At 45.3% G+C, this 119,734-nt stretch overlaps 2 protein-coding genes across 2 annotated transcripts; both read left to right on the top strand.

The window, feature by feature from the left end:
• The first annotated feature begins 1,471 nt into the window (after positions 1 to 1,471).
• MYOM3 (myomesin 3) lies at positions 1,472 to 56,737 on the top strand. Its single transcript, XM_049878265.1, has 36 exons — positions 1,472 to 1,632; positions 1,985 to 2,065; positions 2,771 to 2,930; positions 3,652 to 3,809; positions 8,458 to 8,553; positions 11,712 to 11,800; positions 17,921 to 17,965; positions 18,459 to 18,599; positions 20,559 to 20,720; positions 21,632 to 21,773; positions 22,943 to 23,142; positions 23,806 to 23,859; positions 24,246 to 24,373; positions 27,438 to 27,621; positions 30,167 to 30,341; positions 31,223 to 31,344; positions 31,774 to 31,961; positions 32,175 to 32,301; positions 33,603 to 33,781; positions 37,296 to 37,410; positions 38,854 to 39,010; positions 39,720 to 39,829; positions 41,337 to 41,381; positions 42,079 to 42,215; positions 45,908 to 46,052; positions 46,242 to 46,301; positions 46,633 to 46,700; positions 47,823 to 47,933; positions 49,647 to 49,734; positions 50,277 to 50,315; positions 50,539 to 50,647; positions 51,861 to 52,024; positions 52,251 to 52,287; positions 52,467 to 52,489; positions 54,596 to 54,651; positions 55,960 to 56,737. Exons 1-36 carry the CDS (start codon positions 1,472 to 1,474, stop codon positions 56,221 to 56,223), a joined length of 4,320 nt encoding a protein of 1,439 aa, XP_049734222.1. The 3' UTR covers positions 56,224 to 56,737.
• Positions 56,738 to 66,511: 9,774 nt separating this feature from the next.
• Positions 66,512 to 73,649, top strand: LOC126071284 (translation initiation factor IF-2-like). The gene is made up of 5 exons (XM_049875519.1): positions 66,512 to 66,585; positions 66,739 to 66,882; positions 66,932 to 67,570; positions 68,970 to 69,027; positions 71,293 to 73,649. Exons 1-4 carry the CDS (start codon positions 66,512 to 66,514, stop codon positions 68,992 to 68,994), a joined length of 882 nt encoding a protein of 293 aa, XP_049731476.1. The 3' UTR covers positions 68,995 to 69,027; positions 71,293 to 73,649.
• The last annotated feature ends 46,085 nt before the right edge of the window (positions 73,650 to 119,734 follow it).

Below are 119,734 nucleotides of genomic sequence, written 5' to 3'. Positions count from 1 at the left end.
AAACCCAGCAGTGACACTGAGCCCCAGATCTGGGAAAGAACTTGATGCAAAATCCTAAAGCCAGCTAGCACACTGCTTCCCACTCCCCTCAATGGCCTCTCCACATCCATGGACCTGATCCCTGAGTCCTGAGCCTCCTGCAGATCAATATGATCCAACCCTATGGGGTGCCATTGGGGGCCTTAGACCTGAGCCTCAGGAATACAAAGGAGGAAGGCTGTGATCCCTTTGGGAGAAGAAAGGCCACTGGCCCACCCCTGTGTCCCTACCTCAGCCAAGGCCTGGCCCCTGAGTAGATGTATAACATAGAGGTCAAAAGGGCCCCAGGGTCAGGCAGATCTGGGTGCCAGTCGTGGCTCAACCACTAACCACCGGCTTGATGACCTTGGGCAAACAGCTCCCCCTCCTGGGCCTCTACCTCCTCATCAGTAAAATCGGATAATAACTGTGCCCTCGTGCCTTGGGTTATCATAGGGATTGGGGATACACACCTAACACAGGGCCTGGCACACAGCAAGTGTTCACTGTTGTTTCTTTTAGTTTGCTTATGGTAAGCCTTACAATCTTGTTGAGGAGTTAGGATGCACAGATATGAAATAAATAGCAAGGGGAGACATTTCTGAATCAGCTAAATTGTAGAGGGCAGATAAAAAGTACAAAAGAGACCAGAGGAGAGAAAGTTCTAGGTGATCTTAGCTTTTCAGCAAGGCTTCTTAGAAAAATGACGCTAATGCCTAACACTGATGTGATACTTACCATACACCAAGTACTCATCTAACTTTTACAATCACCCTGGGAGGTCAGTAGATCCAGTTTACAGATGAGAAAACCAAGTCAGAGAATCTTGCCCATGGCCACACATTTGGAAGCAGAGGGGCTGGGATCACACCCGGCAGGCTGGAGCCAGAGTCCCCATGCTTAACCGCTGCACTAACATAAACACTCTCAGGCTAGGCTTTGAGGCATAAATAGAGTGAAACAAGCCGGGCAGAGGGGAAGGGTTTTCCAGGTAAGGAAAGCAGAGTGGGTAAAGGCTCAGAGGTAGGACTGAGCGTGGCATACTCAGGAAGAGTGAGGATACCAGCCATCTGGAATCATAGACAGTCTTTAGACATCACAGTGTTCAATAACCCAGAAAAGGAAAGGCCTTGTCCAATGTCACACAATGAGGCAAGGGCAGGGCTACAGCTGGAAGGCAGGGTCAAGCCCAATTACAGGCTCTGTCCACTCAGCTGGGAGGTATGTGGGGTAGTGAATAGGCTCGTCTCAGACCCCAAAGCCCCGCCTTCTGCCATCTTAGGGAGGTCCTCTCCATCTCAGGCCTCGGTTTCCCTGTCTGCCCATTGAAGAAAGAACCTCTACCCAGCAAGCCTCCCAGGGATGTTAGAGGGAACACGCTGGGTAAAGATGGGCAGACTCCTGGTGGAATAACTGTGCAACTCGGCCCTGGCAGGTTGTCATCCTCATAGCCATGACTCTGCCCCACAACCCTGGAAGTGTGGGGGAGCCCCAGCCCCCCCAGACCATGGCGGTTCACAGGCGGGAGCACTTCCAGGAGGAGGAGCAGAAGGAGGAGAGGCAGCGGAGCCTGCACATAGGTTCCTCAATGCGGAAGCAGACCTTCCATACCAGGTGGGAGTGTGAGGGCAGGGACCCCGCTCCAGCTCTGCCCTCCCCCCAGGGCCCCTAATCTGAAACTGACACTCAACCCTGTCCTCTGGAGACTTCAGTCTGAGGGAGAAGGCACAGGCCTGTCCTCTGGAGACCCCAGTCCTGGGGGGGTGGGGCACTGCCCTGTCCTGGAAACCCAGTTAGAAGGGAGGTATGACCCTGTCTTCTGGAGACTCAAATATGATGTGGGTGACACAGCCTGCCTGCTAGCACCCCAAGGCTGAAGTGTATAGATGCTGCCCCAACCTCAGGAGCCCCACCAGATCCCCAGCCAGTCCTGAGGGGCCGTTTCCTCCTCTTTTCCTGGGAGCAGTGAGGAAGAGTATCAGTTCAGCGCGGCAGACTACGCCCTCGCAGCAGCCCTGGTTCTGACAGCCTCCTCAGAGTCATCTTGGTAAGTCAGGTGACCTTTCCAGAGAGCCCTGGGCTGGGAAAGGGGCCATTCTATCCAGTCCCCTGCCTCCCTGCTAGGCATTCACACTGAGCTTAAATCACCTGCCCAAAGTTATACATCTAGAATAAGGGGCTAGAGGAATTCAAGCCCAGAGCTGACAGCAAAGCCCACCATACCACCCTTTGGGTGGGCCCACAGGCAGTGGTGAGGCACTATGCCCAAAGGGAGCTGGTGGGGCCTCCCAGTTCACCAAGGCATATCACATGTGAGGGAGGGGACTAGAAAGGAGGGGAAGGAAGGGCAAGTAATCCAGTCCCAAGACCTCTGAAGGTCAAAGCACCTGGCTTTGGGCAGCACCCCGGATTAGGAGGCCTGTTCTGGTCCTGTATGGCTTCAAGCATGTCATGGAGCCTCAATCCTCTGCCCTGTAAAATGGGGACAGTAATGCCTGTCCACTTGGTCGTAGGGAAAATAAGACAACAAAGGCTTGTGAAAGACCTTTGCAAACGGTAACAATTATCAAGTGTTTATTAAGCACCTACTGCATGCAAGGCTCTTTCTGGGTGTTTTGGGGGCAAGAGAGGATTCAAAGTTGCTCTTGTCCTCAAGAAGCTGACAATGCTGGGCATGGGGATGGAGCTAGCAGGATGTCCCCCCCGGCCCCTCGGATTCCATCCAGGCCCTGATGGCCTCTGTCACCCACAGGGAGGCCCATCTGAGGCACCAGTCCTCCACCGTGGAGCTAGAGGAGCGTGGGCAGAAGCGGGTTGGCTTCGGCAATGACTGGGAGAAGACGGAGATTGCCTTCCTACAGACCCACAGGCTGCTGCGCCAGAGACGTGACAGGAAGACTCTGAGGCGGCGGGTGAGGGGATAGGCTGTGGCCCCCATGCTGGCTCTATTCTCTCTCCTCTTCCCTACCCCCTTCTTAAAAGGCAGCTGGGTGTCCAGGAAAGAATTTGACCGGAGATCGAACGCCAGTGCCACCACCTCTAGCCTTGTGACCTTGGGCAAGCGACTTAGCCTACCCAAGCCTCAGTTCTCTCATCTGTGAAATAGGCATGGTTGTACCAACTCTGTGTTAAGGTGGAAATTCAATGAGGTTGCATTTGTAAAGTGCCTTTCCCAATGCCTAGGACACGAAAGACCCTCAGGAAATGCTATTCCTAACAAATGTCAAGGGTCTGAAGCCACTCTCCATACCCCCTCCCCAGGGCAGGAGAGCAATAGTTAATATTCACATGGGGCTTTTTAGGACCAGGCATGTTTTGAATGTTTTTCACATGTTAACATGTTTAACCCTCCCTACTACCCCACAGAGGAGTAGGGGCTATTGGCATCATTCCATCTTACAGATAAGAAAACTGAGGCACAGAGATATTAGGCTACCTGCTCTGGTCCCACAGCTAGCAAGTGGCAGAGTTAGGCCTTGACCCCAGCAGGTTCCAAAGCCCATGTCCTGCCCACTGTACCACACCGTCTCTCAGCTAGTGGTAAAGGGAGCTCCAGGGGGCAAGGTGACAGCAAAGATAGGGGAGAGGTGGTCCCCTGGCTCACAGGAATCACAGACCACCTCGTACCTCCAGACAGAGGAGAAGATCCGGGAGGCCAAGGAGCTAAGAGAGCTGTGTTCCGGCCGGGGGCCCTGGTTCTGGATCCCTCTGCGCTCCCATGCAGTCTGGGAACACACCACAGTCCTGCTAACCTGCACTGTCAAGGCCTCCCCTCCACCCCAAGTCACCTGGTAAGTGCTAATGCAGGAGGGAGGGGTCCTAGCCCTGCCTGCAGGCTCTGGGCTCTACCTCCGGGGTGTTCCTTACAGCCCAACACCTCCCTTCTGGGAGCCTCGTTCCTCCCCCAGGAGTTCTTGATGGCTTAGAAAACTGCAAACCCTCAGACCCCAAGCCTGCCCATCCACCAGCTCAGCCTACTCCCCAAATAGAGCAGCAGCTGCTGGGGAGGCTCAGGCCGGGGTTATTCTTAGCCACCTCTCAGCCGCCTGGGGCTGCAACACTGGGCCACTGGGGAGCCAGCGCTTACAAAAATACGATTCTGGTGGCAATAGGAGGCAGCTGCTCTGAGCTGGATGTCTCTGGGGTTGGAGGGTGACGGGAGACAGGACAGAGATAGGGGAACAGGAAAGTAGGCCAGGAAGGCAGGGGTCCTACAGTGAGAAGAAGTTCTGGGCTAGGGTGGGAGCCCTGTGTTCCATACCTAGCTCTCTCTACTAACCCAGTGTATGGGCTCAGCCATGTCTCTTAACCTCTCTGGGCCTGCCTCAGTTTCCTGCTCTGTAAAATGGGTTAAGCCTTCTGTCCAGCTTATATGTGGTAAGGATTTAGGGCCACAGCAACATGGATGCCTTCAGAACTTGAAAAGGGCTGGGAAACCAAGAGACACCATTCCTTTCGTTATACTGAAAGCAGAGCCACAGAGGTTAGGCCCTGCTCGTGGACAGAAGAGGAAGGCAGCAGGGTCTCCTGAACTGATGTGACGGGGTGGCAGAAGGAGGTGTGCATTCATATAACTGATCCCCTAGGTCTAAGGCCCATCGCCAGGCACCTTGGCAGGTGAAGTGGTTGTTGTTGTTAGGTGCCGTTGAGTAGATTCCGGCTCACAGTGACCCTGTATGACAGAATAGAACTGCCCCCATAGGGTCTTTTCCCCCACAGAGCCACTGGTGGGTTCAAACCACCGACCTTTCAGTTAGCAGCAAAGCGCTTAGCCGTTGCACCACCAGGGCTCCTTGGCAGGTTAGGAAGGGGTTTCAATAAATACTCACCAAGCATGCAACTGTCTCAGGCCCTGAACTGGGCACTGGGGCACAGAAATGAACCAAATACAATCTCACTCTCAAGGAATTCTCAGCCCAGAGGAGAAACATAGATACAGAGAAAATTACATTCATGGGTGATACCTGAGATGAAGGAGTGAGGGTAAAGAGGAGGAAGTGGCTGCCTCGGGCTGAAAGATCAAGGAAGGCTTCTCAGAGGAGGTGGCATATAAGCCAAATCTTGAGGGATGAACAGACCATGGTCTAATAATAGAGAGAAGACAAACACACAAATAACTTAGAACATAAAGGAAAAGCATTATCTTGCACTTGAACCCAAGTTACAATTGACCCAGCACTTTTCTACCACTCTCGCATATGAGCCTCAAGGCCACTCATGACGTAGGGACTCTTACCCCATTTCACAGGAGAGGACATCAAGTGTGACTCGTCTAAGGTCACACTGCCAGTGTGAGCCAGGGTTCGAATTCGGGTCTCCAGACTCCAGTCGATAATGCTTCGTATTGGCCTAGAGAGTAGGAAAGTAATCATTACAATCGTGTTTTCCTTAATGCACACAATATGCTCTGAAGTCAGAGAAATAGAAAGCACTTAGGCTGGGAGCAACCAAGGAAGCGGCATTTTGAGGAAGTTAAGTCATTGCCTGAGTGTGCCAAGTGTGGTGCTAGGTACTGGGACTCAGTCCCTGCCTGCACACTGGTGCTCAGTAGGAGGATTGCCCCTGATGCCCAGCCTGGGCTAAGTGAGGGCCATTGCCTCAGCTTTCCTGGCCGGGCACCATGCCCGGCCCTTCCCTGGCTCTGTATCCAAGTGTAAAGCATTCTGTGAAAGCCTCTGGGAGAGGGTCTTGTTTTCACCCTTGCCAACAAGGTTGCCACAACAGAAAGCTAAACACTTCTCACAAGTGGCAGAAGCCAAGGCCAGGCCCATCTCCTGTCGGAGGGACTCAGGTGGCCCCTGGTGTTCCTGGCTTTGGAATCTGGTTTTCCACTGTCAATCGCCTCAGGCGAGGCCACACTTCGTCCCTGCGTTAGCCTCTGGAGGTTCCAGCCAGGCCCTGGTAGAAACTCAGCCCTGGGTCAGGAGGAAGACCTGGGCTCACTGGGCTGGCCAGGAGAGTCCATTCACTCAGCAATTATCGAGCACTTCCTGAATACACGCCACTGAGAGGGCTCAAACACACAGCCTGCCCCAAGTCTTTTTAATGAGAGAGGCTGAGGCAAATGCAGAAGCACTTAGCAGGTACCCAGAGGACTCATAACACTGAGCTGAGGGATCTTGAATCAGTGTCTCTGAGAAAGGTGGCAACTTGGACAACACCAAACCCCCTGAAGAGTGCCAGGGGTGGGGGGTTGGGACACAACAAGAGAAAGGCAGGAGCAGAGAAGGGAAATCCACTGGAAGGATGGGCTGGGGCCAGATGAGGAGGCCTTGAATGCCAAGCCAAGGAACCCTGGAGACAATGGAGAGCTATGGGGAACTCCAAGGCCCACTTTACCTTCAGGGGCAAGGGATGAGGTGAGGCTTCCACAGCATTCCCAGGGCCCAGGGAGGACTCAGGGGAAATTGCTGAGGAATGAGGTATTAGAAACCTGGTAGCCCAGGCTTCTAGGTCTCTGGCCAATGACAGGGCAAATTAAGCACAGCCCAGTCTGGCCACAGAGTTCCTGGGTGATGCAAACAGTTCATGCACTCTCTGTAAACCAAAAAGTTGGAGTTTCAAGTCTGCCCGGAGGTGCCTCAGAAGAAAGGCCTGGCAATCTACTTCCAAAATATCAGCCATTGAAAACTCCATGAGCACAGTTCTAATCTGACACACGTGGGGTCTTCATGAGCCAGAATCGACTCGACAGCAACTGGTTTTGATTAGTCTGGCCATGTTCACGCCACAGAAATGATTCTAACTGATGCCAGTTAGAATCAATCTCTTAGGCCAAGCATCCTTAATAAGTAAAATCTAACAGCAAAATATATGAGAGAGAAAAAGATTTAGATAAATAATAAAAATAGCACACATTTATGAGGGCCTCCTCAGAGCCAGGCACTGGGCCGGGCTCCTCACCTGGGTTGTCCCATTTTATCTTATTTTATTATCGGCCTCCACTTAGGATCACCCACACGGCAGGCGCTTCAAGGGCCTGACTGAATAGTCAGGACACTGAGACCCAGGGAAAGGCCAGGATAGCATTGAGGCCTCTAGCTGCCTGGGCTGTGCCCAGAGCTGCAGCTGGTGCTTTCTCTGTGAAGGGCAGAGGCTGGCCAGGCTGAGGTGTCTGGAATGTTCCTGACAGGTGTGGCTTGGGGGACCTGACCTCAGCTCCCAGGCTTGGGGGAGCTGGACAGATTGGACATCCAGATTAGGCATCACCCTCCCCATGGGGGATTTAGTTGGGCTCCTTTTCAAAGAGAGTGCGGCTTGGGGGTTGTGCGGAGGGCCATGGGTGTGGCTCTGTTTGGTTGCCATGGAGACAAACAGGGCTTGCGCGGAGCTAGGTCTAAGGAAGGCAGACCACTGAGACTGGTGTGCCCTCTATCTGAGGGCTGAGGCCTCCTCTTCAATCTCAACCACACCACTGGGCAGAGAGAGAGGCGCCCATTCAAGCCCTCACCCACACAGAGGCCCAGAGAGGGAGACGGACTTGCCCAAGGTCACACAGCAAGCTGTGTCAAGAATCCAGCCCTCCTAACTCCTTGATCTTCCAGAACCCCCACCCTGGCCTAATGGCCTGGGGAAAGAGGCAAGGCCATCTCACTTCCCAGTCCACATGGCAGGGAGGAGACCCCAAAGTTTGCAGAAAACAAAAGGGGGTACCCAGGGTACAGCAGGACAGACTGACCCGCTTGACCACTCTTGAGAGCCACCTGGGGAGTTTTAAAAAATTCTAATACCTGGGTTCCACCCCAGAGATACTGATTGAATTGGTCTGTGATGCAGCCTGAACTTGGAGAGTTTTAAAGGCTCCTAAGGTGATTCTGGAAACCCTGGTGGCATAGTGGTTAAGTGCTATAGCTGCTAACCAAAGAGCCGGCAGTTCGAATCCACCAGGCGCTCCTTGGAAACTCTATGAGGCAGTTCTACTCTGTCCTGTAGGGTCACTATGAGTCGGAATCGACTGGACAGCACTGGGTTTGTTTTTTTTTTTTTTTAAGGCAATTCTAATGAGAGCCAAGACAAAGAACTGCTGTCTTGAGGGATCTGCAAGGGAGGTAGGGATGTGGGTACCTTCTCTGGCAGCCATCCCCAGTGAGAAGGGAAAAGCTGGGGCCTGATCCCTGGAGTACTCCTGGGAGTGTCCCCGCCGTGGGGGGTACTCCTAATTATGGGCCGCCTCTTCTCCGCCCCCTAAATGGGGAATGAACCCTTGAACATCTGCAGTGTGCAGGGCACCAGGGAAAGGCTTTACATATACCTGATCCCATTTAATCCCCACAGCAACCCTGTGAGGTCGGTGCTGTTATTACTCCCATTTTACAGGAGAGGCAACTGAGGTTCAGAGCGGTCACATAGGCTAGTAAGCAGCACAACGGTGAGGTTAGAATCCAGGTCTGAGAGGAACCTCCGCCCTGACTGCTGCCACAGACCTCTTTGCCTCCACAGGTACAAAAACGAGGTACGAATTGATCCCCGCCTCTTTCCTGCCGGAAAATACCGAATCAAGAACAACTATGGACTGCTGACCCTGGAGATTAGGAGGTGAGACTGTGATCCCCAATGAGACTCATGACCCCCAGACCCTCCCCACCCCGACCAGGGCCAGAGCAGGATCCCAACCCCATCCTTGGAGCAGCGTTTCCTGAGTTTACCTCACTTTCAAAATTATCTGGGGTGCTTGTTAAAATACCAATTCCTGAAATAGACCCACATGCCAAGACTCAGATTAAGTAGGTCTGCAGTGGGCCCAGGAATGGGCATTTAACACTGCTTTCCCCATGTGATTCTGGTGCCTTGAAATATACAATGAGAACTACGGACTCAGAGGCTAGCAGCAAGGACTGAGCGCTGAGTGAGGAATGTGGAGACAGCTCCTTGCTGGGGGAGAGGACACATGAGCGCGTACATACTCACAGTCACACATGTGTGCACACACAGTCACACACGTGTGTGCACACACAGGCACACGCATGTGCATGCACACACGTGTGTACACACACAATGAGAAGCAGATGGAGGGGGCATCACTGTGGAAACGAAAACTCAAACCCATTGCCAACAAGTCGGTTCCAACTCACCGCAACCCAATGTGTTACAGTGTGGAACTGCATCCCATAGGATTTTCTTGGCTGTAATCTTTAAGGAAGCAGATTACCAGGCTTTTCTTCCATGGCGCTGTGGTTGGGTTTAACCACCAACCTTTAGGTTAGTAGTCAAGTGCAAACCATTTGTGCCACCCACAGACCTCACCAAGGGAGTTTGTTAAAAAAAAAAAAAATTTTCACTGAGTCAACTCTGACTCGTGACGACCCCTTCTCATGGTGACTTTCTGTGACTCTCTGTGTGTCAGAGTAGAACTGTGTTCCATAGAGTTTTCAATGGCCAATTTTTCCAAAGTAGATCACCAGGCCTTTCTTCCAAGATGCCTCTGGGTGGACTCAAACTTCCAATCTTCAGTTAGCAGCTAAGCATGTTAACCATTTGCGCAACCCAAGGACTTGGAGAGTTTGTTAGATAGGCCTTTCAGGAGATGGTGAGTCTTAAACATGGTTTTAAAGGCAGGGGCAGGGTGTGTGGAAGGAAGCCATATGAGAATAAAAAGCACAACACTCCCTAAAGGATGCGTTATTAATACGAGCGGCCGCATGCTGACTTCCTAACAGGTGCCAAGTCCTGTGCTAGGTGCTTTCTGTGTATTATCAATAATCCTAACCACTGTACTTCCACGGAAGTATTGTTATCCCCTTGTTACAGGTAAGCAAACAGAGGCTTCAAAAGTTAAGGGACTTACAGAGCTAGTACAGGGTAGGCCCTGGGTTTGAGCCCTGTGCTCTCCATCTGGGTTCTTTTCAATACACCAAACCCTCCATCTCAACCACATTCGTCTTCAGAGACCCAAAGATGGACAAGATGTGGATCCTACCCTCCAGAAGGAAAATGGTCATGCATGGACGTAAATATCTGACCCTTTGGGGCTTAATAGGGAGGTGTCCCATGAGCTACATAGTGAGGAAGGCCTCAAGGAGCAGGGGGAACTGGCTCTGAAAACAAAGTGATACGCCAGTGTTCGTTGTCATTGTCATTAGGTGCCGTGAAGTCGGTTCTGACTCATAGTGACCTTACGTACGACAGCATGAAACACACAAGTCTGCCCAGAGGTGTGACATCTTCACAATGGCCACTGTGTTTGAGACCGTCAACCTGACGGGCTCATCTGGCATTCTACCAGACAATGTTCCACTGCTATTCATAAGGTCTTCACTGGCCAATTTTTTTTAGAAGTAGATCACGAGGTCCTTCTTTCTAGTCTGATTTAGTCTGGAAGCTCCACTGAAACCTGTCCACCATGGGTGACCCTGCTGGTGTGAGAAATCCCGGTGTCATAGCTTCCAGCATCACAGCAACACACAAGCCACCACAGTACAACAAACTGACAGACGAGTGGTGGTTCATCACAGCAATACACTTGGCAATTATTATTATTATCAGAGCCAAACGGTGGAAATAATCCAAATGTCCATCAAGAGATGGATGGATAAGCTAATGCGGTCTATACGTACAATGGGGTATTAATCTGCTGTAAAAAGGCATGAAGTTCTGAAGTTACCACATGGATGAACTTCAAAAATATGCTCAGTGAAATAAGTCAGATACAAAAGGACAAATATTGTATGATGCCGTTTATATGAATTATCTATGTTAGACAAGAAGGAGGTTAGTGGTTAGTTGGGCTGGGAGGAAAAGGAGGAATGAGAAGTTATTGCTTAATGGCTACAGAGTTTCTATTTGGGGTGATGAAGACATTTTGGAAACAAATCGTGGTGATGGTTCACAGCATTGTGAAAGCGATTAATGTCACTGGCTTGTAGACTTGAAAATGGTAAAAATGGCAAATTTTATGTAGTATGTATTTTACATCAGTAAAATAAAAGCAAGCAAACAAAACAAGAGCAATTCCTACCCAGAGTGACCAGGGGGAAATGAGAAGCATAAAGGGGCCTCTCTGTTTGCCGACGGGGTCAGGTGTACCACATCCACCACCTACTCTCATGGTCACCTGGGATAGGGTATCTGGAAGTTTTCTGCCATCCCATGTGCCATGGTGCCCTTGGGGTGGAACCAGCCCTCCTTGACTGGGAACATGACAGGGTTGGCCTGGCTGGTGGTAAGACCCAGGCCTGAGAGCAAGGACACGTGGATACCTGGCCCAGTTCTGCCACAGATTGGCAGTGTTCCTTGGACAAGTCCATCCCCCACTCTGCTCTTGCTCCAGGATTCTGATTTGGAGGTGTTGATAGGACAGGGGGCAATGCCTGGGAGAATGCTCATCACCTTGAGGCATGGTTGAACTCCAGTTGCTGTGTGACTCTGAGCAAGTCACTTAACCTCTCTGATCCTTCAGAGTCAATAATAGCAATGCAATGTGGTACATCATATTTTCAAAGCATTTCTGCCTGAGGTGGTTTAGGCTGATGTAATGTCCCCAGTTTTTCAGAGGAGGAAGCTGAGCCATAAAGAGGTGTAGTGGCCAGCCCAAAGACACAGCATTCAGAGATGGGGCCTGAACTAGAACCCAAGGTCCCCCTTTGCACCATTAGGCCTTGCTGTTAATCCCAGCCTTTTCCACTCCCAGATAGGGACTGGAGTTTCCCATGGAGCCCAACAGTCTCAGGAGGAACTTCCCTCTCTCTCATTTTCAGATGCACCATTGAGGACTCAGGCACCTACACTGTGATAGTGAAAAACGCCTATGGCCGAGCCTCCTCCTTTGCCAAAGTCCTCGTCCGCAGTAAGTCTTTCCGTTCCTGCCAGGCCAGGCCAGAGCAAACCCAGGATGAGCAGATGAGGCCATGGGTCTGCTATCTGACTCTAGGAAGGGCCCTCGGCACCAAGGGGTGTTTGGACTGAGGTAGGGTGACCAGGGAGGCCGTGGAGACTCACTTCCCTGGGGCCTTTGGAGTAAGCGTGCAAGTCTCCTCCCTCAGACTGGGTGGCCAGCCAGCGCCAGCTTTGTGGGCTGACGGTGGAAGGCATGGATGAGATAGGATTATCTGCCCCTGTGGGCTGGCATCAAGAGGAGAGGAAAAGGGAACTGACATTGTCTGAGTTCTCCTGATAATATACCATCTTATTTCATCCCAAGCTAGCAGGAGGGTAAGACTGAGACTTGCACTCCCCTCTGTCTGCAGGGTGACCATTAGCACGGATTGCAATGTTGTGTGGACTGGGTGGATAGTTAGAAAAAGAGGTCCTTCCCTCCAAGCAGATATAGGCCACATGCCAGGGTGCAAGGCTTGGCAAGTGGAAAACAGACTGGATACCAGACCCCACTTGCCCTATCGGTGGACACGTTTGCGCAGTGCACAACCTACACCACTGTTCAAGGTGACCCTACTTGCCTGTCCCCTGCTCTTAACATCAGGTGGAGGCTGTGCCCAGGTGCAGCTCATAGCCTCTGGAGAGTGGTCTGGCCCTGCCAGCCCTTCTGAGGGGGTCTTTAGGGACAAAAAACAAGCCCTACCAACTCCCCACTCCATCCGCACTGTCTCATTTAGGTTCTCGGGTCTATTACATTATGGGCATCTGAAATAAGAACACAAAGCAGGGGAGAAGCTCAGGAGTGAGACAAACCCAAATTCTGACTAGCTGTGGGATCCTGGGCACGCCATTTCACCCTCAGAGCCTCCATTTCTTCATCTGTAAAAGGAGCACCCTACATCTCAGTCACTCATGGTGATTAAATGAGATGATATAGATAAAGCTAGCATATGGTAGGCTCTTGTTGTTGTTAGGGGCTGTTAAGTCCCTTCTGACTCACAGCAACACTGTGTACAACAGAACGAAACACTGCCCAGTCCTGTGCCATCACCACAACTGCGATGTTCAAGCCCGTTGTTGCAGCCACTGTGTCAATTCATCTCATTGAGGGTCTTCCTCTTTTTGGCTGACCCTCTCTCTACTTTACCAAGTATGATGCCCTTCTCCAGGGACTGATTCCTCCCAGTAACATGTCCAAAGTACATGAGATGAAGTCTCACCATCCTCAATTCTGAGCACCACTCTGGCTGTACTTCTTCCACACAGACTTGTTCATTCTTCTGGCAGTCCATGGTATATTCAATACTCTTCGCCAACACCATAATTCAAAGGCACAATTCTTCTTCGGTCTTCCTTATTCATTGGCCAGCTTTTGTGTGCAGATGAGGCGGCTGAAGATACTACGGCTTGAATCAAGCGCACCTTAGTCCTCAAAGTGACGCCTTTGCTTTTGAACACTTTAAAGAGGCCTTTTGCAGCAGATTTGCTCAGTGCACTATGTCACTGATTTCTTGACTGCTGCTTGCCTGGGAATTGATTGTGGATCCAAGGAAAATGAAATCCTTGAAACTTCGATCTTTTCTCCTTTTATCATGATGTTCCTTATTGGTCCAGTTGTGGGGATTTTTGTTTTCTCTATGTTGAAATGTGATCCATACTAAAGGCTGTAGTCTTTGATCTTCATCAGTAAGTGCTTCAAGTCCTCTTCCGTTTCAGGAAGCAAAGTTGTGTCATCTGCATATTTGCAGGCTGTTAATTTCTTCCTCCAATCCTAATGCCACGTTGTTCTTATAGTCCAGCTTCTCGGATTATTTGCTCAGCATACAGATTGAATAGGTATGGTGAAAGGATACAACCCTGATGCACAGCTTTCCTGACTTTAAGCCACTCAGTATCCCTTTTTTCTGCCAGAACAACTGCTTCCTGATCTGTGTACAGGTTCCTCATGAGCACAATTAAGTGTTCTGGAAATCCCATTCTTCAAAATATTATCCATAATTTGTTATGATCCACACAGTCGAATGCCTTTGCATAGTCAATATAACACAGGTAAACATCTTTCTGGTATTCTCTGCTTTCAGCCAAGATCCATCTGACATCAGCAATGATATCCCTCCTTCCATGTCCTCATCTGACTCTGGCTTGAGTTTCTAGCAGTTTCCTGTTAATGTACTGCTGCAACCCCTTTTGAATAATATTCAGCAAAATTTTACTTGTGTGTGATATTAACGATATTGCTTGAAAATTTCCACATTCTGTTGAATCACTTCTCTTTGGAATGAACACAAATACGGAGATCTTCCAGTCGGTTGGCCAGGTAGCTGTCTTCTAAATTTCTTGGCATAGATGAGTGAGTTCATCCAGCATTGCATTCATTTGTTGAAACATCTCCATTTGTTTTCCGTCAATTCCTGGAGCCTTGTTTTTTGCCAATACCTTCAGTGCAGCTTGGATTTCTTCCTTCAGTTCCATTGGTTCTTGATCATATGCTACCTCATGAAATGACTGAATGTTGATCAATTCTTTTTGGTACAGTGACTGTATATTCCTTCCATCTTCTTTTGATGCTTCCTGCATCATTTAGTATTTTACTCATAGAATCCTTCAATATTGCAACTCAAGGCTTGAATTTTTTCTTCAGTTCTTTCAGCTTGAGAAATGCAGAGTGTGTTCTTCCCTTTTGGGTTTCTAACTCCTAGTCTTTGAGCATTTCATTATAACACTTTATAATGAAATACTTTACTCTGTCTTCTCTAGCTGTCCTTTGAAATCTTTTGTTCAGCTCTTTTACGTGATCATCTGTTCCGTTCGCTTTAGCTACTGTACATTCAAGAAAAAGTTTCAGAGTCTCTTCTGACATCCATTTTGGTCTTTTCTTTCTTTCCTGTCTTTTAAATGACCTTTTGCTTTCTTCATGTATGATGTCCTTGATGTCATCCCACAACTTGTCTGGCCTGCGGTCGTTAGTGTTCAATGCATCAAATCTATTCTTCAGATGGTCTCTAATTCAGGTGGTATGTACTCAACGTTGTACTTTGGCTCTCATGAACTTGCTTTTTCTTCAGCTTTTAGCTTGAACTTGCATGTGAGCAATTGACGGTCTGTTCCATAGCTGGCCCCTGGCCTTGTTCTGACTGATGATATTGAGCTTCTCCATCGTCTCTTTCCAAAGATGTAGTCGATTTGATTCCCGTGTATTCCGTCCAGCGAGGTCTACGTGTATAGTTTCCATTTATGTTGTTGAAAAAAGGTATTTCCAATGAATAGGTCATTGGTCTTGCAAAATTCTATCATGCAATCTCTGGCATCATTTCTATCACCAAGGCCTACAGATCCAACTACAGATCCTTTTTTCTTTATTTCCAACTTTTGCGTTCCAATCACCAGTAATTATCCATGCATTTTGATTTCATGTTTGATCAATTTCAGACTGCAGAATTTGGTAAAAAATCTTCGATTTCTTCATTTTTGGCATTGGTGGTTGTCTTAGTCATCTAGTGCTGCCATAACAGAAATACCACAAGTAGATGGCTTTAACAAAGAGATATTTGCTTTCTCACACTCTAGTAGGTTACAAGTTCAAATTCAGGGTGTCAGCTTCAGGGGAAGGCTTTCTCTCTCTGTCGGCTCTGGAGGAAGGTCCTTGTCCTCAATCTTCCCCTGGTCAAGTGGCTTCTGGGGCACAGGGACCTGGTGTCCAAAGAACGCACTCTGCTCGTGGTGCTGCTTTCTTGGTGATATGAGGTCCCCAACTCTCTGCTTGCTTCCCTGTCCTTTTATCTCTTGAGAGATAAAAGGTAGTGAAGGCCACACCCCAGGGAAACTCCCTTTACACTGGATCAGGGAGGTGACCTGAGTAAGGGTGGTGTTACAATCCGACCCTAATCCTCTTAACATAGAATTACAATGGAGGACAACCACACAATCCTGGGAATCATGGCCTAACCAAGTTGACACATATTTTTGGGGGGATACAATTCAATCCATGACAGTGGTTGATTAATAGTCGTGCTAACTAGTACTTCTTTAGAGGCATATGGATATTACCTATCATGGGAGTGTTGTACTTCATGATAGATCTGGAAATGTCTTTTTGAGGATGAATGTGGCACCATTCCTCTTCAATTTGTCATTTCCAGCATAGTAGACCATATGACTGCCTAATTGAAAATGGCCAGTACCAGTCCATTTCAGCTCACTAATGCCTAGGGTATCCATCTTTATGTGTTCTATTTCATTTTTGATGATTTTGAATTTTCCTAGATTCATATTTCATACATTCCACATTCTGATTTTTAACGGATGTTTGCAGCCGTTTCTTCTCATTTTGAGTAGTTCCACATCAGCAAATGAAGGTCCTGAAAGCTTTACTCCATCCACATCATTAAGGTTGACTATACTTTGAGGAGGCAGCTCTTCCCCAGCTGTGTTTTGAGTGCCTTCCAACCTGAGGGGCTCATCTTCTAGCACTATATCAGACAATGTTCCGCTACTATCCTAAGGTTTCAGTGGCCAATTATTTTAGAAGTAGATCGCCATGTCCTCCGTCCTAGTCTGTCTTAGTCTGGAAGCTCCACTGAAACTTGCCCACCAAGGGTGACCCTGCTGGTATTTGAAACACCAGTGGCATAGCTTCCAGTATCACAGCAACACGCAAGCCACCACAGTACGACAGACTGACAGAGAAGTGGTGGTGGCTCTTATGAAAGAATAATCCCTCCCTCTCTTCACAACCAGAGTGGAACACTTCCCAGCAGGCCGCAACCAGATAGCACCTCCAAACCCAGAAGAACAATGTACCTTGCCCTTAACTGGGAGAGGACAGATCCTACCCCTAGGCACAGAGAGGAGAAACCCCCAAAGAATTCACCCAAAGGGTGACTGCTACACCCTTTGGTGAGCATTCACACACACACTGGTCTCCCCAGGCAGCTGTCCTGCCCACCCTCCCTGCCTCTTGTCAGACCTTGTTAAACTGTCCTTCACCGTCCTTTCCATCCCCTGCCCTGTGCCCCAAATAACTTGGGAGGCAGCTTGGCCAGGACAGTCTGTCAGTGTGGAAATTTGAGCTGTTCCATAGACTGAGCCCAGAGCCAAGCCAAAGGTCAGGCATCTGCCCTGCTTCCCTCTGACTCCCTATCCTTCCCATCACTCCACCTAGATCCCCGTCCCTCCCGCCATCAATGCCTGCAACCCTGGCATCTTCTCGGCCCCTAGACTTCAGCCAACCTCCTGCTGAGAGTACCCGCTCACCACCCCCCACTCCCCGCTTTCATGTCCATAGCAACTGTGGTGGTCCCAGCGGAAGGTGCCGGGCTGGGAGGCAGAAGCCCTAGGTTCTAATCCTGAGTCCTCCTGGGTTCTAATCCTGAGTCCTCCACTGATGCTCTGTGTGACCTTGGGCAGCTTCTGTACCTCTCTGGGCCTCACTCACAAAGGTCTTTTCCAGGGAGGCAGCATCATGTCCTAGAATCAAGCTGCTGAGGTGTTAGCTGGTGATCATGCCTCAGCTTCCTCCTCTGTATGCAAGATAACAGTTGTACTGACAGACAGGGCTGTGGTGAGGGTCACATGAGTTACTATGAGGCATATGGTAAGCACCCTGTGAGCAGTAGCTGTTCTTGCTATTCCTTGGTGGTCTGTGTCAATATTGCCTTGGGTTTCACCTGTCAGCCTCTGGGGGTTCACTGAACACTGCTTCCACCCCTGCCACCTCTCCCTGGTCCCACCAGAAACCCAGGTGTCTCCAGGCTTGACCTCTATGTAGATAGTGTGTGATGTTGGCAGTAAGCTTGGGCAAAGGAAGGAAACCACCATTTACCACACACCTACTATGTGTCAGGCTCTTGCCAAAAACTTTATTCATGTGAACTCATTTACTCATAACCCTACCACCATCAGGGAGGAATTACTGCCCCCATTTTACTGATGAAGGAACTGAGGCACAGAGAGGTGAAGGAACATTCCCGAAGTCAAACACGAGCCCCCAGTAGACCAGGACTCAAAGCCGCGACCAAAGTCTATGTCTCCAAAATCTAGTAGGAGTGTGGGGTCTGAACCTTCTCCAACTCCATTTGCTTTGGGTTTTCAGCGTACCTGGGGAAGGATGCTGGCTTCGATTCGGAGATCTATAAAAGTAAGGAGTCTTTAAGGGAGGGAATACTTGGGGGGAGGGTGTGTCTGGGACTCCTCGTTCACACCTCTCCACAGGCCCTTTTCAGAATACAGCCATCCATGGCCCACTAAGGATGTCCACTTGGGGTTGGCCTATCAGCTATTAATACTAGCAAACTGGTTTATGGAGGTCCCCAGGCACGCCAGCTGCTGAGCAAAAACTGAGTTGGAAAGGTGAATCTATGGCCCAACTGACAAGGGACATGATGGGATGGCCTTTGGATGTTCGCTGTCTTGGCTTATCCAGGCTCCCACCTGGATAAGTCCCTTCCCCCACACCACCCACAGGACCAGGTCCTTCTTCTCCTTGTCAAGCCCATTTTGGGAACTGTGAACTCAGAGGATTTGGAACGCCCCAGGAGGGTCCTTTCTCCCATCTACACCCCAGGCCCGGTGTCTGCTCTGGGCTGACAGTCTCCAAAGGCTTTTGCCCCAAATTCCTGTTCTCATCCCAGGATCCATGTTTGGCCCCAAAGTGGAGTTCACATCAGTGCTGAAGCCTGTCTTTGCCCGTGAGAAGGAACCCTTCTCCCTGTCCTGCTTATTTTCGGATGGTGTGTTGGATGCCGAACAGAACATCCAGTGGTTCCGAGACGGTGAGGACCCCCAGTGCTGGCCCCAGCCTTCAGCCTCACCTCCCTCTACAGCCAGATCAGAGCCAGAGAGGCTGGAAGCCAGAGAGTGACTAGAGCCCTGACTCCATCTCCAGTCCTGGGACCCCCCAGTGGAGGGAGACCCAGCTATGCCCCTCCCCCAAACTAAAGACAAACTGTGTCATGGGTGCTAAAGAGGCAGAAGAAAGCAGGAGCACAGCTAGGTGGAGGTCAGGTCAAGTAACCCTACAAATGGTCACCCAGCACTATGGAGTGCCGGGATGGGTGTGGGGGTGGGTACATGAAGGAGACACAGCTCTGCCCTCCAGGGACTCTCCATGGGGAGGAGAGATGAAGCCGGGTTGGAGCTACAGCTCCCAGGGCCTGCCGTGGTCGGGCATTGCTTGCCCTGCTCATGCAGCATCTGTCCGATCCTCACCACAACCCAACAGCACTGGAAGCAATGAGAACAGAGGCAAAGACCAAAAGCAGTGCAGCACCCAGGGTGCTCAGGGCAGGTTGTGACAGGCATATAGGGTCTTTTAGAGTCTGGATGTGGTGAGGGATAGTAATCACAGCCTCAGGGGCTAGGAGGCCTCTGGGGGTGTCATGGGCAAGGCCTGGAGGAAGCGGGTCAGCTAGGGCAGGAGGAGGTGGCCCTGCATCTGTGACCAGGCCTGCAGCCAAAGGACAAGGTGTACAGGGCCCCCCACGCCCCAGCTTTGAGCCTGAGGAGGCTGCACCTGCTGGGCTGAGAGAGGAGGAAAGCCATAGGAGTCCTGAGAATAGCTGCAGTGACAAGCTGAGATGCTTTCTGAAATCTGTAGATCTTCTAGAATAGGGGCTGCTGACAGGAGGACAGGGACTTCATGTGGGCAAAGAGAAGGATAGCCCAACAGGGTGGCTTCAGGGCAAGGCCTACTCCTTAGGCCCCAGAGTACCTTTCTTTACTAAGCCCTCATCCCTCTCACTAAGCTTTGGACCCCATCACGAGCCCTCACTCCTTTATTAAGCTCCCAACCTCCACCCACTAGAGCCTCCACTCCCTTCACTGAGCCCTCACCTCCTTAGTGAACTCTTACCCTCTCACTGAGCCCTCACTATGCTCAGTGAGCCCCCACCCCTCACTGAGCCCCCACCCCTCACTGACCCCTCACCTCTCTCATTGATACTCCATCCGCTTCCTTGAGCTCCCACCTCCTCACTGAGCCTCCACCCCCTTTATTGAGCCCTCACCCCCTACTGAGCCCTCACCTCCCTCATTGATTCCCCATCCCCTTCGTTGAGCCCCCACCTCCTCACTGACCCCCCACCCCCCTCTTTGTGCCCCCACCCCTTTTATTGAGCTCCCACCCCCTCTCTGAGCCCTCACCTCCCTCCTTGATCCCCTACTCCCGTCATTGAGTCCCCACCTCCTCGCAAAATCCCCACCCCCTCACTGAGCCCCCACCCCCTCACTGACCCCTCACCTCCCTCATTGATCCCCCATCCCCTTCTTTGAGTCCCCACCTCCTCACTGAGCCCCCACCCCCCCATTGTGCCCCCACCCCCTTTATTGAGCTCCCACCCCCTTACTGAACCCCACCTCCTCACTGAGCCCCCACCCCCTCATTGAGCCTGCACCCCCTTCATTGAGCCCCCACCCCCTTCACTGAGCCCCACCCCCTTACTGAGCCCCCACCACCTCACCAAGCCCCCACCCCCTCACTGAGCCCCAAACCCCTCACTGGGCCCTGCCCCACCCCCTAAGGTTTCAGCAGAGGAGCATTCAGCTGCCACCTCAGCAAAGCCCTGGAGGTCACCACCCCCACCCCAACCCTCAAGCCTAGTGGAGCCTCCAGGTATGGCCACCCCAGCCCCACCCCCTGTCTAGCCAGGCCTCCAGACCCCCAGAATGTCTCCAGGTTTCCAGGTGAAGCCAGGAACCCTGCAAACTCAAACTGAGCACCTTTCTCTCCACAGGGAGCCTACTGAGGTCCTCTGGGCGCCGGCAGATCCTCTTCGCAGACCGCCAGGCATCCGTGAAGGTGTCCTGCGCCTACAAGGAGGACGAGGGCCTCTACACGGTCCGGGTGCCCTCGCCCTTTGGGGCCCAGGAGCAGAGTGCCTATGTGTTTGTGAGAGGTGAGGAGGGCTGGGGAGGCAGGATGGCTGGTTGGGAGCCCAGAGACCAGGGATCTGCCCTTGACTGATTGCTGTGTGACCTTGACTAGTCCCCTGCTCTCTTTGGATCTCAGTTTCCCGCTATAAAACAGAGGTGTTAGGTTAGATTCTCTCTAAGAATCTCTGTGACGTCCTATGACCTCCAAAAGTGCAGAGCCGAGAACCTCGAACTTGGGGTCTGGGAAGGCGGGCTGAGCGTGTACCTGGGACAGGATTCTGGTCACTGGTAGAGCTCTGCCTCCTGGTCTTTGAACCTGATCTGAGTTGAAACCCTGGCTTTGTCACTTCCCTTGTTGGGTGACTTTGGACAAGTCACTTTACCTCTATGAGACTCAATTTCCTCTTCTAAAAAATGGGGGGTTGCTATGGGACCCAGAGATTAATTATGCCAGTCATTTAGGTGCATGGTGTTGAGTGGGTCTAATAAAAAAAAAAAAAATAGTGCTATCTAGGGGTGGATTAACCAGTAAACACGGTATGCACCAGCTTGAATTAAGCAAGGTTCCCACAGGCTTAACTGTGTTTATTTGCTGACCTGGGGTGAGCCATTTCACATAGGTTTCACCCCATCTTTGACGCAGTGGACAACGGGTGAAATTGTTTACAGCAGACTGGTGGGAAGACAATTCAGTGCATCCATACCTTGCTTCTTGGGTAATCTGGCCCTGAGTGGGTCCCTAAACCATGGTAACCTCCTCTATGTTGTTATTTAGGGTCAGGGGGCTGTTACTCAGGATCTGGTCCTGGAGATCAAAATTGAGGCCCCGGAGGGTTTTGAAGGAGAAGATGCTGGGCAGGAGCGGAAAGCAGCTTGTTACTAAGTGGACGTTGACTGGCAGAGCCTCCCCTCTCCCCCTGTCCCTGGGTTTCAGATGCTGCAGCTGAGAAGCCAGGGGCCCCAGGCTCCCCACTGAACGTCCGATGCCTGAATGTGAATAGAGACTGCCTCATCCTGACCTGGGCCCCGCCCAGCGACACCCGGGGCAGCGCCATCATTGGCTACTCCATCGAGCAGTGAGTCAGTCTCCTCAGGGGCAGAGTCCCCAGCACAGTTGTGAGGACAGGCATGGGGACCACAGGAACAGGAGGCCCCATCCCTAGCCTTGGCAAACCCCTGGCTCCTCAGGACAGGGCCAGTTTGGGGACAACAGAAGGGTGTCCACACCTCCAGATCTGTCACACTGCCACCTGGAATTCCACTGCTGGCACCAGCCATGGCCTCTGGGTTCCTTTACAGTATGAGCTGACTCTGGGGGAGAAATATTAATAAGTGCCTGCAACCTGAGCCCATGTTAACTTAGTGGCTTTTTTCCTCCCTGGATGACAGTGACAGAGTCCTGATCCCAGAGTGGGGAGGGGGGCACACTGGAAATGGGAGAAGGGGGAGGAGGAAGGGACAGAACATCCTGCCTCCTTCCCATGCTTCCAGCTCTGAAGCCTGAGCTTGAAATAATACCTAACTCTGCCATCAATGGGGCTAGCTGACTCTGTCCCTGGCGCTGTGATAAGGGCATGCCTTATCTCATTTAATCCTATATAAGGGAGGGGACTTTTTAATGCCCCATTCTACTGAGATCTGTGGACAGATGACTTTGCTCAAAGTCACGTCACTTATTAGCAATGGAGCTAGAATTTGGGCCAACATATGATTGTTACACCATCCAGCCAGCAACGTGTGCTGTCACAGCGCCTGAGGACAGTGGTCCTGAGAGAGTGCAGAAAGCCCAGGCTTAGAGGGTCAATCCAGAAAGTGCACCGGTATAGGGAGTGGGCAGGCCTCCATGAATCTACCACTCACAAGCTGTGTGACCTTGGGCAAGCCATTTCACTTCTCTGAGCTGCAGATCCCCACTTTGCACAGCCCAGGTGGTCACACCTGACTCCTAGGATTGAAGGGCACAGCCCAGCTCCAGGCACACAATAAAGCTCCAGAAAAGAAAGGCATAGCTATTTTGATTAGCATCATGGTCAAGGAAGACAGGAAGGCCTCCTGGGAGCCTGCAGTCAGAGCCAGGCTTTTAAATTGGAGAGAAGGACTTTAATGGCAGAGGAGAACTGGGCAGGCAGCTAGAAGGGGATGGGTAGGAGTTGGGGTGGAAGGGAAAGAGTGTCCCTCACCAAGGCTCAAAGTGGAAAGCATAAGTATTATGCAGGGGCCAAAAGCCATGGCCTGTCTCCCGCAGGTGCCAGGGTGAGTCCGGAGAATGGGTGCCCTGCCACAAGGCCCCTGGGGGGACCTGTCGGTGCCCAATCCAAGGCCTCATCGAAGGCCAGAGCTATCGGTTCCGGGTAAGAGCCATCAGCCAAGCAGGAAGCAGCCTCCCTTCCAAAGCCTCAGAGTTGGTTGTCATGGATGATCCTGATGAAGCCCGGAAGAAGATAGGTGAGTATGAAGGCCCCGCAGAGACACTCCAGAGCTTCCCTCAGTCAGGTAGCACAGTTCCCATAACAAGCCTCTGTCCACAGGGAATGACCCAGCGCAGCTTTCAGAAACCCCTCATCTGATGGGAAGACAGTCCTAGCCTGAGGGGGAAGGTATAGCTCTGTCCTCAAGAGCCCCTAGGCTGATGGAGGAGACACACACTATCCTGAGGCGACATTAATCTGAGGGAGGAGGAGACCACCTGCTTCAGGTGCCTTTCCTCTGAAGGAAAGAAGAAGCCCTGCCCTCAGAAGTCCCCAGCCTGAGAGGGGAACACAGCCCCCTCAAGTCCTTAGGACTCAGCCTGAGGGGTTTGCCCCCAAACCCCACCATGTCCTAGGTGGGCCCCAGGCAACTCATTTCTCCTCTCTGTCCCCATTTGCCCTAAGAGAACACAGCACCTCTCTGCAGCTGAGAGCAACGTTGCTTCACTTTAGACCCCTGGGTAAACTGAGGCCCAGAGAGGCCCTACCTAGGGCCATTTAGTGAGGAGCCACAAGGCTAGGACTAGAAACCTATGGGAGGTTCAGAACCCAAGCAGGGTGGGTCCTGCCTTGACTCGTTCTCCTGACCCAGCCCTCCACCCCTCATTTCTCGCCCAATGTGTTTCATTCTTGATCCTAGAGATCCCCTTTGATCTGGGAAACAAGATCACAATCAGCAAAGATGACTTTGAAGGTACGTGTAAATCTTCTAAACTCTTTGCCTCAATACCCCAATGTCCTTTGTGGTTCTGGAAACTTGGGCACAAGCTGGCAAAGAGGCGGAAGCTGTCTACTTGCAGAGTGTGGGGTGGTGAGAGTGAGTGGGGTCTAGCTGGAGGAGGCCGGGGCTCTTGGGTGGGTGTGGTCCATCTTGCTGTGCCCCCCATGGTGGAGGTAGTACTGGGCAAGGCTGTAGGGAGACCTGGACTCTGGCCCTGGCTCTGCCCTGCCTTGCTGGATGACCTGGAGCAAGTCCCTGCCCTTCTTTGAGCCCCAAATGCCTCCTCTATAGAACGAAGGGCTGAGATTAGGGGTCTCTGAGACCCACCCATCTCTGCCTCTGGACAACTCTGATTCCAGACTCTGTGACCATCCCCTCGGCCCCAACCAATGTTCACGCCAGCGAGATCCGAGAGGCTTATGTGGTCCTGGCCTGGGAGGAGCCTAGGCCCCGAGGCAAGGCCCCACTGACATACTCCCTGGAGAAGGTATGGAGATCCCAAGGGCCCCAGCCCCAAGTTAACCTGAGAAATTAATATGCTGGGGGACCCAGGTATGGGGAGTCCCAGGATGTGCTGAGAGGCCCCAGGCAATGTCCCCTGGGGAGGCCTTCAGAGAATAAAAGAGAACCCCCATCTAGGAAGGGGCTGAACGTGCCCTCATCATAGGGCTTGAGGTCACCTCCAGCCCCGGAGAAGCCAGTTATCAACAGTAATTCTTGAGGGTGTTCATAGAAATACACAAAATTAAGAGGTAGGGACAACAATGTCAATAATAAGAGCCTCTGTTTCCTGGATGCCTCCCCTCTGGCATAGGGTCACACATTGGGTCAAACATCTCTTCTTGGCATGTTGGGAAGGAGCTAGGCTGGCACCCACCAGCCAGGGCACCAACCAGCAGCATTCATGGGACACAGGGCAGGAGGTTCTCGGTGGGGACAGGTGTCTGGGGAAGCCCCAATGGTGGGGGCAGCTTGTGTGGAGTGGATTTCACTGGAGGGAAGGCAACATGGCACAGGTAAAAAAAAAATCACAGGTATTAAAATCAGTTGAAATCCTGGCTTCTGCTGTGCGATCCTAAGCTGTTTTCTTAACTTGGCTCAGCCTCCATTTCTCTGAGCGTAGAATGGAGAACCTTCCCTGGGAGGATGAAATAAGACACAGGTCACAGCAGTGGCCAGCAGCCCTGGGTCTGTAAATGCTTCCCAAGGAGATATTCCTGACCCTGATCTCCCTGAAGGCAGAGGCCAGCTTGATCAGCTCATTACTCTCTGTGCCCCACACAGCGCATGGTACGTAATAGGCAGACAGCAAAGGATTAATGAATAAACGCCCCGGAAGAAATTTCCAGGGAGAAATCTCCAGCTCTGGTGATCCAAATGGGCCTCTCTTTTCACATTCAAGGGTGATCCTATTTCTCTGACATGGGAAAGTTATAGGTCATTGAAGATTTGCTTTGCGGGGTTATAGAGTGCAATGGGGACATTGGTGTTTTGGTAGTAGAGTTCTTACTTTCCGTGCAGGAAACCTGAGTTCAATTCCAGGTGAATGCACCTTATGCAGCCACCATCCCTCTGTCAGTGGAGGCTTGTGTGTTGCTAGGTTTCAGCACAGCTTCGACTAAAATGGACCAGGAAGAAAGGCCTGGCAATCTACTTCCAAAAGTCAGCCAGTGAAAACCCTATGGATCACAGTGTTCTGGTCTAAAACTAATCATGGAGATGGTGCAGGCCCAGGCAGTGTTTCATTCCATTGTACATGAGCTTGCCATGATTCAGGGGCTGCCTCAAAGGCAGCTGACAACAGAGAATATAATGGTTAAACCTTAAATTCGGACTGCTTAGATTCAAATCCTGTCTCTGCTACTTACCAGCTGTGCAACCTTGGACAAGTTATTTAGCTTCTCTGTGCCTTAGTTTCTTCTTTCATACAATGGAGATAAGACTAGTACATGCCTTATAGGGTTAATGTGAGGATTAATTTAATTAAAAGAGGACCTGGCACACGGTAGGTGTTGATTTTTACGGCTGTTTCTTGGCCCAGCTGCATTCAAGGCCAGCGACATTCAGGTGGGCCTGAGAGGGGATGGGCAGGGAGGGCAGGGCCAGTGTGTCCCCCTAGTGTGTCCAGGTTCCAGCTGTCATGCCCAGACTCAGCAGAGATGATCTCCAGGTGCCTCGACTGCCTTCATTACCCTTGGCTCTTCACCCTCTATCTGTCCAGAGACTCAGAATTTATTGCTGCCTTTTGCATCCCCGAAGCTATGGAAAGTGAGCAGGGTTGGAGGCATTCAAACCTAAGTGTAAATACCAGCTCCACCAGATTTTAGATGCGTGGCCTTCAGCCCAGTTACCAAAACTCTCTGAACCTCAGTGTCCTCATCAGTAGGGAAATCAAAACTTACCTCGCAGAGTTATTGTGAGACTGCATCCATGTATTTGTTTATTCACTCAACAAACACAGACTGAGCAACTCCCATGTGCCAGTACTGCTCTAGGCCCCAGGGACTCAGCAGTAGATAAAACAGAAAAATCCTGTCTTGAGGAGCTGACACTTGAGTAGGAAGATGGGGGACAGACAATAAATAAATCAGTAAAATATTTAGTACATTAGCTAATGGTAGGTGCTAAGGAGAAAGACATAGAGCAGGGAGGGGAGCTTAAAGTGTCGGGGAGAAGCTGTTTAAATTTTGGATGGGGTGATCCAGAAAGGCCTCCTTGAGGCGAGTTTTAAGGAAAGCCTTGAAGGAAATGAGGAGCCAGTCAAGAGATTTCCGGGGGCAGAACATTCCGGGCAGAGGGACCAGCACGTGCAAAGGCCCAAAGGCAGAAGTTGACCAGGCACAATCAAAGAACAGCTAAGAGGTACAGAGCTGTGGTGGGTGGGCAAGGTGAGGGAGGGGAGAGACTCCATCAGAAAGGTAGCAGGGGCTCAGGTCATGGAGAAGCTTTGGCTCTAAGAGAGATGGGGAGCTTGGGAGGATTCTGAGCAGAGGAGGGACATGACTGGATTGTGTTTTAAAAGGATTCCTCTGACTACCATTTTGAGAAAAGACTGAAGAGGGTAAAGATAGGTAAAGGAGACCAGTCAAGAAGCTATTAAAATAATTCAGGCGAGAGATGATGGTGGCTTGGATCAAGGTTGTGGGGAGAGCAAGAGTAAGTCATGGTTGGATTCTGAATAAATTTTGAAGGTAGCACCAACCAGACTTGTTGATGGACCAGGTGTGGAGTGTGAGGGAAAGAGAGATGTCAAGGATGGCTCCCGGGCTGTGGCCAGAGCAACTGGAAGGATGAGCGCCATTAACTCAAGGTGGGCGGCACAGGTGTGGGGGAAATTTTCAGAGCTGAGCTCTGGACGTGTTGAGTGTTGAGATGCTTGCTCATCAGGCGTCTAGGTGGAGTTGTAGAGGAGCTGGTGGACCCACAGCTCAAGTGTTCAGGGTCAGCCTGGGCTAGAGACAGAAGTCACTAGAACATATGTGAGGAGTGCCCAGCACAGAGACTGAGCCACGCAACCACATAACCAACCGAGTTTCTCTCCATTTTCACAGTCTGTCATAGGTAGTGGCACCTGGGAGGCCATCAGCTCAGAAACCCCTGTGAAATCCACACGATTCGCCCTTTTGGATCTGGAGAAAGGGAAGTCATATGTCTTCAGGGTGCGAGCAATAAACCAGTATGGCATGAGCGATCCCTCAGAGCCCAGCGAGCCCGTCACCTTGGGGAAGAAACAAGGTATCTGTGTGATGCAGGAGATGGGGATAGGGACAGGGCAGGCCAGGCTTCCAGCACCCACGGCTCAGGACCCCAAGTCTGCTGGGACAGAGCTGCACACATTTTCCCAGCCCTGACCCCTTCTCTCTATCATGAAGCCAAAAACCAACATGCGCTCAGGCCTATAAAGTTTTAGGACACCAGGAATCGCTTTTCTCTGGGCAGGAGGCTTGTGGGGGTACAGACATCTCTTCCAGGTCAACAGCTCACAGGTTACAGAGGCCAGCTGGTATTAGAGGTGGTCCCTCGGCTCTAAAGGTCTCTGATCAGCCCCCTAGATCCTGCCTCTTGTGGCAGGCCTTCACAAAGAGCATGCCTTCTGAGAAGGCCCCCTCCCTGGCGCAGGCTGATCTGTCCCATCCCGAGCTCTGGATCACTAGGCAGGACACTGCTCTCGTCTGCGGTGCTGCGTGGCCTTGAGCAAGTTGTTGAGAGCCGCGGTGTCCTCATCTGCCAAACACACTGTTCTGGTTAATACTCCACCCCCAGCTCCTTCCTGAGTCTCCCACCTACAGCTCCATCCTTGGCCCCAACTTCCTGGGGCACCATCCCCTCCTCTGAGGCCTCTGGATTCTGGGGCTTTTCGATCAGATCAGAAGTTCCTTTTAGCTGTCATTCCCAAGTAGGCCTTCTAAGGAACCCAGGTGCAGCACCACCCATCACAGAAAAGCCTGGTTTGCCACAGGTCCCATGTGGAGATTTCAAAGCCCTCGTAGATTTGCTCTGCTTTGGTAATTCAGAGGAAAAAATTATTCTCATGGGAAGTATGAATGGGTCAGTGGGCCAGTGGTTTTTATTTGAATTCTAGTGCAGTTAACATTTGGGCTTGATTCAGAGACTGGCCAGTGAGTGGGTTGTGATTGAGTGGGCAATGTCTGGCCATAAGCCAGCCTTAGGGCGAGGTTCAGTTCTGAAATGGAAGGGAAGGAAAGAAAAGAAAAGGAAAAAAGAAAGGGTATTTATTTTTACTCTAAAAGTAAAATTTTTGTATAAAAATGGGAAGATGCAAAAAAAAAATTTAGAAGGCAGTAGAAAAGATGCGAAGGAGGGTAGGAAGAGAGGAAGGGAAAAGAACGCCTGGCCCCCCGTGATCCCATGGCCCAGGAGTAACCACTGTGAGCATTTCGGTGCCTGGGCTTCTGGATTTTTAACCACACGCATATTAATGCATCTTTTTGAAAGTACAACCAGACTATGTAGAACTTTGCATTTTAGTTGTAAAACTTAACGTTATAGCACAGACATTTCCTCAGGTCATGAAATCCACCTTGAAGTCATGACTGTATTGTCTGAGACTACTCTGTACCATTGATACCCTCAGCTCATGTTCTTGCCCTTGGCTAGAGTCGGGTCTCTTGGGCACATGGGGTCTCTGAGTGGCCTCCTTGCAGCCTCTCCCTCCACTCTACCTGCACCCACTGCCACATTGTCTTCAATCCAAGAGGCTGAAGGAGCTGATAACACCTTCCGGAGGCTGGGGCCTCATGTCTATTTCTCAGCACGTCCCCAGGGCCAAGTGCAGTGCTGGCTCTAAGCAGGCACTCAATCAATACTGGATTCCTATTGGATGGATGTTGAGATCCGTTTTTTCCTGTTAACTTTGGGATGCTACCAAAACACCAGGGCAGCTGTCCAGAGGGCGATGGAAGATGAAGCTCTGGAATACACGAGAGAGGGTAGAGCTGGAGGTGAAGCCCAGGGGGTCACCTGCACAGAGGTGGAAGCATGCAAATAGGCAAGATCCCCAGTAATGTGAGGGGGGAAGAAAAATGAAGCAAGTTAAAGAGTCGAAGCTTGGTGGAGTCCCACATTTGTGGACAAAGGAAGATGGGGAGCCACCAAAGGATGTGTACGGAGTTTAAGAAGTAAAAAGAAAGCTAGGAAGGTCATATGCCTGCCATCCTTCCATTCGTCCATCTGCCATCCATCTGCCCCTCTGACCATCCATCCATCCATTCGTCCATCCATCCAGCCATTCATCTGTCCTTCTGTCCATCTACCTATCCATCCACCCATCTGTCCATTCATCCATCTGTCCCTCTGTCCATCCATCCATCCATTTATCCATTCATCCATTTAACAAATCATAGCAGCCCCTACCTCAAGGAGCTTAGTCTCAGGGAGCCACGGAAGTCAAGAGAGGAGTTTCAAGAAAAGTAAATCAAGTTTTCTAGAGATGAAGATAAGGACTTAGGAAGGCTGTCCGATTTGGTGACATCTGAGAAAGAGAGACAACTTATAAGGATTATTGAAGAGGGGGCTTTAAGTGAGGAAGCAGAGCTGTTTGGAGATAAAAAGAGAAGGGAATGTTGAGGATATAAGGGTCTGGGGTGCACCTCTGGACCCTGAGAAAGAGTTGCCTCCAGCCCCAGGGCATGTCTGGAAGCCGGGTACCAGCCTTGGTCACTGTGGGGCACCTCCCAGCCTCTCCTCACATCCCTCCCCCTCCCCCAGCCTTGTAATTTGTCACTCAGCATTCTCAGTCGGCCCCGTTTCTGTGTTATAGTTACCCTGCCTCCTCCCACTCAAGTTCAAGCTTTCCGAGACACACAGACCTCCATCTCCCTGACCTGGAATCCTGTGAAAGATGCACCTGAGCTCCTGGGTTACTATATCTACTCCCGGGAGGCGGGGTCTTCAGAGTGGCAAACAGTCAACAACAAGCCCATTCAGGGCAACAGGTAAGTCAGCCCCACCGCTTTCCACACCAGGGCCTCCTCAAAAGAGGGGCCGGAACAGTAACGACAGCTCCCATTTCACAGTATTCACACTGGGCCAGGCACGGCTCTAAACCCTTTTCACATATTAATTCATTTATTCCTAACTGCAATCCTGTGGCGTCTCTGGGCGGCGCAGATGGTTAAGCATTCAACTACTAACCAAAATGTTGGCAGGTTTAACCCACTCAGAGGTGCCTCAGAAGAACGTCCTGGTGATCTCTTTCTGAACGGTCACAGCCACTGACACATATGGGGTCGCTGTGAGTCAGGGTTCACTTGACTGCAACTGGTCTGATGTTTGCTTTTGGTTCTTTTTCAAGAACAAAGCTCAAAGCCCTGAAGATGTACCACACAGCATCGAGCCAGGCAGTGGCCACCTTTACCAGCATATTCGCATTTTAAATGGTGGGATCTAAAAGAGAAAAAAAAAAAACACTGCCGTACAGTCAATTCCAACTCAGGGTGACTCCGTGTGTTACGGAGCAGTACTGCTCCATAGGTTTTCTGGCTGTAATCTTTACAGAAGCAGATCGCCAGGCCTTTCTTCCGTGGTGCCGCAGGGTGGACTCCTATCACCACACATTTCGGTCAGTGGTTGAGCACAAACAGTCTATACCACCCAGAAGAGCAAACATCCTATAAAACCTTAAGGAATAAATGCCCTGGGGTAGCATTTCAGACATCATGATGGGGACAGGGCAATGATTTTAGATAAAAACTAGCCCAGAACCCTCAAATCTAACCATGCTGGTGGCCACCTATCCCACAAGGTTGTTCTAGAATGTTCAGGAATGTCTTTGAGGTATTCAGTCATCCCTGAGAGCTGCACACTTCTCTCCCAGGTTCACAGTTCCCGGCTTGAAGACAGGCAAGGAGTATGAGTTTTGTGTCAGTTCAGTCAGCGAGGCCGGGGTAGGTGAGCACTCAGAAGCCACCGAACCCATCAGGGTCAAGCAGGCTCTGGGTAAGTCCAAAGGAACAGGTCCAGCCTGCAAGCCTCTGGGGACAGCCCTGGGAGGGCAGAGAGCTAGGGGTTTATAGACCACATCCTGGGGGCCATTCCTGGAGGCTAATGGGGCATAAGTCTTCTGAGGAGCACCGAGGCTGACCCTGACTATCCTTTCCACTGGGGAGGAAGTAACAATGGCCTGAGGCCATGGACAAAGCCTGACCAGCTCAGGGGCTGAAGAGGCCTCCCAGGCCCAGAAACCTGAAGCCCAGGTGCCCTCCAGGGGGCAGAGTCAGGGTTAACAGCAGATGCAGCTGGCTAAGGAAAGACCCCTGGAGCAGGGTGGATGCCCACTGAGGGAGGCTTATTGGCTCCCTCAGGCTCCCCTACCCAATCCAGCCTCCTTTAGGAAGCAACTGCCCTCACCTCCTTGCCTCCCTATAGCCACTCCATCTGCCCCATACGATTTCACCCTCCTGAACTGTGGGAAGAATGATATGGTCATTGGGTGGAAACCCCCCAAGCGTCGAGGAGGTGGCAAGATCCTGGGCTACTTCCTGGACCAGCACGACTCAGACGAGCTGGACTGGCATCCAGTCAACCAGCAGCCCATCCCGGCCCGGGTCTGCAAGGTAAGGCTGGAATATGGCCACTACCCTTGCCTCATTGTTTGTACGGATGGAGGCCAGAGGCCACCGTTTGAGGCCCTGAGGCTGAAGGAGGCTCATTTTCAAGCACAGACACACAGGCCTACCTTCCTTCTCCAAATCTCTCCTGGCCCAGCACCTCTTCCCCTTCCTCCCCCAGCCTCAGCCTCCACAGTGTGTGTGCTTCTACCCTTCCAGATTGGCAACCTTCATGAAGGCCACTTCTATGAGTTTCGTGCCCGGGCAGCAAACTGGGCAGGTGTTGGTGAGCTGTCAGCACCCAGCAGCCTGTTTGAGTGCAAAGAGTGGACGATGCCCCAACCAGGTGAGAGGGCTAGAGGCCCTGGAGTCCAGCATCTAGCCTTGTGCCCTCTCCCCAAATCTAGCCAAGGAGACAAACAATGCCTAGCCCTCTGGTCTTCAAGATTCCTCTGTTGGTCCCTGACTCCAGAACCCTGGCCCCCTCCTCAAGCTGACACAGACTGAGTCTTAACCATTCCTTAGAGGACCTCTGACCTTGGCCATAGACTGGCCCTGTACCGTTGGCACAAACTATCCCCAACTTGACACACCATCTGAGCTCTGATTCTGGCCACAGATCGATCTTGAACTCCAAAGGCACACTGCTAGGGTGATCAACTCCCAGTTGACCTGCAACTTTCCCAATTTTACCACCGAAAGCCCCACGTCCTGGGAATCTCCTCAGTTCTGGACAAACAGAGATAGCTGGTCACCCTACACACTGCCCCAAAAACCCCATTAGCGTGTTCACAAATGAAGAAGGAAGGAAGGAAGAATACAACCTTTCATCATTGTTCAGCTCGGTTCCATTTTCTACACAAAACCTTTACCTAAATGGCAGGTGATCACAACGTGTTATGCTTTTTAGACAATACCAATTATAATAAAAACCAAAACCAAACCCGCTGCCAACGAGTCAGTTCTGACTCATAGCAACCCTACAGGACAGAGTAGAACTGCCCCATAGGCAGGTTCCCAAGGCTGTAAATCTTTATGGAAGCAGACTGCCCCATCTTTCTCCCTCAGAGAGTCTGGTGGGTTCCAGCCACTGACATTTCAGTTAGCTGCCGAGCAGTTAACCACCGCACCACCAGGCATCTTTGTGTATCAAACGCTTTCCCTAAATTATCTCATTAATGTTCACAACCACACTATAAGAACTATTATTACACCCATTTTACAGATGAGGAGGCAGGAACACAGAGCTTAACTAATTTGCTGAGTCCCCATTACTAGAAAGGGTAGAGCTGGGACATGAACCCCTGCATTCTGACTCCAGAGGTCACACCCTTACCCTCTACACTAAATACTAAAATGACAAAGACATTAGGAGAATTAACACTGTCTGGGATGGGGACGGGGAGAGTCAGAGAAGCTTCCAAAAAAAGGTTATCTGAGCACATTTTGAAGAGTTAACCCTATATCAGGCCCAGAGCCAAGCTTTGTCATGAAGCCAAGGCCAGCCAGGTCCCCACTATGCCCACAGCAGGTGCGTCCAGACCTGGCTGTGACTGACAGAATGATAATCTTGCTGACTGACCATTCAGCTCACCGCCCAATTGACCGGCCACGTGCCTGACTCCCTCTCTGTTCCGTCTCTCACAGGGCCCCCCTATGATGTGCGGGTGTCCGAGGTGCAGGCCACCTCCCTGATGCTGCAGTGGGAGTCCCCGCTGTACACAGGAGCTGGACCAGTCACAGGCTTCTGTATCAGTTACCAGGAGGAAGGCTCTGAGCAATGGAAGCCAGTCACCCCACACCCCATCTCTGACAACCACCTGAGGGTGAGTCCCTGCCCTTTTGTCCTCCGATTGGCCCTGAATCCTTCCCTGCCACTGGGCAGAGCAAAACCGCAGAACATCAGAGCCAGAATGGCCCTCAGATGTTGCTGCCTTCACTAATGGCAGAGGCCCAGAGAGGGTGAATGATGTATCCACAGTCACACAGCAAGTTGGTAGCAGATAGGGCCCAAACCTCCTGGCTCTGGCTGCCTGGTGCTCTTACCCTGCCCCAGGTGGGTCAGACTCATCCCTCAAAATTCACTAATCAGCCTGTACCAGGTAGTATAAAGAATAAGGTAGTTTAAGGAGCTAGTAAGGAGTAGCAATAGTTCAAAGAATGAGGTAGACCTTTTATATGTACGCATTGACATGAAAATACAGCCATTATATACGGCTAAGAGAAAAAACAGGACATAGAGTGGGATGTTTATATGTTAGGTAACATATAATATGTATATATATGTGCGTGTGCGTGGAGATACACACACACACACACGTATTTACAGTCAAACACGCATAACATCCAATCCATTCGGGCAACGTGTACATATACATCTGTGGTCCTGTGTAACCCTCCAGAGGGTACCCACAGCCTGACTCAGCAGCAGGCCTGCCCCACTGCCCTCTACCGACGGGGACAGGCACCCCTGCCACTGGGAGGTGTGGGTGCTTAACCCTGCTCCTGAGCGCCCAAGGTTGGCAGACACTGCAGGGCCTGGCCGGGGTGGGGTCACTGGGTTTCCGAGGGGGCTTCCTGCTGCTCTGACCCACGCCTGGAGCCTCCCTGCAGTGACCTTCACAGCACTGCGGTGCGCCTGCCAGGCAGACTGGCAGAGTGGGAGTTGCCAGGCTGCACACTGCAATCAGCCCCTGCGCCTGTGCACCCAGGAGCCCTGCACCCTGAGGTGTTCACACAACGTCCAAATCACATAATGTCCTATTTCACAGGATGGATCCTGGACATTAGCTACGCATGACTGAAAATATATATATATATATTTTCTTTTTTCTAGTTGCCGTCTAATCGATTTTGACTCATGGTGACTCCAAGTGTGTCTGAGTAGAACTGTGCTCCATAGGATTTTCAATGGCTGGGTTTTTTTTGGAAATGTTTCTCCAGGCCTTTCTTCTGAGGTACCTCTGGGTACTCAAACCTCCAACCTTTCCGTTAGCAGCCAAGCTTGTTAATTATTTGTACCTCCCAGGGGCCCCATGCATTTTTTTTTTCTTTTTGCTAATTTAGATGAGAAACAAACTCTAAACTTTGGAAGGATAAGAAATCTAACAGAATCATTGGTTTTATTCATTCGTGGTGGTGGTGGTTTTAACTCCCACACACGTAGGAAAAAAGGGAAGTGAAAACTGTCTTCATCTGGCATCACAAAGACAACTCACCGGTATTTATCCATTTCAGAAAACAGTAGTGTCCGTCGAAACATTACCAGCAGACACAAATTACTAACTTAGACAATCAAGAATTTCCAACTTTCAGGTCAACAGAGGCCACATTCACACGGTAGCATTCATCTCTGAGGCCGAACAAAGGGTCTCACAGGCCTCCTTTGTTCAAGTAGCGTCTGTAAGGACAGGTCTGTGAGGCAGATTAGGTTCGATTTTCTGCAGCCCTAGGGAAAGGAGGAAAATGTTCTCCAGCTCATTTTCCTGAGGTGTCTTTCACCAGCAGGCAGAGGGGTGTGCAGTTTTCATGACTACATATCAGCGTTCTGTGAGTTAGCACCAGGAGAAAAGAAGACAGGCTGGAGAAACCCAAAACTTCCAGTGCAGAAAGAAGACATAACAGTACTAACAGAGTGCAGGACATAAAACGTTTCTAAATGTTTTATGTGTATTAAAAAGCCCAAAAAGATTTTTACCAATTGTTAATTCTGGTCCTCTCTGGGGATGGAACTGCAGGGGAAGTAAATCCTTCAAGTTACATTCCTCTGTACTGCTTTGAAAGAATAGGGAGGAACAGAGTTGGCCAGTGAAATGTGCTGAAATTCTGCAGTTTCCGGTTCCACAGGGCTAGTTTCCCCCACAGTAGAGCTGGCCAGCGCTGGACAGATGACCTGAGAGCCAGGCCCAAGGGATGGTCCCTCCGCCTCCCCACAAAGGCTCAGGATTGGCCCAGGCGAGGGCGGTACAGTCCTCAGGGACTTGGCATGAGTCTCTGTGTTGGATGGTTGGCTGACATTCACTCACTCACTAATTCCCTAAACACTTCTTGACACCTACTTAGTGCCAGGTCTGGAGCCAGGTCCTAGACATAAAAAGCTAAGTCAGTCATGGTTGTTGGCCTAAGAAATGCATGGTCTGATAACGGGCAAAGATGGGTAACAGGCAATTACAATACTGTGTAAAAAATGCTACCATTGAAGGGAGACCAAAGGGTTCTGGGACCTCAAAGGAGAAAGGTCAGAGAAGCTTCTGGAAACCCTCACATTTCCTGAGCCGAGTGGTAAAGGGTGAGTTCGAGTTAGCTAGACCAAGAAGGAGGAGAGAGCATTTGAGACAGAGGGCTCAACAAGGGCAAAGGGAGGGAGGTGTGAAATGACGCGATGAACTCAGGGACCTTGAGGGAGTCAGAAGTGAAGAAGGCATGGAAAGAAGAATGAGAACAGAGGCTAAGGCCAGACTGGGAAGACTTTAGGTACTAAACCTCAGAATTTGAACTTGACCTAAAAGGGCAGTGAAAGATTTCAGCAGCATCAGATTGGCATCTTGGAAAGATTGGCACAGGAGAAAATAGACTGGGAAAGAAGGGTCTAGAGACGGAGATGTCATTGAGGAAACTGTTGGGATAATCCACATGAGAAAAGATAAAGCCTTAACCAAGGGCATGGCGGGACGTGGGGGACAGATGCCACATTCAAGAAGCGTTAAGGAAATAAAATGGGCAGAACTTGGTGCAAAAAAGAGAAAGATGCAAAGATGGCTCCCAGGCTTCTCTCTTCAGTGATGGGATGGATTTTGGTATCATCTGGAGAGGTGGGGGGAGGGGCATAGAAAGAGAGAGGTTTTCTCGTTGGCAGGTAATGAGTTAAACCTTGACATTGAGTTTCTGCTTTTGGTGATGGAAAATTTGGCAACAGTTGTTGAAGATGGTTGCACAACATGATTAACGTAACTCGTGTCATTAAATTTTACACGTGAAAAATACTGAATAGGCTAATATATAATATACATTTTTACAATAATTTAAAAAGACAGGAAGGAAGGGAGGGAGGGAGAGAGAGGAAAAAAGAGAGAAAGTAGCAGGGGGCAGAGAGGCAAGGAGTAAGAAAGGAAGAATTTTAGAGCAGGTGAAGTTCCAGGTGCCACACCTGGGAGATAATCCAGGTGGAGAAGCCATTAGAAAACTGAACTCAGGGTCTAGAACCCAGGAAAGCAATGTGCCCCGTGCCCGTCCCTACCCCACAAGGCAGTCTGAGATCCCCTGCACCCCACGGCCAGGGGTGCAGGAAGGGTGAATCTTTACTGATGCGCCGTGCTCACTCTTGGCCACCTCCACCCCCAGATTTCTGACTTGGAGTCAGGAAAGAGTTACGTGTTCCGGGTACAGGCTGTGAATTCAGCTGGCCTGGGGCAGCCATCAATGCCCACCGACCCCGTGCTCCTGGAGGACAAGCCAGGTAGGGGTGGGCGAAGGGTACCAGGGAGGACAGGGTAGACTTCAGAGGGAGCTGGGAGATGGGTGAGGATCTGCAGAAGGTCAGGGCTCCAAGCTCACTGAGGGTCCCTCCTCCCACTGACCTTCCACCTTCTTCAGCAATGCCTCTTCCCTCTTGTCTGCTTTCTCTCCCCATCACCCACCAGTTATCTTTTCTATAGGATTTGATGGTCTCTCCCATTTTTTCATGTTCTCATGGCCACACAACTCTTTCTGTATATTTAAAATAATCTCCAACTCCATTTCCAATACCACACATGGCTTTGCCGGCCTTGCAGTCACAGCTCCTGGGATCTTCCCCTACTCTGCATGCCATGCAGCTCTCAGTTCTTACACTCTCTCTAGCTTTCCCAACAAGCCCTGGAGGCAGTGGTGTCACCAGGGAGGTGAGGGGAGGAGGATACAGACTGTACAGGGTGACACCGTCAGAGGGGTGACACCAAAATGTCAGTTTATAAAATTTTGGTGCAGTGTTTCAGCAGAAATTTATTGTTTTTTATAAAAAATATCCCAGAAGTTAGTTATAACAACAAAAAATCTTTTCATAAGCCCAGCTTACATATATCAATATACCTACAAGGCTAAAGCTCTATGCTAATTTACTTTTTGAGCCTTCAAAAGTGCTCTCTTCAGAGCTGTCATTGCTACCCAATTACAATGACACTTCAAATCACGTGGTTTTGTCTGCCCCTGCTACAAGCACGTGCTGTTGTTTTCATTGCTGCCAGTGCTTTTATAGTCGTTGATTTTGTCAAATTTTCTGGTGTTTTAGCTACGATATTGTGGTAATTAGCAGCGGGAGGTGGCACCATGAGTTACGGCACTGGGTGACACCAACCCTAGCGACGCCACTGCCTGGAGGGAGGGATCATGGTCCCCATTTTATACTCCACTCAGAGAGGTTAAATGAACAGGCCACAGAGGTAATGTATGACCAAATCACTCAGCTCTCTTAACTATAAAACATGTTCTCATTCCATTGTTTGAATCATCCATTCTTTCGGTAAGCATTTAGTGATGTCACCTTGCAGCAGCATATAGCAATGAATGAGAAAGCGAGGTCCCTGCCCTAGTGCGTGTGGGTAGGGGAGGAACCAAGTCAATGACTGCATCAAAAAGACAATTTAGGGTAATAACAGGTGCTGTAAAGGAAATACAAGGGGATGACTTGGTCGGGTGGGGGTTACCGTAGCTGGGGTGGTCAGCAAGGCCTTCTCTGAGATGACATCTGAACTGAGAAAGAGCTGGATCATAGAAGGCCTTGGAGGCCACAGCAAGGGGTGAGGGTTTTATTTTTTTTAATTCAAGTGCAGGTAGAAGCCACTGGAGGGTTTAAGCAGGGGAGGGGCATGGCCTGGTTTTTTGTTTATAAATGTCTGGTCCTTCCACTGGATCCTGGCCTTAGATGCCCGGCAGATCTCAGTTGGCGTGGATGAAGAAGGCCGTATCTACCTGGCATTCGAAGCCCCTGAGGCCCCAGACTCTTCAGAGTTTCAGTGGTCCAAGGACTACAAGGGCCCCCCAGACCCTCAGAGGGCCAAGATCGAGGACGAAGTTGACAAGTAAGTGAGGGGAGAGGAGAAGGCACAACTACTTGACAGGCCCCATTACGAACAGATGAGCTGGCAGAAGCTCTGGGGAGAGTCAACAGAGCAGGACTCATAGACAATGGGTTCAGAAGAGACCACGTGGTCTCTTACAAGCATGCAGACTGTAGTCTTAAAGAGACTTGAGTGGAGAATGCACTTAAGGGACTGAAAGGGTAGTATTCATTTGGAGATTATTTTTCTGTAAGGCATCACGTATGCCTTGGTGTATCTGAGGAAACGCTCAGGGCCAGGACTTGATTTCTAACCTGGGGAGACAGCAGCTTATTTCTGAAAGGTTCTCTGGGCTCAGTTTTCTCATCTGTAAAATGGGAAGCTGGAGACAAATGACCACAAAGCCTCCTGTGAAAATGCCCCCATACCTCACTCCTCTCCCAGTAGCTTGTAAATCCTTGGATCTGTCAGTCTTGAGCCTCGGAAGCGAGAGACAGGGCAGTGCAGTTAGTAGGCAGACCCTGTGCCCGAGATCCCAGATATCAGGGGCCATAGAAGGTTCCAGACCAGAGCTTCCCAGGGCACAAGGGTGCAAGGAGGCCACAAGGTTGGCCAGAGTCTAGGGTGGGATGCAGGGACACCAAAGCCAACAGGGACCCTCTAGCTCCAGGCCTCCAGTGCACAAGGTCAAAGACCCCTCTCAGAGCCTCCACCCTCCCCTCTCTGCCAGGTCCAAGGTCATCCTGATAGAGCCTGGCCTCGAGGATCTGGGCACATACTCAGTAGTAGTCACTGATGCTGATGAAGACATCTCAGCGAGCCACACACTGACCGAGGAAGGTAATGCCCCTGCTCCACTACCAACTCCCCCGAGAGACAGACCTGGATCAAGGTCCCAAACACAAATGCCTACAGAAGCTGAGCAAGAAGCAACAAAAATGAACAAAGCAGCAATTTTCAGAGAGACATAGGCCCTCATCTACTCATCATTTGTCCATTCGTTTACTCAATTAATATCTGTTGAACACCTGCCATATGCCAGGTACCATCCTAGGCACTAGGGATTACATCAGTGGCACTCAACAGATGAAAATTCCTGCCTGGTAGAGTCCACATTCTTCTTGTCTCTCTCTCATCTTTCCACTTCTGATAAAGGCAAGGATACCAGAATTACTTGCTTTTCCTGGTGCCTAAGAAAAACCACCATGCAAGTTTGATGATAAATTGCAAATAGCAGTTGGTCTCAGGAATGAGTATTACAATAAAGAAGGGTAGAGACCATGGCAAACCAGAGAGTGGATGCCATGTCTAAGAGATCATGTGAATTAAACCAGATCAAATCAGTGCTGGTGACCGATAAGACTCTCTGCTATCTCCACGGCAAGTGAGGGACAGTCCTCACCTACTGCCTTTCCTGATGATTGCACATGAGGCCCTTTGACCTTGTTTGACCTTGGGCAAGTCATTTCACCTCTCTGGGCCTCAGTTTCCTCATCTGTAAAGGGGAATTACAATCCCTGGCTACCCCAACTGAAACAGTAGTGTTATGCAGATACAATTAATTAGGTGATTCATATGCACACTAAAAAAAAAAAAGCCACCCACAAATAGATATTTTTTGTCTTGTTTTTGTTTTGACCAAATGTGTTGCCATGAGCCTGGTATTATGTTAAGGACTCCAGGGTTTATAAAGGAAAATGAGGCGTGGGCTGGGACCCTGCCAATTCGTCCATGTAACACATATTCATGGAGCACCAGACACTGGGGTAGGTTCAGAGCTCAGCTTAGCTGGAGAGACAAAGAACACAAAGAAACAGCGAGGGAGACAGCACTCTGCAAGACAGCCTTAGCGAGTTCTAGGCTGAGGTGCTCAGTGTGTAATCCAGGTCTCCAACACCAGAACACCATCCTGCTGTGGGTTAGTAATGAGGCCTGAAATCAGTGGGGCCTGGAGGGGTCTGGGAGGTGCCACCTATAAAAGGGGGACAATAATGTATACCCCACAGCATTGTGTGAGGACTAGATGAGATAATGCAGAGTGTGGCCCATAGTAAAGTGCTTCTGAGGATGTGGGACGTGATCTAGGTCTTGAAGGAGAGGGAGAATAAGCAATCTCAGGGTGCCTGGCAGCAGCCTCAGCATCTCCCTCAGTGTCCCAAGGCCTTGACGTCCCGCGGCCATCATCAACCCCTGTGTAGCCAAGTGACCCCCAGTGGGGGAGGAGGGATTTTAGGACATCAGGGGAGGGTCTTTCACTCAGCATGGAGCCCAAGGGTGGCTCCCGAGAACCTCACTAGCCACGGTATTTCATTCTCTCTGGTTTCTTCCTTGCTCCTCCCTGTCTCAGAGCTGAACAAGCTGAAGAAGTTGAGTCATGAGATCAGAAACCCAGGTAAGCAGCCCAAGCCGCCAGCCTTGAGCAGCTCCCTAAGGCCCACTGGGATGTCCCGAGCAGAGCCGGCCAGAAAATAATCGAGAGGCAAAGGTTAAGGGAGAGGAGGGCTGGAAGGTCAGAGATGGGGAAATCAGCATTCCATGAAAGGAAAAAGTGCAGACAGAAGGGAGCCAAGGGGGCGCCAGGGAGGGCAATGTGGATGGTTTCTTTCTAATGGGAGTTATTACTGGCTCTTTTGGATTTTGGATCATCTAAACCTCTGCTCCCCTCCATTTAGAGGAACAGTGTGCAGTCCCTGGGGAAGGGAGTTGCAATCTTGGCCACACGTTGGAATCAGCTGGGGATCTTAAAATAAAATAATATAAAAAACCGATACCCAGACTGAACCCCCGCCTGATTAAATCAGACTCTCTGGAGGTGGTACCCAGGCACTGTTATGTTTGCAAGTTCTCGGGGATTCCAGTGCACAGTCAGGTTGAGGACCCCTGCCCCAGAGACAATAGGGGAGGAAATGCTTGGCTCAGATTAAGTCTCAAGTGAACGTCCTCCTACCCGCACCCGGGCCGTGTCTCCTTCTGGTTCTCCAAAAAATCTTGCACGTTATATGCCACCTGTGCGCTCAATTGCGGCTGGTCGGTAGTCAGGAGGATAGAAAGGGTCACCCACTCACCCCTTCTCATCCTGTGCCTCCCAGTAATCAAGTTGATCTCCGGCTGGAACGTCGAGGTGCTCGAGCAGGGAGAAGTGCGGCTTTGGCTGGAAGTAGAAAAGTTATCTCCCGCCGCTGAGCTGCATCTAATCTTCAACGAGAAGGAAATCTTCAGCTCACCGGTAACTGCGCATTCAGAATTGGTCCTAAGCGAGGTTTTAGGGCCCACGAGGTGGCCTCACTGGGCACTGGTTCTCCACCAGCCAGTACCGCCCCCTAGCGGGCACTGCAGAAATGGCTAAGGTCACAGTGATGGTGGTGGGGCACCTGGCTTTTAGTACATGGGGCAGGCGTGTCAGAGACGTTAGATGCCCACGAATGCGAAGGACACTCCAACAAATAATTACCCATGCCTCATGCCTCCCTCTAACTTTTGAATATCCAGCCAGGCATTTTTTTCTAACTGTGGTGAAGATATACATGCCAAGACATTCACCAGCACAATTTCCACCTTTACAAATCAAGGACATTGATTACATTTTTCATGTAGTAACACCATTATCAATATCCTTTTCCAAAATATTCCACCACCATTAACATAAACTCAATGCCCCCAAACAAAAACTTCCCTTTTCCCCCTCCCTCCCACCCCTATTAACTATTAATAATCTTTGGTTTCTACACCTTTGCTTATTTCATATAAGTTAGATCCTACAGTATTTGTCCTTTTGCAACCGATTTATTTCACTCAGCAGGATATTTTCAAAATTCATTCATGTTGTAGCATGTATCAGAACTTCATTTCTCTTTAAGCCTGCATAGTATTCCATTGTATGCATGTTTATCCATTCATCTGTTGATGGACATTTTGGTTGATCCCACTTTTTGGCTGTTGTGAAAAGTGTTGCAATGGTTGAAACAGTGGTTTACAGGTTTATCTTTGCATTCCTGCCTTTCCTATACCTAGGATTCAGATTGCTGGATCATATGGTAATTCTATGTTCAACTTTTTTGAGGAACTGCCAAACTGGCTTCCACAATGGCTGTACCATTTTACATTGCTACTGGCAATGAATAAGGGTTCCAGTTTTTCCACAACCTCACTAACACTTACTGTTCAGCCAGACATGTTTAAGATGAAAACCCTATATTCCTGTTTATAATTATCCAAGCCTAGACTTTAACTCTGTTTTAGGTATAAATACAAATTATTTTTGCACAGTTTTAATAAACACTGAATATAGAGTTTTTATTCTATCAACTACTTTACCTTTAATTTATCTTCTTGTTCTTTCGTACAGAGTAGCTTCTGATCTTTTGCTTTTATTAACTTCTCTTAAATCCAAACCAATTCATTATAACTTGGTATAGGCATCTGACTGGCTCTAGTGAGGTTGTATCTGAGCCAAAACCAAACCCGTTGCCATCAAGTCGATTCTAGCTCACAGAAACCCTATAGGACAAAGTAGAACTGCCCCATAAAGTTTCCAAGGAATGGCTGGTGGATTCAAACTGCTGACCTTTTGGTAAGCAGTCAAGCTCTTAACCACTGTGCCACTAGGGCTGCTATTGAAATACAGTACATATTATTTTATTTTAAATAACATATTTCTTCTTTATATTACAGTTAGATATTACGTTGATTTTTTTTAAATTATGTATGTAGTTAGATATGAATTGCACCATATGAACTGCCAATATTCAACTATTTTTACTTATAAACATGGCGTTTCAGGAGATTCAGTCTTGTACTGTCTGTGAATTCCATTTCCAGATGGTAAAGTGGCTATTGGGAAGTGTGTGCTGTAGAGAGTAAGTCCTGGGCTGCAGGGGGGGAAGAGCTCTGGTCTAGAAGCCAGAAGATTAATGACCATCCCCTGGAGGCTATGTGAACTTGGGCAGGGTTCTTCACCTCTCTGTGCCTCAGTTTCTGCATCCGTATAATGGGGTTGGTTGTCCCAGGATCAATGGGAGCAAATGAGAAAATAAATTTGAAATTTCTGTGCAGACAGTGAACATGATCTTGGCACATGGTAGAGGATGTGTGACAAAGTATGGACTCTAGTACACAGGGCTGGGACAACTGGTTTTCCCTATAGAAAAACTACCAGAAGGTACAACCAAAACGTTTCTTGGATGCAAGGATGGTGAGACTGCCTCTCATATACTTTAGACATGTTGTCAGGAGGGATCAGTCCCTGGAAAAGGACATCATGCTTGGTAAAGTAGAGGGTCAGCAAAAAAGAGGAAGACCCTCAATGAGATGGATTGACACCGTGGCTGCAACAATGGGCTCAAGCATGGCAACAATTGTGAGGATGGTACAGGACCAGGCAGTGTTTCGTTCTGTTGTGCACAGGGTCACTATGAGTCAAAACTGACTGGACAGCACCTAACAACAACAACATAAAAATAAAACTAGATAACTCCTTCAAATCGTACATCCAACTAAAACGAGAGGGAGTAAATGTGGAAAATAAAACTTTTTAAACTGCTAGGAGAAAACACAGAAACAGAGTTTTAGGACCTGAGGATAGAGGAGGACTTCTTAAGCAAGACACAGAAAGCAGGTAGAGTTGACTACATTAAAAATTTAAAAGTTAGTTTGTACAAAACACAGTAGTATTTTTGAAAGTCTTTGAGGATTCCAGTGAACACCCAGTTTGAGGACCACTGCCCCAGAGACTTAAAGTTTAAAATAAGAAACCGACAGGGAAAAGATATTTGCAAAAGACCAAGGATAAGAATACAGACACTGTATATTTTTAAAACTCCTACAAATTGATAAGAAAAGAAAGAAAAATAAATAAAGAACCAGCTCACAGAACAGGAAGGCCATATGACTTCCCTAAGTGATTGGGGAATGCATGTTGAGAGCCTGTCAATATCCAGTGTGGCCAGAGAGTATTCACACTCAGTGGGGTGTTCAAATTGGTACAACCATTTTGGAAAACAATTTGGTGATAACTAGTAAAGCCAAAATTTGCATACCCTGTTCAGCAATTCCATGTCTAAACACCTGTTCCAGGATGTGCCTGCAGCTTTGTTTGTAACAACAAAAAGACAAAAGAAAAGAAGAGAAACAATGCAAATACCTGTCTTAGGGGAATGGATAAATGATGGTGTATAGTTGTAAGATGGAATATCATCCTGCAGTTAAAAGTGAATGAGTTGCATCTATACATTTGAACATAGAAAGATCACAAAAACATAATGTTGAATGAAAAAAGCAAGTTAGAGAATAATATAGTATGACTCTAATTACACAAATTTTAAAAGATGTAGGAAGCAATGCATATATTGTTTATGGACACATGTATTTGTAGTAAAAATATAAAAACATGAATTGGGTATACGCCAAGAGTAGGTCGCCCCAGGGGATGGAGACAGGAAACAAGAAAGGGAGAGAGAGGGAGTTGAAGACTTCCACTTTATCTAAAATGCTTTATTTCTCAAAAAGAAATCTTAAGCAAATATGACAAAAAGTAAATGGGTGTTAATTCTGGGTAGCAAGGGCACAAGCTTTTTATATTATCCTTTATATTTTTAAGGTTTTTTTTTCTATTAAATTTTAAAAGAAGAAAAAAAATTGGCACAGTAGGGATTGTTATTATAAATTATTTACTATAATTGATAACAAGCTCTCCTTCCTTTGGCTGTCAGGCCCAGGGAGTGTTCCCAGGGACCCGGGTGTTGGGGGAGCCTGGGTCTATACAAGCAGCAGAGGGTTACCCAGGGCCCCTCCCCCAGTCTCTGAAAGTGGATAACTCTGCACAGTCCCTAATTCAACTACCCCCTGATTTGTGCCCTACAACATAAGTTCCCCAGAAATGGGCAAAGCACAAAAGAGACTCTGGGTATTTGTTCTCCCCAGAATCGCAAAATCACTTTTGACCGAGAGAAGGGCCTGGTGGAAGTGATTATCCAGAACTTTTCCGAGGATGACAAAGGGTCCTACACTGCTCAGCTCCAAGATGGAAAAGCCAAAAACCAGATCACTCTGGCACTGGTGGATGACGGTCAGCCATGCCCCACCCGTCCGCCCCATGCCCCACCCGCCCGCCCTGCACCTGGCCTCCCCCGAGGGCTCTCCGCTCCATGCTCTGGGGGCTGCTGAGCGTGTCCCTGTTCTCCTGTCCATCGCGACGTCCCCGCCCTGAACTTGCGCTCCACTTGGCTCGTGCCAATTCTTCCCTACGTATTCACAGATTTTGACAAACTTCTGAGGAAGGCAGAAGCTAAGAGAAGAGACTGGAAGAGAAAACAGGGTAAGAGCTGCGGGGTGCAGTGGTTAATGGGTGCCTCAGCCCTGCTGGAAGGTCCCCTGCAATTTGCCCAGTCTGTCCAAGTGCCGAACTGAACAGCACTTGCCCAACACTGAGAGTGAATGCCTCCTTAAATTTTGCGCCCCTGGTACCTCTTTGCCTTACCCTGGTCCCTGCCCTCCCAGTGGGGGTAGTTATCTGAGGTGCCCCTGAGCACTGGCCACTCTCCGCCCCTCCCCGCAGGCTTCCTTTCTTCCCTTGTCCCGCCACCAGGTGGCGCCCCGCCTGAGCCTGGCGCTCTGACAAAGTGGGCGTATCTGTTTTGCACTCACAGGTCCCTATTTCGAGGAGCCTTTGCAGTGGAAGGTCACCGAGGACTGCCAAGTGCTGCTGACATGCAAGGCAAATCCCAGCTCCTGCCCCAAGGCCCAGTGGGACGAGACCTATGGCTGGTCCCCAAGTCCTGTGCCTATCCCTGCCCCACACCCCAAATTCCATACCCTGTAATCCCGTACCTGGGAAACAGCCCCCGGGGCGACAGCATTTGACCCAAAAAAGGAACCCACCCTTGGCGGGGCCCAGGGAGCAGAATTCGTGTGAGCTGGGTCAGCCTTGAGCTCAATCTCCCAGCTGCTCTGAATAGGACTTCTGTGGGGTCAGGGGGGGATCTGTGAGTGGGTGGGTCTATTATTATTAACCGTGCCAGATACTGTGCTCAGTCCCTCTACAATATTCTTATTTTATCTTCTTCGCAATCATCTGTGAGACAGGCATTCCTATCATGACTTTACAGATGAGAAACTAAATAGCAAAATAGCTCAAGGCCACATAGTAAGAGGAAGAGCCCAAGTTTTAGCCAAAGGTCACTCTAAGTCAGAATCCACTGGATGGGTTATGGATCTGCTCCAAAGCCCCAGGTTAAAAGCTGACTCTGCAGCCTGCAGCCTCTTTAGATAACTGGGAGGGGAGGGAGGAGGAAGGTGGTCCCCTAGAAACAGTGGGGCCACATTCATTCAGCAAACTCAAAACACCTACCATGCTCCAGACACTGTCAGACCTGGCCAGACAAGGATGGAGCAGTGTCTCCTTAGACCTCTAGAAGTCCACATTCCAAGGCAAACTCATTGGAAAACAGTGAGCCTTATGCTGTGATAGAGACATGTGCAGGCATTTAATCCAACCCAACTGCAAGGGGGCACCCTGAGGGTGCTTCAAGGAAGACTTTACGGAGGAGGTGACATCTAACTTGAGTCTTTAAAAAGAGCAGGCATTTGTGAGGAAAAATAGGGTAGAGTAGGGCTCAAGAGGCACAGGGAACACCATTAGCGAAAGTCTAGAGTCCAGAGGTCAGCACAGGAGACATATGGTGTGAGGAAAGGGTCAGCCAAGACAACCTGAGTTAAGTGGAGCGCGGGGAGTGGCGAGGGGGTGTCATGTTTATAAAAAAGTTCTGATGAGCTGAGTTTTTACTTATAAAGAGGGAAAGTCTGATGGAGTCTCCTCATTCCCCGCTGTCCTCCTCAGGTGACCAACACCAAGAATGACACCTGCTTCCAGTGGTTCTTCCAGAAGAGAGAGAGGCCAGATGGTCAGTATGACCCACAGACTGGAGCAGGGCTTCTCTTCATTGAAGAGGTAAGTGCAGTGCCAGGGCTCACACTTTCTCCCAGCCATGAGCTGGGCAGTGCCAAGAGCACTGGGCTGGGAGTCAGAAGCAGAGCCAGAACTAGGGTGAGGCAAGCGAGACGCTCACCCCAGATGCAAAATTTAAGGAGGCACCAAAAAACTCGTAATCAAGACAAGTAATATTTTAGTGCATATTTGAAAAATTGAAAATTCATGCCAAAAAAAAAGCCACAAGGAACAAAATTGTAAGTATAGACAGAATTAGTATTACTGATGTTTCCTTTTGTCTCAGGCTCTTTTTTTTTTTCCAGTACAGCTGTGCAGAGAGCATAGTTCTGGCCCCAACACTGACTCTCTGTGTGGCAGTGGGCTAGTCACTGTCCCTTGCTGACCTCAGTTTTCATCTGTAACACGAGCAGGTCAGGAGGGTGTTCTCTCTGAGATTCCTCCCTTCCCGGCAGTCTAACACAGGACAGGAAGGACACCACAGTGCCCCGCACGCCTGGGCAGGACAAAGTAGGGCCTGGAGCCCAATTCTCCCCTCAAGCCCTCCGCCATGGCCTTTGGAAGAGTGTGGCCTGGTTAAGAGGGAACTGCAAGGCTTGTTCTTAAAAAATTCAGGATTCTTCTGCCCTGCTGCTGATTTCTGAGTACCAGGGAAGACTGGAGGAAATCCAGGTTTGCTGATTAGAAAGGAAATACTGATTTCATGGCCTTCTCCCGGATCCTGGCCAGGATGATGCCAAGTCAGTGTTTTCCTCATGAGGACGCTTGGCATCAAATAGGTACTAAACACATATTGCTGGATGGATGAGTCTTGTGGATGCATAACTTTCTGGTTTCAGAAGAGTTACTTCTATTGATCCTCACTGCATGTTGGTAAGGCAAGCATTATGCCACCATCATACAGCTCAGTAAACAAAGGCTCAGAGGGCTTAAGTGCAAAGACACAAAGCTATAGATCTGAGTCAGAAATCACTCCAACCATCCACCCTTGGGTTTGGCTAGGACTTTGGAGTCCTCACTGGGCAGGGGAGACTAGGAGAGGACTGTTGGGGCTCAACCCCTTGACCCCCAGGTTAAATGCTGCCTCTGCCTTGGATCCTGGTCGCAGTAGGAAGGGTTCTTTGAGGGTACCGGGAGGCAAATATTACTCCTGGTCCCAGAAGGAGATGCCATGTAAGGAGGTCAAAAGTGACCTCCAGACTTTGTTTTGAAAGCACAACTGAAGTCTTTGCTTTGCTGAGTGTCAGTTCAGGTTTCATTTGGGGATGACAAGCAATGTGCCCGAGAGGACTCCTTTGTCCTAGATGAAAAAAAGCACACATCCTTCTGGGAAAGTGCAGGGAAGGCCCTCCCATTTGGGCCCAGGGTGCAGGACAGCTCAGGCGGAATGTGTGCCCTGCTCAGAGGAGCTGGCAAGGAGGGCCCGCTGTGCTGGGCTTGGAGCAGCTGGCTCAAGTCCAAATCAGGGGGGTCTGTTTCTGACCTCAACTCTCCCAACCCCAGCCCCAGGCCCAGACAAGCCCTGAGCTTGAATCTAAGAGCCCTGGAGCAGGAAGCAGCTTCAGAGATCATCTAGCCCAGCCCCCTGTCACCACAGTGAAGAAAATGAGGCCCAGAGGGTCACACCTGAGGGTTAAGCTCAAGCCTGGGGATTTTCTGTCTGTTGCTCCTTGTGGAACCCATGCTGACACTGCCATCTCTCATCCTTCTTTCCAGTTGTCGAAAGAGGACAAAGGAATTTACAGAGCGATGGTTTCTGACAATCGAGGGGAAGATGACACCATACTGGACCTCACGGGTGAAGGTAGGAGGCTGGTGATGTTAGAGATGGGCCAGAAGGGCCATGGGTAGTACACACGGGACAAGAGACTGTGATATGTCCTGTGGGGTGACATGTGTAGGGTCTTCGTGCCACTTGAGGAAACTGAGACACAGAATGGGTTAATGACTTGTCCAAGTTTGCACAGCTATCCAGTGGCAGGGAGCTGGTTTGTGTGACTCTGAGGCCCATGTTCACTGCATATATCACAGCAAGCCCGGGTATGGGGACCCAAAGCCTGAGTTCAATCCTTTGCCCTGCATTGTGCCCTGGCTCCTCATCAGGCTGGTCAGCTCAGTCTTCAAGAAAATGTTCAGATTGACCTATCTGTCCTCCACCCGTGGTGCCCCTGTGCCACACCAGTCAGTGAGTGCCCCAGACCCTCTCCCACTGCCAAGCCATCAGAGTCAGCCTGCAGGGATCCCTGTGCCCAAGAGTGACACGTGAGCTCCACCAGCCTTCACAAAGGACAGCTCAGTCCTGGCGAGCAACCCTATACCAGCTGACCATTCTCTGTCTCCTTCCAGCCCTGGATGCCATCTTCACTGAGCTGGGCAGGATTGGTGGTAAGCAAGCCTGCCTCTTTGCCCAGCCCTCCCTGATGCCAAACAGCCTCTGAGGGGACGGCCAATCGGCCTCAGCTACCAGGGGATGGATTTGGTCTCTTGCCTCCTTAAAGCACTGCATTCCCCTCACCTCAACCCCCAGGGCCGGGGTGAGCAGGTTGGCCCTAAAACATACTGCCAAAAGGGTCTGGGAGAAGACTTACCTTCTCCTCCACCCTCCCAGCCCTCTCTGCAACCCCGCTGAAAATCCAGGGTACCGAGGAGGGCATCCGGATCTTCAGCAAGGTCAAGTACTACAACGTGGAGTACATGAAAACCACCTGGTTCCACAAGTAGGTCTGCCTTGCCCTGGAGGCCTAGCCAGCTAGAGGGAGCTCAGCACCTGCCCAGAGTGGCTTTTCCTTCCTCCCACCCAGGCCCCCCAAGAGAGCACAGTCCTAAAGGTTTGGCAGAGACGAGAGTTTCCCACTGGCCCTGCTGTCCACAGAAGCAGTCAGAGATAGGGAACAGCAGTCAGAGGAGTAGAAGGGCCTGGCCTGAGTTCCCACAGGGAAGGTAGGAACCTGGTAGTAGGACCATTTTTCCAGAATATCCATGGCCACAGCAGGATCATTATCTCAGAGCAGCATCTGAGGACTGGGGGAGGGAGGGATGAGGAAAAAGGAAGAACCAGATGATCAGGTAGGCCATGGTGCCCTTGTGGGTCTCTGCAGCTTTAGCTAATAACTCAGGTAGCCAGACACCCATGCTCAGGGGAAAGGTGCAGGCAGAAGGGACCTGTGGGGCTGAGAACTAACTGAAGGCCAGGGCTTGAAGCCAGGATAGAAAAAGTATTCACAGAGATTCAGGAACAGAAATTCAACCAGCAGCTAAGTGATCTCAGATAGTTTGGAAGCTGAAGCTTTCCCAGGGCTTCTTATCATGTGCACATCTCAGCCTCATGGAGCAGATATTACTGCACCCATTCTATGAAGAAGTCTAGACTCACTTGGTTAAATTTGACAAATGATTTAGAGCCAAGACCAGATTAGGAACCAAGCCTTCCTAGCCAGAGTCTCTGAGTCCTGTGACTTAGCCCAGAGGAGACACTTCTGCAGCATAAGATGGAACAAGGGCCAGGTGTCTTGAGGAATGAAATTTAATTAAGGAAGGGAAAGAGTTTATCCTTGTATGGTTTCTAAGGGCTGGGGGAGAGTGACTGTGGGAAGAAACCCCAGGAGAACTTAAGATGAGGAAATGAAGAGGTGAGGAGTGCCTCGCATGGGTGGGGAAGATGGTAGTCACCGACCCTGGAGCACCATTTCCTCAGAGGCCCAGCATGCAGGATATCTCATGGTGGCAAACTCAGCACCACATATGTGATGCACCACAAAGTTTGATGAATGAATTGTTGAGTGGGGAATGAATGAACATTCATCGAGTGTCTCGTGGGTAGTCACCACCCTTAGCTCAGGTATCTGGAAACAAAACCCCAGGAGAGGAGTTTGGGGCAGAGGGTGTCTGTACCCTTGCAGACAGACAGCCTATCCTTGCCTTCCCATTCAGAGAGAAACGCCTGGAGAGCGGTGACCGGCTGAGGGCTGGCACCACCCTTGATGAGATCTGGCTGCACATCCTGGACCCCAAAGACTCAGACAAAGGCAAATACACTCTGGAAATAGCTTCTGGGAAGGAAGCCCGGCAGCTCTCGGTTGATCTCTCAGGGCAAGGTGAGTGGCCCACCTGCCTGTCCACAGGGAGACTGGGGAAGCATGGCTACAAAATCCCATGGTCATTTTGGGGGACCCCCATCTCCCACCCATTTCTGACACTGCCCTAAAAGAATATGGAAAGGGAAGGAAAGAGTAGAGGAACAGTCCCACACTAAACCCTGTACCCAGGGGCCACAGGGGCAGAGCCACTGATCCACCCCCTCCCTCTTTTTCATTCTTTCAGCTTTTGAGGACGCCCTGGCTGAACACCAGCGGCTGAAGTAAGTCCCCCTCTGGTTCTCAATGTGAATCACGGGCCCTCAGGGTGTGGGTGAACTGTGCACTGTACCCCTTCCTGGGAGCACCAGTCAGGCCCGTCTTTCCCTCTTCACCCGGCATCCGCTCCTGGACAGGCCCATCCTTTAACAAATGGAACCTTTTCCACATTTCTGTCTTTCAGAGCTGCGGCCATCATCGAGAAGAGTAAGTCCACCGATATTTTCATTTTCTCCTTTCTGGGTTTGAGATGGGGTTGGACAGCTGAAGTTCTAGGTGCACCCATGGGGTCTGTCTATGGCTCTGGGCTCTGATGGAGCTACTCCAGGAGACGTGGGTGGGGGCAGAGTGAAGGCAGAAGATGAAAAGGATGAGGACTGGCTGAGATCGTGGGCATGGAAGTGCCCAGGCAGGCCTGGTGCCAAGCAGGTATGCCAACAACATTGGTGGGACCCCAAAGGCAAGGGATGGAGAAGAAGAGGCATGGGGAAGGGGAGACTTTAAAGCCAAAGCTGACTGTTGGGCATTGGAGCCTTATCTAATCCAATATGCAGCCCCAAACCCAGAGGGATTTGCCATGGCCTCCAAAAGCCAGGAAACCCTGGTGGCGTAGTGGCTAAGTGCTACGGCTGCTAGCCAAGAGGTCGGCAGTTCGAATCTACCAGGCACTCCTCGGAAACTCTATGGGGAAGTTCTACTCTGTCCTATAGGGTCACTATGAGTCGGAGTCAACTCAACAGCAATGGGTTTGGGTTTTTTTTGTTTTCTGAAAGCCACCAAGCCCACACACTCAAGAGCTCTCTGTTCATCGGTCTCCCTCAGCCAGTTCTAAACACCCTGTGTTTTGAGGAGCCTGGCCTTCTGGTCTCTGCCCCAGCAGATTAGGAGTAAGAGCTTCAATGAGGGAAAGACTTCTGGTTGCAGAGCAAAGCAGCCCAACAGCCTGACAGCAAGGAAGGGACTGAAAAGACTGTAAAAAATAGACAAGGGAATAGAAAACACTGCTTGCTGCAGGCTATTACTTGCAGCCACTGCCCATCTGTCCGTGGAGGCTTGCATGTTGCTATGATGCTGAACAGGTTGTAGCAGAGCTTCTAGACAAAGACGGACTATGAAGAAAGGCCTGGCGATCTACTTCCAAAAATCAGTCAGTGAAAACCACAGTGGCCTGAGCATGAGCAACATTTCATTCTATTGTGCATGAGATCACCATGAATTGGGGGCCAACAACAGATTGGCCCTGCTTAGCGTCCTAGTCCCTGAGTGCCCCTACTTGACAGGAAGTGCAGGCCTTGGCATTCTTAATTGGAATCCAAAAGGGACATCTGAGTTGTCTAAATGGCCACACACTCAGTAGGCGTTGCAGGGGGGCGTCCACCGTTGTAGAAAGAACACTTCCTGGAGACCAGCCTCAGCCTGCCCCGTGGCTCAGAGTAGCACCAGCTCAAAGAGGCTCTTGAGCCAGTCTAATCATTTACTGGGTAAAGCCACATCCCCTCTGGAATTTTGTGCCCCTGGATAGGATACCCCAGCCAGGACCTTAACAAAGGGAAGCTGAATTCACCACCAAGTGATTGCGGGGGCTTATAGAATCTGAGTCAAGGAATGTGGATCATCTCCTCCCAGCTGGGGCAGGCTAGTGTAAAATTTCTGTCCTACAACAGTAGCTATCTCTGGGGCCTTCCCCACCCAATTCAGAGTACTACTACCCTTACGTCCATTGGACAATCAGCTTTGAGTTCTTTGTACTTCCCTGATCCGTGGTCTAGGGTCCATGCTGACCACTCCCTTCTGTTCCCACAGCCTCAATTGCAGTATAAGGAATATATTGGCTTTCCACTTAGTAATTTACAACTACATTCTTTTCCTGCCCTCCCACAATGACCACCAGGGCCCTCCCTTGACCAGAGTCAGGTGTCCCAAAAGGTTCTAGCCCACTTTTCCTGACCCCCTCTAGGTACACACCTTTAGCTTATTCATCACACCCATCATGTGTGGATTTTGCTAGTTTAAGCCTCACAGCGATCTAATTGACCTTTCCCAGTTCTTGAGGGAGGGGCACCTCGATGTCACCTCCAGGTACCACCAATCATAATGATAACCTCACATCTGTGACAAAACCATAGTATATCACATAACTTCTATTTGGAAGGCGAAGAAACATCTTTTAAGTTTTAAAAATTTTCATCCAAAATGATTAAAATAGAAAAAAAGAAGCATTGCTTAATAATAAATCTCAACTATGTGGAAACCTGCTTCTGTAAAACAGTCAGCAGGAAAGGATTAATCCCTGGGGTCTTTTTTCTCTTCCAGATCGTGCCAAAGTCGTGAGGGGCCTGCCAGATGTGGCCACAATTATGGAAGACAAGGTACAGACCCTTCTGTCCTGAACTGTTCTTCCTCGTGTATTGATCACAGATCATGAAACAACATAGCATTATGGATTCAGGAGCCAAAAAGTGGCTGGTTGGCCAAAGGAGCTCGATCTGCCAAGCCTGGCCAAGTGACCACACCTCACTGGTTGCATGTAGTATCAGGGAAAGACACTGAGCCTGGGGCTAGACCCATGTGGGTGCTTGTCTCAGCTCTGCCCCATCTCTCTAGGTGGCCCTGGGCATCACTTCTGTCCCTGAACTTCAATTTCCACAGGATTTGGACTGGATTATCCCAGAAAGCCCTTCCAGGGCTGCAAGTCTCCAATCTAGTGTTCTAGAAAATGAAAACTAACGTTTTTATGGTGTTTACTTTGCACTAGGCACTTTCCCATACGTGTTACATATTTTTAGCTTATTTAATCATCAAGGCTCAAACCAAAAATATCCCCTGAAGTCTTCTTAAAACCAAACAATAGTTTAGCTTAACTAGTAAACGATGTCTGCCTTGAGCGTTGTGCTATTTTAAGAGCTACCTACACGGGATCAAATTGACAATAGCAACTTGAAAGATTAGACAGGAACCTTAGCAGACAGTGAGTGGAGGAGAAACAACTCAGAAAAGGAAGGTGAGAACGGTTACACAACTGGAAGAATATAATCAATGTCACTAAATGGTACATGTAGAAACTGTTGTATTGGTATATGTTTTGCTGTGTGTAATCTCAACAACACCAAAATTAATAGTTATTTTTAAAAAATCATCAAGGCAACCACAGAAAACAGTATTATTATTAGTTCCATTTCATAGCTGAGAAAACTGAAGTACAGAGAGGTTAACAGACTTACCTAAGGTCACGCAGCTTAAAGGGGTAGAATTGGGATTCACACTCAGAGGTGTGTGTTTTAACTACTACACTATGCATTAGGCCTTGTCCAAGAATTTTCAAACTCAATTCATAGAATCTTTTTATTAAAACAATATAACCTTATTTGCATGGTAAAATTATAATGATATATGTACAACAAAAAACTAAATTCTAATGCAAATAATTGCTGGAGCAATAATGGTCTGAAATTCTAATTAGTAAGTATTTTAGTGGAAAGGTTGAGGATGGGGGCTGTGGGGTTAAAATAAAATGTCTTTCCATTTGTTATCACTTTATGGGTTACAGTAGAGTACATGCAATGGGTTTATCACAAGGAACAGCTTGTCCTGGGACCTTTCTTAGGGAAGTAAAGGTGAATGCCAGGGATTATTACCCAAGGTGAAATTGAATGTTTTCTTCCTTTCCTTTGAAACAGACTCTGTGCCTGACCTGCATCATTTCAGGTGACCCCATCCCTGAAATCTCTTGGCTGAAGAATGACCAGCCTGTCACCTTCCTTGACCGCTACCACATGGAGACGAGGGGGATGGAGGTCACCATCACCATCAACAAGGTCCAAAGTGAGGACAGCGGGCGCTATGGTGTCTTTGTCAAGAACAAGTATGGCTCCGAGACGGGCCAGGTCACCATCAGTGTGTTTAAGCACGGGGAGGAGCCCAAGGAGCTGAAGAAGATGTGAAGGGGCGTGTTCGGGCACAGCCTGAGGTCCAATCTGCATGGACCAGTAGGGTCAGCCAGTGGCATATATCCTGGCACAGGTCACAGGAATGGGGAAGAGAAGAGAGAGAGGATGAGGATGGAACCCAGAATGTGAGGGTGGAGGTAAGACGATGCAACAAAGTGGGGAAGCAAAGACTTTGCAGAGGTCCTGAGAAGCATCTGGGATAGCAAGACGAGCAGTGGACTTGGAGTAGTAGACCTAGGGTAAAGATTTCACCTCTAAACTTGCCATGACTCTTGGTTTTCTCATCTATCAAATGGGAATTCCTACTCCTAGAGATTGTTTATGAAAGCCCCTTATAAACCGTATGCCAGTGGTTCTCAACAGGAGGCAATTTTGCCAGACATTTGGCAATATCTAAATTTTTGTTTGCCACAACTGAGGGGTCTCTATGGGCATCCAGCAGTTGGAGGCCTAGGATGCTGCTAAACATCCTACAATGCTCAGGACAGCCCCCCACAACGAAGAATTATTTGATCCCAAATATCAATAGTTGACATTGAGAGAGCTCACCATGTACTGGTATATCACAATATCCTTCTTTTAGGATAGATTTTCAGTTCATTTAAGTTCAACAAACATTAATTTGAAGCCTAGCATGTGACAGGCTGAAGATGGCACTAGGAATGCAAATAAATGATACTCAGACCTGCCCTCAAGAAGGTCCCATCCGGTAGCAAAGACTGACCCAGGTACAAATGGCACCAGTCCAAGATAGAACATGATCAAGATTTTAAAGCAGGTCCAAATAAAGTGCTACCAGAGATCAGAGGAAGGAGATGTTCATCCCAACTGAGGGAGATAGTACTTCCAAACACCTTCACAGGAGGGGCAGAATTGGTGCTGGACCCAGAAAAGTGAGTCCGATCTGGCAGTGGAAATGAGAGGACACTTCAGTGCTCCTCGCATCTCAGTGCTCATGGTGTGAGTAAAGGCAAGGAGGTGGAATGAGGTTGCCTAGATGGCCTTGGATGCCAGGCAAGAGGTCTTGATAATCTTTAAGACTTCTTCTAGGGTGTGACTGATGCCGATTGGCCTTGCTTGGTGGATCTCAATGCAGAACTGGACATTTCAGTGCCCTCCAGTGTCCTTCTTTTTTTGAATGTTTTTTGGCATTTATGAAAATAATAGATGTTGTAAAATTTTGGAAAACCCTGGAAAATATAAAGGAGAAAATAAAAATTGCCTTTACTACTAATGGCAGGAGGTAACACCTGCCTCTGTTTTCTGAAATGACTTCTTTGAACTAAAGGATAAAATGAAACACTCCTACATTCACCACCAAAGCCCCCACCAAGGCATGATGGGTATTGTGTTCCCCAGTGGCTCATGTTCTATGCTTCATGATTCAAGTAGACCCAGTATTCAATGCAGCCTTTAGTGAGCGGATGGCTGACTGGGCACAGAGTAGGAACAAGCTGGAGAACCTGAGAGTTCTTGGAGGCAGACTCGTCTGGGTTTAAAGCATCCCTCTGCCACACAGTTACTATGTGATCTTGGGCAATTCTTTTTCTGGCCTTGGTTTCCCATCTGTAAGCGAGGGACTGAAAGATAATTTTTGAGAGCCCTTCCAGCTGGTGCTAAGATTTTTATTACTTCCCCAAACTTGGTTCTCTTTTGCTTTTCTCTTCCTATGAAAGTGTGGGGCAGGGAGGGTGGCAGGGAGAAAGAGGCCTATCTTAGCCCATCCACCCACTCTCATACTTGTAATCTCAGAGACTTGGTTTCCTTAATGTGCCAGTGGAAAATGTTATAAACTTCATTGAAATTGGAAAGCCCAGCATCCACGCACTTTGTCCTTAAAACAACAACAGTTTACATATTCACGCGAAGTACCTTCCCTTCTCCTACTTCACGTGATCTCCACCACAGCACAGGGAGGTAATAACAATAAATCATGTAGCCCAACACTTGAAAGTTTAGAAAGCAGTCTCATGTCTCAGCGCTCATCAGATCAAACGGGACAGCATGCAACTGGCCCCATTTTTACAGATATGGCAGCTGAGAACCTGAGAGCTAAATGGCAGTCAGCACAAGAACCAGAGTGTCTGTGTCCTAGTTCAGAGGACGTCTGCTCTGCCATGCTGCCTGTCCTAGTCATCTGGTGCTGCTATTACAGAAATACTACAAGTGCATGGCTGTAACGAAGAGAAATTTATTTTCTCACAGTCCAGGAGGCTAGAAGTCCCAATTCAGGGCATCAGCTCCAGAGGAAGGCTTTCTCTGTCGTCTCTGGAGGAAGGTCCTTCTCATCAACCTTCCCCTAGACTAGTAGCTTCTCCACACAGGAACCCCGGGTCCAAAGGATGGGCTCTGCTCCTAGCACTGCTTTCTTGGTAGTAGGAGGTCCCCCTGTCTCTCTGCTCACTTCTCCCTTTTATATCTCAAAAGAGATTGGCTCAAGACACAATCCAATCTTGTAGATTGAGTCCTGCCTCATTAACATAACTGCCACTAATCCCATCTCATCAACATCACAGAGATAGGATTCATAACACATAGGGAAATTACATCAGATGAAAAAATGGACAATCACACACTGCTGGGAATCATGGCCTAGCCAAATTGATACACATATTTTTGGGGGACACAATTCAATCCATGACACTGCCACAGAGCAACACAGAGTGGGTAAATGGAGCCTAGAGTCCAGAGTGAACAACACCTGTTGTTGGTATTTGCCTCCGAGTCGGTTGCAGCTCAGCAACCCTATGTACGACAGAATGAAACACTGCCAGGTCCTGCGCCATCCTCACAATCATTGTTATGCTTGAGCCCATTGTTGCAGTCACTGTGTCAGTCTGTCTCATTGAGGGACTTCCTCTTTTTGCTGACCCTCTACTTAACCAAGCATGATGCCCTTCTCCAGAGAGTGGCCCCTCCTGATAACGTGTCCAAAGTAGATGAGACAAAGTCTCACCATCCTTGCTTCTAAGGAGCATTCTGGCTCTACTACTTCCAAGACAGATTTGTTCTTTTTTTTTGCCAGTCCATAGTATATTCAATATTCTTTGCCAACACCACAGCACCTTGTTCTTGTTGTTAGGTGTCATTGAGTCAGTTCTGACTCATAGCAACCCCATGTACCACAGATTGAAACACTGTCTGGTCCTGCACCATCCTCACAACCATTGTTATGGCATGATGCCCTTCTCCAGGGACTGGTCCCTCCGGATAATATGTCCAAAGTATGTGAGACAAAGTCTTGCCATCCTTGATTCTAAGGAGTGTTCTGGCTGTACTTCTTCCAAGACAGATTTGTTCATTCTTTTGGCAGTCCATGGTGTATTCAATATTCTTCGCCAACACCACAATTCAAAGGCGTCAATTCTTTATCAGTCTTCCTTATTCACTGTCCAGCTCTAGCATGCGTGTAAGGCAATTGAAAACACCAAGGCTTGGGTTAGGCGCACCTTACTCCATAAAATGGCATCTTTGCTGTTTTAAAGAGGCTTTTTTGTGGCAGATTTGCCCAATGCAATGCATCGTTTGATTTCTCAACTGTTGCCTCCATGGGCATTGATATTCTAACAAACACTTGACAGTGGCCAAAGTAATGAATGAGCAAATCAATGAGTGGATGGGTGAATGGAAGTGGCTTCTTGGTCCCATTCTGCAGGAAGGTAAAATTTTCTCCCCACCCCCCCCCCGCCCCCGTCCTGGGACACCATTTTGTCAAGAGTACTTCTTCCCTGTTGGGCCTGATGGAACGTGGTCTGAGCGCCCCCTGTTGGTGCGGGCTGTGTTTGCACTCTAAGAAGAAGCTCAGAAGCAGTGCATCATGGACTGGGAAGCTGCGTGACTCAATTACAAGCCAGTTTGAGAGCAGCAGCTGATCCCTACTCTGCTACACATGGGAAATTTCTCTTCGTCTAGTCTCCTTGGAGAAAATTGCCTCATCCTTGAGCAGCCTTCCTGAAGACAAGGATTCCCACTGCCTTCTTCCTGGTTCCAGAGCACAGGCTTAGCCAGTTTTTCCATTAGGGTCCTACCTAGGAGGACTGGGACAAGGCAGGTCCTGGAGGTGGGATAGTGGGAATGAAGGTCACTAAGACCTTTCACTGTTGTCTCTCTCAGCTCTTCTCATTTAATTCCAATAAAACCTCAAGTACCATTGGAGTGGGAGGGGAGGTATATATGAGGGGGAGGACTTTGCTAAAGGATATGAACAGGGATGGATTACTCAATAAGCAAAGCAAGCATGTGTTTAGGGTATCAACAAAACAGGGGTACCAGCTGTCCAAAACAAAGACCCATAGAGGCCAAGCAGACAGGACACGAGGAAAAGCAAGCACCACAGAGGAAGGGAACTGGCAGGGCACTAAACAAAACTGATACCAGCTCCAGTGCATGAGGATGTGCCAGCCAGAAATAAAGCTCACACAGGGTCACAAGGATGCCCATGTGCAATCTTGTTTAAGCTATGAGGCCCCTAACACTTCAACACCTTCATTGACATCTGTCTCCTATGATCCCTTCCTGTGTAAATGAAACTCCTTATCTTGGTGGGTCTCTTAGGAGTAAACCACTTTCTTATAAACAAAAGGCAGGGGTGTGCTGTCAAGTCTAACTCTTGCTACGTCCACCCAATACGCAACTGGATCCAACATGAGCGATTACTCGGCAAGAGCAGATTATATTAACAGATAACAGGTCTCTGATCCATTTTGAGAAAACCATCTTGGACATCCATGTCTGCTGATCCAGCAGCGGGGCCAGCAATGCTCTTTGCCACGAGACAAACACAAGGGCTTGCCCTTGCACACATCCTGGTAAACAACCAATGGGAACTCCAGTCCCAGATGATTCGCAAAAGCGATGGAACTGGAATAAGTCGACCATTGCAATGAATTCAATCAAGTTGCTCTTTAACCGTATAGCATTTATGTACAGAGTTATGTCCGAAGTTTTATAAACAATAATATTTGTAACTTTAACTTTAAAATTTTTTGGCATACACACAGAAGCAATCTTGTTGTTGTTGTTAGGTGTCATCAAGGCGGTTCTGACAGCAACCCTAGGTAAGAAACACTGCCCGGTCCTGCACCATCCTCACAAGCATTGTTATGCTTGAGCCCATCGTTACAACCACCGTGTCAATCCATCTTGTTAAGGGTCCTCCTCTTTTTCGCTGACCCTCTACTTTACCAAACATGATGTTCTTCTCCAGAGACATCCTGATAACGTGCCCTTCCTGATAACATGTCCAAAGTATGTGAGACATAGTCTTGCCATCCTTCCTTCTGAGGAGCGTTCTGGTTGTACTACTTCCAAGACAGATTTGTTCATTCCATGGTGTACTCAACTGTTCAGTCCATGGGACATCCGATATTCTTTGCCAACACCACAATTCAAAGGTGTCAATTCTTCTTCAGTCTTCTTTAGTCATCGTCCAGCTTTCACATGCTTATGAGATGAATGAAAACAGCAGGGCTTGAGTCAGGTGCACTTTAGTCTTCAAGGTGACATCTTTGCTTTGCAACATTTCTGGCATCGTTTCTATCACCAAGGCCATATTTTCCAACTATTATGATCAATTATGAAGAAATTGAAGATTTTTACCAATTTCTGCAGTCTGAAATTGATCAAACGTGCAATTAGGATGCATTGATAATTACTGATGATTGGAATTCGAAAGTCGGAAACAAAGCAGGATCGGTAGTTTGTCATTCTGCTAGCCCTGAAATGATCCATCCCTGAGGCAGAAAGGGGGACCTGACTACCACTAAAAAGAAGAAATGGGAGCAGAGCACATCCTTTGGACCCGCAATTCATGCGCTGAGCCCCTCCTAGATCCAGGAGACAGACAGAGAGAACTATAACACGGAAGACAGTGAGAGACAGCGGCGCAGCAGTAGCAAGAGCAAGAAGCAGTGGCACCAGAACCAGGAGACCAGCAGGAGACAGCGAGGTGGGCTTCCCAGCCGACAGAATGAGACAGCTGGGCACCTTCAGGCTGAGGCTTTCTGGTGGAGTGGGGTGCCCCCAGGCACTTAGTGGTGGAATTAAAGAGCTTTGTAACACTTGCACCAGCAGGGCAGAAGCCAGCGGAGGAGCCGAGGGCCAGAGAGAGGCCTGCCTGTGAGCACAGCTGAGAAGAGGCTGTCCTGATCAAAGAACTGTATCCTGAATATTTCCTGATACTGAGTTGTAACCTGCTACTTCCCTAATAAACTCCATAATCATGAGTGTTGTCTGTGAGTTCTGTGTGGCCATTGCAATGAATTACTGAACCCAGTGGAGGAGTTGAGAGTATCATGGGAGGGATGGCTGGTGTAGGAAACTGGTAAAAAGATTAGAGGATGGAGACATGTCTGACGTCTAAGCACTCGGCCTTGGGCTGTTGATGTTGATAATGACTCTTCCCAGTTGTGAAGTTAGAGGAGGTCAGATGCCTCTGCCACACCATTTTTATATTTACACTTATTCGTAACTTTACAAAAGAATGCTCAGTTTCATCCCTAAAAAGACCCAAAAACCCTCAGCCTACAACAATGACTCAATTAAGACATGATTCATTATCCTCATTATGTATGGAAGTAGACATTGTTCAGCAGCTTGATTGTGATGAAATCTTTGAAGAATTTGTAAGAGTAAAGAATAGAAAGAAATGTTTCTATAACATGATAGAGATGAAACATCTCTCCAAAAATAAAATAAAGGAATTTGTTGCAATACTTGTTTTCTGATCATTAAATTTTCTCTTATGGCATGTTTTCATCTGTTCATTTGTAATTATAGCATTTATTATTAAACAAGCATCAAAATTGAAGTATTAGCCATTTAAAGCAAAATTGGTGATAGTCAATTTTTTGTTGTGGGAGATGAAGAGAATTTTACATTGTTGAAACAACTAAGTTCACTGACTCATTTTCTTTGTTGTAGACTATGTGGAATATTCTTTTTGTAGAAAATGTGGTATATAGTAAAAATCTTAGTACCCCACATCCACTAAAAATTTTATAATCCAGTTCATCTCATTCCACTGAAATGGCATATGTCACTTTTGTGTTCAATCGCTAATATTATCCAACCAAAAAAAAAAAAAAAAATTATAGTCACATTTAAAATGAATTACATCATGGATAGCTAAGACACACACACACATATATATAACCAAATCAAACCCACTGTCGTTGAGTCAATTCCAACTCATAGCGACCCTCTAGGATAGAGTAGAACTGCCTGAAGGGGAAACAGGCTTTGCAAGGCCAAACACGTGCGCCCCCATGCGGTCCACTAGTTCACTACAGTTTGCATTCTTATGTAAGACCCTGGCATGGAGCGGCTATTGTCCACCACCATCATAAAACCTCTGCCCTCCCACTGTGGAGTGTGGAGATTTGCTTTGGTCTTCCTGCTGCCCAAGACTTGTCTAGTATGTAAGTCTCCCTAATAAAACTTCTTTGCAGTCACCCTGGAATTGCCCACCTCTTTCTTCAGCCTCTCAACACCCTCTATTTTTGGAGACAAATTTCACGTTACTGGTCCATGCCTGGACAGTGCCCCATAGAGTTTCCAACACTGTAAATCTTTACGAAAGCAGGCTGCCACATCTTTCTCTCATGGAGCGGCTGGTGGGTTTGAACTGCTGACCATTTGGTTAGCAGCCAGACACTTTAACCACTGCACCACCAGGGCTCCATACATATATATATGTGCGTGTATATATATATATATGTATATACGTAAAAGCCCGCTGCCGTCTAGTTGGGTCGAACTCATAGCAACCCTATACATACATACACATATATTACATATGTGTATATATATATTTACACACACACGTTTGTGTGTATATGTGTCATGGATTGAATTGTGTCCCCAAAAAAATGTGTATCAATTTGGCTGGGCCATGATTCACAGTATTGTGTGGTAGTCCTCCATTTTGTGATTGTACTTTCATATTAAAGAGGATTAGGGCGGATTGTAAGACCCTTACTAAGGTCACAGCCCTCATCCAATGTAAAGGGAGTTTCCCTGGCATGCAGCCTGCACCACCTTTTATCTTACAAGAGATAAAAGGAAAGGGAAGCAAGCAGAGAGTTGAGGGACCTCATACCGTCAAGAAAGAAGCACCTGGAGCAGAGCATGTCCTTTGGACCTGGGGCACTGTGCCTGCGAAGCTCCTTCACCAGGGAAAGATTGAAAACAAGGACCTTCCTCCAGACCCCACAGAGAAAGCAAGCCTTCCCCTGGAACCGACTCCTTGAATTTGAACTTTTAGCTACTTTACCGTGAGGAAATAAAATTTCTCTTTGTTAAAGCCATCCACTTGTGGTATTTCCGTTACAGCAGCACTAGATGACCAAGACAATAACTCACATATCCCGTTCAAATGTGTGAATAAGCAAAGGAGGGGGCACCACAGATCATGAGTGCCTAGGGCCCTCACATAGTTTAATCTGGCCCTGATGGTGAGAGCATTTACACCATTGAAATTAGCAAATGTTACAAATCAGCTTGTTTTTTCCCTGGAGAGCTGGTTGTTAACCATTTACCAGTTTATCTCTGGTGCTAATCATGCTGCCTTCCAAAAGCTGTCTAATTGGAATAGATATGAATTGAGCTGGACTTAACTTGGAAGTATGCAGGGAAAGCATTAGATTAATTTCTGAGTTTGGGGGAAAGTCTAACGAAGACATTTGTATTTTCTACCCAAGAATGTATTCTTGGCCCACAGATGCTATGCCATTTATTGATCACCCACTACGGACTGGCTGCCTTGAACATTAAAACACACTGCCTGCACTCTAAGAGCTGACAGTAAAATATTAGTACTGGAGGGGAGGGTGTCTAATCCAACACGCAGTTTTGGTAACAAACACCCAGGGAGGGATTTCAGGCTTTTTTGGTCCTGTCTTGGGTCCCTGGAGGAGGAAGTAGTGAGAGCCTGGTGCCTCTGCATTATCTGGAAAGCATTATTTAAACACAAATGCCTTGGTCCTACTCAGTGGTTCAAAGCTTGGCCTCTAACCAACCTTGTTTTTAACATAATACTGTCTACTTCAAAGGGTGGTTGTGGGTCTTGTCAAGGTTATAACGTGTCCATGAGCTGCTTGGACTAGCCCTTATGTTACCAATTCCCAATCTGACACAAAATGTCCTTGTCTCTTCCCAAGTAACACACACAAAAGACAAACTATCTTCAGCAAGCTTCGTTTTGCTTGAGACAAGCAAAAGGAGTCAGCTGGAGGACTAAGCCTCTCCAAAGGACTGACTTGCTTGAGTCAGGAAGATTACTGCTTTTACGTACCAGGTTATGTTAAGTGGCCTTTCTTTATTCATGCGGTTTCTGAGAAAAAGGCAGGGGTTTCGGGAAATGGCTGTGGCTATGGAAATGAGGTGCTCACGCAGCCCTAGGCCAAGATGGGGTCTGCAGCAAAGGGCTCTGGGACTGTTAGCATCACTCATTACTGCATGTGGCCTTAGCACAGCTCCCCAACTCTGCCATTTTGACCCCCCCCCCAGTGGGTTGGATATCACGGTGGCTTCTGAGAGAGTTCATCTGGTGGACATGGCTATCTTTTGTACGCATGCTTGGCACCTGTTGTCTTGAAAGACAAAGCTGTGGTTAAGTTTGGCTAGGCAAGTGAAACAATTTCTAGATCGCTTCTGCAGATGATGACTCTGTGGTGAGACCGTCTCTACATGCTGAAAACTTCTTCCAGGATGTGGCCTTTGCATGCAGATACGTTTGTCAAGGCTGCTTCCACGGAACTCTTCGTTTAGTTCTCATCTATCTCAGTTAGCATTCAGTACAGGTTTTCATAACCTTCAGGCACTGAGCTAGGTCAAAAGGACCCACAAGTGACTGTGGTACCTTCCTGTCTTCAGAGGGCTTCCACTTTACCACGGATACAATGTTTCCATTTGTTAGCCTGTTTTGAATTTTATAACCACGTAATAAGACAAAGACAATGACTTGCTGAACAAGATTAGACTAAAACCCAAATAATGGTCCTGTGAGTGGGCTTGACAGCTTTCAGCTTTGCTAATAGGCCTAAATTTCAGCCGGAACAGCAGCTTCCCAATCTGGAAATATATAGGATGGAGGTGCCACCTCCTTTCCCCCACAAAAAGGGAGGCCCCGCGGTGCCCTAGTAGTGTTCCCGGGCGGGTGGATTTTCGCCTCCTATCAGGCCCTTGATGTGAAAGCCGGTTACTACGAGGTCTTCGCTTTTGGGGGGCTGAGAACACCCCTTTGCCGGCTACTCTGCGAAGAAGGAAGCCGCTTCACCACCACATGACAAGCCCGCTGCGGTCCCGCCCGCTACTGGGTGAAGCCCCAGCCCTCTGGCCGCTGCGCATTCATCCTTCGTAAATGTTCTGGGTCGTCGCTCACAAACGTCCAGGGTGGGGCTGGAGAAGGGGAAAGGGAGAGAGGAGAGCGCAACGCAAGGAACTGGCCCTGCACTTCGCAGCATTCCTTCCTCCCGCCTTTTCGCCAGGCCCCGTGCCTCCTCGCCGCAGCCTGCGCCCTGGACTCGGGGCCCCAACCAATCGCGAGGCGGTGCGAGCCTCCCCGGCCGGGGGCGTGGCCTGCACGCGGGGCCTGGCGCGCCTGCGCCCTGCCGCCCGCCCCTCGCCGGGAGGACGTGGTGGAGGAGGAGGCGGGTCAGGGAGAGCGAGCTGCGGGCGATAGCGCGGGGCGTGGGTGAGGGAGACCCCGCTGGAGCCCGGCGCGTCGCCCCAGCCCCTCCCTCGACGTCAGGCCGCTGAGGCAGCGAGAGCGAGCAAGGGGGAGGGAGAGCAAGGGCGGGAAGAAGGGGCTGGAGCGAGCGAGCGAGCGCCCTCGCGTGTGGCGTGAGGCGAAGCTGCCTGACCGCCCCCTTCGCCGTCCCTTCTCCGCCTCCCGTTCCCCAGCCCGTCCCGACCACGGAGCAGCACTATGTCGGCGCCGGCAGCCAAAGTCATTAAAACGGAGCCCGACTTGGACCTGTACGGGGCCGCGGAGACCTCAGGTAGAGAGGAGACGAGGCCGGAGGCCGCCCTGGGGCGCGCGCGGAGGCGCCGAGCGGGGGCGTCGCGCGGGGCCGCCGCAGGTCTCGGCGCCTTTTGTGTGTGCGCGACCGGGCCGGGGGGGTGCCGCGGCCTGCTCTGCTTGGCGGGCGACGTCCCCTTCCTCTCCCCGCCCTCCCGAGACGCCCCTCTTTATTGTGGTCCGCCATGATGCGTCGCTCCGGTCGGCCGCCGCCGCAACGTCGTGGGCCCCGCGCCCGGCCCTCGGCGCGGCCACCCCTTCCTGCCCGCCCGGGGAGCCGAGGCTGGCTTCGCCGCTGCTGCTTCCTGGAGCTTGGACAAGGTGGGGCGCGGGGAGCCCCGCAGCCGGCCGCGCACCGGGCCTGGTCCGGCCGGGAGGATGCCCTGGCTGGGAAGCCAGTTGCGAGCGGCCAGGGTATCGGAGGGACTTTAAAAAGTCTTCTGGAAAACATTCTAGCCTTCTCTGTAAAGGTTTTCACGGTAGGGGCTGCAGACCCCCGGATCGTGCCGGGCATGAACACCAGATCAGGCCCCTTCACACCAACTTACCAGACAGAAGGAAACCCTGGTGGCCTAGTGGTTAAGAGTTAGGGCTGCTACCCAAAAGGTCGGCAGTTCGAATCCACCAGGCGCTCCTTGGAAACTCAGTGGGGCAGTTCTCTGTCCTGTAGGGTCGCTATGAGTCGGGAACGGCTCGACGGTGGTAGGTGGTTTTTTGTTTTTGTTTTAATCGGACAGAAAGGGCATCTTTTGCATATTTCCATAGCACCACCCTTTTTGATCCGATCTCTCCGATACCTCTGTTCAGATTCAACAGTTACTCCCTGTAAGGGTGCCCCGCAATTCTGTGAGCGGCGTCTGAAACAAGCAACCCGCCCACATTTGGGGTGGGGAATGAGAAAGGTCAGATGCAAATCCTGCGGTTCACCTATTCTAAGGAGATAGAGTGTTTAGGATTGTGATGTGTTTCCTAGTGGCCAACCTGTCTTTGTAAGTGTGCCTTATGTCTTAATTGTAATAGATACTGAGCAGAATCTTCAACTTCCTAGAAAAAGTGGTTCTTTTGCCATTGATGGTGGCCTGATATTATTGTCATGGGAGTTAGTTTCTGCATTCTGGTTAGCAGCTTACTCTGTTAAAAGTATAAAAACCAACCAAACGAAACCCGTTGCCGTCCAGTCGATTCCGACCCATAGCTGCCTTAAAGGGCAGAGTAGAACTGCCTCATTGGGTTTCCAAGGAGCAGCTGGTGGATTTGAACTGCAGACCTTTTGGTTAGCAGCAATATCACTTAACCACTTAGCCACCAGGGCTCTTGCTACAAGTATATAATATGATAAATAATAAACATCTAGAGTTTCTGAATAAAGTTATTCCTCATTTATCATAATACAAACTTTAGTAGTTGGTCTCTTTTTCCAGTAATGGGACTCTTAAGTACTAGAGTCAGAAAACATATTTTCTAAGTTGTCTAGCAGGTCTTTTTTTTTTTTTTTTTTCCTAGCAGGTAGTATGATTTGGAAGACCCTTTAATTAAAAAGTAATTTGTCAGTTAAATGCATGAACACTGGAGAGCATGCCTTGTAGTAGACAGTGTTGTTTTTTAAATATCTTCATTGAGATGTAATTCACATACCATAAACAGTGTTTTTTAACATGAGGGAAACTAGTTAAATTTATTTTCTAATTAGTATTGAACTTTATGCAACTTTTTCTTGCAGAAAAAGAACAGCAGGAAGTAATTGAACATACTGGTGAAGTACAAAATGATATAGACAGGTAAAGTTTTTTTTAATTTACTTGGAGGCATTTTCTGAGATGCATATAATGGCTTAGTAGTCATTGAAACTGTGGTCAACTAAACCTTTATCCACTAGGCAAGAAATGATTATAACTTAGTTGGAAATACCTTGGAGATTCAATGTTATTTTCTGTCAAACAATTTGTCCAGTCACCAGAAAATATTTCATAAAGGTACATTGACCTTGCATAGATTGGGTTTGCTTTCAAAAGCTACGAATTATCTGAATCCTAGTGTGTGAACTTCTGTTGGTTTAGCATTATGGCATCAGTATTGCTCTCACTTGCCTTATAATTTTGTTATTTCACCAGGAGCTTTATTGAAATATTCTGCTTGAGGGAAACAATTGAAGTTGACCTGGTAATAGCAGATTAAATATACAATGTTACCAAAATGCTCACTTTGAGCAGTTGAACTGCATTGTTGCGTGTTTATGGGAAAGCAGGTTGAACTACTTCCCAAATGCCATCACAGTTTTGACTTTTGAGTTTCTCTAGCTACGAGAAACTAGATAATTTGGTTATTATGAATAAGTAGTTTGCACTGTTCTAAAGCTGATAAAATATCCACTCTGTAGCCTCACTGAGTTTTTTATTTGTTAAATCCCATCATTGTCAACACATCTTTTCATTTGTTTCAGACCTAATGAACAAGTCAGTGAGGAGATTTTGAAAGTAGAGCAGGAATATAACAAACTCCATCAACCATTCTTTCAGAAGAGGTCAGAATTGATGACCAAAATCCCAAGTATTTGGGTAAAAACATTTGTCAACTGTCCAAAAGGTATGCCTGCCTGCCACAAGTGGGTGGCAGAATATTACTAAAGAATATAAAATGTTAATGCATTAGAGTGGAGGGACCTTGGTGAGGCATTTGTCTGACATGCAGGTTTGATGCAGAGGTTGAAACATTCAGAGGGGAAAAAACTTAAATAATGCTTTCTACCTGTTTAGAAGAGACTGTATTCTAATTTAGAACTCTTTAATTTTTTTTTGATAAAAAACGGTGACAGCAGGGATGCATTACCCCATCAGCAAGGTAAGCATGTATAAGGCATCAACAAAATAAGGGCACCAGTTCCAGAGCAAAGACCCATAGATGCCAGGCAGGCAGGAGACAGGGAAAAGTGAACACTGCAGAGGAAGGGAACTGGCAGGGCACTAAATAAAATTGATACCAGCTCCAGTGGGTGAGAATATGCCAGCTGGAAATATATTCTGCGCAGGTCACGAGAGCACCCACGTGCAAGGTTGTTTAAGCTATGAGGCCCCTGCCACTTCAGCGCCTTCGTTGACACCTATCTCCTACAGTCCCCTCCTGTGTAATTGAAACTCCTTATCTTGGCAGGCCTCTTGGGAGTAGGGTATACTGTTTCTTCCTAATAAATAAGAGGTAGGAGTGGGCTGTCCAGTCTAACTCTTGCTACATTCACCCAATATGCAGCTGGATCCAATATGAGTGATTATTGGGCAAGGATGGATTATATTAATAGATAACAGGTTTCTGATCCATTTTGAGAAAACCATCTTGGACATCCATGTCTGCTGATGCAGCAACTCCGGGCCAGAGGGCCAGCAATGCTCTCTGCCGTGATAGAAACACAGGGTATGCTCTTGCGCACGTACGGGAACTCCAGTCCCAGATGGCGCGCAAAAGCAATGGAACTCAAATAAGCCAACCATCGTAATGAATTCAGTCAAGTTACTTTCTAACTGTATAACATGTATGTACAGAGTTATGTCTTAAGTTTTGTAAACAATGATATTACAACTTTTAAAATCTTTGGCATATACACAAAAGCAATCTAGTATACATTTAATATATTACTAACATTGATAGCATTTTAATATAACACTAACGTATCAAGTGTCCAAAAAATACTGGAAGCGTATTTATCTGACATGTTAAAGTTTAAATTTACGTTTGGAGTTTTGTTTTTTATTGTCTGTTGGGCGGGACACAGTGCATGATACATGCTAATAAACGAGATATTAGGCACATCAAGAGGACATATATTTCAGTATTTATTGCAAAAGGTATGTTTCTGTTTAGCAACATGAGTGTGTTTCTAAATTCATCTTCCAGGAAAGCAACAAAGGGCATTTATCAGATCATTACATTTATATTTTATCAGAATATTTGCATATCTCTGTGTAAGGAAATTGACCAGTTCCTCAAGGAAATGAATATGTAGATAATAAAATTTATATAAACATATTTTATTTTCCATTTCCCTATTTTAGAATCTGAAATTGTCGCACCTTCAGACCCTATAAATAACAGAAATACAGATCCTGCTTTGTGGAATAATTTTTCTTCTAATGATGTAAACTTTTGGATCGAAAGAGGGCCAAGTGATTGTCAGCATCACAGTGGACCATTTGAAAATTCATGTCGAAAATTTCTTGATGGTAAACAAACAAGGTTCTGTAGCCAGAATATATTTCTAGGGTGCAAAGCTAATGGTGAAAATTATAAGAGGGAGTGGCTACTGTATTCTCCCTCAGTCGGTTCTGTATTTTGTTTTGTTTGCAAATTATTCAGTCCTAAATCTAATTCTCGGTTTGCTACAATTGGATTTAGCGATTGGCGCAACTTGAGTATGATTGATAAACACGAAAATAGTTCAATTCACAGAGATTGTATGTTGGCATACTTAAACCGAAGACGTGGTTTTGGCTTAACTCATGAACTGGAAACACAAATTAATGAAGAACGTCGGCATTGGAAAGCTATTTTGCAACGTGTTGTTGCTGTCATTATAACAATCGCTGAACAAGGATTATCTTTTCAAGGAAAAAATGAAGTATTTGGGTCCCCACAAAATGGAAATTTTTTGGGTTTACTTGAACTTGTTGCTCAGTTTGATCCATTTTTAGCAGGTCATATTGCAAAATTCAGTAACACAGGAAAGAGCAACCCATCATATATGTCTAAAACAACATGTGAAGAATTGATAAATCTAATAAGTAATAAAGTTCGATTCACTATTTTCAATGAAATAAGTCTAGCTCGATATTTCAGTTTGTCTGTAGATTCCACTCCTGATCTTTCCCATACAGATCAGCTAAGCATTGTTTTAAGATATGTATCTCCAACAGATGGGAAACCTGTCGAGCGATTTATCACATTTGCTACCTTAAAAGGTCATACTGGTGAAGAAATTGCAGAGCAGGTACTTCACTATTTGTGTGAAGTTTGCAAAATTGATTTTTCTAAGTGCAGAGGCCAGTCCTACGACAGTGCTGCCAATATGTCAGGGTGTTATAAAGGCATGCAACAGAAAATTTTAGAACGTAATGAATATGCTATTTTCGTACCATGTGCTGCGCATTCACTTAATCTTGTAGGACGAAGCGCAGTAGACTGTTGTCCAGAAGCAGTTGATTTTTTTTCTACTGTTCAGTTACTCTGCACATTTTTTGCTGCCTCTACTCACCGTTGGGCAGTTCTTAAAACACATTTAGGCAGTGATCGAGTATTAAAATGCCTCTCTAATACACGTTGGGAAGCGCATGCTGTAGCAATGAGTGCAATCCTGGAATCATACACTCAGATTCTAGATGCCTTAGAAAACATTGCTGAAGACCAGACACAAAAAGGAGATACCAAAAGAGAAGCTGAGAGCATCGCCAACAAAATGCAAACACTGGAGTATGTGTTTATGTTGGTTATGTGGAATAATATATTGCAGCATTTTCACTGGGCAAGTCAAACTCTCCAAGATTCAGAAGTAAATTTAAAGACATGCACAGATCTCTATCAGTCATTAACAGGGTATTTACATAATTTAAGAGACTATTTTGAAAATTTTGAAAACACAGCAAAGCAGATACTGCCAAATACTGATTATCAAGCAGTTCATCATGGCAGAACCATTAGAAAGAAACAAGTAAATGAGGGAAGTGCTCCAGAAGTATTGAGTGCCAGAGATCAATTTCGCATAACCACATACTACGCCATTATTGACACACTTGAATCTTGCATGAAAAGAAGGGCAGAAGTATATGAAGTTCTCTCAAATAGATTTTCCTTCTTAAACAACATAGATGTACCTGACGAAGAATGCATGGAGGCGTCCAAGAAATTAGTGCAGGCTTACCCCGATGACTTAAATACAAACCTCTACGGAGAGGTGCGACAGTTTCATTCTTACGTTAGAACTAAGTTTACAGATTCAGGAAAGACACATTTTACTCATGAAGACATGTATGAGTTCATAATAGAAGATAAAATACAATGTGTATTTCCCAATGTTGAAATTGCTTTACGCATATTCCTAACTTTAATGATCACAAACTGCACAACAGAACGCTCATTTTCGTCCCTAAAGAGACTCAAAAACCCTCAGCATACAACAGTGACTCAAGTAAGACATGATTCATTAGCCATACTATGTATGGAAGTAGATATTGTTCGACAGCTTAATTGTGATGAAATCATTGAAGAATTTGTAAGAGCAAAGAATAGAAAGAAATGTTTTTACTTGTAACACATTAGAGGTGAAAGATCTGTCTAAAAATAAAGCAATTTGTTGTAATACTTGTTTTCTGATCATTAAATTTTCATTGATGATTTCATTTGTGTATACTTTCATTTATTGGAAAACACACATCGGAATTGAAGTATGAGCCATGCAGAGCAAAATTGGTGAAAGTCAGTTTTTTGTTGTGAGAGATCAACAGAATTTTACATTGTTGAAAAAACTAAGTTCACTGACACATTTTCTTTGTTGCAGAATGTGTGGAATATTCTTTGTTGAAGATGTGGCATATAGTAAAAATCTTTTGTGCCCCACATCCACTAAAAATTGTACGACCCAGTTCACCTCATTCTGCTGAAATGATATATGCCACTTTTGCGTTCAGTCACTGATATTATAGTTTAATTTTAAAAGAAGCCACATCATGGACACACACGTATGTGCACACACACATATACACGTGTATGTCTAACTCATATCCTGTTTGAATGCATCAGTAAGCAGAGAGGCAGCACAGATTATCAGTGCTTAAGGCCGCTGGTTTTCACCTCACTCCCCACTTCCTGACCTGTTTCCAGTGGACTCCATCCCTGTCCCCTGTGTGGTGTATGCTTTCCAGCATCCCCCCTGCTGGGCTGCTCTGTTGTTATTCTTTTCCTGACTAATCTTGGGAAACATCTCAGTTGGTCCAGCCTGGTCCCTGGTGGCTTTCTGTGAGACTCTGAAAGTTAAAAACTGCCTGTCTTACCTGACAACCCATCAGCAAATACACAATTGCAGCATTCTTTGGGAACCCTTTGAGGATCTCCCAGCCTGCTAGGCTTCCATAGAGCCCAGGCAGAATGTGCAGGTTGAAGGAAGAACAGCCGGTCAGGTTCCCACCTTACCAATCACATGCCACCCCTGTTGCTTGCTACACCACCTTTCACATACCAACTCCAGATGTAATCCTTGGCCGAAAGCATTTAACAGGAGCGTAGGGAGCAAGAACCCTGATGGGAAATGGCTAGCCAGATGATAATTAACTTCCGCTCAGGCTCTAGGATAAAGTCACACACCACGTAATGTCTTTTTGGGCAAGGTCTGACTGCATATAGGTCCGTGGTCCCATAAAGTTTTGTTTTAAAGGAAAAGCAGCTGTCCTTTTATTTCTCCCTAATGGTTTCAAAGACCCCAAATCCTCTGAGTGAACCAGCAGTGGGCCTCAGGCCTCATCCCTGTCCTTGCAGCACTGCTGCCTCTGCCACCTTCCCGTTCTGGCTTCATTCACCCGCCCAGCAGCCAAGCAACCCTTCACTCCCTGCGCAGGGAAGTTTCTATGCTCGTGCAGCAGTTGCTGGTGGGGAGCCTGGCAAGGGTGGTGGCTGCACATGATCTGTAAGATGCCGTATCAAGAAGGTAGCAGCAGCCAGGACTGACACCTCCAGCTGTGCTCTTGGTGCCTGCACACCTGGTCCCCAAGGCCACCTCTCCACACCTCCTGTGCGTCCCTCACCCTGTACCTGGACGTGCACAAAGATCTGCTCCGGCTGCTGACACAGCTCTTGCCCAGCCCGCCGCTGCACACCCAACGAGGCCTGCTTCCTGTGTCCTTAGGCGAGCAGAACAGTGAACGGGGCTGAGCAACCCCAGGGACTGCCTGTATGTACTATAATATGGCGTTCACCCAATATCCAAATCACACAGCATCCTGTTTCACGGAACGTATCGTGGACGTTAAGCGACGCAGGACTGTAGTCGGATGCTTTCGATACTTAAAAATTTCCAAAGAGTTGGAATCATCTTGAGTGACATCTTCATGCCAAAATAATTTCGGAAGCAACACTCCTCAGATGTCTAGATGTCTATAGCTAGCGGAAACCAGATACTTGATTTTTCAGCATTAGAGAATAGGATAAATCCCAAGGCTGGAGGAATTTCAGGGGAGGAGTGCCCTGGGTTGGGAGCAAAATATATTGCACAGTCTCCGAAGAATGTGACCCTCCTCCCCTTGGCCTCTCAGAAATAGAGGCCTCAGGTGGATTTTCATGCCACTGCTTCCTGTATGAGCAGATCTAAAGACGAGAAATAGGAGACCGCAGAAAAGCTTTTTCATTTCAGTTATAGAAATGCTCATGGCGAATCGAGTTTTTGGGTTTGCTTTAAAATACTCCAGTTTTTTTTAAAAAGTGAGAGGATGGGAGAAACATGAAAGAGTTAGCAAAATATTGATAATCTTGAAGCCAGATGATGGGTGCATAGAGACTCCTATTACCATTCTCTCTGCTTGTGTGTATGTTTGAAGTTTTCCACGCTAAAAATTTTTAAAAATCTTTTCTTAGATTTTCTATAGAAAGGACTCATGGAAAATTCCTCAGATCTCCTTTCACCTGGCCTTATATTAGTTTTTGTTGTTGAGTGCCATCGAGTCGATTCCAACTCACAACAACCCCATGTGACGGAGTAGAACTGCCCTATATGGTTTTCATGGCTGTAATCTTTATAGAAGCAGATCTCCAGGTTTTTCTCCTGCACAGCCGAAGGGTGGGCTCAGACTGCCAATGTTTTGGTTAGCAGCCAAGCACTTAACTGTTGCGCCACCCGGACTCCTTCATTAGTTATTTATATCCAGGACATTAGATACAACCAAGTGAGCACAGAGTTCCTCTCTTGCAGGAAATTTATATAACCAGTTATTTTTCAGTTGCACTAATTAAAACTGATGGCAATATAGATGCTCTACAAGAATAATTATCAAATAATAGCTGTAGTTAAAACACACACACACACTCAAGTTATTCATTGACTCTACACTCATTCAAAACCCAAAACTCAGACCAGATGCTGTCAAGTCAACTTCAACTCATGGTGACCACATGTGTTACAGAGTAGAACTATTCTGTAGGGTTTTCTTAGCTGTAATCTTTATGGAAGCATATCACCAGGCCTTTCTTTCATGGAGCCTCAGGGTGGGTTCAAACCATCAGCCTTTAGGTGACCAGCCAATCGCAAACCGCTTGCTCCACCCAGGGACCTTTTCTGCATTCATTCAACGCAAGATTTATTGAGCTTACTATGTGGCAGGAGCATACAAAGGTGAAGCCTGATGCCATTATCTGAGTTCCAGCTTTATACTTACTGTATGACTAGATTAAGTTATTTAACCTTTGTCTCATCCGTAAAAAGAGGACTACAGTGAAAATCAGATGAGATGGTGCTTGTCTAGTGCCTAGCGCAGCGCCTGATAAAGGTAGGAGCAAAACAAACGATAGATTTCTTCACCCACCCATCCTGGGGGTCACAGTCTACTGGGGAATATAGAATTGGTAGTCTTAACTCCCACAGAATTCAAGAGTTCCTTCTGCACATTTGTGATGGATGACAGTACAAATGCTTCCAGAGAAAGGAACACGAGATTTTTTTAAATAGCATGTTATATTTTTTCAGTTATAGAAATTATAAGTGCTTACTGTAGAAAAACTGAGCCCGACAGAAAAGTGTAAAGGAGAAAAGTAAAAATATCCCTAAACCCACCAACCAGAAATAAGCACTTGAGGAAGATACTAAAATTAACTAACCCAACACATTCCCATCCCTGTATTCCCACCTATATAGTCCCACTTCCACTATAGAGACTGAGAGGCTAAATACTGGATTTCCCAGGCTCCCATGTAGCTGAGAGTGGCCATGGGACATGATTCTGGTCAAAGAGACCTAAGCAGAAATCTGTTAGGGCATCTGGAAGGATCTTAATGTTTCTGATAAAAGAGACAACCACCATAGGGACATGCTACTCGTCCTTCCTGCCTAAGGTGTGTACGTGATGCCTGGAGCTGAGACAGTCATTTTGTGACCATAAAGAACAGAGAGTTGTATATACCAGCTATGACATCATCAAGTTGCTGATGCCAGCCCCTCAGCCACCTTACCTCCGGACTACTTATGAGAGAAAAACCGTTGTGTGTTCCAGCACTGTAAGTCAGGTTTTCTACTCCTTGGAGCCTGATAACATTTTTGATGTATTTCTTGCTTAACAGAATTTGGAAATCCTACATGCAGTTTCACATCCTGGATTTTTCGTGTGCCATTAAATCATAAGAATTTGCTCACATTACCAAAAAGCATTACAAAACCCTGTATTAGTGTTTGTCATGTAGTTTTGTATACCATTTCCATATTGCTAGAAATGTAGATACAAAAAAACCTGATAGGTCCCAAATATTCTCTTATAAATAACACTGAGATGATCTTCATTGTATGTAAGTCTTTGCATGCATCTTTGAAAAATTCTAAAGAATAGATTGTAGAGGGGAAATTACTAGGTCAAAGGGCATAAATCACTAGGTTGAAGTCTCATAAAGGCTATTCTGGTATTTAGAACCGACAGATTAGCTACATGGCAAAAGTGGAAGTCAGTGATGGTACTCTGGGCCTTCCCCTCAGGGGCACATGTCAGAAGTTAGTCTATCAGCCAGCACATATTTATTGAGTAGCTATTTCACTCCACGCACTATGCTAGGCACTGGCAATACAGTGATGAACAAAATTGACATGGTCCCTGCCCACTTGGGAAATATCATTTATCAGATGGCTACCCAGAGATATGGTGGCCGATATTAAATGGACCACAGCAGACTAATGAAAGGAGAGGCTCACCACAAAGTTACAAAGCAAAAACCAACTGAGAAAAATATTCGTGATCTGTATGACAAATACAAGGTTAATGTACTTTACAAAAAAAAAAAAAAAACCCACTGCCATCAAGTCAATTCCAACTCATAGTAACCCTAAAGGACAAGAGTAGAGCTGCCCCATAGGGCTTCCTAGTCTGTAAGTCTTTACAGAAGCAGACTGCCACATCTTTCTCCCACGGATTATTAATATACAATAATCTAGTTATACCATGATTGGTACACAGTCATTAAAAATAATGTAAAAAATATTTAAAGGCACAGAAGAAGGTTCAGGGTATGTTTGGAAAAGCAAAAAGCGGGTTTCAAACAATATATTCAGTATGATCTTATTTTAGCAAAATAAAGATTATATGTATTTTAGAAAACTGGAAGGTTACGTACCAAAATGTTAACAGTGAATTCTCTGGGTGACAGGATTATAATTGATGTTTATTTTCTTCTCTTTGCTTATCTGCATTTTCAAAATCTTTATAATAAACTTGCATTGTATTTTAAAAAGAAAAGAGAATCGCAACTTTTAAATGTTTTAAAAAATACCACAAACATCGGCCTCATTTCTGTCCAACCACCCTCTCAAATTCTCTGTATTCCTGGTACCAGGAACCTGTTTATTTTGCTTCTGTACTTCACTCCTCAATGGTACCTGGAATCCTCACTTCTTGATACTTTGGGATTTAAGCCCATCCAGGAAGTTTTTTATTTCAGATATTGCATTTTTCTGTTTCAGAATTTCCATTTGGTTCTTTTTAATAATTTCTGTTTCTCTGCTGAGATTTCCTATCTTTTAATTCACTACAAACACTTCCTTAAGAACATGGCTGTAATAGCTGCTTTAAAAACAAAACAAACAAACAAACTATATCCTTATCTACTAATTCAAACATCTGCATCATCTCAAGGTCAGTCTCTGTTGGTTGTGTTTTCTCTTGAAAATAGATAACGTTTTCCTGTTTCTTTGTGTGTCAGATAATCTTGAATTATGAATGTTATAGAAACTCTGGATTCTGTTTTATTCTTAGGAAGAGTGTTGACTTTTTGCTGCAGTTGTTTTGTCAGGTAATTAACATAGTTGGACTCAAATCACAGACTTTACGGTGAACAAATCAAATATCAGTTCAATTATTTTATTTTTATTAATCTGCTTGTAGTCTCTCCTATGCATACAGGGTTTAGAGATCAGTCAGAGACTTGGACAGAGATTACACAAAGAATTGGTGACTCCCCTTCCATGACTCTCTCCTTTCCCTAACTTCCCCTCACTTTCCAGTGGCTTTCCAGTGGTTGCCCTGAACTCTATCATCTTTTGTTCATGTCAGAGAATTAAGTTTTCTGTTAGAATTTTAGACACCCTCAAGTATGCTGACTGCAGTCTACCCTAAGGATGAAAGCCATAAAAAAGAAGAAACATCCTGTACCATTCCCTTTTTTTCACATGCTTATTCTCCAGAATCTGCCTGCCTTTCTATACTCTCCAGTGTTTCCAGTCATTTTTCCTGGGGGTGGGAAGCGCGTGTCCAGATAGTTGTTATCTGCAGAATGTTCAGTCTAGTTGGAGCTTACTTGGCCATATTCTAAGTAGAACTCTTTCTTGGGAGATGACAGAGACCTCAGAAACGTAATAAAGAAGCAGCATTGATGCAAAACATAATTTCGAATAAATGATTGCTACCAGACCCTCTCAGTATTTTACTGTCAATATGATTTGAGGCAGAATTTTGAATCACAATTTTAAAAACTATTTTGTAAAAGAAAACTAGCACATTAATCTTGTTGTTAGGTGCCGTTGAGTCGGTTCCAACTCATAGTGACCCTATGTACCACAGAACGAAACACTGCCCAGTCCTGTGCCATCCTTACAATTGTTATCCTTGAGCCCATTGTTGCAGCCACTGTGTCAGTCCATCTTGTTGAAGGTCTTCCTCTTTTCCGCTGACCCTGTACTTTACCAAGCATGATGTCCTCCTCCAGGGACTGATCCCTCCTGACAACATGTCCAAAGTATGTAAGACACAGTCTAGCCATCCTTGCTTCTAAGGAGCATTCTGGTTGTACTGCTTCCAAGACAGATTTGTTCGTCCTTTTGGCAGTCCATGGTATATTCAGTATTCTTCACCAACACCACAAATCAAAAGCATCGGTTCTTCAGACTTCCTTATTCCTTGTCCAGATTTCACATGCATATGACGATTGAAAATACCATGGCTTGGGTCAGGGGCACCTTAGTCTTCAAGGTGAGGTCTTTGCTTTCCAACACTTTAAAGAGGTCCTTTGCAGCAGATTTGCCCAACGCAATGCATAGTTTGATTTCTTGGCTGCTATTTCCATGGGTGTTGATTGTGGTTCCAAGTAAAATGAAACCTTTGACTTCAATCTTTTCTCCATTTATCATGATGTGGATTATTGGTCCAGTTGTGAGGATTTTTGTTTGCTTTATGAAATGTAATCCATACTGAAGCCTGTGGTCTTTGACCTTCATCAGTAGCTGCTTCAAGTCCTCTTCACCTTCAGCAAGGAAGGTTGTGTCATCTGCATAACGCAGGTTGTTAATGTGTCATCTTCATATAGTCCAGCTTCTCAGATTATTTGCTCAGCACACAGATTGAATAGGTATGGTGTAAGGATACAACCCTGACACACACCTTTCCTGACTTTAAACCACTCAGTATCCCCTTGTTCTGTCCGAACAACGCCTCTTGATCTATGTACAGGCTCCTCATGAGCACAATTCAGTGTCCTGGAATTCCCATTCATCGCAATGTTGTCCATAATTTGTTATGGTCCACACAGCCGAATGCCTCCGCATAGTCAATAAAATACAGGTAACATCTTTCTGGTATTCTCTGCTTTCAACCAGGATCCATCTGACATCAGCAAAGATATTCCTGGTTCCACGTTCTCTTCTGAATCCGGTCTGAATTTCTGACAGTTCCCTCTTGATATACTATTGCAGCCGCTTTTGAATGATCTTCAGCAAAATTTTGCTTGCATGTGATATTAATGATATTGTTCGATAATTTCTGCAGTTGGATCACCTTTCTTGGGAATAGGCATAAATATGAATCTCTTCCAGTTGGTTGGCAAGGTAGCTGTCTTCCAAATTTCTTGGCATAGACAACTGAGCCGCTCCAGTGCTGCATCCATTTGTTCAAACATCTCAATTAGGTGTTCTGTCAATTCCTGTAGTCTTGTTTTTCTACCAGTGTCTTCAGTGCAGCTTGGACTTCTTCCTTCAGTACCATCGGTTCCTGATCATATGCTACCTCTCGAAATGGTTAAACATCGACTAATTCTTTTTGGTATACTGACTCTGTGTATTCCTTCCATCTTCTTTTGATGCTTCCTGTCATTTAATATTTTCCCCATAGAAGCTTTCACTATTGCAACTTGAGGCTTGAATTTTTTCTTCAGTTCCTTCAGCTTGAGAAACGCCAAGCAAGTTCTTCCCTTTTGGTTTTCTATCTCCAGCTCTTTGCACATGTCATTATAATACTTTACTTTGTTTTCTTGAGCCGCCCTTTGAAATCTTCCATTCAGCTCTTTTACTTCATCATTTCTTCCTTTTGCTTTAGCTGCTCGACACTCAAGATCAAGTTTCAGAGTCTCTTCTGACATCCATCTTGGTCTTTTCTTTCTTTCCTGTCTTTCTAATGACCTCTTGCTTTCTTCATGTATGATGTCCTTGATGTCATTTCACGCCTCTTCTGGTCTTTGGTCATTAGTGTTCAACGTGTCAAATCTATTCTTGAGATGGTCTCTAAAATCAGGTGGGATATGCTCACTGTTTTATTTTGGCTTTTGTGGACTTGTTCTGATTTTCTTTAGTTTCAACTTGAATTTGCATATGAGCAATTGATGGTCTATTCCACAGTCGGCCCGTGGCCTTGTTCTGACTGATGATATTGAGCTCTTCCACCATCTCTTTCCATAGATGTAGTCGATTTGATTCCTTTGTATTCCGTCTGGCGAGGTCCATGTGTATAGATGCCGTTTATGTTGGTGAAAAAAGGTATCTGCAATGAAGAAGTCATTGGTCTTGCAAAATTCTATCATTTGATTCCCAGCATTGTTTCTATCACCAAGGCCATACTTTCCAACTACCGATCATTCTTCTTTGTTTTCAACTTTGGCATTTCAATCACCAGTAATTATCAATGCATCCTGCTCGCATGTTCAATCAATTTCAGACTGCAAAAGCTGATTTAAAAAATCTTCAATTTCTTTATCTTTGGCCTTAGTAGTTGGTGCGTAAATTTGAATAATAGTCATATTAACTGGTCTTCCTTGTAGGCGTGTGGATATTATCCTATCATTGACAGCGTTGTACTTCAGGATAGATCTTGAAATGTCCTTTTTGAGAATGAATGCAACACCATTCCTCTTCAAGGTGTCATTCCTGGCATAGTAGACTATATGATTGCCTGATTCAAAATGGCCAATACCAGTCCATTTGAGCTCACTAATGCCTAGGATATTGATATTTATGCATTCCATTTCATTTTTGATGACTTCCAATTTTCCTAGATTCGTACTTCGTACATTCCAGGTTCCGATTATTAATGGATGTTTGCAGCTGCTGCTTCTCATTTTGAGTCATCCCATGTCAGCAAATGAAGGTTCCGAAAGCTTTATTCCATCTATGTCATTAAGCTTGACTCTACTTTGAGGAAGCAGCTCTTCCCTAGTCATCCTTTGAGTGCCTTCCAACTTGGGGGGCTCATCTTCCAGCATTATGTCAGACAATGTTCACTGCTATTCATAAGGTTTTCACTGGCTAGTTCTTTTCAGAAGTAGACTATCGGGTCCTTCTTTCCTACGCTGTCTTAGTTTGGGAGTTCAGCTGAAACCTGTCCTCCATGGGTGACCTTGCTGGTATCTTAATACTGGTGGCAGAGCTTCCAGCATCACAGCACACTCAAGCCCCAACAGTATGACAAACTGACAGACACACGGAGGAACACATTAATAAGTATGGAAAAAAGAATTTTAGAACTGCAATATTATTTAACTTTTGGGTTGGATTTTGAGTGATTTTTATTTTCTTCTTAATTTGGCATATTTCTCAAATTTTCTAATAATTTTATCATCAGGAAAGAATGTAAGTGTAGCATCATGGTTAAGTGTTTGGGCTTTGGAGTCAGACTTGGATTTAAATCCACCTTTGAAAGTTAATACGTGTGTCAACTTGGGCAAGTTATTTAACCTCTCTAAGCCTCGACGTTCTTATCTGTAAAATGGTGATAATAATAATAATTGCACTTCATAATGTTGTAGTGAGCATTAAATAAAACAATATGAGTAAATTACGTAACTGGTCTTCCTTGTAGGTGTGTGGGTATTACCCTATCACTGACAGCATTGCATTTCAGGATAGATCTTGAAATGTTCTTTTTGATAACGAATTCAATGCCAATCTTCTTCAATTTGTCATCCCCGGCATAGCAGACAATATAATTGATTCAAAATGGCCAATACCATTCCATTTCAGCTCACTAATGCTTGGTGGTGTACTGGTTAAGAGTTATGGCTGCTAACCAAAAGGTCAGCAGTTCAAACACACCAGGTGCTCCTTGAAAACTGAATGGGGCAGTTCTACTCTGTCCTATAGGGTCGCTTATGAGTCAGAATTGATTTGACGGCAGTGGGTAATGCCTACGATATCATCTTCAAGTGTTCCATTTCATATTTGACAATTCCAGTTTTCCTTGACTCATGTTTTGTACAGTCCATGTTCTGATTATTAATGGTTGTTCGCAGCTGTTTTTTCTCATTTTGAGTCGTGCCACATTAGCAAATGAAGGTTTCGAAATCTTTACTCAATTCACGTCATTAAGGATGATTCTGCTTTGAGGAGGTGGCTCTTTTCCCGGTTGTATTTGCAGTGACTTCCAACTGAGGAGCTCATCTAACATCACTATATCAGACAATGTTCCTGTACTATCCATAAGGCTTCACTGGCCAATTTTTTTTTTTTTTTTTTTAAGGAGATTACCAGGACCTTCTTCCCAGCCTGTCTTGTCTGTAAGCTTGTCTAAAATCTGTCCACCATGGGTAACCATGCTAGTATTTGAATACCAGTGGCATAGCTTCCAGCTTTGCAGCAACACGCATGCCACCAAAGTATGACAAACTGATCTAACCTGAAACACAACACTGTCAGTGATAGGATAATATCCAAACGCCTACAAAGAAGACCAGCTAATATGACTATTATTTAAATTTATGCACCAACCACTAATGACAAAGATGAAGAAATAGAAGATTTTTACTAACGTCCGCAATCTGAAATTGATCAAACATGCAGTCAAATACGTTGATAATTACTGGTGATTGGAATACAAAAGTTGGAAAAAAAGTAGGATAAGTAGTTAGAAAATATGGCCTTGGTGATAGAAATGATGCCGGAGATCACATAATAGAATTTTGCAACACCAATGACTTATTCATTGGAAATACCGTTCTTTAACAATATAAATGGTAACTGTACACATGGACCTCATCAGATGGAATACACAGGAATCATATCAACTACATCTGTGGAAAGAGTCGATGGAGAAGCTCAACGCCATCAGTCAGAACAAGGCCTGGGGCCGACTGTGGAACAGACCATCAATTACTCATACACAAGTTCAAGTTGAAGCTGAAGAAAATTAAAACAAGCTCGTGAGAGCTAAAATATGACCTTCAAGATATGCCACCTGAATTTAGAGACCATCTCAAGATAGATTTGATGCATTGAACACTAATGACTGAAAACCAGATGAGTTTTGGGATGACATCAAGGATATCATACATGAAGAAAGCAAAAGGTCATTAAGAAGACAGAAAAGGAAAAAAAAAAAAAGACCAAACTCCATGTCAGAAGAGACTCTGAAACTTACTCTTAAATGTAGAGTAGCCAAAGTGAACAGAAGAAATGATGAAGTAAAAAAACTGAACAGAAGATTTCAAAGGGTGGCTCGAAAAGACAAAGTAAAGTATTTTAATGAAATGTGCAAAACCTGGAGTTAGAAAACCAAAAAAGAACATGCTCAGCATTCTCAAGCTGGAAGAACTGAAGAAGTACTTCAAGCCTCCAGTTGCAATATTACAGGATTCTACAGAAAAAATATTGAACAACACAGGAATCATCGAAAGAAGTTGGAAGGTCACTGTACCAAAAAGAACTGGTCGACATTCAGACATTTCAGGAGGTAGCATATGATCGAGAACTGATGGTATTAAAGGAAGAAGTCCAAGCTGCACTGAAGGTGTTGGTGAAAAGCAAGGCTCCAGGAATTAACAGAATACCAGTTAATATATTTCAACAAATGGATGCAACGCTGGAAGGTCTTACTCTTCTATGCCAAGAAATTTGGAAGATAGCTACCTGGCCCACCAACTGGAAGAGATCCATATTTGCTCCCATTCCAAAGGAAGGTGATCCAACAGAATGCAGAAATTGTCAAACAATATCATTAATATCACATGCAAGTAAAATTATACTAAGAATATTCAAAAACAGTTGCAACCATACATCGTCAGAGAACTGCCAGAAATTCAAGCCAGATTCAGAAGAGGAAGGGAAACCAGGGATGTCATTGCTGATGTCAGATGGATCTTGGCCGAAGGCAGAGAATACCAGAGAGATGTTTACCTGTGTTTTATTGACTGTGCAAAGGCATTGACTGTGTGGATCATAACAAATTATGGATAACATTGTGAATAATGTGAATTCCAGAGCACTTAATTGTGCTTGTGTGGAACCTGTACGTAGATCGAGACAGTTGTTTGAACAGAACAAGAGGATACTGAGTGGTTTAAAATCAGGAAAGGTGTGTGTCAGGGCTGTATCCTTTCAGCATACTTATTCAATCTGTATGCTGAGCAAATAATCTGAGAAGCTGAACTATATAAAGAAGAATATGGCATCAGGATTGGAGGAAGACTCAATAAAGACCTGCGTTATGCAGATGACACAATGGGCTCAAACACAGCAAAGATTGTGAGGATGTTGCAGAACCAGGCAGTGTTTAGTTTTGTTGTACATAGGGTTGTTGTGAGTCAGAACCTTTTCAACACACCTAACAATAACATAACAAACAAATTACGTAGCTCAGGACTTGCTCCCAGAATGTCCTCAATCATTGTTAGCAATGGTGATGATGATGAAAGAGAAGGAGAAGGGGAAGGAGGAGGTCTTAGAGAATGTTCTTTAAAACCCTATAAAAGTGATTCTATCACAAGGTGGTTTAGCAGGGTGGAGCCCTGGTGCCACAGTGGTTAAGAGCTACGACTGCTAACGAAAAAAGTCAGCATTTGAATCCACCAGTTGCTCCTTGGAAATCCTATGGGGCAGTTCTACTCTGTCCTGTAGGGTCGCTATGAATCAGAATAGACTCAACGGCAACAGCTTGTAACCTCACAGTGTAAGGCATTAGTAGTTCAGGGATAGAATTCTCACTTTCCCTGCTGGAGACCCAGATTTCATTCCTGGCCAATGTACCTCCTGCACAGCCACCCCCCATTTATCAGTGGAGGCTCACGTGTTGCTATGATGCTGAACAGGTTTCAGTGGAGCTTCCAGACTAAGACCAACTGGGAAGAAAACTTGGTGATCTATTTCCAAAAATCAGCCAGTGTAAACCCTATGGATTACATCAGTCTGATCCCTAGCCAATCATGAGGACAGTTTAGGATGGGGCAGCATTTAGTTCTGTTGTGCATGGGGTCGCCATGAGTCCCCCAACTCCACAACAGCTAACAATAACAACCTCACAGTGCTATACCTATACCTAGGATGCCAGCTAAGCCCAGTTACTCTTGGAGGCACCAGATTCCACGTAGTAAGAATCTGGAAACCCCTTTCAATGTATTTGGAAATTGTTGGGCCTCCAGGATTTTCTACCTGTAAATAGTCCAAATGCCTGGTTCTAATGAGCAGAAAATAATTTATGAGTGTTCATTCTGTATACGGAAATGGAAAACTCCTCTAATCTCAAGCTCTGCTCCTAATCTCTAAATGGGCAAGGAGCCCACCTATTTAGAGCTTTCAACTGTGTCCTACTTCCTGTTCTTTAGGACCAACAAGTCGATTCTGCCACTGCTACTGAAGCCCTAGGTCGGTACTTGCTGCCTTAGTTTCCCGAATGCAGCAGTTCACCACTAACATATCATTATTTGAGGCAAAGGGAGCTTCTCCATCCCTCCCAATTCCTCATCATTTCTTCTCCCCACAACTTTCTCTTTTAAGATAAACAGTCCTATCAGCAAGAAGCAACAGACAAAATAAGATGGTTTCACTTGAAAGCTGACTAGCACTCATTCTAGATGTAGGCCCATTGTGTCTTTCCAAAAAGAAGTATGAAAGAACAAAGAATTCTTCCAGATCTCTACTGTATTGATAACATATTTGAAGAGCCTTAGCTTCTTTGTTTATGCACACACCAGAAGTTTCATACCCTTTTCCTCCTATAATGGCTCAAAAACATCCTGAATTCAGGTCAAGATGATTGACTAACCAAACAAAAACCAAACCAACTCATTGCAATCCTGTAGGACAGAGTATAACTGCCCCATAGGGTTTCCAAGAAGTGGTTGGTGGATTCAAATTGCCAACCTTTTGGTTAGCTGCCGAGTTCTTAATCACTCTACCACCATGACTCGGGAGTCAGACTACATGGGTTCAAATCTCAGCTCATTTATTCTGATCTAATCAGAGGTTAATCACTTAACCTCTCCAGAATCAGTATTTTTATCTGCCAAGTAATGAAGGCAAATGAGCCTGCCTATTTAGGGGATTGTAAGATTGTGCCCATAGATGCCCCCCCTCCCCATTATTCAAAGGATTGACTAGAGCTGGAATCTGAGGCAATTCAGTTTCTGGTAGAGCCTCTCCCTATTTAATTCTGAATAAGAAACTGAAGTGACTATGTTAACATAGCAGATTACAAAAGCATACAGCAATAACTCACCAAGAAGCAGTAACTCATACAGGCTGTCATTTGGGGTCCAGTCAAATGGGCAAACAAATTGGTTGCCCAATGAGATTTGTTCCTCCTGACTTTGACCAGATGAGCCAGCTTTTCCAGCTCTGACATTCTGTGACATCTTTAGTTGCTCCCCACGTGCTTTTGTTACTGATTCCACCAGATATTAAAAATGCTTAATAGGGGCCAAGATGGCAGAAAAGCCAGATGCTTCCTGCGAACCCTCTTACAACAAAGACCAAAAAAAACAAGTGAAACAATTATATTTATGACAACCTAGGAGCCCTGACCATCAAAGGCAAAGTTAGAAAATGAACTGAGTGGCAGGGGGAGAGGCAGTTCAGAAGTGGAGAGGAGTTGCCGGACCTGAATCACTGGGATCCCTCAGGTACCATACCAGGGAGCAGCTGCAGTGGGCTGGTAGTAGCATTCAGCTGCAGCTTCCTCAGGGAGAAACAGCCAGCCACACAGCCTACTCACACCTGTGGAGCCAGAGAAGAACGGCACTCTCAGCAAAAGCTAAGTACTTGTGATTATTTTACCACGCCCCCTGCCCTCTAGCCAGCTTCAGTGGCTATTGATTTCTCTGGGCCTGAGATAAGCCCGGTTGAGTGCCTGGAGCCATCCTCCCAGCCTTGGAGAAGGAATAAATTTGCAGCTAGGGGAAAAGATAATTTGCCAGCTCCACTAACCTGGGGAGCTCAGGACAGAAGCACCTCCTGTCCAGGCATAAATGGTCCATGGACTTTCAATACCTTTCCCCACTGCATGGACCGTGTGGGCCTATTTCAGGAGAATAGGCCCTTGTTGACAGACTATAACTGTTTCACCTGTGCAGTGGAGAGGTGGGTGTTTGATGTTTGACACTGCTTTACCTATTAAACAGGGTCCTGACCTACCCACATCAGGGGCCTAAGGACTGGTGGCTCCACTCAGGTCACCCAGCCACCCACGACAGCAGTCCAAGGATAACTGGTACCTCCCAGTTCTTACAGCCAAAAACATTGAGTATCCATGGTCTGTCTGCAGAACCCACCCACCTGTACACTCTAGGGAAGAGGGGTGCGCTTTCCTCAGAGACACTTGGGGGATGACTATCAGCCCCCTGCCTTGTTCAAAGCATGATCTCCTGCTGCAACCAGATACCAGTACCTACACCAATCATCCCTGCCCCTCTAAGACTATAGGACAGTGCCTGTACCACGCACTTGATGATCAGCTACCTGGACACCTGAGCTGAATTCATACAAGAAAACTGAATGGACTCCTAGACTGATATACCTGATAACAGCTCTAGCCATCTGGTGACAAGACGTCAGAGCTCCAAAGATGAAAATAATCAAGCTAGCTCACTTGAGCAACCCGTCTGGGTATATCAAAACAAAAGAAAGCAAGAAGCTAGGATACAGTAAGCAAACATAATATAAACTAATACAATAACTTATAGATGGCTTGGAGACAACAGTCGATATCAAGTCACATAAAGAAACAGACCATGATCGCCTCAATAAACTCTCAAAACAAAGAATCAATGAATCTTCTGGATGAAGGTGCCTTCCTGGAAGTACCGGATGCAGAATTCAAAAGATTAATATATAGAACTCTTCAAGACATCAGGAATGACATTAGGAAGGAGATCAGGTAATATGTAGAACAACCCAAGGAACACACAGAAAAAGTAGTTGAAGAAATTTAAAAGGTTATACAAGAACATAATGAAAAATTTAATAAGCTGCAAGAATCCATAGAGAGACAGTGGTCAGAAATTCAGAAGATTAACAATAAAATTACAGAATTAGACAACTCAGTAGAAAGTCAGAGGGGCAGAATTGAGCAAGTGGAAGGCAGAACTGGTGAACTTGAAGATAAAGCACTTGGCACCAATATATTTGAAGAAAAATCAGATAAAAGAGTTTTAAAAAATTGAGGAAACCTTAAGAATCATGTGGGACTCTATCAGGAGAAACAACCTATGAGTGATTGGAGTACCAGAACAGGGAGGGATAACAGAAAACACAGAGAGAATTGTTGAAGATTTGTTGGCAGAAAACTTCCCTGATATTGTGAAAGATGAGACGATATCTATCCAAGATGCTCATTGAAGTCCATATAAGGTAGATTTTAAAAGGAAGTCACCAAGGTATAATCAAACTTGCCAAAACCAAAGATAAAGAGAGAATTTTAAGAACAGCTAGGGATAAACAAAAAGTCACCTACAAAAGAGAGTCAATAAGAATGAGCTCCAACTACTCAGCAGAAACCATGCAGGCAAGAAGGCAATGGGATGACATATAAAGCATTGAAGGAAAAAAGTTGCCAACAAAGAATCCTATATCCAACAAAACTGTCTCTCATATATGAAGATGAAATTAGGACATTTCCAGATAAACAGACGTTTAGGGAATTCGTAAAAACCAAACCAAAACTACAAGAAATACTAAAGGGAGTTCTTTGGTTAGAAAATCAATAATATCAGGTATCAACCCAAGACTAGAACACTGGACAGAGCAATCAGATCTCAACCCAGACAGGGAAATCACAAAAATAAATCAAGACAAAAAAATGCTCAAAACAGGGAAACAGCAATGTTATTATGTAAAAGAAGACAACATTAAAACAATAAAGCGTGACTAAAAAATGTACTCATAGATCTTTCATATGGAAAGGAAGACAAGGCAATACAAAGAAATAAAAGTTAGGTTTAAATTTAGAAAAATAGGGGTAAATATTAAGGTAACCACAAAGGAGACAAACTATCCTACTCATCAAAATAAAATACAAGAAAAAAATACAGACTCAGCAGAAACAAAATCAACAACAACAAATATGAGGAAAAGACAATACATAAACATAAACTACTCAGCACAAAAAATTAAGTAGGAAAAAGAAACTGTTAACAACACACAAAAAAAGACATCAAAATAACAGCACTAAATTCATAGCTATCCATAATTACACAGAATGTAAATGGACTAAATGCACCAATAGAGAGACAGAGTGGCAGAATGGATTAAAAAACACGATTTGTCTATATGCTGCCTACAAGAGACACACCTTAGACTTAGAGACACAAACTAAAACTCAAAGGATGGAAAATAATATATCAAGCAAACAACACTCAAAACAGAGAAGGAGTAGCAATATTAATTTCTGACAAAATAGACTTTAAAGTTAAATCCACCACAAAGGAAAAGGAAGGACACTATATAATGATTAAAAGGACAATATACCAGGAGGATATAACCATATGAAATATTTATGCACCCAATGACAGGGCTGCAAGATACATAAAACAAACTCTAACAGCATTGAAAAGTGAGCTAGACAGTTCTAAAATAATACTAGGAGATTTCAACACACCACTTTCGGTGAAGGACAGGACATCCAGAAAGACGCTCAATAAAGACACGGAAGATCTAAATGCCACGATCGACCAACTTGATCTTATAGACATATACAGAACACTCCACCCAACAGCAGTCAAGCATACTTTCTTTTCTAGTGCAGATGGAACATTCTCAAGAAGAGACCACATATTAGGTCATAAAGCAAGCTTTAGTAGAATCCAAAACATTGAAATATTACAAAGCATCTTCTCTGACCACAAGGCCATAAAAGTAGAAATCAATAACAGAAAAAGAAGGGGAAAGAAATCAAACACTTGGAAACTGAACAACACCCTGCTCAAAAAAGACTGGGTTATATAGAAGACATTAAGGATGGAATAAAGAAATTCATAGAATCCAATGAGAATGAAAACACTTCCTATCAGTACCTTTGGGACACAGCGAAAACAGTCCTCAGAGGTCAATTTATATCAATAAATGCACACATACAAAAAGAAGAAAGGGCCAAAATCAAAGAATTATCCCTACAACTTCAACAAATAGAAAGACAGCAACAAAAGAAATCCTGAGGCACCAGAAGAAAGCAAATAATAAAAATTAGAGCAGAATTAAATGAAATAGAAAACAGAAAAAACAATTGAAAGAATTAACAAGATCAAAAGCTGGTTCTCTGAAAAAATTAACAAAATTGATAAAGCATTGGCCAAATTGACAAAACAAAAACAGGAGAGGAAGCAAATAACCCAAATAAGAAATGAGATGGGCAATATTACAATGGACCCAACTGAAATTAAAAGAATCGTATCAGATCACTATGAAAAATTGTACTCGAACAAATTTGAAAACCTAGAAGAAATGGATGAATTCCTAGAAACACACTACCTACCTAAATTAACACAAACAGAGGTAGAGCAATAGACCCATAACAAAAGAAAAGATTGAAAAGGTAATCAAAAAACTCCCAACAAAAAAAAAAAAAGCCCTGGCCTAGACAGCTTCATCGCAGAGTTCTACCAAACTTTCAGAGAAGAGTTAACACAACTACTACTAAAGGTATTTCAGGCCATAGAAAAGGATGGAATACTCCCAAACTCATTCTATGAAGCCAGCATATCCCTGATGCCAAAACCAAGTAAAGACACCACACAAAAAAGAAAATTACAGACCTATATCCCTCATGAACTTAGATGCAAAACTCAACAAAATTCTAGCCAATAGAATTCAACAACATATCAAAAAAATAATTCACCATGACCAAGTGGGATTCATACCAGGTATGCAGGGATGGTTCAACTTTAGAAAAACAATTAATGTAATCCACCACATAAATAAAACAAAAGACAAGAATCACATGATTTTATCAATTGATACACAAAAGGCATTTGACAAAGTTCAACACCCATTCATGATAAAAACTCTCAGCAAAATAGGAATAGAAGGAAAATTCCTCAACATAATAAAAGGCAGTTATACAAAGCCAATAGCCAACATCATTCTAAATGAAGAGAGTCTGAAAGCATTCCCCTTGAGACTGGGAACCAGGCAAGGATGCCCTTTATCACCACTGTTATTCAACATTGTGCTGGAGGTCCTAGCCAGAGCAATTAGGCTAGATAAAGAAATAAAGGGCATCCAGATTGGCAAGGAAGAAGTAAAAGTATCTCTATTTGCAGATGACGTGAAAACACAGAAAACCCTAAGGAATCCTCAAGAAAACTACTGAAACTAATAGAACAGTTCAGCAGAGTATCAGGATACAAGATAAAAATACAAAAATCAGCTGGATTTCTCTATACCAACAAAAAGAACATCAAAGAGGAAATAACCAAATCAATACCATTTACAGTAACCCCCAAGAAGACAGAATACTTAGGAATAAATCTTACAAGAGATGTAAAAGTCTTATACAAAGAAAACTGCAAAACACATCTGCAAGAAACCAAAAGAGACCTACAAAAGTGGAAAAACATAGCTTGCTCATGGATAGGAAGACTTAACATTGTAAAAACGTCTATTCTACCAAAAGTGAGCTATAGATACAATGCGATTCCAATCTAAATTCCAATGACATTTTTTAATGAGATGGAGAAACAAATCACCAACTTCATATGGAAGGGAAAGAGGCCCCAGATAAGTAAAGCATTACTGAAAAAGAAGAACAAAGTGGGAGGCCTCATTCTACCTAATTTTAGAACCTATTATACCGCCACAGTAGTCGAAACAGCCTGGTACTGGTACAACAGATACATAGACCAATGGAACAGAATTGAGAATCCAGGCATAAATCCATCCACATATGAGCAGTTGATATTTGACAAAGGCCCCAAAACACTTAAATGGGGGAAAAGACCATCTTTTTAACAAATAGTGCTGGCATAACTGGATATCCATCTGCAAAAAAAAGAAACAAGACCCATACCTCACACCATGCACAAAAACTAACTCAAAATGGATCAAAGACCTAAATAATAAAGGCTAAAATGATAAAGATCATGGAAGAAAAAATAGGGACAATGTTAGGAGCCCTAATACATGGCATAAACAGTATACAAAGCATTACTAACAATGCAGAAGAAAAAGTAGATAACTGGGAGCTCCTAAAACTCAAACACCTATGCTCATCCAAAGACTTCACCAAAAGAGTAAAAGGATTACCTACAGACTGGGAAAAAGTTTTTAGCTATGACATTTCCGATCAGCCCCTGATCTCTAAAATCTACATGATACTGCAAAAACTCAACTACAAAAAGACAAATAACCCAATTAAAAAATGGGCAAAAGATATGAACAGGCACTTCACTAAAGAAGACATTCAGGTAGCTAACAGATACATGAGGAAATGCTCATGATCATTAGCCATTAGAGAAAAGCAGATCAAAACTACAATGAGATTTCATCTCACTCCAACAAGGCTGGCATTAATCCAAAAAACACAAAATAATAAATGTTGGAGAGGTCGTGGAGAGATTGGAACACTTATACACTGCTGGTGGGAATGTAAAATGGTGCAACCACTTTGGAAATCAATTTGGAGCTTCCTTAAAAAGCTAGAAATAGAACTACCGTATGATCCAGTAATCCCACTCCTTGGAATATATCCTAGAGAAATAAGAGGCTTTACACGAACAGATACATGCACACCCATGTTCATGACAGCACTGCTTACAATAGCAAAAAGATGGAAGCAACCAAGGCGCCCATGGACAGATGAATGGATAAATTATGGTATATTCACACAATGGAATACTATGCATCCATAAAGAACAGTGATGAATCTGTGAAACATTTCATAACATGGAGGAATCTGGAAGGCATTATGCTGAGTGAAATTAGTCAGTTGCACAAGGACAAATATCATATAAGACCACTGTTATAAGAAATCAAGAAATAGTTTAAACAGAGAAGAATATATTCTTTGATGGGTACAAGAAGGGGGAGAGAAGGAGTGAGAGAGAGGGATATTCACTAATTAGATAGTAGATAAGAACTACTTTAGGTGAAGGGAAAGGCAACACACAATACAGGAGAGGTCAGCACAGCTGGACTAAACGAAAAGCAAAGAAATATCCTGAATAAACCGAATGCTTCAAAGGCCAGCATAGCAGGGGCAGGGTTTTGGAGACCATGGTTTCAGGGGACATCTAAGTCAATTGGCATAATAAAATCTATTAAGAAAACATTCTGCATCCTGCTTTGGAGAGAGGCATCTGGGGTCTTAAATGCTAGCAAGTGGCCATCTAAGATACATCAATTGGTCTCAACCCACCTGGAGCAAAGGAGAATGAAGAACACCAAAGACGCAAGGTAATTATGAGCCCAAGAGACAGATAGGGCCACATAAACCAGAGACTACGTCAGCCTGAGACCAGAAGAACTAGATGGTGCCCAGGCCTTCTGTTAGCCCAAGACAGAAACCATTCCCAAAGCCAACTCTTCAGACAGGGATTGGACTGGACAATGGAATAGAATTGATGCTGTTGAAGAATGAGCTTCTTGGATCAAGTAGACACATGAGACTATGTTGGCATCTCCTATCTGGAAGGGAGATGAGAGAGCAGAGGGGGTCAGAAGCTGGCAGAATGGACACGAAAAGAGAGAGTGGAGGGAAGCAGTGTGCTGTCTCATTAGGAGGAAAGCAATTACTAGTATATAGAAAGGTACATATAAATTTTTGTATGAGAGACTGACTTGATTTGTAAACTTTCACTTAAAACACACAAAAAAATTTTTAAATCCTTAATAAAGTTGTCTCATTATCCATCTGGTGCTCACCCCACGACAATATTCTCAAATCATTTATATTCTAAAAAAAAAAAAATTCTAGGGAAATAAAAATAACATTTTGAGTAATTACACCAGATGCTATACTAGCAAATCATTTTCATATCTGCCATCTCATCTTTATGGTCACCCTTGGTAGATATTATAAACCAGTTAGGAAAAGGAAACTCAAGGAGGTTTAAGTGATCTGACAAAGTCACACAGCTAGTAAATGGTTGAACCAAGATCCAAACCCCAGGCTGCCAACTCTAAGACTCTTTTGACTGTACCATGTTTTCTATATAGTAACAACTTTCATGTAAATTTCTATATGTGGCTTAAGGAGCTCTGGTGCCACTGTAGTTAAAATGCTTGGCTGCTAAACAAAAGGTCCATGGCTCAAACCCACCAGCTTCTCTGTGAGACAAAGATGTGACACTCTGCTTTCGTAAAGATTTACAGCCTTGGAAACCCTGTGAGTCACTTTTACTCTGTCCTACAGGGTCGCTATGAGAATAGCGAACCGGAATCGGCTTGACAGCCACGGGTTTGGTTATATGGAGCTTATATTTTTATTGGACAATACTGAGCTAGACTATTCAATTAACAGAGGCAAGACATCTATGGTTCAAATAGAAAAGGATGCTGGTGGAGAAGTCAGTGGACCCAGCTTCATGTCCTAGCTTTGACATTATCTAGCTGTGTAGCCTTAAGCAAACCACTTACCCTCTCTTAATCTGTTTCCTTCCTCTAAATTGAGGGGCTGGATCAGGTAATTTCAAAAAAGTTTCCAGACTGACAGTCTAAGTTTGTACCAGTAACTCCATCAGCCCTCAGCACTTATTTACATCTTCGTCTTGTGGGAATTCTCAGCTGGGAGTCCTGTCTGCCCCTTGTAGATCATAAACTCCATGAGAATAGAAAAGAGGAAGAAGAGTCAGGAATAGAAGGAGGAAATGGAATTTGTGTGACTAATTGCCTCCATGAACAACTGCCTTTGCCATGACACCAGGCGAACTGTATGGTGCCCAGCTACCATTACTGAACATTTTGACCAAAGATCCCATAGAAGAATCTTGATCAAAACGGGGAAAATACAGAACAGAGTTTCAAATTCGCATGGATTCCAGACTTTCTGGATCCATGGAAGGTGGATGGACCCCTGAATCTATTGCCCTGAGATAATCTTTAAACCTTAAACCAAAAGTATCCCCTAAAGTCTTCTTAAAACCAAACAATAACTAGTGAAAAGTGTCTGCTTTGAGCATTGTGCTCTTTTAAGAACTAGCTATAGGAGATCAAATTGAGAATAACAACCCAAAGATTAGATAGGAACCTTAGTGGGCAGTGAGTTAATGTCAGTGAGGGAGAAACAACTCAGAAAAGGAGGGTGAGAATGGTTGCACAACTCAAAGAATGTAATCAATATCACTAAATTTTACACTTAGAAATTGTTGAATTGTTGTGTGTTACGCTGTGCATATTCTCAACAACAAAATAAATAAAAGTTGGAAAAAAAGTAGAAAAGCAGTAAGTTCTTGCCCCTCTGACCCCTGACTTCAGTCCCAAAATGCTGTATGAAGCACGTGGTTGACCAGTAATAATAACTTGTTAGTGGCCTGATACTTACTTAAAATATGTTATTAATAGCCCCAGCTTTCTTCTCCTGTATCTCTCCTTTCCCCCCCAGAATTTCCCCAGAAATTCACATATTATAATTCCAAAGGGTGTGAAATGAGGGTGAAGTTTGGCAAAATCTTGGTTCAACCATTTACTGTGTGGACTTCAGCAAATCGCTTACCATCCTTGAGCTTCTTTCCCTAATTGGTTTATAATATCTACCAAAGAGTGACTGTAAAGATGAGATGACACATACCTTGCCACCCGATGTGCAACCGATGAAGTGTAAAGCTGAAAAGTGGATGTCAACTTCCTGTCCAGAACTTTTGATCCCACTCTGATCATCAGAAGTAGCAGAAAAATACAAATAGGGAATAGCTTTTTGTTCGGGGCCTGTTTTCACTCATTTTGAATAAGCATGGCACTGGGCAAATTGGGTGGAGTCAAAAAATATTTGCTGACTGCAAAGAGTTAAATAGAAGCCACAAAAACAGCTCTCAGCTTCGGGAAGTTGGGCTGGATAAAGTGTCCGTTTAGAGCTAACGTAAACTGAACTCTTAGTATCTGCTAGAACATGTTGTTGTTAGGTGCCATCGAGTCGGTTCCAACTCCCTATGTACAAGAGAACGAAACACTGACATGAGAAACCAAGTTTAATCCTCTTAATAGCTCTGTGAGGTAGGTTACTCATACAATATCCCGTTCAGTTTATCTGGGAAATTCATTCATTCCAAAAATATGTACTGAGTTCCCACTGTGACATTTTCATTTTATATCCCATTAATTACACAGCTTATGTGACATTTTCCAGCAAACCATGACGTATAAATCCATAGATTCCAGGCTTATTTACTCTTCTGGGCATTGTGGTCTCTATTCTCATGAGTATTTCATTGTAGAGGGAGAGAGATAATAAACAAGTGAACAAGTAAATAAAGACAATAATTTCAGGTAGTAACATGTGCTTTAAAATAAATGAAACAAGATGATTAGAATGAGGCAATAGAGACTAAGAGTGAGGATGGAGTTGCTCTAGGTAATATTATCTAGGTAACATTATCTCTTTGAGGTGACATTTGAACTGAGACTTGAAATGTGAGAAGTGCCACACATGTAGGGAATGTCCCAGAGGGAGGATATTGCAGGCAGAGAAAACAGTCAGGTAGTTTCTCAGGCAGGTATAAGCATGTGTTTAGGATGCCAATGTGGTGGGAGCATTGATAAATAAGGGGGAGAGTGCTGAGAGTTGAGCTCAAAAGGTTGCCAGGGACTCCTTTATGTAAGGTCTTGTGAGCCATAGTAAGGACTTTATATTTCATTCTTAATATGATGGCAAGCCATTAGGACATTTCAAACAGTGACATCACGTTGTGTGGAGAATGGGTTGTAGAGAGGCCAAGGCTGTAAATTTTTACGGAAGCAGATTGCCATAACTTTTTTCCCAGGAACTGCTGGTGAGTTCGAACCACCGACCTTTCAGCTAGCGGTCAAGCACTTTAACCACTGTACCACCAGTCTATCAGCAATATAAAACCCATTGCCATCAAGTGAATTCTGACTCATAGCAACTGTATAGGACAGAGTAGAACTGTTCCATAGGGTTTCCAAGGAGCGGCTGGTAGCTTCAAACTGGCAACCATTTGGTTGCCAGCCAAGCTCTTAAGCCACCAGGGCTCGTTAATATGGCTCCCCATAAATACTTCCTTTCCCACATTAAGACATGTTCTGATTTGAATTTAACATGTGAGCTTTAAGCAATTATACATGACATCACTTACCCTAGGGTACCATCTCAGTAGTGGGACATTTTCATTTTATATCCCATTAGTTACACAGCTTATGTGACGTTTTCCAGCAAACCATGACGTATAAATCCATAGATTCCAAGCTTGTTTACAATAAACGATCTGGGCAGGCCAAGCATATCCTGCTAAATGCATCTCACAGACAAATACCATTATCTTCCTGCTTGTAAATACTATTAGTTTGTCTACCGGAATTTTGATAACTAGCATGTTTACAAAGGGATCTGAGTAGGAATCCCTTTTTCCTCCCCAAGGATCCACAGTAAAGAGAAGGAATAAGTTACAGTCCTGTTGGTAACTCTTTCTTTCTCAGGGACTGTGTTCTCACTGTTAAAAATTCAAACAGCACGGAAATTACTAAAATAAAAAGCAGAAGTCCCCCATTACCTTGCCCTCCCCAGTATGTCACACACACCCTTTGGTCCCCCTTTCCAGAGGTAACCGCTGTAACAGTTTGGAATGAATTCTTCCAGTTCTTTTTACATATTTGCATTTACATGTATGTATATATATAAAAGGAAGACAGAAAAAGAATTGATGCATTTGAATTGTGGTGTTGCTGAAGAATATTGAAGATAATCATGGACTGCCAAAAGAATAAGCAAATCAGTCTCAGAAGAAATGCAACCAGAATGCTCATTAGAAACAAAGATGGCTAGACTTCGTCTTGCTTGCTTAGGAAATGTCATCAAGAAAGACAAATCACTAGAGAAGGACAACATTTTGGTAAAGTGGAGGATCAGCAAAAATAAAGGAAAACTTCAATGAGATGGATTGACACAGTAGCCTCAACAATGGGCTCAAACATGTCAAAGATCGTGGAGATGGTACAATATTTCTTTCTGTTACACATAATGTCACCATAAGTCAGAGCTGACTCCATGCAACTAACAGCAATATATAAAAATATACACTTGAGTTTGTTAGCTTTTATATAAATAAGATCATGCTATGAATATTATTCTGCAATTGATTGGGCTTAGAAACACTAAGCACCAAGAGCACAAGAGTCTTGAGTATTAAAGGAAATGCTCTAACAACGTGTCATATTTGAACCAGCACTTTACATCCAAAGTCTATACCTTCTAACCTAATCATAAACTATAGTCGTTAAGACAAATGAAAAATTAACTCAGATTATCTTTTCTCTGAACATAATGAACTACTAATAATTAGCCATTTCCAAAAATTAATTTACCGATTCACCCTTAGTTAATATTTTCCATATGCCTTATGAGATCCCAACCACTACTCTGTATAAATAACCTCGAATTCTCCAGAAAGACACATTTCTTCCAAACTTCACCAACTGCCCTCTACCTTCTAATTCCAGAATGGCATTCAATGGAACATGGCAAGTTTATGAGCAAGAAAACTTGAAGAACTATCTGTGAGTTCATGGTAAGCTTGACATCATAGCTCCAGACGTTAGATTGGTTTTTGAATGAAATATTAAGACCAAGTTAGAAAAGTATTCTGACCTTGATGATTCCCTGAAAAAATTTTCCCCAGCTGTTGTTGTTGTTGTTAGGTGCTGGCCAGTCAGTTCTGACTCATAGCAACTCTATGTACAACATCACCATCATTGTTATGCTTGAGCCCATTTTTGTAGCCACTGTGTCAATCCATCTCGTTGAAGGTCTTCCTCTTTTTCACTGACCCTCGACTTTTCCAAGCATGATGTCCTTCTCCAGGGACTAATCCCTCCCTGATAACATGTACAAAGTATGTGAGACATAGTCTCTCCATCCTTGCTTCTAATGAGCATTCTGGCTGTACTTCTTCTGAGACAGATTTGTTTGTTCTTTTGGCAGTCCAAGGCATATTCAATATTCCTTGCCAACACCACAATTCAAAAGCATCAGTTTTTCTTCAGTCTTCCTTATTCCTCATCCAGCTTTTGCATACATATGACATGATTAAAAACATTATGGCTTGGGTCAGGTGCACTTTAGTCTTTAAAGTGACATCTTTGCTTTTTGACACTTTCAAGAGGTCTTTTGCAGCAGATTTGCCCAATGCAATGCATAGTTTGATCTCTTAACTGCTGTTTTTTTTTGTTTGTATGTTTGCTTCCATGGGTGTTGATTGTGGATCCAAGTAAAATGAAATCCTTGACAACTTCAATCTTTTCTCCATTTGTCATGATGTGGCTTATTGGTCCAATTGTGAGGATTTTTGTTTTCTTCATGTTGAGATGCAATCCATACTGAAGGCTGTGGTCTTTGATCTTCATTCGTAAGTACTTCAAGTCCTCTTCATTTTCAGCAAGCAAGGTTGTGTCATCTGCATAGTACAGGTTGTTAATGAGTCTTCCTCCAACCCTGATGCCCCATTCTTCTTCATATAGCCCAGCTTCTTGGATTATTAATCAGCATACAGATTGAATAAGTATGGTGAAAGGATACAAACCTGACGCACACCTTTCCTGACTTTAAACCACACAATATCCCCTTGTTTTCTTCAAACAACTGCCTCTTGATCTATGTACAGGTTCCTCAAAAGCACAATTAAGTGTTCTGGGATTCCCATTCTTCACAATGTTATCCATAATTTATTATGATGCACACAGGCAAATGCCTTTGCATAGTCAATAAAATACAGGTAAACATCTTTCTGGTATTCTCTGCTTTCAGCCGGGATCCATCTGACATCAGTGATGATATCTGTGGTTCTATATCCTCTTCTGAATCCAGCTTGAATTCCTGGCAGTTCCTTGTTGATGTACTGCTGCAGCCGCTTTTGAATGATCATCAGCAAAATTTTACTTGGATGTGATATTAATGATATTGTTAGAAAATTCCACATTTAGTTGGATCACCTTTCTTTAGGATAGGTATAAATATGGATCTCTTCTCGTCTGTTGGCCAGGTAGCTCTCTTCCAAATTTTTTGCCATAGACGTGTGAACACTTCCAGCGCTGCATCCATTGTTGAAACATCTCAACTGGTATTCTGTCAATTCCTGGAGTCGTTTTTTGCCAACGCCTTCAGTGCAGCTCGAACTTCTTCCTTTGGTACCATCGGCTACCGATCATATGCTACCTCCTGAAATTATTGAATGCCGACCAATTCTAGTGACTCTGTATTCTTCCCAACTTCTTTGATGCTTCCTGAGTGGTTTAATATTTTCCCTGTAAAATCCTTCAATATTGCAACTCGAGTCTTGAATTTTTTCTTCAGTTCTTTCAGCTTGAGAAACGTAGAGCGTGTTCTTCCCTTTTGGTTTTCTATCTCCAGGTCTTTGAATATGTCATTCTAATACTTTACTTTGTCTTCTCCAGCTGCCCTTTGAAATCTCTTGAGCTCTTTGACTTCATCATTTCTTCTTTGCACTTTAGCTACTCAGCGTTCAAGAGCAAGTTTCAGAGTCTCTTCTGACATCCATTTTGGTTTTTTCTTTTTTTCTGTCTTTTTAAAGACCTCTTGCTTTCTTCATGTATGGTGTTCTTGATGTCATTCTACAACTCATCTGGTCTTTGGTCATTAGTGTTCAAGGCATCAAACCTATTCTTGAGATGGTCCCTAAATTCAGGTGGGATATACTCAAGGTTGTACTTTGGCTCTCGTCAACTTGTTCTAATTTTCTTCACTTTCAACTTGAACTTGCATGTGAGCAATTGATGGTCTGTTCCACAGTCAGCTCCTGGCCTTGTTATGACTGATGATATTGAGCTTTTCCATCATCTCTTTTCACAGATGTAGTCAATTGATTCCTGTGCATTCCATCCGATGAGGTCCATGTGTATAGTCGCCGTTTATGTTGGTGAAAAAAGGTATTTGCAATGAAGAAGCCGTTGCTTTTGCAAAATTCTGTTGTGCAATCTCCAGCATCATTTCTATCAGCAAGGCTGTATTTTCCAACTGCCAATCCTTCTTCGTTTCCAACTTTTGAATTGCAATCACCAGTAATTATCAATGCATTCTGATAGCATGTTTGATCAATTTCAGACTGCAGAAGTTGATAAAAATCTTCAGTTTCTTCATCTTTGGCCTTAATGGTTGGTTAGCAGCTGAGCTCTTAACCACTGCTCCACCAGGGCTCCATTTAGAATCCTTCAATACTGCAATTCGAGGCTTGAAATTTTTCTTCAGCTCTTTCAATTTGAGAAACGCCAGATGTGTTCTTCCCATTTGGTTTTCTAACTCCAGGTCGTTGCACATTTCATTTATAATACTTTACTTTGTCTTCTTGAGCCGCCCTTTGAAATTTTCTTTTCAACACTTTTACTTCATCATTTCCTCTGTTCGCTTTAGCTACTGTATGTTCAAAGGCAAGTTTTGGAGTCCTTTCTGACCTCCATTTTGGTCTTTTCTTTCTTTTCTGTCTTTTTAATGACCTTTTGCTTTCTTTATATATGATATCCTTGATGTCATCCCAAAACTTGTCTGGTCTTCAGTCATAGTGTTCAATGCATCAAATCTGTTCTTGAGATGTCTAAATTCAGGTGAGATATATTGAAGATCATACTTTTGCTCTTGTGGACTTGTTTTAATTTTCTTCAGCTTTAACTCAAATTTGCATATAAGCAATTGATGATCTGTTTAGAGTCAGCTCCTGGCCTTGTTCTCACTTATGATATTGAGCTTCTCCATCATCTCTTTCCACAGGTGTAGTTGATTTGATTCCTGTATATTCCATCCAGCGAGGTCCCTGTGTATAGTTGTTGTTTATATTGCTGAAAAAAAGGTATTTGCAGCAGAGTAACAGAATACAAGATAAACATACAAAAAATCAGTTGGATTCCTATACACCAATAAAGAGAACAATGAAAAGGAAATCACACAAACAATACCATTTATAATAGCCCCTAAAAAAATAAAATACTTAGGAATAAATCTAACCAGGGATGTAAAAAACCTGTACAAAGAAAACTACAAAATGTTACTGCAAGAAACCAAAAGAGATCTACATAAATGGAAAACCATACCATGCTCATGGATAGGTAGACTCAAAATTGTGAAAATGACAATTCTACTCAAAGCAGTTTACAAATACAATGCAATCCCAATCCAAATACCAACACCATTCTTTAAAGAAATGGAAAAACTTATCATTAACTTTACATGAAAAGGGAAGAAGCCCTGGGTAAATAAAGCACTATTGAAGTAGAAGAATAAAATAGGAGGACTCACACTGCCTGACCTCAGAACCTACTACACAGCTACGGTAGTAAAAACAGCCTGGTACTGGTACAACAACAGATACATTGACCAATGGAAAAAAATTGAAAACCCAGATGTAAATCCATCCACCTATAGTCACCAGGTATTTGACAAGGGCCCAAAGTTCATCAAATGGGGAGAAGACAATCTTCTTAACAAATGGTGCTGTTAAAACTGGATGTCCCTCTGCTAAAAAATGAAACAGGACCCACACCTCACACCATATACAAAAACTAATCCAAAATGGATCAAAGACCTAAATATAACGCTGAAAACTATGCAGTTCACAGAAGAAAAAATAGGATCAATGCTAGAGGTCCTAATACACAACACTAACATGGTATAAACCACAACCAACAACACACAAACTCCAGAAGATAAGCTAGATAACTGGGATCTTCTAAAAATTAAACACCATGCTCATCAAAAGACATCACCAAAAGAGTAAAAAGAGAACCTACACACTGGGAAAAAAATTTTGGCTATTACAAATCAGACCAAGGTCCAATCTCTAAAATCTGCAAGAAAATCCAACACCTCTACAACAAAAAGACAAATAATCAATTAAAAAACGGGCAAAGGAAATGAACAGTCACTTCACCAAAGAAGACACTCCAGTGGCCAACAGACACATGGGGAAATGCTCGAGATCAGTAGCCATTACAGAAATGCAAATCGAAACCACAATGACATACCATCTCACCCCAGCGTTACTAGCATGAATCAATAAAACAGGAAATAACAAATGTTGGAGAGGCCTTGGGAAGATCGTAACTCTTATGCACTGCTGATGAGAATGCAAAATGATACAACCATTTTGGAAAATGGTATGGTGCTCCCTTAGAAAGCTAAATATAGAAATACCATATGGTCCAGCAATCCCACTCCCAGGAATATATCCTAGAGAAATAAGAGTCATCACATGAATGGACATATGCACACCCATGCTCATTGCAGCATTGTTCACAATAGCAAAAAGATGGAAACAACCTAGATGCCCATCAACAGATGAATGGATAAACAAACTGTGGTACATACACACAGTGGAGTATTACACAATGATAAAGAATGATGATGAATCCGTGAAGCATCTCATAACATGGATGAATCTGGAGGGCATTATGCAGAGTGAAATAAGTCAATCACAAAAGAACAAATATTGTACGAGACCACTGCTGTAAAAACTCATGAAAAGGTTTACACACAAAAAGAAACAATCGTTGATGGTTACGAGGGAGTGGAGGGATAGGGATGGAAAAACACTTAATAGACAATAGATAAGTGGTAACTTTGGTGAAAGGTAAAGCAGTACACAATACTGGGGAAGCCAACACAACTTGTACAAGACAAGGTCATGGAAGCTCCATAGACACACCCAAGCTCCCTGAGGGACTGAATTGCTGGGCTGAGGGCTATGGAGACCATGGTCCTGGGGAACACCTAGCTCCATAGTCATAGTTTATAAAGAAAATGTTCTACATTCTACTTTGGCGAGTAGCATCTGGGGTCTTAAAAGCCTATGAGTGGCCACCTAGGATACTCCACTGGTCTCACTCCTTTGGGAGCAAGGAAGAATGAAGAAAACTAAAGACACAAGGAAAAGATTAGTCCAAAGGACTAATGGACCACAAGTACCACGGCCTCCACCAGGCTGAGTCCAGTACAACTAGGTGGTGCCTGGCTACTACCACTGACTGCTCTGACAGGGATCACAATAGAGGGCCCCAGACAGAGCTGGATAAAAATGTAGAACAAAATTCTAACTCAAAAAGAAAGACCAGACTTGCTGGAGACTGGAGAAACACTGAGAGCATGGCCTCCAGACGCCCTTTTAGCTCAGTAATGAAGTCTCTCCCGAGGTTCACCCTTCAGCCAAAGATTGAACAGGCCCATGAAATGAAACAAGACTAAAGGGGCACACCAGCCCAGGGGCAAGGACTACAAGGCAGGCGGGAACAGGAAAGCTGGCAATAAGGAACCCAAGGTTGAGAAGGGAGAATATTGACATGTCGTGGGGTTGTTAACCAAGGTCATAAAATAATATGTGTACTATTTAATGAGAAACTAGTTTGTTCTGTAAACCTTCATCTAAAGTACAATAAAAGAAAATGTAAAAAAAAAAAAAAAAGGTATTTTCAATGAAGAAACTTCACCTAAAACGCAATAAAATAGTATTAAAAAAGAAGAAGGAAGCCCAACGGGGGAAGATAGATGCCACATGAAGATCTTCAAGGAACCGAGGAACATCAGGGCTACAGAAGCTAAAAGAGATATGGATTTTTCCCCTAGAGCTGACAGAGAGAGCCCTCCCCTAGAGCCAGTGCCCTGAATTTCGACCTCTAGTCTCCTGAACTGTGAGAAAATAAATTTTTGTCCTTTAATGCCACCCACTTGTACTTTTGTTGTAGCAACACTAGGAAACTAAGACACTGTCTTGCATTACGATTGAATTCCTTGAGGTCAGGTGCTCTGTCCTTCTCATCCTGGTGTTTTATACCCACTGTGGGATTAGACGGTCTCCATAAATGACTGCTGAGAATTATGCTAAAGCAGCTACAGCAGCCACCGACTTCAGGAACTTGGACTGTGGTGAAATGGTTCTCGGATCCTGCTTATTTCTCAGTACCGGGATGGAGATGAGCCAGAGCTTGATGGGTTTCATGGAGTCACAGACTGAGAGCTGGAGGGGACCTAAGAGGACATCATGTGTAATCAACCCATCTTTGACAGATGGGGAAGCTGAAGCTGTGGGATAGGAAGGGACTTGTCCCAAATCATATAGCCAGTAAGTGACAGAGATTGAAACCCACATGTGTCAGACTCTAGATCAGTGGATCTCAACTGCCGTTTTCCTACCATAATACATAGGAGGAAAATGGAAGCTGCCATGAGTGTCAGAAGGATATTGCCACTGTGATTCATGATGGAGGGAGGACACCCTGTGATGAGAGCCATGTATGGTTTGGAAACTCCCAAGTCTCACCTCCTGCCCAACTTTGACTCCCTGTCATAGATCCCATACTTATTTCCAACAGCCCAGTTAAGGTAAAGGACATTCACTCTGGGATGAGGAGGAGGCACTCAATTTAGGAGGATCCCAGGGAACTGAAACTCAGACTTCTAAGCAGAAAGCACTGCTTAGCTGGCATCTCTGAGGGAGGTGCAATGAAGCTCCTTCTCCAAGTGTCAGAAAAACTGCATAGTGGATTCAGCTACTGCTACAGGGAAGGAACTGCCACTGCTGGGGTGAAGAATTGTTGTTGGGGAGATGCATGGAAAACAGGAAGCAAACCAGAAGGAGCAATCTGTTCTTCCTCCCCCATCCCTGCAGCCTTTCTCTATCATTACCTATTGGCAGAGCCTAACAGGGAACCAGCTGGTAAAGCAGAAATGTGGTTTGCAGAGTTCCAACCTAGAATTGCAAAGAAGCGTATAGAAGGGTGGGTTGGAGCTAAAAGACATACGTGGCACAATAATAAACACATTAGGTTAGAAAGTGATAAGCACTATGGGGGAAAAATAGAGCAAGGGAAAGAGGATCAGGAGTATGGCGTGTGTTATAGTTTTAAATAGGGTGATCATGGTGGGCCTCATTGAGAAGGTGATATTTAAGCAGTAAATTAAAAGAGATGATAGCCATGCAGCTATCCAGGTTTTTCATACTCTCCATAATGCTTCTCACAGCTCAATGGGCAAAAAAGATAATCTGTTTTACCCTCACCCAGCCTTTTGCCACTTTGGAAGTCAATCCAATTCATTCAACAAATACTTATTGAGCACCTACTATGTGCCATCTCTTATCCAGGTGCTGAGAAAATGACAATTAGCAAAGAGACCAAAATTCCTACCCTCATGAAGCTTGCATTTTACTGGAGATGAACAGTTCAATGAATAATTATATGAAATACATGATTTGTCATAAGGTGGTAAGGTCTATGGAGAAAAATGAAACCAGCAAGGGGAATACAGTGAACCATGAGTAAAACCCCTGCCCTTGGAAAGTTTAGATTCTAACATAGGAAGATAGTCAATGAATAGTGACCAACTGTTGGCTGTCTCACATTGCAGAGTGTGATTAAAGATTGGAGGCATGAGGCATGGGAGCCTGGGCCTTTTAAGGTGACCAAAGTCAACAGGATAAAGGAGATGATGGGACGCATCTAATGATGGCAGATAATGGTGGTGAGCCCATGAGTGTTGAGAAAGCAGGATAGGAGGGGCACTTACCAGCAACCCACAAGTTTCTGTGCCCTCTTCACTCCTGCCAATGATGACATGGCAGTGAGGAAGAGAACTCCTTCTGAGAGCACTCAGCACTCCAAGGCTCTCTCCTGACTCCCTGTTGGAGCCCGTGTTCCAGTTTACATGGATCAAGCCACACCAGTCATCTGCTTTCCAGCCAGACTGTCCCCTGGAGCCCTGTATCACCTGGATTAACTAAAATATTGTTTCAAAATAAACTGCCCCCCCCACACAGTGTGTCCGTTGACAGGTAGCAAATTTGTCCTGAGATTAGAGACCCCATTTTTGTGCTCACAGCAATGGGACCCCTGAGGACTAATTTAAGGGTTATTATATCTGAGTCTATTCCAGGGCAAAAGGAGCTTCTTATAAAAGAGTGCATACTGCATCATTGAGGAAATATAATTAAAAAGCAAAATCTACTCCCAACTCAGGAAACCTCTCTGCAAATACAAAAGAGAAAGAAAAGTTTTATTTAATAAGCCTTAAGCCAGAATATGATTTGTCACAGGCAACCCACTAAAGAAATTGCAAAGACAGAAATCTTACCTTGTATTTAGCTAAGTGCAATCAACCTATTACAGTCATGCTTTCAGGATAAAATTGCTAATTTTCTGATATATTTACGGCAGGATGCCTGAAGTTATAGGGGTAGTGGTGTTTTGGTGGTAACATCCTTGCCTTCCATGCAGAAGACCTGGATTCGACTCCCAGCCAGTGCTCCTCATGCACGGGTATGTCTCAGTGGAGGCTTGCACGTTGCTGTGATGTTGAGCAAGTCTCAGCTAAGCTTGTAGAGTGAGACAGACCAGGAGGAAAGGCCTGGCGGCCTACTTCTGAAAATCACCCAGTGAAAGCCCTATGGATCACAACAGTCTGATTCACAATTGATCATGCAATGGCAGCCAACAACAACAGTCAGCTCCACAGACTAGACATCTCATTCTGCTCGTAAGCTTTTGACAGAAAAGAAGAAAAATCCTTAAAGTAGTAAGAAGTTTGTCCTATTGGTTTTATCTTGTGTTTCCTCTTTCAGACAAATAAAAACAGGTCCCGATCAAACAGATGGTTATCCAAATATATACATTAATCAAGAAAAAAAAAGGAAGCAAAATGGTTCTGCTATAATGCTTATCCAATTATAATTTGATAATTATTCTCGAGAATAATAGGGGTGTGGGAGTTCAGCTGGCACTCAACATTTCAGCAAACATTTCAAAAGTTATGCTTCTCTATCTCAACAATAAAATATAAATATCTGAAACTTCCTAACTAAGCCAATGACAAAAGCCAGTTCATTAACTACCATTTTCCAGGCAGCTGATCAGTTAGACAAGTTTCTCTATTTTTAATTAACCAGAGAAATAGGCCAAATGGCCCAGACTGTAGACAGAGATTGACTCACTCCTGCAACCTTGCTGCAATATAGCCCACACAGTAGGTTCAGGAGATTTTGCCACTACAGAAACCACACAAATGTCCAACATTAGGGGTCACCTGGGTAAGTCATGATAGAGCTGTATCTTATAATACTACGTTGTACTAAAAAATCATGAGGTAGAACCTTGTTTATTGATTTGGCCAATAAACATACATAAAAAGATGCTCAGCTTTATCTAAATCGAATGCTCAGCTTCATCTAAATTTAAACCTAAAGATACGTATCTTGTAATTATCTGTAGTAAAAAAAAACAAATCCAAGAACAATGCAAATGTCCGTCAGCAGAGGGAGGATTGAATAAGTTATAGAGTGTACCCACACTATGGAATACTACACAGCTATTGAAAGAATGAAGTAGATCTATATGGCAAGGAAAGATGTCCACTGCATGTAATAAATTATTTTTAAAGTCACAGAATAATATGTATTGCAAAGTTTTTCCACTTAAATTTCAATGTCCACAGTTTTACAGAAATGCAGACTCCAGAGAAAAAAACAACTCTTCCCTCCACCAACAGATGGCATTAGCAATAGTGACTGGTCATTTTAGGCTTGCCAACTGTGAGCTATATGCCCAGTGTGAGCTATATACAGTTAGTTACGCTACTGTGAGTTGCTGTTCTTGTGCCCACATAATTCATCACACATTATTAACCCTGTCACAGCCAATAAACATAAAGCCACTGAGAATCTTGAATGTACTGATCAAAGGCGAGCAATTAAAAAAAAAAAAAAGGAAAGCAATTACAAAAGAAATCGGAAATCATTGGTTTGAATATATAAAACTGTATATTGCCCAGACTAACGACAGAGGTCATTATACAAAAAAAAAAAAAAGTGGAAATAATATTTACTTTGAAAGTGGTGAGAAAATGAGGAATGTAATAATGCATGTGCATACCAAGGGAGTTATCCAGAACAGTTTTAAAGAACAAAAAATAAAGTATGCAATATATGAAGCACCGTGCCTATTCAATCAAAAATAAGCGGCAGCCTGGGGTCTTAAAAGCTTGTGAGTGGCCATCCAAAGCACAACAACTGTTCTCTATTCATCTGGAGCCACAGAGGAAGAAGGAGAGTCAGGAACAAGAGGCGGAAATGGAATGTGTGGCCTATTGCCTCCATGAACAACTGCGTCCTTTGACATGAGACCAGAACTGGATGGTACCCAACTACTATTACAGGATGTTTTGATCAAAGATTCTATAAAAGAATTCTGATCAAAAGGGGGGAAATGGAGAACATAATTTCAAATTCTCATGGAATTCAGATTTTCTGCAGCCAGGGCTGCTGGATGAACCCTTGAAACTATTACCTTGAGATAATCTTTAAACCTTAAACTAAAACATCCTCTGAAGTCTTCTTAAAACCAAACAATAGTTTAGCTTAACCAGTAAACAATGTCTGCCTTGAGCATTACGCTGTTTTAAGAGCTGTGTGGGATCAAAATGACAACAGCAACTTGAAAGATTAGATAGGAACCTTAGGGAACAGTGAGCTTACATTAATGGGGGAGGAACAATTCAGAAAAGAGGGTGAGAATGGTGGCACAACTTGAATGTAATCAATTTCACTGAATTGTACATGTAGAGACTGTAGAATTGATATATGTTTTGCAGTGTACATTCTCAACAAAATAAATCATTTTTTTTTAATAATAAGCAACAAAAAATTAGGCTGATGAAATAGAAAAATTTTTGGTATGTGGCTAAATAATTTAAATCAAATCAGATATCTACCAGCTAATGTGGCTGGAAGTATGTAGTGGGGAAGAGTCAAAGTTTAGGCCTTAATTTAGGTCATGGTGACCATAGTGACTCCATGTGTGTCAGAGTAGAACTATACTCCATAGGGTTTTCACTGGCTGATTTTTCTGAAGTAGATTGCCAGGCCTTTCTTCCAAGACACCTCTGGGTGGACTCAAACCTCCAACCTTTCTGTTAGCAGCCAAGAATGTTAACCATTTGTACCCAAGGACTCTTAACTTAGGTTAAACAAAAACCAGACCAATCCCAGTGCCGTTGAGTCAATTCCAACTCATAGCGACCCTATAACTTCAGTTAGCCATGATGAATTTAAGGAAAGGGGAGGAAATAAGCCCCAGGTTCAAGAGCTCCCAGCAACCTCAGGTAACTCCAGGTAAGCCAAGGTGTGTCTGCATGTTACTGTGATGCTGAATAGATTTCAGAGCCGCTTCTGGACTAAAACAGATTAGGAAGAAAGTCTTAGCGATCTGCTTCCAAAAATTAGCCAGTGAAAATCTTGTGGATCATAACGGTCTGATCCACAGCCTATCACGGGATTGCGCAGAACCAGGCAGCGTTTTATTCCGTTGTTCACAGGGTCACCATGAGTCAGGGCCCGAATCAAGGGCAGCTAACAGCAACAATATACATTGTCAAAAGTCATCAAACTGTACACTTAAAATGGGTGCATTTTAACGTATACAAATTATCCCTCAATAAAGTTGAGCTATCTACTATATGGGATCAAATTCTTCTGTTTTTAAAATGTTCTGTTTCAGCAAGGCTCTCAGAGGCAGGCTCTGTCTCTGAACACAGTTGGAATATAACAAGTCAAAAAAGAAACTGTCCCAGTATCCTAAGCAAAGTCATCCCCAGTCCTAAGGCTTGGGGGTCCTGGACCACACTCCCCTGAAGTCTTTCTCACCCAGGGTTCAGTTTCTGCAATTTGAAAGGCTAAGAGAAGGAGAAGGTTTCCTGACTCAGTTCACCAAGCCAAAATTCATCTTTCTGTGAGCTGAGCATAGGCCCCAACTATTTCAAGCCCAAGGGCAATATCCCTGATGAAATTCGTATCTGCAAAGAGTAGGGGGGATTACCATGGCAACCTGTCCTAGGCCCAGCCCTGGCAGGGCTCCAGGCACACAAATAAAGTCAGTGGAATGTGGTGCAGGGCTCAGGGCCAGGTGACTGGGAACTTGCCAAGTTTCTGTGAAACCGACAATGTGAGGCCTCAGCCCCTGAAAGGTATCAGTAGGGAAGCTTGAGTCCCACCAGGGTCAGCCCAGGGAAATTTAACACATTCATAGAAAACACACACAAAGAAGATCTGAAATCAATCTAAGCTTCCACCTTAGAAAACTAGAGAAAGATGAGCAATGTAAACTAAAAGTAAGCAGAAGAAAAGAAATAATAAAGATCAGAGTAAAAATCAATGAAATTGAAAAGAGGAAAATAACAGAAAAAAATCAATGAAACAAAAAACTGGTTCTTTGAAAGATCAACAAAATTGATAAACTTCTAGCCAGGCTAACTAAGAAAAAAGGAGAAAGAAAACACAAATTACTAATACCAGCAATGAAAGAGGGGCCATCACTACTGATCCCATGAACATTAAAAGGATAATGTTGCTGTGTGCTGTTGAGTGGATTCTGACTCCTAACAACCCTATAGGACAGAGTAAGATTGCCCCATAGGGTTTCCTAAGCTGTAATCTTTACGGGAGCACATTGGCAGGTCTTTTCTTCCACAGAAGGGCTGGTGGGCTAGAACTTTTCGCTTCTCAGTTAGCAACCAAGCACTTTAACCATTGCTCCACCAGGGCTCCTTAAAAGGATAATAAAAGTATATTATGAACAGCTCTGGAAGAAAAGCCTGGTGATCTTCTTATGAAAATCAGCCAATGAAAATTCTGTGGATCACAACAGTTTGATCCCATTGTGCATGGGGTTGCCATGAGCCAGGGGCCGACTCGATGGCAACTAACCACAACGTGAACAACTCTGTGCCCTCACATTTAATAACTTAAATGAAATGGGCTAATTCCTTGAAAGACACAATCTAGCAAAACTCACACAAGGAGAAGTAGATAACCTGAAGGCCCATATCTACTAAAGAAATTGAATCAATAATCGATAACCTTCCTAAACAGACGGCACCAGGCCTAGATGGTTGCACTGGTGAATTCCACCAAACATTTAAGAAAGAAATGAAAACAATTCTCTATAATTTCTTCTGGAAAATGGAAGCAGAGGGAACACTTCCTGACTCATTCTATGAGGCCAGCATTACCCTAATATCAAAACCAGATACAGATATTCAAGAAAGGAAAAGTACAAACCAATATCTCTGAAAAACATGCACACACACCCTGCTGAGAGGATGGGGGCACCACTTCTTGAAATTAGAGCATTGGCTTTAAAGCCAAACAGACTACAAATACAATGCCCCCTCTGTCACTTACTACTAACTTCAGGCAAAGTTCTGAACTAGTTTTTCACATTGCCTGCTCCCTTACCTCCACATCTTTCCTCAGAGGTCACCTTCTCCATGAGACATTCCCTGATCACCTTATATCAAATTTCAATCCTCTAGCCCCTGCTCTATTTTTACCTTAGCACACCTGCTGTACTATATTTTTTCATCTACTTATCTTGTTTATTATCTTCTTAGGAGCCCTCTAGAACAGTGGTTAAGGGCTTTGCTACAGCCCAAAAAGTCAGCAGTTCAAATCCACCCCACTCCTTGGAAACCCTATGGAATAGTTCTACCCTGTCTATAGGGTTGCTGAGTCAGAACTGACTCGACAGCAATGGGTTTTGGTTTGGGTATTATCTTGAAAGTCCCTGGGTAGTGCAAACGGTATGTGCTCAACTACTAATAGAAAAGTTGGCAGTTCGAACGCACCCAATGGTGCAATGGAGGAAAGGCCTGGCAATCTGCTTCTGTAAAGATTTCAGTCAAGAAAACTCAATGGAGCAGTTCTCTATAGCACATAGGGTTGCCATGAGTCAGAATCGACTGTACAGAAATGGGTTTGGCTTGTTTTATCTTGCTAACGTTGACTCTGTTAGGGCAGGAAGTTTTTGTCTTATTTGCTCATGCTCTATCTGCAGCATCTAGAAAAGTGCCTGACACATAGTAGGTGCACAATGAACACTGTTGAATGAATGCATGAATTTCTCTGAACTTCAGTTTTCTCACCAGCAAAACTGGGATCATTCTACACTCAGAGGATTAATGTGAGGGTTAAATGAGAAGCTGTGGGGTAAGTGCCCAGCCCTTAGTTGGACTACTAATGTCACTCCCAGTTATGGTCTTCATGTGGTGAGGCTTATCATGAACAGGCCCTTATTACCACCCATTAGCACTCTGGTCCACATTTAAGAATGATTTTCCTGGGATCTTACCTTGCCTACCTGACCCTCTGAGCCCAGGAAGTATAGGACAGAGTAGAACTGCCCCATAGGGTTTCCTAGGCTATGATCCTTACTAGAACAGATCACCAGATCTTTTCTCCTACAGTGAGGTCGAACTGCCAACATTTTGGTTAGCCACGTGCTTAACCATTGCACTACCAGGGCTCCTTCTCCTGTGTCCTAGTGATGCAAAATCACTAGACATTAAAAGACAATAGAATCAGAGATTCCGTCCACAGAGACATTTTTCCTGTCTCTAAATATTTGTTAGATGACTGAATAAATGAACCAATTCATTAATTGGAAAATAAGATCTTCAAAAATGCCAAGGACTGAACAAGCAGGAAATATTTAACCCGTAAAAGGAGAGAACAGACACATAACTTCTTGCATCCTTAAAATGTTTCAGGTGGCATGTTAGGCATGTCTTGTGTTGTTTCATCCTTGTGTCCATCTCCAAGGAAGGTATTTAAGAATGAAGCAACCGAGGCTAAAAGGTTAGGAAACCGGCCTGAGGCCTCCTAGCAGTAAGTGGTGGCACAGGACTTAAACCCGGAATAGGTCAAGCGGCAAAGCCTGTGTCCTTTCCATTGTCCCACCACCACCTTGGGGAACTCATTTGGCAAAAGGCCTTGTCTGTCAAGCTCAAGAGTTTGGATGTATTGAAGAAATTACTCACTTGAGATAAATCAGAAAAATTACAGAGGTGACCGTTGAACCAGGCCTGCTAAATGCTTTGGGGACTTGTATTTCTGTTTCATTAACTCATCTTTGCAAAGATTATCACTGGCTTTTGGGTCCAACATGTGACAATGAACAGCTATTTCTGTTCATTTGAGTTTTCCATCTTGTCATCTTTTCGGCAGGTCATTCCTTTGGGATCTTTTTTTTTTTATTTATAGCTCTTTGCATCGTTTCTTGGCCAGATTTGAGCATGTCCTGGCAACAGCCTGGCAACAAGCCATTTTCTAAGGCCTGCAGCCTCTAGCTCTACAAACCTTTAAGAAAACAGCATGGAAGTTTCTCCAGAATATGAACCGAGGAAGTCTGGTCATCCCTTGTCTGAATTCAGGAGCTATAACCAATGGCGTATTAGTGCCAGCTTGAACCAGCTCTTACTTCACTGGCATTAGGGTTAGTAGCTTGAAATCAGTGAAGGTAGAAGTATCTATACCACGAAAAAGGAAAAAAAACCTAACCAGTTGCCATCAAGTGGCTTCTGACTCATGGCAGCTCCATGTGTTTCAGAGGAGAACTACACTCCGTAGGATTTTCATTAGCTGTGATCTTTTCAAAGTAGATCACCAGGCCTTTCTTCTGAAGCTTGGATTCAAACTGTCAACCTTTCGATTAGCAGCCAAGCATTTAACCATTTACACCACTATAAACTAAAACCTGTTGCTGTCGAGTCGATTCCAACTCATAGTGAACCTATAGGGCAGAGTAGAACTGGCCCGTAGGGTTTCCGAGGAGCAATTAGTGGATTTGGACTCTCAGCTCTGAAGTTAGCAGCCGAGTTCTTAACCACTGTGCCACCGGGGCTCCTATTTACACCACAGAAACAAAAAATGCTACAAATCAGGGTTTCCCACCCCCACAGAGCTGGTTGTTAAATCTTCACCAGCACACAACTGGTTCTACCAGGCCTCTCAGAGCCCTTTACTATGAAAGAGCAGAAAGAATCCTGGATTAGAAGTCTGAAAACTTGAGTTTTAACCTAGTTTTATTAACTAACTCACTGTAAGTCATTTTACCTTCCTAGGCCTCAGTTTCCTTATCTATTAAATGGGCAGGACTAACTAGATTAAAACCAGGATCCCCAGGCTCTGAATTATTCCCTACCCCACAAGAAAATAGCTAGAGGGTCGGTCTTCAAGTTACTTTCAGTATTTCTAAAAAGATCACGCATTAATTCCCTAAGAAGTCCTCATAGACTAGCTTAATAGTTAAGTTGTGTTTGGTAGTTAAAATCTTTCAGAATGTGAAACACATGGGGGAAAAGATAATAAAAGGAATCATTGGGCCTGAAAAGGTTGAGTCCTTTGTTCGCTTCAATTCAGTGTACTGAGGACTTGAAATAGGGCAGTCATTGCTGGACACTGATGTTACAGTGCTGAAGAAGACAGGCTTCCTGCCCTCAAGGAGCTTATAGACTAGGGAGGCAGGTAGACAAGCAAGCATACAACATAATAAAAGGGAATTGTGCTCTGAGAGGTAAAAACCAGGCTTTAACAAAGCATATAGGAGCCCTGGAAACCCTGGCGGTGCAGTGGTTAAATGCTACGGCTGCTAACCAAAGGGTCAGCGGTTCAAATCCACCAGGCGGTCCTTGGAAACTGTACGGGGCGGTTCTACTCTGTCCTATAGGGTTGCTATGAGTCGGAGTCAACTCGATGGTACTGGGTTTGGTTTTCTTTTTTTTTTTTTTTTATGGGAGCCCTAGTGGTGCAGTGGTTAAGAGCTCAGCTGCTAACCAAAATGATGGCAGTTTGAATCCACCAGCCACTTCTTGGAAAACCTATGGAGCAGTTCTACTCTGTCCTTTAGGGTTGCAATGAGTTGGAATCGACTCGACAGCAGTGGGTTATAGCAGGGGCACTAACACAGTGTTAGGAGCCTCATCGATGGCTTCTTGGGAAAAGGGACCTAATAGGAATTAAAGTCTAGAAATCAAAAAATAGGAGGCGCATGGATCCAAGGATTGTAGTAACTGAGAGTAGCTGAAAAGTATGGTACAAATCGATGCTGAAAAGGCACATTGTTGCTAGTTGCTGTAGAGTCAAGCTCTCACTCAAGGCAACCCCATGCACAACACAATTAAAAGACTGCCTAATCCTGCACCATCCTTATGATCAGTTGTGGATGGGCCTGTTGGGATCCATAGAGTTTTCACTGGTTGATTTTCAGAAGGAGATGGCCAGGCCTTTCTTCCTAGTCTGTGTTAGTCCAGAAGATTCACTGGATCTGTTCAGCATCACAGCAACACGCAGTCCTTCACTGATAAATGGGTGGTGGCTGCACTTGAAGTACATTGGCCAGAAATGGAACCTGAATCTCATGCACGGGAAGGGAGAATCCTACCATTGAACCACCCTGCCTCCATGAAAGGCACAGTTATTGTTGTTAGGTGCTATTGAAATGGTTTCAACTCACAGTGACCCCATGTGACAGAGTAGAATTGCTCCCATAGGGTTTTCTTGGCTGTAATCTTTAGGGAAGCAGATCGTCAGGTCTTTCTCCTTCGGAGCCACTGCATGGGTTCGAACCACTAACCTTTTGGTTAGCAGCCAAGCACTTAACCATTTGAGCCACCAGGGCTCCTTGAAAGGCACATAGGAGCTTGTATATCAGATAAGGGAGTTCAGAATTTATGTTTAGAGTACTAGGAAACCCCTGAAAGATGTGTTAAAAAAAAAAAAAAAACAGGAGTAATTTGAGCTTTACAAAGCTTGTTCAGGCTATTGTATGGAGAATGAATTGAAAGGAAGCAACACTGGGAGCAGGGAGACAATTTGAAGCAGTATGTCGACTCACCATAGCAAGCTCCAGAGAAGTTCAGTTGGCCTCCAGAGATACTGTTCTCAGATTACAACCAAGCTAGCAAGCTGGTTGTAGGTATTAGTAAACCACAAGCTTGGCAGCTCATACCAAGTCAAAGACAGAACCAAACAAATTGCTTTCAAGTGTTGTTGCTCAACAGGAATTGTTTACCCTGAGAAAACGTAAAAGACACAGAAGTGCAAAGACCAAGATCTAAGTAAATTTCTGCTCAGCCATCCTGGGTTTGTTCTTGACAAAGTTTAGAAGAAGCAAAACAGCTATACATCTCCTCTATAGAAGTTTTAAGATATGATACGAAATGCTAACACCTACCAATACAGAAGAAAGGTCATAAACACAAAGGCAATTAGAAGGATGCCTAGAGACATAGTTCTTGTCCTAGTTTTGTTCTGGATGAAGCATCTCTTCTGCCCTGTCTAGACCTCAGTTTAGTCATCTGAAAAATGAGAGGGGTGAACTAAATCATTTCCAAGGGTCTTTCCAGCAATAAAACCCAAAGATATCTTTAATTGCTTTTTCTTTCCTTGTTATAAAATATCCAGTTGTGCATTGAAGACTATTAACCATCTATTATCTTCAGGGCCTCCACATACAACTATTCAAATTGTGCACTGAACAAATCCAGAGAATACCATTCACATCATAGTCTGTGTAAACCATACGTCTGTGTTGGACAATGCACAACCTGAAAATCCATACATAGCAGCCCTGATTGTTCTCTTCCGTGTTATAAAATATTTTAGGTTTTTTTTTTCTTAATAACCATCGTTTCTTGGCTTTGGGCCTTGTCTTATTTATCTACTGTTGCTGTAGCAGAAATACCACAAGTGAATGGCTTTAACAAACAGAAGTTTATTCTCTCACAGTCTAGTGGGCTGGAAGTCCAAATTCAGGACCCCAGCTCCAGGGGAAGGCTTTCTCTGTCAGCTCTGGAGGAGGGTCCTGGTCATCAATCTTCATTT

Source organism: Elephas maximus, chromosome 3, assembly GCF_024166365.1.
Source record: "Elephas maximus indicus isolate mEleMax1 chromosome 3, mEleMax1 primary haplotype, whole genome shotgun sequence".
Taxonomy (NCBI): domain Eukaryota; kingdom Metazoa; phylum Chordata; class Mammalia; order Proboscidea; family Elephantidae; genus Elephas; species Elephas maximus.
Note: the sequence above shows the minus strand (reverse complement) of the source record. Positions and strands in the feature narration are given on the sequence as shown.

Excerpts from the sequence above, each read along its gene's own strand:
- LOC126071284 (XM_049875519.1), top strand. The coding sequence starts at position 66,512 with ATGACAAGCCCGCTGCGGTCCCGCCCGCTACTGGGTGAAGCCCCAGCC. Across the intron at positions 66,883-66,931 it reads CGTGGTGGAGGAGGAGGCGG|ACCCCGCTGGAGCCCGGCGC; the intron begins GTCAGGGAGAGC and ends TGGGTGAGGGAG. Across the intron at positions 67,571-68,969 it reads CTTCCTGGAGCTTGGACAAG|AAAAAGAACAGCAGGAAGTA; the intron begins GTGGGGCGCGGG and ends TTTTTCTTGCAG.
- MYOM3 (XM_049878265.1), top strand. The coding sequence starts at position 1,472 with ATGACTCTGCCCCACAACCCTGGAAGTGTGGGGGAGCCCCAGCCCCCC. Across the intron at positions 49,735-50,276 it reads ACTGGACCTCACGGGTGAAG|CCCTGGATGCCATCTTCACT; the intron begins GTAGGAGGCTGG and ends GTCTCCTTCCAG. Across the intron at positions 50,316-50,538 it reads TGAGCTGGGCAGGATTGGTG|CCCTCTCTGCAACCCCGCTG; the intron begins GTAAGCAAGCCT and ends CCACCCTCCCAG.